The sequence below is a fragment of the Polypterus senegalus genome, chromosome 17 (assembly GCF_016835505.1).
Source record: "Polypterus senegalus isolate Bchr_013 chromosome 17, ASM1683550v1, whole genome shotgun sequence".
NCBI classification, from domain to species: domain Eukaryota; kingdom Metazoa; phylum Chordata; class Cladistia; order Polypteriformes; family Polypteridae; genus Polypterus; species Polypterus senegalus.
In genome coordinates this window covers 16,322,582-16,466,760 of record NC_053170.1, presented here as the reverse complement: position 1 = coordinate 16,466,760, position 144,179 = coordinate 16,322,582, and the positions used below count along the sequence as shown (strand labels likewise).

Here is a 144,179-nt window from a genome sequence, read left to right as displayed (position 1 = left end):
CGGATTCAGCGGGTTGGAAAATGGATCTTGAGCAAGTCACATAGTCTAAATGCCGGTTCTAAGAAATGAACATACAGCAAGCATTTGTAACATGTTGGATGAAGCTGTCGATTAGATAAGTCATTATAATCCTTGTCATTCCAGGGGTTAAAACAAAGAACCAAACATCACTTGAACAATTCTCTTCAGGACATTGTAAAGAAGATGCACTAGAAGCTGAGGACCAGGTGCATCTCTTCTTTTCATCTCCTTCCAACTTACTCAATCAGTTTGCTCTGCCGCTTAGCTGTTGGCCATATTTTGGTTCTCCTTACACTTAAAGGAACTGTCCCTATTATATCACCCCCATGACCTCAGACCACTTCCTCCTGTTTACTGAATTTTCCTTTATCGTCTTGATGTGAACCTTATGGAGAAGTATAGAGAAGGCCAGAAGGAATTGCAATGAATCTTTGTGGACCTGGAGAAAGCATATGGCAGGGTGTCTTGAGAGGAGTTGTGGTATTGTATGAGGAAGTCGGGAGTGGCAGAGAAGTATGTAAGAGTTGTACACGATATGTATGAGGGAAGAGTGACAGTGGTGAGGTCTGCAGTTGGAGTGATAGATGCATTCAACATGGAGGTCGCATCAAGGCTAAACTATTGGTTTCAGTAGAGTATCAGTTGTCCCAGGAACACTAAGGAGTTACAAGGGTTAGAACTCTTGGGCAAAGACCGAATTATAAATGGTGGTCTTTTTGTCCAAAAGGAAATCTTGTCCTACCACTATTATGGTCATTTTGTAACAAGTGACCCACAATTGAGGGATTGAGGAGCTGACCGTGAGATATCAGAACACAGAAGTTACAAAACAAGTTGAAGTCAAAAGCCAGAAGGGGCATCTATCCATCCATTTTCCAACCCACTGAATCCAAACACAGGATCACGGGGGTCTGCTGGAGCCAATCCCAGCCAACACAGGGCACAAGGCAAGAAAAATTCCTGGGCAGGCTGCCAGCCTACCGCAGGATACACACAAACACACCAAGCACACACTAGGGCCAATTTAGAATTGTCAATCCACCTAACCTGCATATCTTTGGACTGTGGGAGGAAACCCACACAGACACGGGGAGAGAACATGCAAACTCCACGCAGGGAGGACCCGGGAAGTGAACCCGGGTCTCCTAACTGAGAGGCAGCAGCACTACCACTGCGCCACCGTGCTGGAAGGGGCATCTAAACCACTGCAAAACACAAAACTGAAATTAGAAATGTTGTCTTAGACAAAATAGTGATTTGTACTGAGAAAGTCAATGAGGGTTATGTTTGATATTTTGATTCAAAGCAACAAATACAGGAAACTGTGCTTGGCCATCTTGTACAAACTACTGCAAGGATTATTAGGTCACTCAGTCCTTAGTAACTTAGTAACAAATGCTGTTGTTGTATACTGTACTGCATGACCACAGCCATCAAAAAACATTAGAAGATCTAGCAGCAGCAGAGTCATTGCACCTTCATTGCTGGTCATATCAGTGTGGCATGTGACATGATGTGTAAGTGAGTCTATGATATCATCATGCTCACATGGTTTAGGATGGTGCCATGCAAAACACAGCATCAACAGCACCATTGTTAGAGATAGTTAGGGCTAAGTACACTAATTAGTATATAGAATTTTTGCTTTGAATTTTGACTTCTGTTCTTGCTCTTGCATTTTGGTTTTGATTATCGTTTTCTCCTTAACTACTCCTGTTCAGACACTTTCGCTTCTCCCTGGATAAATCTCAATTATTTGTTTTCTCGTGCTCTTGTTTTTATACCTTCTCTGCCATCTGGAAACTCATAACAGCTGTAAGAAGAGTAGAGAACTTCTCTTGGGTGATGAATGACGAACAAGGCAACACTAGTGTCATGATGAATGATCAGATGCCAGATGCTTCATTCTGGAAAAAGAAACAGTTTTCATCCATTTTGATTGACCATAATATTGTGTCCTTCTTACCAAATAACACTCTTCTCCTTCGACCTTCTCTTTCTTTCTCAGTTCAATACATTGTAACACTCTGCTTCACCTCACCACCTATCTTCTCAGTCACCTCTCCAGTTGATGTCACTTCCTTCCAGTTGCATGCCCTGCTCTCTCCTACTCACCCATCTCCATTATTAAATCATCTGTTCAGCCTTGCTCTGTCTCATCTATGTTGAACCCATGACCAGATTGCCCGGCCTTGAACAAAACTGCCCTTAACTCTTCTAGCTCAGCCCAATTCCATCCAATGTAGATCTTTCTCTGTGTGTCCTCTTTTAGTCTACAGTTGTGGCCAAAGGTTTGGAGAATGACACAAGTGTTGGTTTTCACAAAGTTTGCTGCGTCATTGTTTTTAGATCTTCTTGTCAGATGTTTCTATGGTATACTAAAATAGAATTACAAGCGCTTCATAAATTTCAAAGGCTTTTATTGACAATTACATTAGGTTTATGCAGAGTCAATATTTGCAGCGTTGGCCTTTCTTTTTTAAGACCTCTGCAATTTGCCCTGGAATGCTGTCCATCAATGTCTGGACCAAATCCTGACTGATGGCAGCCCATTCCTGCATAATGAATGCTCAGAGTTTGTCAGAATTTGTGGGTTTTTGTTTGTCCACCCACCACTTGAGGGTTGACTACAAGTTCTCAATGGGATTAAGGTCTGGGGAGTTTCCTGGCTATGGACCCAAAAATTTCGATGTTTTGTTCCCTGAGCCACTTAGTTATCACTTTTGCCTTATGGCCCGGTGCTCGATCATGCTGGAAAAGGCATTGTTGGTCACCAAACTGTTTTTGGATGGTTGGGAGAAGTTGCTCTTGGAGGATGTTTTGGTCCCATTCTGTATTCATTGCTTGGAATCGGGGCTCCACCAGTGCAGAGCTTGCTCAGGAATGGCAGCAGGCAGGTGTGAGTGCATCTGCATGCCCAGTGAGGCGAAGACTTTTGAAGGATGGCCTGGTGTCAAGAAAGGCAGCAAAGAAGCTAAGAAAAAACATCAGGGACAGACTGGTATTCTGCAAAAGGTACAGGGATTGGTCATTTTCTCTGATGAATCCCCTTTCCAATTGTTTGGGGCATCTGGAAAAAAGGACAAGTTAGCAGCACTACTATCAGTCCTGTGTTATGCCAACAGTAAAGCATCCCGAGACCACTCATGTGTGGGGTTGCTTCTCTGCCAAGGCAGTGGGCTAACTCACAATTTTGCCTAATAACACAGCCATGAATAAAGAATGGTACCAAAACATCCTTCGAGAGCAACTTCTCGCAGCCATTTAAGAACAGTTTGGTGACCAAGAATGCCTTTTCCAGCATGATGGAACATCGGGCCATAAGGTAAAAGCGATGACTAAATGGCATGGGGAACAAAACATTGAAATTTTGGGTCCATGGCCAGGAAACTCCCCAGACCTTAATCCCATTGAGAAATTGTGGTCAATCCTCAAGAGGCAGGTGGACAAACAAAAACCAACAAATTCTGAAAAACTTGAAGCATTGATTATACAAAAATGGGCTGCCATTGGTCAGGATTTGGCCTAGAAGTTGATTGACAGCATGCCAGGGCGAATTGCAGAGGTCTAGAAAAAGAAGGACCAACACTGCAAATATTGCCTATATGCATAAACTTAATGTAATTGTCAATAAAACCCTTTGAGATGTATGAAATGCTTGCAATTACTGTATACTTCAGGATACCATAGAAACACCTAACAAAAAGATCTAAAAACACTGACTGTAGGCTCCTGTCATCCAAGGTCTGCATTTCTCCTTGAGTCTCCCAGTCTCAGATCACCTCTGGCAGGTTTACTGACACCTAAGGCTGGACTGTGCTGTTACACACCTAGGATCTGCAGGATTTGTGCTTTTCAAGTTCAGGCCCAGGGCCCCTTGTGGCTGAAGGTTTTTGTTCCATCCAATTCTGCTTTTAAATGAACTCTTGCCTTACTTAAGCAAGCAGTTATTTCCTGATGTCTGTGTTTGTGTCGATCCAAAAATTGCGAAAGTGTGTATCATAAATTTTAATAGGTGTTTAGCCAGTATTAATATTTGTTATAGGGATAATTTTGTTTTTATTTTGGATTTCAAAGCATTATCATCATTTCATTTCTAGTTTTCCAGGTACTCTTTTTATTTAAGCTGTCATCTGCTAATGACCTTGCTGGTGGGTCTGACCCTGCAGCCAATCAACATTTAGTGGTGTTTACCCCAAATCTGCTCCCCTCTTTGTTAATTATCATTATATTAGGTTACAACTGAGGAAATAAAGTCCACAGCAAGAAAGTAAATACATAGGAAAAAACAAAAGAGATATAAGTATTGTTGTGCATGTGCATATAAGGATCATCTTTCGGGCTAAACTAAGGTTTGTGATACCAACCAAGACAAAAGGGGGTGCTGTTAGTAACATCATCACCTCTGCCAACTGACCCTGCTCATGGCACCACCTCCCTCCCCTCTTCTTCGGAAGGAGTAGTGATGGGCATTTCAATTCAATTTGCTGAATGAATTCTTTTGAACTACCTGTTTAAGTGAATTGATTCTTTTGATTCAATTTCAGGGATATCTTATACTATAGTTCAAGGAAGGGGTCCCCAACTGATTGCCTCAGAAATATTTAATTAATGATCAACGCAATAATTTGGAATTACATCCATCCATTCCACCACATCCTAACTACAGGGTCACAGGGATCTGCTGGAGCCAATCCCAGACGACACAGGGCGCAAGGCAGGAAACAAACCCCGGGCAGGGTGTCAACCCACCACAGGGCACGCGCACCCAGGACAATTTAGGATCACCAGTGCACCTGATCTGCATGTCTTTGGACTGTGGGAGGAAACCCACGCAGACACAGGGAGAACATGCAAACTCCACACAGGGGGGACCTGGGATGTGAACCCGGGTCTCCTAACTGCAAGACAGCAGTGCTACTCACTGCACCACCGTGCCGCCCTGTACTACTACTGTGATTTTGTGAATTCAGAACAAGACAAGTATAAAAAAACAGGGGATTAAGCAATGAACTCAATTTGAGGTAAAATACTTCACTGATTGTGAAACTAACTGGAACGAAAACCTTCAACCACAGGGAGCCCCAGGACTGAACTTAAGAGGCCCTGTGCTAGATAACGGTTTTGCATGTATCTGGAACTGAAGGAAATAGGTGAGGTTCAAACGGTAATTAGCAAGTAAATGATTTGCAAGAGCTAGAGTTATAAAGAAAAAACAGCAAAACAAACTACTGCATACATGCAAAAATAAAAATTCCATTTCAGAATATCATGTAAAACAGAGATCAAGATGAGTTTGATATCATAATCTTGTAAATACAACAGACAACCAGAGGACAGAAAGTTACAAGGAACTGCTGGACTGACAGGAGTTATAAAGAAAAAACAGCAAAACAAACTACTGCATACATGCAAAAATAAAAATTCCATTTCAGAATATCATGGGGCAAATGGAAAAACAGAGATCGAAGTGATGAGTGTTGATATCATATTCTTGTAAATACAACAGACAACCAGAGGACAGAAAGTTACAAGGAACTGCTGGACTGACAGCACCTGCCAGATAAAGTATGGTGCATTGTGGCAAATATACCTGATGGGCTGCATATGCTTCTCTTTTTTTCCCTTTTGTATTCTTAATATTTTGCTGTTTAGCTGTTTTTAACTCACTTCTTTGGGAGAAGTAAAACAAGTAATGCTGGATATGCAAGGAGGCATTCAATAAACAGTTGATCACAGTGGATTTATAAAGTCTTCAGACCTCTTTTTTCACATTTTGTTATGTTGTAGCCTTGTGCTAATTTCATTTTAATTATTTTCCCCATATCAAGCAACACTCAATATCTCAGAATGACAAGGTGAAAACAGGATTTTATCATTTTTTGCAGATTTATTGAAAACTCATCCATCCATCCATCCATTATCCAACCCGCTATATCCTAACTACAAGGTCAAGGGGTTCTGGTGGAACCATCCATCCATCCATCCATCCATTATAAAATACAATACAATACAGTTTATTTTTGTATAGCCCAAAATCACACAGGAAGTGCCGCAATGGGCTTTAACAGGCCCTGCCTTTTGACAGCCCCCCAGCCTTGACTCTCTGAGAAGACAAGGAAAAACTCCCAATAAAAACCTTGTAGGGGAAAATGGAAGAAACCTCGGGAAAGGCAGTTCAAAGAGAGACCCCTTTCCAGGTAGGTTGGGCGTGCAGTGGGTGTCAAAAGTAGGGGTCAATACAATACAATATACACAACAGAACAATTCCTTAAGACAGCATAATAATAAAAATTTTAGAATTACAGTTTAACAGTAGATGATATGACATAATTAGGATTGGATATTTTTAGAGTCCTGGAGACCTCATCCATCTAGCTGCCTCCCCATTTGGCCATGCCACAGCTGAAACGTTGCTCCAATGAAAGGACCCCTCTTTCCCATGATTCCTGTGATCCTCCATCAGGGATGACTTTACCATAGGCAGGCAAACAACTTGGCAGGTGGGCCGTGGCACCAATGGCCACATTTGGGTACCGAGAAAAGAAACAGAATAGGTGAGGGTTAGTATTCAAATATAATTATTCAATTATTATTATCTAACCCGTTGAATCTGAATAGGGTCACGGGGGTCTGCTGGGTCTGCTGGAACCAATCCCAGCCAACACAGGGTGCAAGGCAGGAAACAAACCCTGGGCCGGGCACCAGCCCACTGCAGGGCACACACACCTACACACCATGGAAAATTTAGGATTGCCAATGCACCTAACTTGCATGTCTTTGGACTGTGGGAGGAAACCCACGCAGACAACATGCAAACTCCATGCAGGGAGGACCCAGGAAGCGAACCCGGGTCTCCTTACTGCAAGGCAGCAGCGCTACCACTGTGCCACCGTGCCGCCCACTTTATTGAAAATTAAAAAACTGAAAAATTCCATTGACACAAGTATTCAGTAGTCTTTGGCAGCCATTCCAGCCCGGAGTCTTCTTGGGTCTGACACGATAAGCTTTGCACACCTTAATTTGGGGATTTTCTGGCATTCTTCTATGAAGATCCTCTCAAGCATTGTCAAGTTGGATGGTGCCCATCGGTGGACAACTCAGGGAACCATCCAACGTGACAATGCTTGAGGTCTCTCCAGAAATGTTTGATTGGGTTCAAGCCCAGGTTTTTTTGACTGAGCTACTCCTGGACATTTCCACTCAACAATCCTGTGTTGTCTTTGCTTTGTATCATTGTCTTCAGCCCAGTCTGCTCTGGAGCACATTTTCATTAAAGATAGCGTTGTACTTTTTGTGCGCTTCAGTTTTGCCTAAACCCTGACTAGTCTACAAGTCCCTGTGACTGAAAAACAAGCCCATAGCATGATGTTACCACCACCATGGTTCACCATTGCAATGGAATTACACAGATGGTGATTAGTGCCTGGTGTCTTCCAGACATGATGATTACCTTGGTGTCATCATACCAGAGAATCTTGTTTCTCACAGCCTGAGAGTTCATTGGTGTCTTTTTGAAAACTCCAAGTGGCCTTCCATGTGTCTTTTACTGAGGAGAGGCCTATGTGTTGCCAGTCTGACATAGATAAGATTAGATGAAGCAATAATCAATCAATCAACAAGTAAATAAATATATATATATATATATATATATATATATATATATTGGGCAGAAATTTCAAAATGAACTTAGAGGAGGGAGGAAGCACTGAATTGCCTGATAGCAGTGGGCAAAAAAGACCACCAGACTCTCTTCTTAGCACACCGTGGTAGACTGAGCCTGTGGCTAAACATGCTACAAGAGGTCAACTCATGGAGGGCATGTAAGGCACCCACATTTTCCACCTTCCTCTTTTCCACATCAGCTTCCAGTGTTTGTCCAGGATTGGTCCTGTGATGCATCAGGCTTTCTTGATAAACTTGAGCATCTTTTGAGATCAAGTTGCTTAATCAGGCGACCATAGCATAGAACAACACACGGGCTACTATGGACTGATAGAACATTTCCAGAATCTTGTTGCATACATCAAAAGACCTGAGTCTCCTTAGATGTCCAGTCTGCTCTGGCCCTTCCTGTCCAGTGCCCCTGTATGGTCAGACCAGTCCAATTTGCTGTTCATGTGAACCCCCAGGTACTTGGTGCTCTGCACCACTTCGTCCTGAATGATGACTGGTCTCAGAAGCTTCTTGGCACACCAGAAGTCCACCACCAGCTCTTTTGGCTTGCTGATGTTGTCCCTGCATCACAACACAAAGTCCTCCACAAACTTCCTATATACTCTGATTCGTCTCCATAGCCCAAATTGCTTGAGTGCTGCAGTGATGGTTATCCTCCTGGAAGTTTCTCCCATATCCACACAGGTTCTGTGGAGCTCAAATCTTGGTCAACTCTCTTAGCATAGCCCTTCTCCCCAGTTTGGTGGAGTGGCCTGCTTTAGGAATATTAGTGGGTGTTACAAAATTCTTCCAATTGAGAATTATGGCTGCAACTGTGGTCTTACGAACCTTCAATGCTGCGGACATTTTTTGCAGCCTTCCCCAGATCAGTGCCTCGACACAATCCTGTCTCTAAGCTCTGCAGGCAACACCTTTGACCTCATGGCTTGGTTTTTGCTCAACTGTGGCACCTTCTGTAGGCAGATGTGTTCTGTTCCTAATCATGTCCAACCGACTGAATTGACCACAGGTGGACTGCAAACAAGTTGGAGGAACATCTCAATGGTGATGAATAGAATGGGATGCACCTAAGTTCATAGCAGAGGCTCTGAATATCTGTGTCAATGAGATGCTGCAGCCTTTTATTTTTAATAGATTTGCAAAAAAAAGAAAAAAAAAATTAAAATCCTGTTTTTGTTTTGTCATTCTGGGGTGACCGAGTGATGCTTGATGAAGGAAAAAAACAAACAAATTTAAATGATTTTAGCACAAGGCTGCAACATAACAAAATCTGAATATATTGACAGGGTCTGCATACTTTCTAAAGCCACTGTGTTTAAAATGCTTAAATAAGTGGTTCTCAAAATGTGGAGGGGCACGAAGTAACAAAAGGGGATGCGCGAAGATGTGAAAAAAAGAAAACAAGAATCAAAAATATGAAAAATACATCTATTGAAACCAAAACAAATTAACTTAAACCACATTCTGATATTAGAAAAATAAATATAGATTTAGATAAATGTCGATAAAAGTTAAGTGGGTATAATAAAATATGCATCTATGATATATCATTAATTAAAAAGAACAAATTGGTATTAGTGGGCTCCTTTCAAAAAAACATTAGGGAGGCGCAATTAAAACTGTTATGAAAACTTGGGTCGCAAATATTTAAAGGTTGAGAAACGCTGTCTTAAATCATTGGATTAATTTACTCAAATTAAGAGTCAGATGGAACAGTTCCTGTAGGGTATGTGCGGAGATCGTCGTTATAGATGATACTCCCATTTTAGTGACCACAATATTTAATTTCACGTGTATAAAGGTTATTGTTGTTAGGTTGATCGGTGACTCTAAATTTGCCAGGAGTTTGTGAGTGCATGTCCTGTGACAGACTGGCACCCTGTTTAGTGACTGTGCTGCCGTTTTGGGCTCCAGATGCCTGCGATGCTTAATCAGAATAAGCAATGTCAGTAAATGAATGAAGAGAGACACTGAGGCGGAGCGGTTATCGCTGCTGCCTCACAGATAAAGTTCTCTCAGGCTGTTGCCTGTGTGAAGTTTTCATGCTCTCTTGTACATTTGTATTCAAGAAACAACCGCATTCAGAGTAAGCCTGTGTCTTCAGTCCAGGCCAAGTTCACTTCTTGAATGCCTTACTAGCAAGATAGGCTCTTCCAATTCTTTTATTTTAAATTGATGCATAGATAGAATCAAATGCTTCTGAATATTATTGGTTATACAAAACATTTTTCTACGATGGGTGATCTTGATCAGTAACTTACGTTTTTGTAAATAACTGTTCACTGCCATCGATATCGCTTCTCGGTTTCCTGATTTTTGAGGTATCAGATGACGACCCAACTAAGTGCCTTAAATATGACCCTCTGAAGCCTAAAGGCAACAACCATTTCTGAAATCTACGATGGCATTGCCGTCACGATGATACCAACTGGCAAAGCTGTTACAGCTTATAAACATCCATCCACTATTGGACACAGGAGCATCGGGCGCAAGGTGCAAAGAAGACAACAACCTTGAGTCGTGGGACATTCTCGGGCACACATCTAAACTATCTCATTTAATCTACCGTATGCTGTTTCCTTCACATTTGTTTAGGTATTTGTTCATTTTTTTGTTGTTCGTCAGTAAGTCGGTTGCTCCGCCTTTGATAATCGACTTGACAGCTGCGTCGAGGCGCGAGCGCGCGCACTCTATTCATTTCCTGTCCATGACGGCCACCACACTCATTTATGCGTTTCACGTCACCCGCCCGCCTCGCCTCCTTAGTAAGCAAACAATGCGCGCCTGAGATTTCACGCAGCGTCTTTCTGCCCTCGCACTTAAAGGAGAACCGGCCCTGCTAATGTCAGGGTTAATGGAAATGAAAAAAAAATTCTCGTACGCCCTAGTCATTCTACAATAGCTTATTTTGTCTTTTACATGAACCAAAACATAGTTATAAGGACAGACAAGTTTATTATCTATTTGATAGTTCAGTGCGTCACACAGGCAAATGTCACAATGCATGTGCGCAACTGCAACGGTTATCATTTACATGTGGTTCTGATATTGAAAACCCCCTTTGTCAATGTCACTGTGATTAGCAGGGCTGCTGGACTCGACTCGATATTAAAATATGCCATGTTCCTTCTAGCCTGATTGTGAAGCATTTACAGGTCGCTCAAAGATGAACATTATATTTATATTATTATAACGTAACGATACGTATACTCGAGCGGGTCTCTTAACCGTTTAAGTGAGTAGTTAATTAAAATGAATGAAACAGAGAACATTCTACTAGTAAAGTTGAGTTCCCAAAAGTTTCTAGTAATAAGTGGAAGCTTCCAGAACATTCTATTATTAGAATTAGTAGGAGTTTCAAGAACATTGTAGAAGTCAGCAGGGTTTTCAATGTCAGCCCTTTTGATGACAGTCTCACTACAAAAAATGATGGAGCAAAACCTGCAGTGGCCACCGTTCCAGACATTGATAGACATCCCTGGCTGGCAAATGAATCTGAACAGCTGAAGCTGGAGGATCTGGTAACAGAAAGATCAACATCCTTCTTTGATGTCCTAATGGAGAAAAAGCAATGAAAGGTCTCAGTCATTTCTCAAGAAACCTCTATAACGGTGGACAGATGATCCATCTTCAATGAATTTTGTGAACTGTCAGCACCCATGATGGTAATGAATGATGTAGCTGAGCGTACGATGACACACTGACAAAAGGATGAGGGACAGAAGCAGTCGATTCTTCAAGTGGTGAAAAACCATTGCAAGAATTTTTCCAACTTTATCAAAGACAGTGCTAGTGTTGTAGACCTACAAGTGTGAAACAGTTGTCTGCTGTTCAGTTCAGATGACATAAAAACTGCCAATGGAGTGGACTGCCTCTAAATGTGTGTTTGTTATAAATATGACAGAGAATAAATCCAGCTTTGTGAAAAGATTATTCTTTTTTTGACTACTGTTTTACATATATATATATATAGAGAGAGAGAGAGAAAAGCCAAGCAAAATGACACCTTTTATTGGCTAACTAAAAAGATTACAATATGCAAGCTTTCGAGGCAACTCAGGCCCCTTCTTCAGGCAAGATGTAATGTAATATATATATATATATATATATATCCATTCATCCATTATCCAGCCCACTGTATCCTAACTGCAGGGTCAAGGGGGTCTGCTGGAGCCAAACCCAGCCAACAGAGAGTGCAAGGCAGGAAATAAACCCTGGGCAGGGTGCACGCACACAAACACACCAAGCACACATTAGGGACAATTTAGAATCATCAATGCACCTAACCTGCATGTCTTTGGACTGTGGGAGGAAACCCACGCAGACACGGGGAGAACACGCAAACAGGACCCAGGAAGCGAACCCGGGTCTCCTAACTGCAAGGCAGCAGCGCTACCCACTGCGCCACCGTGCCACTATATATATATATATATATGTATATTTATATAGGTTATTATATATATAATGACATGCATGCACATCAGAGGATCACCTTCTGGGCTCCCCAGAGATAAGCACCAGCACTAGGGGACACGAGGAGGCTCTGACTCGGCCCCTACCCATCCAGTGACTATAAAACAGAGTGTTTTTCTCATTTCAGGGAGATATGACCACCAGACGGAGCTCCAACTTGCTCCTGTGACCACTAAACAGAGTCTTGATTTTCTCTGCACCGACCAGGCATCCTTTTGTTTAATATCTTAGTAAACCACCATAATATAATGAATTATATTATTATACCCTCCCATAGTCCAAAGACATGCAGGTTAGGTGTATTGGTGATTCTAAATTGTCCCTAGTGTGTGCTTGGTATGTGGGTGTGTGTGTGTGTGTGCACTCTGCAGTGGGCTGGCGCCCTGCCCGGTGTTTGTTTCCTGCCTTGTGCCCTGTGTTGGCTGGGATTGGCTCCAGCAGACCCCCATGACCCTGTAGTTAGGATATAGCGGGTTGGATAATGGATGGATATTATATACATTTATATTGTGGCAGATGGCCAGGATGCCCTGATTGTGGAAGGACCATAGGACAGAGTATTTCCAGGACAGTTTCTCCCCTTGGTTTCCAGCAGGGCCAATGGTCATGAGCATGGGAGCTCAACCTTGCTGGGGCCCGTGGTCACCACCAGTGAGCGCATGGACATTTTCAGGGCCCTATGGGTGTAGTGGAAGTGCGGCCGGAAGAAGCTTGTTGGACACCTGGAGTCCTTCCAGGTGCCCTGTAAAAAGGGGCCGGTTGCTAGAAGTAGATGGCCAGAGTCAGGAGGAAGAGGACAAAGCCTGAGGAAGAGTGGAGGCAGAAGGACTGGCGACAAAAGGAAGTGTGTTTTTCCTTGTCTGTTGTGGAGTCTACAATTGTAAATAAACTGTGTGCTGTGTGGCAATTGGTGTCCTGCCTGTTTGTGTCAGGGACAGGGCGACTGTATCCACCCTTGGGTATTATAATATATACATTGTGTAAAAATCTGGATGAACGTTGGTGAAACCCAGAGTTAAGGATGAAATGTTGGAAACCAACCAAGCTATCCCATTTAATTCTTTCAACAGAAAGACAAAAAAAAAAAAACAGATGCTGGCTTCAAAACTGAAAATACAGGCAGTAGCCTTTTCTCTAGTAATGTTGTTGCTTGGTTGAGTGGGTCTTTGGTTCTTGTGGAGCTCCATCTTCTAGTTTGCCTCGTCTCAAAGTAAGACGCCTCATTCAGGGGTGCCCGGCTCTATAGGACCTGGCCTGGAAGGGGTGGAGTCAGCTGCCCTCACTGGTCATCTACTTGGAGCATCGGAGGTAGAAACAGGTGACAAGGATAGTGACAGAAGTGCCTAACTGGCTAATCATGGGTAGGGGGCTCATGTCCCTTGGTAAATCTCCGGAAGTTTCATTAGGTCTTTGAAATGGTCCTGCGCACATCAGTATCAGAGGCCACTAGGTGGCAATAAGCCCTCCTTGTGAGTTGTACAGTATGCCTCAGAATAGCAAGATGGAAAGAGGTAATGTTCTCTCCCAACAATAAAAAAGTAGATGTCATAATAGCGAGGCCATGGGACCTCTAGGTGGAAGCATGTGATTGTTGGCTAGGAAAGTCAAGACTATTTTGGTATATGGTGGACTGGTAGGAGCCCAGCGCTCTCCTGCCCATTGACTAGAAGATGGCACAGGGTTGTCTCTTGAAAGTGAGAAGCAATTTTTCTGTGAAATGAACTTTCTTTATCTATCTGAACAGCACCTAATTTACCCGTGTTTAGGCCACATCTGTTTATTAAATATTTTAGAACTGCTTAGTTTTTCTCCTATAGGGTAGCTGTTGTTACACTGATAAAGACTTTAGGGTACTGAGTTTTGTGGTATTCTAGCTTCACGTATAATCATGTAGTTCCATTTACTTTGTGCCTGATTTTTATTTTGTTCTCTATTACTTTTGATGCTTTTCCCTTTAATCCTGTATGTATTTAACTTGCTCAATAAGTCACCTAAGATAAAGGCATCTGCAAACTAAATAATAATTGTAATAAATGGGCAAACGTTTCTAAAATCCTGTTTTCACTTTGTCATTCTGGGGTGTGAAGTGTTGCTTCATGAGGGAAGAAAATGAGTTTAAATAATTTTAGCTCAAATGCGAAAACGTGAATTTGTCTCAGGACTTTGTGAATCCACTGCTGCTCGTGTCCAGCACCTTTACATAGTAATAGCACTGCCACTGCGGGTAACAACAATGCCATACCAGGCTATGCATGTGAAGCTGTGAAACTGAAGACCAGAGTTCCGCCATTCCCAGGTGAGAATCAAGTCATGTCGAGCGCTAATAGTCAGCCCTGTTTTGCTGAATATTTACGCTTCTTCTTTTGGCTGCTCCCGTTAGGGGTTGCCACAGCAGATCATCTTCTTCCATATCTTCCTGTTCTCTACATCATGCTTTGTCACACCTACCACCTGCATGTCCTCTCTCACCACATTAATAAACCTTCTCTTAGGCCTTCCCCTTTTTCTCTTAACTGGCAGATCTATCCTTAGCATCCTTCTCCCAATATACCCCTCATCTCTCCTCTGCACATGTCCAAACCAATGCAATCTCTCTGACTTTGTCTCTCAACCGTTCAACTTGAGCGGACCCCCTAATGTCCTCATTTCTAATCCTGTTCATCCTCGTCACCCCAATGTAAATTTTGGCATCTTTAACTCTGCCACCTCCAGCTCTGTCTCCTGCTTTCTGGTCAGTGCCACCGTCTCCAACCCATATAACATAGCTGGTCTCACTACCGTCCTGTAGACCTTCCCTTTCACTCTTGTTTTGCTGAATATTATATTAGTGTTCCAAATTTTGGAATATACCAGACACGTTCATGTTTTTGATGGAAACTGGTTAATTTTTTTTTTTTATAAAAGTGCCATTAAAGTAGTTTACAAATATAGCAAATAAATTCCTAACGTGGCTAATGGTCCTTACTGCTTGAAATGACAGATTTTTAATTTATTATTCACATGTGACTGCAAAGTCCTTTTTCAGCAGGCATCACTATAGCCACACCAGAGTAAACTCTCTTAGGTCATTATTGTGGTATGAAATTTTACATATTAGTTGATAAATATTTTGTATGTCTTTATTTGTATGGGTACCCCCTACCCCCTTTAAGGACTAAAGGCGCTTTTCCACTGCATAGTACGGCACAGCACGGTTCAGTACAGCTCACCTTGGTTCGGCTCAGTTCGGCTCAGTTTGCGTTTCACTGCAGTTTAGTACCGCTTTAGAGTGGGCGGGATTATTCACGTGTCATTAAGTTGCGCCGCCTCTACTGCCGTGACACCGTGGAACTTTTACAACAACACGCAGACAACGACAACACTTTAGCTCGACAACGCAAGGGTAAGCATTTAAAAAGCACATCACTAGCTAACTTTTATCACTGTTGCAAATCATAAAATGAACTTAACTGCCAGTGTAACATTAAAATGCTGATTCTGTATATTACAGATCTTCCACATTTTGCAAAAAAGTCGCCGCAACAGACCATCTGTTTGGACATTTAACCGTGCCTCAGAGTGGTGGGATGTGATTGTTCCTGGTTTTACAAACACTCAGTGGCTGGAGAACTTTCGAATGTCTGAAGAAACATTCATCCACTTATGCAACAAACTGCGTCCAGCGATGGAGAGACGGGACACAAACTTCGCGTGTGTACCTTTAAAGAAAAGAATAGCCAGTGACGCAGTAATGACGATTTTCTCCGGCCAATCAGTGACCAGCAGAGTTTACACGTCACGTTTTGGTAACGGTTGGAACCTCGGCTGAGGTGGTACTAAAAAAAGGACCAGGTACCAGGTACTGTTCCCAGTGGAAAACCCCCCAAAAGTGAGCTGAACTGAACCTTGTTGTGCCGTACTATGCAGTGGAAAAGCGCCATTTGTCTCTTTGTAATTTTATGACAGGGTAGGGGGAAGATACTCAAACAAGTTTGGCAAGTGATTCTCTGCAGGACCCTCTCAGTCAACCCCCATGTGGAGGCCAACTAGCTGGCAAGCTTCACCGTAACAAATGGTTTTGGGGGCAGGTGTGAAAGTATTCTGTGCCCCATTGGTCTGATCTATGGCTGTTTGGAGTTGGCTTGTATCAGAAGCCTTTAAGTATCATGATGCCTTATTGGCTGTAGGGTTTGAACAGAGAATCGATAAATGTGCTTGCTTTACCCTTCTATCTCTCTTACACACATCTGATGAAGGAGCATCGCACACACCATGAACTGAAAAGGACAACACAATGAAGAGCACAGCTCGGCAGCCATATTGAGACAGGCATGCGGCCTGTTCTGAAGAAAGCTGACCACAAATGAGGACTTAACTAGAGGCCAACAAGTCTGTGTGCCCCCTGAAACTACACATCAACATTTATCAGGTTGTATGGTTGCCAATATTCAAATGTCCTTTGCCTATTGTTATTATTTATGAATATTATCAATAATACATTATTGTCTTTTTCTACACCTAATTGTATGAGGTTATAAATGTAGAAGGGAAGGTGGGGAGAAGTCAGTGAGATATCAGACATTCTGACAATGGCTACAAACTAATAATACAAAAGGGGAAATATATTACCCTACCAAGACAAAAGACCCAGCTTTTAATTAGTCATGTTTACATACACTTTGGTTATTAGAGAAACCGTTGTAATGGTGTTGGCACAGATGAAGCCTGTTATTCTGCTCAATAAAGCAAATCAGTTGTCTATCCTTGGCGTGAAAGGTCCTGGCATTCCTAAAGTTTAGTTCTCTGTTACAAAATTGGCAAAACAAAACAGCTTTCTCAAGAAAAAGGTTGGTCCATTGTTGTTTCGCAAAATGAAGGTTACCCCATGTGACAGATTGCCAATAAGCGGAACAATTCATACAAAGGTGTCCACTACTGTCTTGAGAGAAGAGGGGCAAACTGGATCTAACCGGATAGAAAAAGAAGGTAAAGGCCATGACGCACATCAGAGTGTGTAGATTGAGTAACACACGCCTTACAGGTCCTCAGTTGGCTGCTTCCACGCCAAATACCAATGTCATCTTCAACAGAGAAGAGAAAAGGTTAAAAGAAGCATAAGTGCACAGTCACTGGACAGTGGATTTCTGGGAGATTCCAGACTTCTGCCCATTGTAATCTTTTCTTTTCACTTGTTAGTTTCAGATTTGCCAGCGGGCGGTCTATATTTATTTCTTTCACTGCCTGGACCAGACAGCAACACAAAGCGCTGCACAACATCCTCAAGGATACTCACCCACCTGGACGCGGCTACCAGCAGTCGGCATGGGCTTTACACACGCGTGCACAATTTTGAATGTTTGCAGCAGGCTTTGCACATCTCAGCCAGCATATCTGGATGCAATGTCATGTTTGAACAGGCTCATAATATTCACAGAAAAGAAAAAACAGAATGTCCTGGTGCTGCTGGTGACTCATCGTCCTTGAGGAAAGTAAAGATAAAGTGCGTCAAGTCTTAATTCCATTTTGGCCAGCCCCATCTGGCATGTCCACACTTCACTTACTTTAACAAAATGGCTCTGGAGGGAACAGAATAGACAAAATGCAGCACTCTTGTCCTGCAGTTCTGAAACTGAAGCATTTGTGGCTGTGCAAAATTCTGGGGTGTATGAAAATGACTTCAGAATGTAGTTGTAGGCGGGTGGGCTCTGTATGCACACCAGCTTGTGTGTTGTAGATGGAAAGATTTAAAAGAACTGATGTATAAAAGAAAGTTATAAATGCCCTGCTCGCTATCAGACGTGCCCTGGGTTTTCTTTTCTGTAAATTTCATTTTTAAGGTGCCATGACATGAAGTTCCTTCCAGGACGGCTTCCTGCCCAGGATAGGCTCGCCCGTAACCCAGAGTTGCATTGAGCTGCTTTAAAAATTAATGGATGGGTGGACTTTCTTAAAGATAAATGTTCCCCATTTTAACCTCAATCTATTTGTCCAGAGAAGAGCGACTAGGCTGATTCCAGGTCTACAGGGGTTGAATTATGAGGAAAGATTAAAAGAGCTGAGCCTTTACAGTTTAAAGAAAAGAAGATTAAGAGGTGACATGATTGAAGTGTTTAAAATTATGAAGGGAATTAGTACAGTGGATCGAGACAATGACTTTAAAATGAGTTCATCAAGAACACGGGGACACAGTTGGAAACTTGTTAAGGGTAAATTTCGCACAAACATTAGGAAGTTTTTCTTTACACAAAAAACGATAGACACTTGGAATAAGCTACCAAGTAGTGTGGTAGACAGTAAGACGTTAGGGACTTTCAAAACTCGACTTGATGTTTTCTTGGAGGAAACGAGTGGATAGGACTGGCGAGCTTTGTTGGGCTGAATGGCCTGTTCTCATCTAGATTGTTCTAATGTTCTATGCACGGGTCAAATTGGTTTTAATCAAAATCCAAAGTGGTTACATTTAAACACAGAAGCACGCCAGAGGATCTCCTTACAGGCTCTGTCGAGGTATGTAATAACCCATTTGGACAATAGGGGGCACTATCATTAACATTGTCACCGCCTTCTTTATCCACAGGGCTGAGAAACTGCCCAATGAGGGCAACAGACTCCATCCCTTGTTTGTTGACTCACCATAAAAATCCAAGCTTCCCAGAAGGAGATCTCTTCTTTGGCAAGACTTAACCACCGAACGGAGCTCCACTACAGAGTGACCTAACATGGGGCTAACCAACTGACTCCTTTAATTTGATTTTCAGTCCTGATTTTATGGGACACTTATACCAGACAGCACTTTTTTTTTTTTCATAATTTTGGACATTTTGCGGGACCGGCGCTCCAAAATGTTTCTTCTATGAAGCTATCATTCCTGCAGCAGGCTGCACCTGACATACTCAGACAAAGAAATTAGCAACTGTAGTCATCAAGTTTGACAACCCCTAATGTGCCACCAGTTTTAGGGATGCCACTTGGTCTGGTATTTAAAAGTGCTGGATGTAATCATGGTACAAAATCCAGATGGGTCATTTCACCTTTACATGCTCGCCAGTATAGTTCTGTACCATTTGTACCATGGAGCCTAGAAGCAGTAAGACATTACAGGAAATTTATCCATCCAACCATCCATCTATTATCCAACCCGCTATATCCTAACACAGGGTCACGGGGGTCTGCTGGAGCCAGTCCCAGCCAACTCAGGGTGCAAGGCAGGAACAAACCCCAGGCAGGGCACCAGCCCACCGCAGGGCACACACACACACACCAAGCACACACTAGGGACAATTTAGGATCGCCAGTACACCTAACCTGCACTGTGAGAGGAAACTGGAGCTCCCAGAGGAAACCCATGCAGACACGGGGAGAACATTCAAACTCGGACCCGGGAAGCAAACCCAGGTCTCCTTACTGTGAGGCAGCAGCGCTACCCACTGCACCACCGTGCAGCCCCAGGAAATGTATATGTTGATAAATAAGGAACTAAAATGGATGTTAGAAAGGAAAAGAGATGGCTGTACAAGGCATATAAGATTAGTAACTGCAGAGCGATTGTAGGGCATAAAAGAGCATGAAGGCAACAGTTAAAAAGGACATCAGGAAGGCTAAAAGGCAGCTGGACAGAAATATTGCAGAAAAGGTGACAGTTCACCCAAAGAGAGTTTTTTTCAGTATCTTAGTAGTAAAAGAGCAGCTATGGAAGAGGTGAAGAGTACTATGAAATACTTTGAACTTGAACTTTACAGTACTAATGTTTACACACGTGAAAAAGTTGATAATCTCCCAAAAGTAACAGGGACTACTAAGGAGGTACTTAGTGGCTTGGAAATAGTAGAGGAAGAAGTGCTGTGTAGATTAAAAGGGCTGAAGTCTAACAAGTCTACAGGACCAGATATCATTTATCTAAGAGTGCTTAAGGACGTTAGTGAGTACAAATATAAACCCATGGCACATATATTGTTTTTTTTTTTCTAAAGACTGGAGACTAGCAAATATTATCCAGTTGAATAAAAAGGGTAATGGAACAAATCCAAGTAACTCTAGGCAAGTAAGCTTAACATGCATGACCGGCAAATTATTGGAAGCAGTTATTATGGAAATGACCGAGGAACATGTGTCTACTATTAGGAAAAACTCAACATGGGTTCTTTCATGAGGAAGGTCATGGATGCTAGAAATCTATGAGGTCAGAGAGGTGCATATGGTGCATATGATTTTATTTTTTAGAAGGCTTCTGATAAGATACCACATGAAAAGTTAATGATAAAAGTTCAGAGTGTGGTCTGTAGGTGGCTACAAAATTGGCTCAAAGACAGGAAGTAAAGGTTATGGGGATGGGAATATTTTCAGAATAGGGTGATGACATAAGTGGTATCCAGCATGGGGTCAGTTCTGGGGCCACTACTCTTTTTATTAGATATATACAATCTGGCAAGAATATAATCAATCAGCTGGTTACGGTGCAGATGATACCATACTAGGCCAGGGGTCCTCAATCACGGTGGTCCTGGAGAGCCGCAGTGGCTGCAGGTTTTTGCTCCAACCCAGTTGCTTAATAAAAAGCACTTATTGCTAAAGTAACACTTCTGCTTCACTTTAGTGATTTTGAGCCCTTATTGCTTAATTTTGTCTTAAACAGCTATTTGAATTGCTCCTTATTATCAATAACATGCAAATGACAAGAGAGAGCATTTCTCCATTTAGCTTATTTACATTTACACCTGTGTGTATTTATCTGTTTAATTAAATAATTGGAAGAAAAATGAAGAGAAAAAAGTGAAGGACTGAGAATTACTCGTCCATTTTAGCCTTCAAATCATTTGCATGATAGAAAGGGAAAGAAAATCTAGGATATGAGAATGACCTGACATAGCAGAGTTCATTTAATTTCATAGCTTGTTAGTGCTTTATTGGCAAGAATTGCTTTCTAATTAAGCAACCAGGTCAGAACAAAAACCTGCAGCCACTGCGGCCCTCCAGGACTGGGACTGAGGACCCCTGTACTAGGTGGAAGGACAGGTAATGTAGAATCACCTAAATTGTTACAGAGAGACTTGGGACAGCATGCTGGCTGTGGGCAGATTTGTGGCAGATGGGGCAAAGCTACAGAGGAGCCTGGGCTCATACTGAAGCAAGATCCCTGGCCAGCATTTTCAGTTGATTTATGTTAACTGTCAACTATGAATTATTTTAGTTGCTCACCTCAAAGGGGGAACACTCCCAAATCTTAGATCAATCGTTAATGTAAGCTTCAAGGGGACCCCCACATCCCCCAGAATGGCTTATTGCTTGCCCACCCGGTTGTTTCCAGGCCCACACACTTGGAGGCAGATGAAATCTAATGATGAATGCAAAGTATGACATGTAGGAAGTAGAAAAGTTAGATTTGAATATACAATGGGAGGTCTGAAACTCAAAAGTACCCCATATGAGAAGGACATGAGAGTCACAGTGGACTCATCACTATCTATATCCAGATATCGTACAGAAGTGACCAAGAAAACTAATAGGATGTCAGGCTATACCAGCGTTTCTCAACCTTTACGTATTTGCGACCCGAGTTTTTATAACAGTTTTAATCGCGCCCCCCTAACGTTTTTTTGAAAGGAGCCAACTAATACCAATTTGTTCTTTTTTAATTAATGATACATCATAGACGCATATTTTATTATACCTACTTAACTTTCATCGACATTTATCTAACTCTAGGTTTATTTTTCTAGCATCACAATGTAATTTGAGTTCATTTGTTTTGGTTTCAATAGATGTATTTTTCATATGTTTGATTCTTGTCTTCTTTTTTTCACGTCTTCGTGCCCCCCTTTTTGTTACTTCGCACCCCTCTAGGGGGGCCCGCCCCACAGTTTGAGAACCACTGGGCTATAAAGTGCACTGATGTGCGGAATACAAGTTAATGGAGGTTATGCTTAAGATTTAAAATGCAATAGTGAGGCTTCATCTGGAGTGCTCTATGCAGTTTTGGTCTCCATATTAGCAGCACTAGAGAGAGTTTGGAAAACAGCTAAGAGGTCTGAGCTACCACATTTCTGTTATACTGCCAAAATTCTCAGAGGTCTAACACGCTACTCAGAGTTAAAGTGTTTAAAGTCAATAAAGTAACCGCCAACAAGTGCTCCTAAGTCATCGGCTTTGTTTTGTTTTATTTTAAATTTACGTACCCTCTTAAAAATAAATTTGCCCAAGTGGTTCTTCAGAGCAGTGCCATGAGGGAATCATCTGTGGCTCCCAAAAGAACCATCCATGTGTAGGTTCCAGAAAGAACATTTATTTATTTAGCTCCATAACAAGTTCCATAAATAACCAAACAGAGGTGGGAACAGATTTGTGAACTCCCAGTGGGTGAGGTGGTCTTGGTCTGATGACATCCTGCAGTATTCTTAAACCATGGCATTTTATGGTTCTTTATGGGTTGTGTGGTTCCTCAATGACGAAGTACCATTTCATTCTAGGAAGTGTTCTTTGCATATGAAGTTGGTTCTACTTGCTTTGAAAAACTTCCTCTTATGAAGAAAAAAACCAAACTCATTATTGTATGGTATAGGCTACCAAACTGGACACCAAAAGATTAAGAAAACCTGAAATTAACCCGTGTTACTTTGCATATGCAGCAGGAGTCCTTTTAAAATAATCAGTCATTGATATTTCACAATCCTGTTGCCATCTATTCATGGTCATTTACTGTATAGAGCTTGTTACAGATTAAAATAAGTAAAGGATCGTTCTGGGACCTTCATGTGGATGGGTCTTTTGGGAGCCAAAAACAGTTCCCCAGTGATATTGCTTTGAAGAACCACTCTGACACCTTTCTTTTTAAGATTGTGGGTAGCCTACTTTGTTACAGAAGTTTTATTTATCCACAAATCAGAAGCATTTTCAAAGCCCAGACATCCAATTTCATATTCAAAGAACCCGTTCCCAGAATGAAATAGTTCCTTATCAAGAAATAGTGACATTTTAGAATCATTATTTCTAAAAGTGTAGGTTAAAAATTCTTTTTTCCCTCATTTTCCGTAGTTACAAAAATCAGAAAAGGGAAGGGTTAAGAGTGACCGCTAGCCCCCATTTTAACTTATTAGTTTCCACATTTCGAAGGACTGGTTATTTAGGGTTATTTTTTAGGCAGTAATGAATTTTAATATTTAAGATGAACAAGCGGAAAGAATTACACTGTCAGCAAAAAGTACATTCTACACATAATCATAAGTTCAGAAAAATCAGGGTGAGATTTTTTGAAACATTGTGCATACGAATTAAGCGTCCCACCTTATTCACGCGCATTAAATTCGATTTTACAGATGAAGTGGGCACCGTTACCTATTAAAAAAAATGCTTCCTTGGTTATACTGGCAAGTATTATCATTTTTCATCAACTACAGTATGCTAACCTTCAAGAGCTAGATAGGTTTGAAAAGTGAAATCGTTTTGATGTATCTGTCAAGGTGTAAGACGAGAAGAGAACCCTTCGACGCTTTTCAGTCCCTACTGGGCTCTCATTATCAACTGTTCGAAACTACCGGGAAGACGCGTTCTGTTTCTTAAAGAAAGCGTGACAGGTTTATGACTATCAGAAGGAAAATATGCGTTAGTTCTTTGAAATTCGCGTATAACACCACATGACCTGAACAAAGAAAAAAAGCAATACCGCACTAAATCCAGTAGCCACGCGCGGGCATGCACGCACACATATACACCGCACACACACACACACACACACACCTCCTGAGTGAGAGCGTGTGTGAGTGTGCATCTGCAGCAGAGCGTGCGCAGTTCGCTTCTGCTATCAGAAGGGCAGAGAGAGAGAGAGAGAGCGAGCGAGAGAGAGAGGTTCACAGCCTACTGAATCCATCGCTGAAACCTGCGACTGCCTGCTCCTCATCTTCTTGTTTACGTCTCTCTTTCTCAGTGTTCGATCGCCGCCCAAGGGGCTCCGGATCCCGCTCGAGTCGGTGAGCTATAGAGTCCAGACGATGCTGCCCTGGCTGCCTGCTGGCCAGGACAGCAGCCATCCCTACGCCATCCTGCTCTTGCTCTAAATCTGTCGGTCAGCGCTCAGTATGAGGGAGATGGTAGGAGGCTGCTGCGTTTGTTCCGATGAAAGAGGCTGGACAGAGAACCCGCTCGTCTACTGCGATGGACACGGCTGCAGCGTCGCTGTGCATCAAGGTAAGCGGCCACGCTGCCACACATAGCCCTCGGCCCTCTGACGGGAAATCGATTTTCTGCTGCGACTCTCCCCTCGCTCTCTCGCTAGCTCTCTCTCTCTCTCTATCTCTGTTCCGACACAGGAAGCAAACAGGCGATGTATTAATAACCACAGTCCTTGCGGTCTGGAAACACTTCACTCATGTAGCATACTGGTGAAGAATAAGTGGCACGTCGCGTGTCGCGCCTCCTTATTGAGAGTGCCCTGTCATGCCTCCCTCTTCCAAGAGTTCAACTCCGTATTTTGTGTCACTTATCGCACGTCCGCAAAGTGCATTAGCGGGATGCTGCGCGTGCGGTTCCTCCTGCTCTGCTGCGACCGATAAACAAAAAAAAAAAAAAAAGAAAGAAAAGAAAAAACGGGGTGGGCGGGGGTGTCAGTAACACTTCGGGGGGCGTGTTTTGTTTCCCGGCTTATTATGAACCTCAATTGTAACGGAACTGACGAATCTTCCACTATTTACGAATTGTACGCTGTAATGCACTCAAGTCGATTGCACAACCGTTTTACTTCTGGGGCGCATCCTCTTAAGTACCTGGTCGGGCTAATTAGACTTCAAAAGCTTATCGGCCCCACGTTTATATTTATTTGTGCATCAGGCAGTCTCTCTTGACCCAAATCTGAAGCCTTCAAAGTCAAATATAAAGTATACGAGTGCTAGCAGAGGTACACACGGTTCATATTAAAAAGAAGCTAATAAATTTCACACTTTAAGCATATTAGCTAAGCCAATAAAAGTGCTCTGCCGAAATAATATTCTCGGGCAAGCAGTTAAAGATTTAAGTCCTCTGGTGGCATAGAAGGTACCGTCGCGCAGGGATCCCGGTTCGATTGCTGGCTGGGTATGCTCCCTAGTACTTTAATTTGGAGTCATGCACGTTAGTGTCATTGCCAAATAAATATTCATCCTAAATCACATTGATGGGTCCATCTCCAGCTTCGCAGATGAATTAAACCCAACGAATGGTAAGCGCCCAAGGTCCCATCTCGCAGTGCTGTATCTGTCCGCTTTTAATTTCCGAGGTCTGCAAAATTAAACTCGTAACAATTGTTGTAGTTGTGATGGTTTAATTTTATTGTCATTCACGAACACGACCAGCTTAATTAGAAAGTTTCCATGAAGTCATGTTTAATTACAAAACTGAAGGTTAATTAAAATGTAACAAATCACACAATTTATTCGTGTACATGAAAATAGTCAATCTAATCTTTTTAAACAATAAAACAACAACACGTATTTATTGTCTTCCATATAACTTGTTTAGTTTGTGCTACTTGTTTTTTCATTTAGTGGCCCATCGTTTGTCCACTTTTTCTGGTGTGTCCTAAAAAGTATCCAGCCATCATACTAACATCCCAACGTACCTTGTACCTTTTTTTTTCCATGTCCTTGATATCCTGATGTATTTTTTTAACCTGCTCTTCTCTCACTACTTCAGAATTTTCAGGGAAAAATTCCAAGTGTGAATCCAAAAAGTAGACTTCGAGATGCATGTTAATCCAATTCCTTAAATTTAACTAATACATGTTTCACAATTTCTTTATAATCTGGATCTTTATAGTTACCTAAAAACATAGAAATTACTGCTTTGAGTGATACCCAAGCTGGTCATTGATCGCACCGTCAAATTCTGCATTGCAAATCAGTTTTTAAATATCAGGTCTGACAGAAAAACCCACTTACAATGTAGCCTCAGACAAATCCAGGAAACTTTCAACACAAATACATACAGTAAAATAGACTCCATCTTTTAACAGAACTTTAACAGACTGGTCCATTAAACCAATTAACATGAAGCGGTGGAAGCTGCACTTTATCTGGATCCACCAAGTCAGGTCTAAAGATGGTTTTGGCACCAAGTTGGCACTTTTTTCTGTAGCTGGGCATTCCTTCTGACCCCAATGTCAATTGGCCGTGCTGTTCCACTCAGAGAAAAATCTGGGAATTGTGTCTGCCCTGACTGCTGACCCTGTGAGATACACAGAACTTTCAGGTCCCCACATGCAAACCTTATTGTCATATAAAAGAAATGTTTTGCTTTAAGCATAGATTAAAATCTGATTCAAACAAATTATTCAAATAAAATAGCAATATTTAAATTATTATAATGCAAAAACAATAAATGAAACCTGTAATTGACAGCTGAAAAATGCGTTTTGTGAAGAAATGGTGGAGAAAAATGTTTTTCATTTTTGAATTCAGTGCCCAAAAATATAAAACAAATTAAATTTACAAGAAATAATCAAAACAGTTTCTTCCAATGTATACCTGTTTTCATTAAAATTCACCTTCAGCATTTATTTCTGTTGCTTACATAATGAAAAAAATAAAACTTAAACCTAGAATTGTACTTTGTCTGTCCATGAACTTGTTATCTATATGGCTGTATGCTCATTTGCTCAGATATGCAATGATACCATTTAAAGATATCATTAAATGTAAGTTTTTAACGCCTGTTTGTTGTTAGTGGTGTGGAAAATGGATGTCTTCTTCTTCTTCTTCTTCTTCTTCTTCCTATGGATTTTAAAAACAATAAGCCAAGTTAACCTTGTAGGACTGGTAAAAATAAATATGCTCTTCGCAAAGTTTACTGCTGAGTATGTGACAAAAATAAGTTGATAATTCCTTCACTTGGTAAACATTAACAACATTTGTAATATGCTTGTCAATATGAAGATCTGCTTAAATCAAGTTCAAGTTTATTACCATGCGTACATAGTACAGTGAAATACTTACCTGTGTGTGACTTGGAATGTGATCAATAATATATTATTTTTAGAAAACAAATTAACACAATGAAAAAGATTAGCTTTAAAAATAAGAAAACACACAAGACAGACATTAAAAACAATAACGTGTATAATATAAAATTGAGTGTAAAGCAAAACCTGACTATATCACTTTTCCTGCATGGTCCTCTAAATACCTTGGCTGTTTCAGACTGTCCTGTGGGACAAAAGGCTCCTGCACTTTTTTAGGTAAACTTTTTAACAGACACCTTTATATTATATATATATATATATATATATATATATATATATATATATATATATATATATATATATATATATATATATATATATATACATACACATATCTACTCTCTATATATAAAATCTTAAGCCTAAAAGTGCAATGATTTTGTGCAACGATTTTATGTCACGTTTTTTGTCACACTTTAAATCAGGCTAATTTTAAAACCTACATATATAGGTATATATATATATATATATATATATATATATATATATATATATATATATATATATATATATATATATATATATATATATATATATTTGGAATCATTCTTTTCAGAGTTTATCGAACTTTAATGTTCCTAGATTTTCAGATTCTTATTCCATTTTTAAATTATAAACTAAAAAATATCAAGAACTTGCATCTTGCGAGACAAGACTTTGTGCCAACAGATTTAACCACACCTGGGGCCGGAAATAAAAGACAAAGCATAGGACCGCTGCTGTACAGGCTTTTAAGCGCCACGCGAGATGCAGATGATGCAGCATGGCAGCAGCAGCAAGCCAGCAGCTGATCGAGCAAAGAGGAGGTAAAAGAAAAATTGTATCACAGTTTAAGAGAGGGTTTCGGAGGAGCGACCGCATCTCCTTGGGGTGTGTTCAGCCCCCTTCTTCACAACGTGAGTAGCAGAGACTCAAAGTGGCTGGCATGTAGTGCAGGCTGGGGTGGTTGGTGAGTGAAGCGAGCAGGGGGGATCCTCCACTAATATATATATATATATATATATATATATATATATATATATATATATATATATATATATATATATATATATACAGTGCCCTCCACTATTATTGGCACCCCTTGTAAAAATTAGTAAGAAGAGTTTAAAAAAATATCACTGTTTGATAAAGAACTATCATCTTGCACTGAAAAAATGAGAAACATTTGACTTTTAATTGAAACAAGTTCGTTCAAAGAAAAACAAAGCCTTCATCAAGAAACACTTATTTTTAACAAAAACATATGTACCACAATTGTTGGCACCCCTGCATTTAATACTTTGTACAACCTCCCTTTGCCAGTATAACAACAGAGAGTCTTCTCTTGTAATTCTTATAAGGTTGGAGAATACAGAGCATGGCATCTGAGTCCATTCTTCTATACACAATCTCTCCAGATCATCCAGGGTCGTAAGGCCCTCTCCTGTGTACTCTCCTCTTCAGCTCACTCCACAATAGGGTTCAGGTCAGGGGACTGAGATGGCCATGCCAGAACTTTGATTTTGTGGTCAGGTAACCATTGCAGGGTTGATTTGGACATATGTTTTGGATCATTATCCTGTTGGATGATCCAATGATGACACAGTTTTAGCTTCCTGGTGGAGGCAGCCAAGTTTTGATATAAAATCTCCTGATATTTCATAGAATCCGTGATGCCATGAACCCTAACAATGTTTCCAGAGCCTTTGGAGGAAAAACAGCGCCACAGCATCACAGAACCTCCAACATATTTCACAGCTGGGATAAGGTTCTTCTCATCATAGCCATGCTTCTTTTAACACCAAACCCACTTTGCGTGTTAGTTGCCAAGAAGTTCAATTTTTGTTTCATCAGACCATAGAATACAGTTCTTGCACTGTAAATATGAGAAACATCTGTTTCTCGTATTTTCAGTGCAAGATGATGGTTCTTCAGCCAACAGTGATTTGTTTCTAACTGTTCTTACTAATTTTTACAAGGAGTGCCAATAATGGTGGAGCGCATGCAGGTTAGGTGCATTGGCGATCCTAAATTGTCCCTAGTGTGTGCTTGGTGTGTGGATGTGTGCTCCAGGGATTTATTCCTGCCTTGCACCCTGTGTTGGCTGGGATTGGCTCCAGCAGACCCATCATAAACATCGAGAGGAGGTGCAAAAAGTTATACATTACAACATAATAATAATAGTAATGAAATTGTCATATTATAGTAGACACAGACGTGGCAAAGTACAGTGAAATGATTGACACGGCACCAGGACTGTAGCTGTAGGCTTTGAATGTATTGCTAAAGACAGATTGGGTTCCAAGTATAAGAGTCTGGGGTTCCTTTAAAACCTTCATTAAACTCCATAGATATTGTTGCTGATTATTTACTGTCATCAATGACTCGATGATCATATTCTACACATTCATTCCTGGCATGCTTTAAAAAAAGTGAGTTGGTCTTTCGTTGGTGCTGAACATTAATCTGAAGTTGATTATTGACTTCTTCATATATATCTTTAGCTAGGATACGGTAAACAGGAATTATGGGTATATTTTTAGAGATAACCATTATACTTCAATTTAATTGAATTTTGGGATCATATTAGACTAGTCAGTTTCATTCAAGGGTCTAAATATTATCAATATGGTTATCATTTAAAGGATTGCATAGTACAGTTACCATTGTGCTGTCACCATCATTGTAAGCTACCTGGTTAGCAGTCAGTTCATATAAAGATCTGCTCCACTTAATATTCATTTGTACTGCTATCAAATGTGACTTTTTTTTAGCTGTTGATCTGTTTAGAGAAATGTGAAATGCAGAATCAGTGACGTGCCTCAGACTTGTATTTTTCCCAGGTGTTTTTTGGCAGTGATGATTCCACTCAGAGCCCTTTTTTTAGTGTTTGCTGCCGTGAGTGGCTCAATCCGCAGATGTCCTGCACTGGAAACAATTTGAAACCACAATGTAGCTGGTATTCGTGTTTGTTTATTTATTAGGTTGTCCCTGTTTAGCTCATTAATTTTTATAAATTTTGCAGATTCAGGATAGGTATCAGGGCGGCACAGTGGCGCTGTGGGTAGTGCTGCTGCCTCGCACTTAGGAGACCTGGGTTTGCTTCCCAGGTCCTCCCTGCATGGAGTTTGCATGTTCTCCCCATGTCTGTGTGGGTTTCCTCCGGGTGCTCTGGTTTCCTCCCACAGTCCAAAGACATGCAGGTTTGGTGCATTGGGCGTGGGTGTGTGTGCCCTGTGGTGGGCTGGCCCGGGGTTTGTTTCCTGCCTTGCACCCTGTGTTGGCCCCATAGTTAGGATATAGCAGGTTGGATAATGGATGGATGGATAGGTATCAGTACACAGTCATAACAGATTTGAATTACTTGAAAAACTAATTTGAACAGATCAAAAAAAAACAAAAACTTATATGAGCCAAAAAACAGCATGGTGATATTTGTAACCTGCAATTGCTCTATCCTGGGTATGGCACTAAGTGGCACCCAGCTCTGCAAGCAGGTCATCCAACTTGCAGAGAAAACTCAGGGGTTGGTGGCAGGACTGGCACTCCAGCCAATGTAAAAGCCTCAAACTTTTCCATTTGAACTGCTGTGCTATGGAGGTGTCACCCATTGCATGGCTGCACTCAGAGCCTAATTTGGGATCCTGAGGTGGTTCGTCGTGTTGTGTTTGTGTGCGCCAACGTACAGTACTTATGAATGTAGCAACATATACAGACAAATGCAGCCAGTATGGATTTGTCAACTGATTTCAACCGTTGCAATTTTTCTGTAGTACAACCCCAGTACTGCTGCGTCCCACACCCCGTACTCCGTTACCTCCCTATAGATGCTGTTTATGATATGTAAAAATTAGGAAAATGAACGCCAGTACCATATGGGACATTGAAATTAACATGTGCTGATTTAATTCCCGGAGTCTCGCTGTGTGGTGAAGAACTGCAAAATGTGTTATGAGAAATTTGAAACTTTTAAAGTTTAAATGTTTCTCATCATTTTTAATGGTAGTATATAAATAAGGTAACGGTTGTGTATGCAATTTTTAAGGTTCGCACTTAACTCTTTTTATTTTATTATTTTCTAATGATTTTAAAAAAAAAACTGCTTAGGGGGCTTATCCCAGCTAAATGACCCAGTGGAGCTGGGCCTGTATAAAGCAATATATTTACAAGAACATGGATGGTATTGTTATTATGACTAGTTGTTCAGACCACCGTGTTACGTGACAATCAGTGAGCGGCCAAACCGAAAACACAGCTTTTCAATCCATTGACAAATGCATAGTTCACCAGTGGCTGTAATGAATTGGCCAGTTTGAAGAAGGTCCTTCTAATCATATTGAAGTTTACATTTTAAACATGGTAGAAGAAAAAACCAAAAAACAAAACTAGAACATTTGAAAGAAGACTGAGTAGGGGCTTTAATATTTTAATATGTCAGGGCTTATCCATTTGTCCATTTTCTGTCCTGGTTGCATTGAGGGTACTGGTGCCCATCCTGGCAGCATCTACATTACTAAACGAAGGTTGTATATATGCACGGATGCCAGAGGCCAGAAGCAAGCCATGCAGACAACTGCCGCTCGAACGTGAATGCGCACACCACTGCATATAAAACCTTCGTTTACTAATGTAGATCTCCGCCGCCATGGTCACTTCAGCACTCGAATCCGCCTCCATCACCATCAGGGAACTAGGTGGCGCCGAAAGCACACGCGCACAATGCCTCAGCGCCCCAGAGTCAAACCCAGCGGCTTCCCAAAGTCAGTAGCTGGCTCCCAAGGATTCAAGCCATTGGGCCACCTTGTCCTCCCAGAGACTCACTGAATGTCATAAATCAGTGGATTTAAAGTGTAGTCCAACGTGAAATATAGTGTAAGCTTTGTCAAGTAACATTTTTGAACTTTTTTCAGTTTAATATGAGTGTATAAAATAATTAAAACATTTATGAATGAAAGAAATGCAGTATATGTTAAAAACAAATACTCAGAAAAGCAGCTAAAGTATGCATATTGAAAAGGAAGTGGGCGAAATCTCAGTCAAATATGACATCAAGTCACAGGATGTTGATTATTACCTCTTCTATAAAAGCAGATGCATATGAATTGTGTCTTTGTTACGTTTTGAGTAGTGTAGCCGTGATTTACCTGCATGTCTGTAACATAAGGATACACCAGAATCAGAAAAGGTTAACAATCCCAAGGGAAATTGTTTAGTTTGTTTGATGGTTTATTTAAATGTTGAATTGTTTATACTGTCTGTGCTAAGAGTTTCTGTTGCTGTGTTTTAATCATTTTTCGTAGGCAAGGTCTTTCAATGTTGCCGTTTTATTTTTCAGTAATGTTCACGAATGATCTTGATGTTTCTGCCAAGTTTTGTATACAAGTTTGTTCCAAGATTAATCATTGAAGTCTGGTCTATTAAATGTCTTCCCGGACACTTGAGTGTTTTTTGTGTTACAGTTGATGTAGTGTGCTTCGAAGGAATAACTGCTTGGTGATTTTAGTAACTGTTGTCTTAGGGCTTGGTTATACTTCATGCTCAGAACGCATACGCATCATGGCTGCCACGCGTTCCCAGCGTTCATTTGACGCATTCTCTGAGCAGGTCGTCAGAAATTAACGCGACGTGTGCGGGAGTTGCAGTACCAGCAAAAAGTCAGGGGGCAAAGTGTAATAAAAGTTGGAATGTGACGTCAGAGTCTCTGTTTACTGTCTACATGTGACAGAAAGCCGCTTTGAGGATTGATGTGCGCGCTTCAATGTTTGATGAATGGTTCGATGTGGTGAAGCAAAATGCCGGCATACAAATGTAATCGTGGTGCTTTTATGTTCAAGCATCACATATCCCCGATTGTAATGACGCGGTACACTTTAAAAGTCTCACATACCGTCTTTTCCTACCAACTTCACAACAGCAACATAACGTACAGCGCTGTATTTGAGCCACAGAGAAAACAAATTAAGGACATGGTGAAAAGGTGTATTTTGTGATTAAAGAGGAAATTTCGGCTTTAACCTCGAAATGTCCACTTTAACCTGGTAGTTTACTTTATCATTAAAGCAGACCGTCGTAAACGTCATCCCAGTTGTTAATCACTACGAGCTTCTGGGGCTTCCTCCTGACCTGACAGCAGCGGCAGACAGCAATAGATCACCACACAGAACACGTTACATTTCTGATATTCCAACTCTCTGCACATTTAGCATCTTTAGATTTATACTTGATATCACTTTCATGATGAAATGCATTAAAGTATGTATGTTACATTTTATAGATAAATTGTTAATTTCGTTTAAATAATGATTACTGTTAATAAATACACACATGGGGGTGACACGGTGGCGGAGCGGTAGTGCTGCTGTCTCGCACGGAGTTCCCTGCCTGGAGTGTTCACGTTTTCCTGCTGGGTTTCCTCACTGTGCTGCGGATATGCAGATTTGGTGACACTAGAATGACGCCAGTGTATGTGTGTGCTTGTATTCACCTGGTGATGAGCTGATGACCCGTCCAGGGATTGTGTCTGCCTCGTGCCCAATGCTAGCTGGAATGGACACATCCCTGGATTGATGGATTTAATCATTAAACATCCTTTACAGAGATATTGTGGCAAGGTGTCCTCGGAATTTAATGGGTGTTCCAGGCCATTCACAACACAGCAAAGCCGAACCTGTTCTCACCGTGATAATATCTCGCACTGCCACCTGGTGGAATCTTCCAGATTTATGTGGTATGAACAGTTACAATGCTTGCATAGCAGTAGCGTCCACTGGAACATGTGTCACATCACGTGAAGTATAAACCTGGCCTTAGTGAACGGGCAGCTGTGATGAACTGAGCTTTAAATTAAATAACTGAGCTATTTAAAACAACAAAGTAATTGCTGCTGATGTTGATGTATTAACGATTGTAGTTTTTGAGTGTGGTGCTTTTTATTTTTGGGGGCAGTTTTGCTGTGTAGCACGTGACAAACAGTACGTATTCAATGTCAGAACTTAGAATGTGGTGACCGGGAGCTAAATGTCTGGACAGAGGACTATTAGAAAATAGAAACCTCAGCTACTGCTAAGCAATCAGAAAGTGTGCGTTTTTTAATAATAATTCTTTACATTTATATAGCACTTGTCTCACTACTCAAAGCACTCTTCAACACAGGGAGGACCCGGGACTTGAACCCAAGATCTCCTTAGTGCAAGGCAGCAGCGCTAACACTGTGCCACCTGTGTGCTACAGGAGGTTTGTGTTTTTGTGTCATTCGCTGTCACAGTATTAAATATTACATTGCAAATTGTGCTGTTAATTGCATTTACATTTGAAACATCAATTGATATAACACCAAGAGAAATTCCTGGTGTCTACATTGCCTGCAGTAAAGTTCAGGCTTATTCACTGACACGATTTATCCAACTCTATATATGTAAGCATCGGTACCAGTGGGTCCTGCTAATGGTTTAAGGACTTTCCACTGCCCTGTCCAGCTCTCCTAGAGTAACTGCCTGTCTCCTGGGATCTCCTCCATGCCATTGAGACTGTGCTGGGAGACACAGCAAACCTTCTGGCAATGGCAGGGTGTTGATGTGCCATCTAGGAAAGGTTGGACTACTTGTGCAACCTCTGTAGGATCCAGATATCGCCTCATACTACCAGTAGTGACACTGACTGTAGCCAAATGCAAAACGAGTGAAAAAACAGTCAGAAAAGATGAGGAGGGAAAAAAGTCAGTGGCCTCCACCTGTTAAACCATCCCTATGTTGGGGGTCGTCTCATTGTTGCCCCTCTAGTGCATCTGTTGTTAATTTCATTAACACCAAAGGAGGTGAAATTGATTAACAAGCACTTCTGTTACTTAACTGACCAGATTAATAGCCCAGAAGTTTCATTGACTTGATGCTATATTCCTTTCATTTATTTGAGCAATATATATTAATGGATTGCACATATGGGCTGGCGTCCCTGTTGGTATTGGTCCCAGTCCCTTAACCTGCCAGGAGACAAATACAATGGAGGCTCCATATCAAGACTGTATGCTCCCTCTAGATGGCAGCATCCCTGGGGTTCAGTACAGATTCATAAGAACAGAGGACATAAGTAATTTTACAAATGAGAAGAGACCATTCAGTCCATCAAGACCATTTGTTTAGCTAATACTTAAGCTGTCCTAATCCATCCTCATTTGAATACCTGCAGGGCATGCTGGGAACTGTAGTCCAGTGGGGAAGCCCTGTTGGGGTTTCTCTGTGGGTGTTGCACTCCCTACTTTATGTAAGATAATTAAGGGTTTACTTGGCACGTTAGAAACCCTCTGATGTCATTAAACTGCACAAAACAGTTACTTGTCATCTTTGGCCACCATGAATCTGAAAATAAGCATGACTCCCATGATAATTTTCTGGTGTTTTATGAATATGTTTAGTCCTTCATGTGTACCTTTTTACATCCTGGACATGAGCTCCTGCTGATTCGTGGTATGAACACCGGCCGCTGCGTCAACCAGTCCCACTGTTTCGACATACCAATAGCAAATAGCGGGATTAAAACTAAACTGACACTTTAATAATATGTTCCTGTTACCGGATTAAACTCAGCGTACTATTCTGCATGGCAGATTGATTGAGCTCTTTAAAGGAGCGATGTGTGTGCTTCTTACCTTAAACCCAATGCTGCTGCGATAATAACGCAGGTAATTTTACTTCAATAAATGATTACATGGTTCCTCGTTACTTTAAAAAGTGATCAGACTACATGACACACATTACTTTTTACGTGTTACCCTGCTGCTCTTGAGATTGTGCTTCTGAGCTTAGTAGTGTACATTCAGCTCATCAACATAAATTTTGCGATTTCTGACATATTGAAACGGGTTATTTCAGCCAGGAAACGTAATAATGAGATCTCCCAAACGTTTGAAATGTTTTCTTGTGGGTGCTACCACCTGTGGCTGCTTAACGCATGTGGAAATGTAACACATGTACAAGTGAACAAAGAGCAATGGACATGTGCAGACTACCAAATCCTTAAGTGTCACCTGCAGAGACATCTACGTCTATAGGCCAGGGTGTCTCAAAGATCAACGATCCGGTTTCTCTAATCGGAATAAGGGTTGCATGACATTTTAGAAACCTGGCTTCTGTGAATAACCAGGTTATTAAAGTACATGTAAACACACAGATTATATCATAAGGACAGTGTGGCTCGCGCATCAAAGTGTGAGCTGAGTCACATGAATGGCTGGGCTGACTCATAAATTATATTTTAGAATGAACGTATAGATAGAGCAGTTCCTGTTGTCACAGTTGTAGATTAGCCGCAGATCCAGAGATTGCCTCCTGGCTGGAAACTTGTTTTGATTTTTACTTCCCATGACTGTATCTCTGTTTGCCAGTCTGGAGAGTCCTCATTGTCCTTGCATCAGCATTGCTTTTCCTGCGGGTACTCCAGTTTCCGTCCTTATCCAAAAAGTCATACACTTTAGGTATGTGTGTGTGTGTGTGTGAGCTCAACGATGGATGGCACTTCAACTAAGGCTACAGCCACACTACTACATTTTAGTTTAAAAAGGCTCTCGTTAATCTCCTTTTTTGCTTTTTTGTCTGCACTATCCTGGCAGAACTGTACACTTCTGAAAATGCTGGCTCGGTATTGGACGGGAGAAAAAGTCAACTTTTGACAATGCAGACTCTAATAATGTTTTCGTTTCTTTTATTTATGTTTATTAAGTAGTCTTTCCTGATTGGAATCTGCTTGTTAACAAGGTCTTGTTCCCTGATTGGTCAACCTTCATGGAGGTAAACCATATTCCAACATAGCAGACATAGAGTTGCTTTCCATGGCTTTCCTTTGTTGTGCTGCATACCTGTATGCCTCTAAATTGCATTTTTGTGCTGTCTGAATGCTGTGTACAACCGCAGAAGGCACGTTTTTAACAGTCACTATAGTTTTGTGATAAATCCTGTGGCCAGCGTAATCACTGGGCTTGCTGCAACCTTCAACTGGATACACCCTTCGTAGACTGGAAGGATGGACGCCCTGCCAACTGTCGGTCATGTCAGTTACGTTCAGAAGTTGAACGTGAGGAGTTGGTTTCCATATCAGGGCCAAGTATGACATTTAAAACCCAGTGATCCATCTCACTATCATTTCTGTTCCTTCATTCGAGTGTGAGACCCTTTGGGTTAAAATGGCTACAACTCCCAGTTGATTGGCCACATCATTGTGCCTTCCGACCATCCATGAATCATGCAGTTTTATTTCTGAGCTCATTCCACAATAGAATAAAATTGGCAAAAATGAAAATCCTTCTTTTATTATTTTGAAATGGCAGCAGGATTTTTCTGTTTTATTTAAGACTACCAATGCAGAGTTTTAAATTATAGACACAATTCTCACAATCCTTTCCTTAAATTCAAGCCAGGTATATATTTTGCATAAAGTAATGTTAGCAATATTTTTAGTCCAAAGCTTGCCATTTATAGGGCTGAAGTACCCAAAAGAGTTTAATTGCAGACTGCAGTGCCTATGAAGTCCGTCACGTAATGCCTACAACATCATGAAATGCCCACAACGTCAGTCGCAAAGCATCCATCTCATGCCCAGTTACTCTGTGGTTAAGATGAGGGTTGTGTGAAAGTTATTGGACTCAAAGTGTGTCTCGTGAGTGATTTTGTCAGGAGTGATTTGTGACAGACTTATATCAGCAAGAGTGAAAAGGAAGGTCTACAGGATGGTAGTGAGACCAGCTATGTTATATGGGCTGGAGACGGTGGCACTGACCAGAAAACAGTAGACAGAGCTGGAGGTGGCAGAGTTAAAGATGCTAAGATTTGCATTGGGGTGACGAGGATGGACAGGATTAGAAATGAGGACATGAGAGGGTCAGCTCAAGTGGGATGGTTGGGAGACAAAGTCAGAGAGGCGAGATTGTGCTGGTTTGGACATGTGCAGAGTAGAGATGCTGGGTATATTGGGCGAAGGATGCTAAGGATAGAGCTGCCAGTTAAGAGGAAAAGAGGAAGGCCTAAGAGGAGGTTTATGGATGTGGTGAGAGAGGACATGCAGGTGATGGGGGTGACAGAACAAGATGACGAAGACAGGAAAATATGGAGGAAGATGATCTGCTGTGGTAACCCCTAACGGGAGCAGCCGAAAGAGGAAGAAGAAGTTGTGGTATTACCTGACCAACATCGTATGCATTGCAGGCCTGGCATGCTAGTTTAAATAAGCCCCAAACAAATTGTCATTTGGAAATTCACCTTGACTAAACACAACATACAATGAGACAAAAAGACTTGCTGTTAGACAAAATCTGTAATCCAGAGAGACTATGAAATTTACTCACCTTAGTGGCGAGAAAGACACTGTACTTTCCCATGGTCTCTGAGATCCAACTTTGGCTGGTAGAAATCATGGAGTGCAATGGTGACAATGTCCTCCAATAGCTGTAGCACACTCCTGCTGCCTGAAAGCAAAGCAAGACCCACACATGAATGCAAGAGAGGTGCAGAGAAAGGAGCAGCGGTGCACTGCTGTACTGTGCAGCGTTACTTACACGGTCATGGCCTTCATAAAAGCAATCAGAATGAACCCTCACCTGCAGTCTTACCACAAAGAAGGCAGAGGCATTTTGGAACAAAATACTGTGGACAGATGAAATTACAATTGAACTCTTTGGCCTCAACCACACAAGGTTTGTTAGGAGAAAAAAAGGAGCAGCATTTGAAGAAATTAACTCCTTGTCAACTGATAACCATGGTGGCAAATCTCTTAGGGCAGCTAGTTGCCCAAGAAACATAGAGTGAGTACTGGGAAGAACTCCTGAAGAAGAATGACAGACAGGAAACTGAAGCAGAACAGAGACAATGATCCAAAACACACTTGGAAATCTACTATGAAGAACCTATGGAAACACTAGGTGAAGGTTTTGGAATGGCCCTCATGGAGTATGTCACTGTAATAATTTTTCATAGCAACCCGATGTCAAAAATGTCATTGATCTCTGAGAAACTTGATTAACACGCTTAGTAACCCATTTTTTTGGCCATGTAAACCCTTAAGCAGTGTCACACACGTGCGCATAGGAGGCAGCTAAAGAGCTCAAAGGAAAGTAATTCCAAACCAGACCAGGGGGTGGCGAGGTGCACTGATCCTTTTTCTTTTTCCACTGCAAATTCTGCCTTGCCCCTACGATGCCACTCCTGGTCACGACCCCGATGACATCACATCCGTTTCTGGTCATAATTACCTCACTTCCTCTGCTGCATTTTAAAAACCCACCATCTCAACCTCACCAGTTAGTTCTGTTTTGGACTCAAACCTGTACACATCTGTACTGAAATTCATCCAAAAATGATACTCTTTTTTGTGAGTCTTGTCTCATCTTTGACACCAGGTTACAATTAAGGATTTCATAGACTACACGTGTCGACTGCACTCTGTTAGCCTGCACATGTGTTTGCTTCGCACATACTTCCAGTACCAATGAGTAGAGAATGGTGCAAGCATCCACAAAGATACATTTCCTGTGATCACATTATTGCTCTCCTGGTTGAAATAATCTATCTGAAACTGCTACATTTATGTCGATGAGCTGTTTGTACCGTGCTAAACTTAGCAGCACAATCACAGGAGCAGTGCTAGGGATAACACATTTAATGTAATGTGCATTGCGTTGTCCAAATGACTTAACCTAATGTAATTCTTATTGAACTGAAGTAACAATACCCGTGTTATTATTATCTCAGCAGCACTGAGGCTAAGGCAAGAAGCACACAAACTGGTACACCACTGCTTTGAAGGGCTCAATCGCACAGATATGCAGAAAAGAGTTTGCTGAGTGCACTTTGGTAACCGAAACATATCATAGTGAATTCAGCGTCCAGACTGGAGAGGGACATTCTCCTCAGGTGGCCACAGACTGCCCCAGGGGGTGGGAATACCTGGAGAAGCCATCTGTAAAGCAGCCTGGTGAGCAGCAGGTAAAGGTGAGGGAGTGCACAGATACATCACTTAGAGAGCACTTGGGATGCGTCTCCCGACTGCTAAAATCATTGGCCGGTGGAGATCGTCGGATTTGGACCCTGTGTTTGGGTTGGTTCACAGAGACGGGCAATAGTGTGGCATACGGGATAGGCCTGGGCCCATGCAACTCTGATTTGGATTGAGCAGATGTGGAGATTGTATGTGATGGTCAGAGTGAGTGCTTGATTATTTCTGGCTATTTTAAACAATAGGAGGAAGTAGTTGTAGTAGTAGTAGTGGTCAAGTGTACAGAGTACAGGGAAATTCTCACTTGTACAGCATGCACTACCAACTTGCAGCATGTCGCCACTCTCCAGCAGCATGAGAAACAAGACTGTATTAAAATAATTAAAAGAAAACACAAGTTATCTTACCTGATGCACTCCTCACTTCTCTTTCTGTGCTCCCATCACCTGAAACCTTGTGGAAAAAACTTTGACTGTATTTACATCTGCTGAGCCTTATTGAAATTACATGCAAAATCGAATACTGCTGTTTGGAATTAGATAAGTGAAGAATGCAGGGCAGATCAACCAGTGATGGACTAAGTGATTCGGAGACATTTTGTGAGGTTTATTGATGCCAAACATAAACGAATGGTTACATTCAGGAACTAACTGTGCGACCAATGTAAGACAAGGTGAAATCTAAGTAGTTCATGTAAACCTTAGTAGTACACCATCTTTTGGAATGTAGTTTGGAATGCAGGTAGTCATAAAATGCAATGCATTTGACATTCCAACAGGCAGCCCATCACAAACATTTGTAGTGATAAAATGCATTACTACAAATGTTTGTGATGCGCCATCTGTTGGAATGACAAATGCAATGCATACGTCTTTGCCATATGCCATGTGGTATGGGATTCATAAAGGGAGTGTTAATGTTGGTGGTGCACCATCTATTGAAATGACAAATGCAATACATTTTATTACTACAAATGTTTGTGATGTGCCATCTGTTGAAATTATACTGAGAATGTTTGTGATGTGCCATCTGTTGGATTGACAAGTGCAACGCCTAAATCTCTGTTATATGCCATTTTGCAGTGTTCATTTTTGCTATGTGACATCTGTTGAAATGACAAATACAATACATTTTATTACTGCAGATGTTTCTGATGTGCTATCTGTTAGACTGACGACTGTAGTGCTTATGTCTCTGTTCTATTGCAATTGGTATGAGATTTTTAAAAGCAGTGTTAATGTTTGTGATGCACCATCTTTTGAAATGACAAGTGCAATACGTTTATTATTACAAATGTTTGTGATACATCATCTGTTGCAAAGACAAATGCATTACATTTTATTACTGCAAATGTTTGTGATGCACCATCTGTTGAAATGACAAATGCAATTCATTTGATCGTGCCATCCACTGAAATGACAAATATAATACATTTTATTACTACAAATGTTTCTGATACACCATCTGTTGGATTGACAAATGCAGTGCATGTGTCTGTTGTTATATGCCAGTTGGTAATGGGATTCGTAAAAGCAGTGTTAATGATTGTGATGCGCCATCTGTTGAAATGGAAAATGCAATACAGTTTATACTGCAAATGTTTCTGAAGCGCAATGTGTTAGATTGACAAATGTAATGCATATGTCTGTGTTATATGATATTGGGTATGGGATTTGTTAAAGCAGTATTAATGTTTGTGATGCACCATATGTTGGAATGACAGAGACATAACAATTGGACAGATGCAGCGACTGACACACAGACACTTATCTTTTTTTATTAAGTTGGGTAAGAATCGGGTTTCCCAAGTCTTAATGCTCTTTCTGATTAATTTATTCAGTTCAATTTACCTCCCAATAAGCTTAGCTTTGGCTGTCAAGTCAGGCTGCTTTTTTCATGTTAATTCATTTTTTTTCTAACCATAACGCAGAATTTTGATACCTTGGTAACTTAAAACCTGGAACTTATGAATGGCGGCGGTGCGCGCGCAGCATGTGTTACAGTAGTATGATAGAAGACATGCTGTCCTATTTAAGTCTGAATTGCATAACCAGCTGAAAGCCAAAGCCTGCATCTCTTCTAAGTGGCTGACCTGAGCCGTCCATCCCTCAGGGCATTTCCCTGCCAGAATGAGCAATGATAAGCTCTACTTTCTTTAAACTGCCATTTTTCCTTCTTTATGCTAGCTAGTTTTTTTGCCATATGCCTTGTTGCTCGCACAGCTTCACTACTCATGGTTTTTACTATGTCGATTTTCTTTGAACGGTGAATTAGCCCGAGGATGTTTGCTGATTTTTTTCTGTGTTCATTTAAACATTGAAAGACTGGTTTCTAGTGGGGTGGCGGCCAGTGAAGGAAGTTCAAATTCCGAAACGTCTTCTATAAATAATATCATCATGCTCTCTGTCTGTGTTTTGAAATTGTTCATCTTTTTTAGAGTTATTTATCTTATTGCACACTTAGGACTTCATTTCAACATTCAGATCCCACCTTTGGTCGTCAATCCCACAAAAACGGCTGAACTGATTTTCATGACATTTCCTTGTCATCTAACTTAATATATAGCCTATATGACACTTGACACAAAAATTTCAACGGAGAGGGGGAGTGCAATGTGGGGGCTACCCAAAAAGCTGTGCATTAAGTCAAAATGAGTCCGTCTTAAAGGAATGCATGTACGGTATAATGAAGATGCAAATCCAGGCCAAATAGCATTTCAGAAATTTAATGGCGAATGGTGGCTGTAAAATGGGGGGTTAGGATTAGGGTAGGGGATATGGCCATCAATGGCACGCCCTGGTACACTTATTCCCAATTTAGAATTTAATTTGATTTTGTTTTTTTATATATATCCACCCCCCTTAATTTGGTAGTTTCTTATTTTTTATTTAAATCTTGGAAAAACCTTCCTTTTAGAAAAAAATTATATAATAATAAAAAAATAATTTTATAAGTAATTAAAAATAAAATCCAGATAACCTTTATTTTTTTCAAAAAAACTAATTTATTATTTTCTCATAAATTACATCCTAAATTACATCCCTAGCTCCGAAATACATTTATAAATCTTTAAAACCCCAATAAATTGATCGATAAATAAATGAATAAATAAATGAATAAATAAATAAATAAATAAATAGTAAAATCCCTAAGTTATAACAAGAATAAATAGATAAATAAATTAATAAAACCATCACTGCCAAAAGAGATCCTACTCTGCTGGGCCCTTGAGCAAGGCTCTTAACCTGCAATTGCTCCAGGGGCGCTGTACAATACAATGGCTGACCCTGCGCTCTGAGCCCAAAGGGATGCAAAAACGAACAAATTTCAAATACAAGAAATTGTATAAGGCGAAATAAAGAACAAAAAAAAAAAAAACATGCCTCACTCCAAGTTCATGGCAATTTGCATGCATATCACTGTTGATGCAACTTAAAATGTAGACTTTCGAAAGTGTCAGTCAGGGAGAAAGAAACACAGTTGTCTGGGGGGGAGAGGGTGTGGCACAAAAACAACAACCATGCTGTTTCCATAAGTTTGAAGGTGCCACTGGGATCTGTCAGGTTTATTCCAAATACATTATGTTATTACTAAACTGAAAAACTTCAGCTGACAGAAGGAAACTGCCAGAGAGATGGACAAACACATGTGAAGGACAGAGCGGCAAGCTATTTTAAAAGTGCTGATTTCTGCTGAACAATATATTCACAGTTAGGGTCACAGTCTGCAGAAGCCAGGAATGATTAGAACAGGTACCAAAAGTGCTATGATAACCGGAAAGAGCACAGCTCAAGTGGAAGTTACCCATACATGGCCAGGTTTATACAAATGTTTACTAATTATGCCAAACATGAGAGTAATTATACTGGGAAGAAATCACCAAGAAGTCAAAAGCTGTCCAAGTGCCGCAGAATACCCTGCCGGACCGGGCTCATATAGCTCTCAGCATTCCCCATTGAAGAAACTGAATGACAACTGTACATTCGATTGGCTTCTCTCCAGCCTGGATATGAATGTACAGTATAAATTATTATGCATTGCATTTTGGGGGTAGAAGCCGCATTTTGAAGCAAGTTAAATGCATATATCCCTTTTTGGACCACATTGATCTCGTCTGATTATTTCACGTGGTCACTAAAGGGATATTTACGGCTCAAGTCTGCTCTGCATCAATAAAGAACACAATCCCAGGGAACGTGCTTGTTCCCCGTGCTGGATACACATGCCCTAATGCCGGGATGGTTCATCCAATGGTAATAAATTTGACATATATGTTTAATTTAGGCCCTGCTTGACATTCCACGTCAGTGATTCAATGGAAATGGCAATGCCGGGGGTGTGGCAGGGGGACTAACAAAAAATGGTGTATAATTCAAAAATGGCATGTCTGTCCTAATGAAATTTTGTATTTACATTTGTTGTTCACACAATATAAATACAGGAATTTCATTGGATGGGAGGACCAACGAAAGAAAAACCACGCAGTGCTTCAAAACAGCCGAGTGGATATTCATGACATTTGCATGTAGATTTTAGCTGACCCAACTTAACTTACAGAGTTAAGGAATTTCAAAAGTTTCATCATGAATAGCCTTCAATAGCGGAACATCACAAAAGTAGGTAGTTTTACCCGTTTACATGGCATACCAATGATTCAGATATTCAACGAGCCATCCAGTTTATTAATGTTGGAATAAACATTTTCCACGAAACCATAGTAAACCAAGAAATACAAAGAAGTGGCGCTCATGGTTCCAATCATACCCAAAAGAAAGCATTTGTATCTTATTAAAGTGGAGAAATTGATAGAGCGGCAGCACAGAAGATGGATGAGACAGCCATTGTGTCATGAATTGGAATCAAATACAATTCAAAATGGGTGCGAGACCTCCAAAAACCTTTGCAAGCCAGGCCAGGCCTCCTATGCGTGCCTGGATTAGTCCTCACCCCAAATGGGTTTGACTCCAAACCCCACTGGCCTGCTTCAGGCCTAACAGGCCCAAAAGGCATTTAAGCCTTAAAAGTAAATGTCTCAGATATTAAAAGAAAGGAAACTGTATAAACTTTTGGTTGAAAAGAACAAATAAGTAAGTAATCTTTAAAAATAAAATATTTATTAGAAAAGCAAAAATGTCAAAAAAGCTCAAAAGGAAGCAAAAGGAGTTACCTTTAAAGGCAATCCGCCACAAACAAGTCGCAGTACAAAATTTGTGAGAATAATCAAGGAAAAGAGCAAAACATAATCAAAAATCCAACTCACAATAATTCTTCAGCGTGCCATGTCTGAACTCTCCTTCGGCCGTGACCTAAATCAGGGTTTCTTTTTTTTTTGTTTGTGCACAATGACACTTTTATTTATTTATTTTTAAATTGTATTCATTTTATTGTAATCATTCCATACAAATAGATACATTTTTACAAAAAATAGGACAAACAAATTGAACCCCACCTCTGAGAAAGAGAGCAACGGAGTAATACGTAAAGCTTGTAAGCATACCTAAATTGATAAGTTTAATAGGGCAATAGAGATGAATGGAGAAGAAAAAGAAATGTGGAGAGAATTGCTCCTCCTTATTCTAAAATATTATTGAGGAGATCCTGCCAGGTTTTGAAAAAGTTCTGTACCGATCCTCTAACTGAGAATTAGATTTTTTCCAATTTCAAATGATATAAAACATCAGTTTCCCACTGACTTAAAAGAGGAGAGTAAGGATTCTTCCAATTTAGCAAAATAAATCAGGGTTTCTTAAACTTTTTTTCCTCACAACTCAATCTTGTCCTTCTCAGTGTCTTTGAGACCAAGTCCATGAAAACCGTCCCCACCGGAGAATCGCCATTGATGGTCATAGTGCATGCGGTGGCCCCTTTTGAGAACTGCCATTAACATCAAAGCAGCGCAATGTCGATTGCTTAAACTCAACACTGGCAACCCATAGTTTAAGAAACTGTGCCCTAACTAGCCAGAGGGCAGGCGATAGATAGATAGATAGATAGATAGATAGATAGATAGATAGATAGATAGATAGATAGATAGATAGATAGATAGATAGATACTTTATTAATCCCAAAGGGAAATTCACATAATCCAGCAGCAGTATACTGATACAAAGAATGTGAGGGTCGCTCTGCCTCTTAGGGGCTCCACCCACAAAACTCAAGGGACGTAACAGAAAATAGTTAAAAATAAGATACACAATCACCCAAACACTACAATAAACTACATAAACACAAGTAATAACTTAAAACATCAAGGACAAACAGTTCCACTTTTAAAGAAAAACACATAAATAATTGCTGCCTTACTTTAACCCATTACACAAATATACCTGGGCAATGCCAAGGGCTGTTTTTCTTCAGCTTCTGTAAAGTATTAAGTTTCCCTTTGGGGACAAATAAAGCTTGTCATCTGTTTGTGAACTTTAAAACAGCCATGTTCGTTATTCGTCATCTCTGTGTTATATGCATTACAGTAGACCCCTGCGAACCTAAGAACCTTAGAACCTAACTAATAATTGTTAGCGGAATCCGCAAATATCCTCTGCAATTTTTTATGGCTTTTTTCGTGGCAATACTGTACTGTAGTGAGAACACAAGGCAACCGTAGAGGAAAACGTGGCTTGTGATGGTGAAAGTAGCCAATCCGTAAGTGTTATTCATTTCTCCTTGCTGCTGATTGGCTGCTGCTCTGTGACACATCTCCGGCAGATGCAGCCCAGCATTGCCGCATCATAACAGTTTACCGCGTGTAGCTATCTCGAGTGTTTCACTGAGTGTTCTTGTGTTTTTGGTTATGTTCTTCTTAAAGCCCTAAGATGCCGCCCAAACGCCCTGCACCTTCTAAGGCTTCTGGCAATGAACTTAAGCGGCAGAAAAAATTTAAGATAGTCCAGGAGAAGGTTGAATTACTGAATTTGCTCCTGGAACTAAAAAGTTATGCCACAGTAGCCACCCGAGGAGCTGTAAAACCTCTGCTTTGCCGTGCAGTCATTATCTTCATTACATACTTTCATCGTACTGCACAGCTAATTCATCATCATCATCATCTTCAATCAATATCATTCATTATTGGTGTGTACCCATACCTTTTACTGTATTTTTATTAAATTAAATTATTATGCATTTACCCTACTTATGCCAAAGAAAACACGCTTGCATGAATTATAGTACATATAGGGGTCACATCGGTATTTTACATTCCAGCACTGAGTGAGACATAGCAGTACAATACTGTTTACCTTTTTTTAGGGTAATGTATTAAGCTGAATTTGACATGAAATGAAAGTGTTTTGAGAGCATATTTAGGGTTTAAACTATAAAAGTAGGCATTTATAGGCATTTTTTTGACCACATCCAAAATTCGGAGGTCATCTGTATATTTCTGGATGAGCATTCATTGGTTACCAACTTTCACATAACATGGAGCCCACCCCTTCAAACAGAAAAAAATGTCAAACCTTGTTGCTAAGCTTGGGAACTGCTGGATATCCCACAATATTATCTTAGTATTTAATTCAGAAGTTAATGTTGAAGTTTTTTAATAAATATTATAATTCAATTCTGTAAACTATTGCACTTTTATTACAGTCGATTCCTGTTAATCGGACCACATCGGGATGCGATCATTTTGGTCCTAATAACCGGCTGGTCCGATTACACGAACACGCCCTATACATGTGCAACCAAGACGGGACGTGCTATAAGTAACATATTAAAATGTCATTATGACTTTTATTGTGCTGCACACGCGTATGGCGAATGTATAAACAAGAACTACGTACATGTACGGCTGCTTACAACTTTGTTTATTGAAAAAAAAATCTACAAATTCTTCGAAATGATCTACATGACACTCAGCATGCAAAGCACAATAAAAAAGGTTACATTACCAAATTCCAGTCAACGTCTGAAGAACTTGTCAAGTGGTATCTGACGCATTCTGTTGACGCACTGCACTTGAACAAAATCACCACGAACATCTAACGCATCAATGGGACTGCCTTCATTTCCCTCCCGCATGAAATAGTGGCGCAAAGTTTCAATGCATTTCCTGGCGTCCTGTGTTGTCACTTGCACTAACTCATTAGGGTCATCATCATCACTTTCCTGGTCTTCCGCTTTACGCTTACATCTGCTTTCTGCGGGCGACTTGTGGCTTCTTTTTCTTATTCTCTGTCACGTTCTTTGGTCCAATTAAATGGAATTTTGGTCCAAATAAGCGAAAAATATTAGGCTTATGTAATATGATCTGTTTCGGTTCTTTAGGATTCAGTCCGAATAAGCGGCTGGTCCGATTAACCGGTGGTCCAATGAAACGGAATCGACTAAATTCCCTTTTGATTTAACTGAATTTGTAAGTTCTATCCCTATAAACAAAAACATGCCAATATGCTACATGTAATAAGGAAAAACTTTTACTTAATAAACCCCACTGTGATAAGTATTTGGAAATAAATATTTTGGAAAATGACTTTTCAGCAGTTTCCACCTTAAGATTAGGAATACTTACTTATTATAGTGCATAGGAACAGAGGTGAAGAAGAGAGTACAGATAGGGTGGAATGGGTGGAGAAGAGTGTCAGGAGTGATTTGTGACAGGGAGTGAAAGGGAAGGTCTACAGGACGGTAGTGAAACCAGCTATGTTATATGGGTTGGAAACGGTGGCACTGACCAGAAAACAGGAGACAGAGCTGGAGGTGGCAGAGTTAAAGATGCTAAGATTTACATTGGGTGTGACGAGAATGGATAGGATTAGAATTGAGGACATTAGAGGGTCAGCTCAGGTGGAACAGTTGGGAGACGAAGTCAGAGAGGTGAGATTGTGTTGGTTTGGACAGGTGCAGAGGAGAAACGCTGGGTATATTGGGAGAAGGCTGCTAGGGATAGAGCTGCCAGACAAGAGGAAAAGAGGAAGGTCTAAGAGAAGGTTTATGAATGTGGTGAGAGAGGACATGCAGGTGATGGGTGTGACAGAACAAAATGATGAGGACAAGAGGATATGGAAAAAGATGATCCGCTGTGGCAACCCCTAATGGTAGCAACTGAAAGAAGAAGAAGAAGAAGAAGAAGAAGATACATGCATCTACATATCATCAAACTTTAGCTCAGGGTGAGTCCTTGTGATAGAAACACTTATATCACTATTAGGATTATTAACCAAAATTACAAGCAAAATGTTTCTGATTTTCAATAGTTTTTGAATAATTACATGAGGTACACGGAGACCATTAATGAGCTGTATTCACCCTAAATGATTTAACTTTCATATGTTGGCAAGTCCCATAGTTTTTCAGCCTTCTTGTCGTTTTTTTTACAGCTCAGACCAGATTATCTCTTCACACAGAGATGAACCTTAACTAATCAGAATGGGAGCACAGAACGCTCCACAGGAGCTTGTGCTTACCGAAGCCGAATGCTGAGAGATTTCAGATGAGATTCCTTGCGTCTCTGCTTTCTCTTTGATTACAAAAGTTTATGCATGTGGAGAATTCTAAATTCAGTGTGAGTCAACCTTTAGGTGCTCCTGTCAGCTGTTTTCATTAGGGAAGCAGATGGTGCAAAGCAGTGAAAAGGGAGACTGGAAAATGGAGTCTTTTAAGGGAGAGAGTCATAAAAAAGAAATGTGCAGTGATCAAATACCAAAACAGACTAGAAAAATTGTACACCAAAACCACAAAACATTATACAAAAATCAAAGCGAAAATATTTAGTCTACATTCCTTTTCTATAACCCCCTAATGCAAATATAAAAGTTGTCTTCCATTCAATAAGGTTACATCTACACTACTCCATTTTGATTTAAAAATGGCGTTTTTAAATGAAAATGATCTCAGTCCACGCTAGCTTTTTCACATTGATTATGAAAGTATCTCTGACCACCCAAAAGGGAAATCCCTTTGTTCGCCTTCTCTGATCATCAGCGGAAACAGGAAGAAAAAGTGTCAGAAACGCTAGACATTCATTTGCAGCTAGTGTTTGCACAAGGAGAACAGCAATAATGAATACAAAACAAAAAAAATCAGATTGCTTAATTTGGACTGATAATGAGGTGGAATTGTTATTGAGAGTACAGTAATCCCTCCTCGACCGCGATAGGTGAAAATCTGCGAAGTAGAAACCATATGTTTGTATGGTTATTTTTATACATTTTAAGCCCTTATAAACTCTCCCACACTGTTTATACATATTCCCCGTACAGTTATACAGCATAAACCCTTTATATTCTCTTAGTTATTAGGTAAGATTCATTGAAATTATGTATGTAAACACACTGTTTATATACAGTAAAACCTAAATATTATTTTAAAGATATTGAGCGTCTCCGATATCACATATGTTATAGACATTACGATAGACAGGCCACCAGCAATAAATATGTACAATGCAAGAAAAATTGTACACTGTACACACATTTACTGTATACAATTTTTCTTTTTTTTTTCTTTTGTGTGCCCCCTCTCTTTCTGCAGGTCGAGAAGCGGATTCTGGTTAATTTATTGTTTATTCTATACGAAAATCCCCCCTTCCCCCTTTACCTCCATCTCTTCCTTTTCTCTCTTCTTTTTCTTTCACTTTTGTCTCCGTGTCCTGTTTGAATCTTAAAAACATCTGAAAATATTTCTAATAAAGTTTTGGTATCAGGCGTGACGTTAGCAGAAGCTGTAATGCTCCACCTGAGAGAAAAACTGTAAGGCTAGTCACCAGCATTCAGACATCAATTCTGATTGCTTCACAGCCGAACAGGACACGGTAAAAAAAAAAAGAAAAATTGTATACAGTAAATGTGTGTACAGTGACACTAAACATACGTACTGTAAGTAGAAAATTAATTATGGTTACTCACCAACAATGACACGACGACTTGTCCGATAACAATGAGTTTAATTTTACTGCACAACAAAGGAGAGCGTTACAGCCCTTCTAAAGGAGCCACTTCAGGCAATTGTGAAGCACTGCCGTTGTTCTTCTTCCGGCAGTCTTCAATCCAAATCCCTAAAGCAGAGTTAATCCGGACTACTGCCTTATTACGTCCACTTACAACTCGTTTTGCGCCCTGGTTAAAAGGAAACTGTGGCCGTAGATCTTATATTCTTTTCCTCCTTTTTAAATAAAAAGAATCGTGGACTCGTTCATGCCGTAATGGTGTCCTACAGCAGTGTAGCTTTTCCCTTCCTTCAACATATCCAAAACTTTTACCTTTTCGTCAATCATTAGCATCTTCCATTGGCGCTTGGGCATGGCCCCTGAAGCAGTAGCAGGAGTAGATCATTTTGGAGCCATAATGAAGGGCTTGACTACGCACAAAGATAAACACAAAAGAGCACAAAAGTTAACTCTTTACACAGCGAAACATGTTGATGCTGAATGAGCGAGACGGGACTTCCTGGTTAACGCAGCGGAATCGAATTTGGCGCTCCGTCACTGAGTTAGTCAGCACACAGAAACCTAACTGCATGCTCTGATTTTTTAGCTTCTCAGCCATCCGCCAATAGCGCCCTTGTATGAAATCAACTGGGTAAACCAACTGAGGAAGCAAGTACAGGAAGTAAAAAGACCCATTGTCTGCAGAACCCGTGAAGCAGTGAAAAATCTGCGTTATATATTTAGATATGCTTACATATAAAATCCATGATAGAGTGAAGCCGCAAAAGTCGAAGCGTGATATTGCGAGGGATTACTGTAATGCACGTAGTGACCCCTTCTGCCTGTATCCAGAATTTAGACTGTGCAAAATGCAGTTTAGATTTATAGAGGTAAGCAACACAACAAGTACCATGGAAAGCAACTCCTCTGTGTCTGCCATTTGGGATTATGGTTTTCTTCCGTGAAGAATGACCAATCAGGGAATGAGATATTGAAATTACCAGAATCCAGTCAGAGAAGGGTCACATAATAAGCATGAACCAATGAAAGCATGATTAGAGTGTGCCTTATATATAAAAACTTTCCATTTTCACCTATCCACACTGCAATGGTGAGTCATATTTTCAGAAATTTACAGCACTCAAGATCGTTTCCAAAAGTCTCAATTTTCAGGGGTTAAAAATACCTGGATAGTGTGGATATAATCCAAGGGGGATGATAACATCAAACAATTGTGACAATGTCCAAACACATGACTAGCAACATACCTGGATAGTGTGGATGAAAGGTGAAAATGGAGTAGTGTGGATATAACCCAAGTAGTTATTGTCACGCCACCATCTTATGTAGTGATGATGACATCAAACAATTGTGACAATGTCCAAACACATGACTAGCAACAGATGTCATCACTGCAAACAACATGGTGGTGGCCACTCAGAAAATACACAAAAGGGAGATGACCACATAATTAATCCTTCCAAAAGAGTGGCACTGGGTCATTGCTATATTAGTGACAAAATTATTCAAAATGTCAATGAATTGGATAAAAAGAAAAATATTAGATGCAAAACAACTATCTTAACAATAATCTGGAGTTGGAGAGATAATCATTGTTTGTGGCGTGCTGGAATACTTAATGTTAACATGACAATGCGTGTATTATGAATAGGCTTGATTTTGGAATTTTTTGATAAGTTTCCGACAATCTTTTAGAATTATTCTCGACTCTTATTTGTGATTTTGAAAACTGGAGGACATGAACCTGGTATTTGTTTGTAGACTTAGAACATTTTTCATGAAGTTAAAAATCATTAATGTCCTACCAGATCACCATTACTGTGTATCATCATACATACTGTAAAGTGACACAAGGAACACAGGTAAAGAGTTGGGGTACCACCTTGGTAACCACACATAATTTGACAGTTCGGAGTAGATCGAACACCCAATTGGTTGTAGTGATGTCTTTATAGACTTGAGTCTAAACAGAACCAAAATAGATAAATGGTTTGCTGGTTTATGAAGGAAGATAGTAGGAAGGGATGGGTCAGAGAAGACGGACAGTGGGGATGACCTCAGCGATGATTGAGTCATCAATAACCCAGTACACTCATGACAGTATATACATGCGGCATAAAGGTTGATGTTGTTCATTTCCTTGTTATCTCAGTTTACAGAAATAAACAAACCCTCTTGCTTGCAGTGGTTCTCAAAGTGTCGTCTATGCAACATGTGCCAGGTGGTCTGAGGACTGACCTAGGTGTTTTTCTTAGAAGAATGCTGTTGCTTATAAGCCCACATGATAGGACTGAGACCACAGAGCATCTTGTCTAACTTGCAGAATGTAAAGTGTTCTACTTCTACACTACTCCAATATCGTTGTAGTTATTTCCCCATCTCTCTCTCTTGTTTAACATTTCTTCAGACTCGCAGTCTCACTATTATACAATACAATTCATTTTTGTATAGCCCAAAATCACAAATGGAGTGCCGCAATGGGTTTTAACAGGCCGTGCCTCTTGACAGCCCTCCGGTCTTGACTCGCTAAGAAGACAAGGAACAACTCCCAAAAAAAACCCCAGTAGGGAAAAAATGGAAGAAACCTCGGGAAAGGCAGTTCAAAGAGAGACCCCTTTCCAGTAGGTTGGGCGTGTAGTGGGTGTCAAAAAGAAGGGGGTCAATACAATACACAGAACAGAAGAAATCCTCAATACAATATGAAAATAAACATTTTTAGAAGTACATAGCAGAATTTAACAATGGATGACATCACATAATATGATTTGGATTTCTTTATAGTCTTGGAGACCTCTTTCATCAAGCTGCCTCCCCCGTATGGCCATTCCAACGCGTAAACAGTGCTTGGCCAGCCAGTCTGATTAAAGGACCTCTCTTTCCCATGATTCCAGCGATCCTCCATCAGAGATGACTTTACCATAAGAATGCTTGAACATTCTATTATTCAGCATAACTCATTCACTAAGTGGGACTCATTTTTTTAAATCCACCTTGATGTTCATCTGAACAGCCAACCCCTGGCAACAGTAGTTCCTTAATAACATGCAGATGCTTATACACAGTTTCTGATGTGTTTGTTATCTATGTCTTGGTACCATAACACTCTCTTTAAGGCCTTTTTATGGATCATTGACTAAAATCTGCAACGTTGAAACATAAACCCAGCCAGATTTGAATGTTGGTGTTTAAGTGCCAACCTTCCTTCATGGTGGGCAAAACTGAGCACCTGGTAATCAAGAGATAGAATCTGGAACATGCCTGTGAGAAGGCACTAGGTGATAAGCAGAGATTTGTGGGTAAAACTAATTTATAGGAGCCAGCCTAGTAGCTCACAATGCAGCAGATTGAGAATTAGCTTTCAACATAGAAAGAGAGTGAGGAGTAGTACAAGTCTGACAGAGTTATGTTTGTGCTTGTCTTTCTACGGTTGCCTTTGAAAGATATGACAAGGGGAGCAGTAAAGACACTTAAATAAAGGAGGTTCATTCCAATAAACAACCCTGTTCAGGCCAGCTAACTCACTATTTGAGCCTGTGTGCCAGCTCTCCTTCTTTGAACCTTGGGTCATTACAGAGTTTTTCACATGAATATGTGTAGAAAAAATAATGTGATGATTGTAATGCGAAATTTATGGTGATGTGTGGCTGTCGGCCATCGGTGGACCTCCATATTTTTGACTTTGACAAAATGGTCCTCAGCAGAAAACAGTATGAGAAATACAGTGCTAGTGTGTGTGATGGTCCAGGTTGGCTGCAGGTTTCCATACTTCCTTAACTACGGACTGTCGATAGTCATGTCATGAGCCAAAGCAAAGAGGACACAAACAGTGCAAATGTGCAATAGTCCTTTTGTTTTTCAAAATAGCAAAGTGCAGATCTTCATCTATAAATAAATAAAGTATTATTAGGAACACCTGTTCAATTTCTCATTAATGCAATTATCTAATCAACCAATCACATGGCAGTTGCTTCAATGAATTTAGGGGTGTGGTCCTGGTCAAGACAATCTCTTGAACTCCAAACTGAATGTCAGAATGGGAAAGAAAGGGGATTTAAGCAATTTTGAGCGTGGCATGGTTGTTGGTGCCAGACGGGCCGGTCTGAGTATTTCACAATCTGCTCAGTTACTGGGATTTTCATGCACAACCATTTCTAGGGTTTACAAAGAATGGTGTGAAAAGGGAAAAACATCCAGGATGCGGCAGTCCTGTGGGCGAAAATGCCTTGTTGATGCTAGAGGTCAGAGGAGAATGGGCCGACTGATTCAAGCTAATAGAAGAGCAACTTTGACTGAAATAACCACTCGTTACAACCGAGGTATGCAGCAAAGCATTTGTGAAGCCACAACATGCACAACCTTGAGGAGAATGGGCTACAACAGCAGAAGACCCCACCGGGTACCACTCATCTCCACTACAAATAGGAAAAAGAAGCTACAATTGGCACAAGCTCACCAAAATTGGACAGTTGAAGACTGGAAAAATGTTGCCTGGTCTGATGAGTCTCGATTTCTGTTGAGACATTCAAATGGTAGAGTCAGAATTTCGCGTAAACAGAATGAGAACATGGATCCATCATGCCTTGTTACCACTGTGCAGGCTGGTGGTGGTGGTGGTGTAATGGTGTGGGGGATGTTTTCTTGGCACACTTTAGGCCCCTTAGTGCCAATTTGGCATCGTTTAAATGCCACGGGCTACCTGAGCATTGTTTCTGACCATGTCCATCTCTTCCTGACCACCATGTACCCATCCAACTTCCAGCAGGATAATGCATAATGTCACAAAGCTCGAATCATTTCAAATTGGTTTCTTGAACATGACAATGAGTTCACTGTACTAAAATGGCCCCCTGCATTTGCTGCTCCAACACTGCAACCTTCTGGACTGTTTGCAGGGAGCCCTCACCCACAGAAATTGTTCACATTTATTCATCTCTCCGACCCCTTCGTTCGCATTGCACATTTGACGCTTCGTTCAGTCCTGGGAATCATTCGGACCTGCTTTGCAGTCTCTTGTGTTATATTGCTCAGATGAAGACAGCACAATGTTCAGTCTGCATGCAACAACCCTTTACTTAATACATTCCCACTTCACATCATGGTTTTTAATGTATTCCCCAAGACAGCACAAAACTTGCAGATATAACAATCGCCCTCTCCTCAAATACAATGCAAATGCAAATACAAAACAACAGAACTACAGCAGTTCACTTTGTTTTTTTTTTTAAATCATTATTATTCTAATTATTATTAAAATTAAAAGTCAGTAATATAATCCTTGTGGTAGCCTGGGCAGAACCGAGTTCTCACTGGTTGAGGAAAAGATACCAAGTGGTTGCTGTGGCTGGGGGAATAGCTGAGCTAAAGGAGGCGATCAATCAATCAATCAATCAACATTTATTTATATAGCACATATTCATACAAAAAAAATGTAGCTCAAAGTGCTTTACAAAATGAAGAATAGAAAAATAGAAGACACAATAAAAAATAAACATAAGTCAACATTAATTAAAATAGAATAAGTAAGGTCCAATGGCCAGGGTGGACAGAAAAAACAAAAAAAAACTCCAAAGGCTGGAGAAAAAAAATAAAATCTGTAGGGGTTCAGACCAGAGACCGCCCAGTCCCCTCTGGGCAATCTACCTAACATAAATCAAACAGTCCTCTTTGTATTTAGTGGTTTTCATGGAAGGACCTAATGATGATGGTCACGTAGACTTCTGGCTTTCAATCCATCAGTGTAGGTAGTCCAGGTCCAAATTGTTCTCTATATCAGCACTGAGTGCTGGGGACACCTTGCGGAAGTGTCTAGCATGCCACTGGGATCCATCATAGAGGTGGAAAGTAGCAGGGCTGAGCTGTTTAAGAACCTGTACGTCGTATATGTGGAGACCAGAAGAACTGTAGCTTTTGGTCACGGTGGGGATGACAAACTCTTACCCAGTCAAGGGCCCTGAATTTTGGAACTCTCGCCCTAAGCTTCTGATCAAAGTGTGAATTCATAGTTTGCTGGAGCTTAGAGACTGTATTTCGCTGAGGCAGTGGTAGAGTGTGGGCAGTCCAGGACCTCAAAAGATCCAGAGGAAACTGCAGCTCACGCCCTAACATACGACATGCAGGAGAGCTGCCAGTAGTGGAGTGTTTTGTTGCTCTGTAATGGAAGAGAGTATGGAGAAGAGCACTGGAGATTGTGCAGCCCTCAACCAGGTGAGCCCTAATGCCATTTTTAAAGTCTGGTTCGGTCTTTCTACTCCCCCAATTTCCTGTAGAGTTGTCCAAATGTGACAAATGCCCCAGGTAGCTAGGAAAGAAGAGACCTCTGTTGATATGAACTGGAACCCTTTGTCAATGGTGATAGCAGAGTGCAGACCCCAACAGAGAATCCAAGAAATCAGTGACTGCACATGTTGTAACAGACCTTGTCGACAGCATTTCAGTTGTAAAACACAATGAGAAAGTGTTGGTGGTGCAGAACTCCATGGAACTCTCCACAAATATCCAGCTGCAGGTGTTCCCAAGGCTGCTTTGGCCACACTATAAGCTGGAGAAGGGGCAGGGTGGGAGCTCGTTTGTTCACACCGCATCTTTGGCACTTCGTTCAGTCCTGAGAATCGTTCGGATCTGATGCGCAGTCTCTTTCATTTCCAACGATCTCACATAACTATACTTGAAAATGGATGTCCTCAACTCACTAAAGTCAAAACTGCTCTCTTTTCATTATCTTTTCTTTTCTTTCCCTTCACACTCAGAACCGCGGAGAGTCAATGAGGAAACTGAAACCAACTGCACCATCACGTGTAAGTGCAGTTGGCATCAATCCCCCATTAAACATCCCCTGGGCTGCATGATCTTGCACACCCATGGAGCCAGTGGTGTGCGTTTTCACTCAAAACGTGCACCACCGTGGACCCCTCGCATCACAGTGTGTTCTTTACCTCAAAGTGTTGTCCTATTTTTAAAGAACCGTTTTTCTAAACACTCTTAACTACAATACTGGTTACTATAAGGGCTTTGGTTAAAGAAAAAAAAAATGGCTTTCCGAGTTTGACATGATTCCAATGGCCATACATGGTGTAAAAAAATAACAACTGCAATAAAAATTCCAGGTGCTTGTCCTCAGTGTGTCTGTGATATGTTACGATGAAAACTGTTGCTGTACTCTACTGCATCAGTCTTGTTTTCTCATTGACGTTGTCCTCTTTCTTTCTTACTCCACAGCTTGTTATGGTATTGTTCAGGTACCAACGGGCCCATGGTTCTGCAGGAAATGCGAGTCTCAGGAGAGAGCTGCCAGGGTGGTGAGTAGCTGACGTTCCTCTTCGTTTCTTCTTCTCTTTGCAGGTATGGCCAAGATGCTGTGTTCTATGCATATCTCGTGACCCTGATTTTGAAGGAGGATATACTGGAGTGTTGCTCTCTCAACTGATTATGGCAAACCTATCATATGAATCTCCAATCTTCATCTGAATTCTTCACTACTGGACAACAAAGATTTTCATTGCTTTTTTTGAATGAATTACATTAATATTTATGTAGTTTTCTCCAGAGGGGTTCATGTGTGTTTTTCAGATGATTGGCAAAGTGGTTGGTGTAACAACACAAGACAAAGACAGCAAAGAAATGTTTTTAATTCTCTGACGACTGGGATTTTAACTTTGTTTATTTATATCAGTTATTTGCACCCCAAAGGATGCTGGTTTTACAGCACAATTGTATCGGATCTATTTATTTGAACACATTGTTGCACTTTTTAAATTCTCTGTGTTTATTAAAGTGTCATAAATCTGATTTTTAAAGCCATTGGCTTGTCATGGTCATGACTGTCAATGACTCCTGTTCAAGTTTGTGGCAGCTATGGGCAACCCAGGCGTCACAAGATGGCTGAATGAAGTTAATGAATTTTGGAATTCTGTCCATGAGAATCAAAAATTATTAGACCAACAGCACCAGTATAACAGAGAATATTACTGGTGACACCAGTGTGAAGCATAGTATATCAACAGAGTTGTGCTGTAGGGTTCAACTGTAAGTTTTATGGCCCTTGTGTATACAATTCAGGGTCACAGGGAGCATATCACAGTATCAGCAAGAACTAACATAAATAGTAGTTCGTAGTTCTAGTAGTATTTAGTATGATCCACACACACAAGAATTGCATAAAAGGTGTGAGGCTTCCAAAACAGAGCCAAAAAGCAGGCCAGAATCCCTACTAGCCTGCTCAGATAAGACTCACACCCAGGCAGCCTGGTTGTCAAGGGGAGGCTTTGGCCCTGCTTAGGCCTCAAAACAGAAATCACAAGAGAGCCTCAGTATCTCAAAATATGTCTCACCAGAGGGAGAACCTTGTAAACACTGGCTGGTAAAGAGACAAGCCCCACAATAATTTTATAAGTAAATATTTACCAAAGAAGCAAGGATGAAAAGAGCAGAAGCAGTTTACAAAAGGCAGTCTCAAGCAACAATGTCCTAAAAACACAATCCAAAAGAAAAATCTGATTACCAGAGCAGAAAACGTAGAAAAGCCAGTAATGAAAATCAAAGAAAATACAATTCTTGCCATAATACCACAAAACTTCAGCAGAATGCATTTAAATGAACCGCAAGGGACTCACTGCCCAGTCTTCTTTTATGAGCAGGGGGTGGTCTCCAGCATTGATGGACAGGGTAGTATTGCCTTTTAGATTTACACCCCCAAAACACAGAGAACACAATGACGTTTAAAAAGACAATACATAAATATTAGACAGTAGATAGATTAAAGACACTGTAACTGGAACATCTGTCTCAGAATATCCAGACAGACACATAGATATGAAAGCCACTATATAATAGATAGATAGATAGATAGGTAGATAGATAGATAGATAGATAAGAAAGGCACTCTAAAATCATTATATTTTGCTGCTATTTGCAATTATTGCTTGTGATTTTTAATTAATAAAGATTTGATCATACAAATGAAATTTAATCATACAATGAAATGAAAGGCACTATATTAAAATATATGGATGGACAGGTAGATATAATAGACACTACATAATTTGGTTTTTTACATAAGATCTTTAAGTATTATTAAGCTTTCTTAAACACAATAAAAGTAATAATACATTTATCATATTTACTAAATATTAACCAGACATAACAAAAGTAACAGAAACTATAGCAATAAATTAAAAGTAATGAAAAATGAATGCTGCGGTGGGTTGGCGCCCTGCTCGGGGTTTGTTTCCTGCCTTGTGCCCTGTGATGGCTGGGATTGGCTCCAGCAGACCCCCGTGACCCAGTAGTTAGGATACAGCAGGTTGGATAATGGATGGATGGATGCAAAAAAGAATGAAGAAGAAAAAAAAAGGAAATTTAAATATGTCAGGGGAGGAACCCTGGCTAAAACAACAGCATTAGTTTTTAAATTTGTTTAGAGAAGACTTCATTATTCTTTTGTTCCATAATCATGCTGTTATTGTTTTAGGTCTGTTATTCATATTTAAATTTCTGCTAACATTTTATTTGCATATTCCCTAAGATGTTATGCTTCCATATTAACATCATTATTATTATGAAATGGACAGCTTGCATCTGGACATGGTTTCTAGTTACTGTCTTTGTGACATTTGTATGAACTTCAACTTGATTCCACGTGTCAAAGATGTGTGCATGAGTGTGTCCTATAAAAGACTGGCAAGCAGCCTACGGATGGTTACTGTTGGAGTACCAGCAAGATGTTAAAAGTGGTGGTTCTCAAGGGTTACTGCTAGGGATGCTGTTGTTCTTAATATATATATAAAAGATCCAGATAGGAATATAAATAACAAGGTTGGTTAAATTTGTGGATGACACCAAACTAGGTGGAATGCAGAAAATGTAGAATCAGTCGAATGACTACAGAGAGACTTGGACAACAAGACCGGCGTTTGGGGGTGGCAAATGGGGCAACTGCCCCAGACTCCACACCTAAGGGGGGCCTACTGTTGAGGACCACGTGTCCCGTTTGAGGGGATTTGTCAAGTTTTGTTCTCCAGTTATATTTTGATAACGTCTCCGTTTTATCTTGCAAAAATTTAGCTGAATACTGTAATGAGAAAATCCAGTATATGTTAACATTATTTTTATTAAATCCGTGCGCAAGTTTATACAGTCCACACATACGGGTAACAGCGTTTGACGTAACCGGCCCCATGTGGGGTTGGTCAGCCCTAGGCCCTGCACACCCCTCTCGGGCAAATTTTTCCAGATGAAATTTAATGTAAGAAAATGATCACAGGTAGGAAGTTAAATTGTTAGATTTGAATACAGAATAGGAGGGCTGAAACCTGAAAGCACACCTTATGAGGAAGGACTAAGGAGTAATAGTTGACTCATTACAATCAACATCCAGATAGTGTGTGGAAGCCATTAAGAAAGATAACAGAATATTAGGTTATACATTACAATGTATGGAATCTGCTTAAGCTTTATAACACACTGGTGAGGCCTTATTAAGAGTTAAGAGTCCCAAAGCAGATAACTCACAAAAGCACTTTCAAAAATGCCCACTGGAAGGGGAAATCTGGTTATAAACCCAAGCTAGAAGGTGTGGTGTTATGGGTCCACAGCTCGTGGAGAAAAGGCCATTGATTTTAAATAAATAATCATCGCACCGGCTTGGTGAGGGGCGTTGTTATGCGCAGCGGGGCAGTCGTCGATGTGGCGTTTCTCACCGTGTGCACAGGTGAGGAACTGCCCACATTCGTGATTGCTCCGTGGCTAATCGGCAGTGTGATGGCCCCTCACGTTTTAAAAGAAGCGCGAGTCGGTTTGAGAAAAAAACGTTCGGGAAGAGAGAGAATCGATCGGAGAGAAAGGAAAGGAGAGGACGGAGGTTACGGAGCAGGAGAGGAAGCAGGTCGGTGAGAGGAGAGAGCCGCAAGAGCGGGACGGCGCGAATGAGCGCTCGTGGACAGCTGCATGGAAGCTGGTTGTTAGGCCGACACCCACGTGTTTGTGTAGATGTCGCTCCGCTGGCGAGCAGGTAGCGGGAGTGACCAGGGTGAAAGCGCGAGCCGCAGAAGGCCGCAGAAAGGCAGCGGAAGTCGGGAGGCTTGGAGTGGCAGTCCTTGGTGTGAGCGTCCTGGAGACCAAGGAGTCCAAGTCTCGAGGCTGGGATGAGAGCCAAACCGAAGCCAGGGATCGGGAGGTCTCCAGTCTTGCGTGTGTTTGAGGAGGGCAGCTGTAGAGCGTCTTGCCTGCTGCTTGGCCCATACGGGATAAGCAGGTGAGACGCTAACAGAAGAGCACCAGATTTGTTTGTTGGGTTTTAAGACTGCTTCCTAAAAGATTTTAACCTCTCGTTTTAAGGATTGTTTTTTCTATTTATTGGTTTTACTCCACGTTCTTTTTATGGATTATTTATTTAATGAATTTGAAGAACTGCACTATTTATGGAACACTGTTTTTGTTGACTGTTTTAATAAAAGCACTTTTGTACTTTCAACCATCCCCTTGCTCAGATGCTCAATTTGCCTCCATTGACTGGCTCACTCGGTTTCATTATCGACGGTGTTGGGTTCAAGGGTTCCCAAACAGCCATGGGAGCGTGGAGCCAGAACCCACATCGTCACAGAAGGGCCTCGTATAATCTTTTAAAATAAGAATTATTCTTCACAAAAAATGTTCTTCAATAATAATGAAGGTCGGTCAAGCACAAAGGGTGTAGCATTTGTTCAAAACATAAAAGCAATTCAATGGCACCAAAAGTCCCAGTCCGAAATCCCACTAATATCAAAATGCAGAGCGTAGTGTCAAAAATCCAGTAAATCATTAAGCACGTTAAATTCGCAAAAAGCACAATAACTCGCCACTCCTAAGCTCATTTGAAGGAACTGCCAGGAACTGTGGAAGACCCTCTGGATTTATAGGGTGGAGGAGCAGTCCACAAACAGAAATGTAATATGCACTGTTAATCTGCAGCTCTAGTCAGGGTATGCTAGACTAAAGTAGTAAGTCTTCAGTCTGAGACTGAAGGGGCATCTCTTATATTCATGGGTAGATCATTCCAACAATTCCACAGGATTGCTGAATATTGTTTATCTGAACGGCATATTTTTATCAAATTTCTAATGTTTAAAAGACCTGGTAATGAAAAAAGGGATTTGGAAAAAATGATGGAAGACATAATTGTCCTTGGAGCTGAATGATTTTTCCTATGCTGCCGGTAGGGTTTTCTTGTTTCTAAATGGCACCTGATTTGTCTAAAATAACTTTGAATTTGTGGTCAATCTTAACATGGGTAGAGTATGGATGGGTGTCTCATTTGTTCACCAATAGTTAAAGAACACCTCAAAGAGTAGTGTCTGTTTGTGGCATGTGTACATTGTGGCCTGTAGTTGCCTGTACTTGACCTTGTCACTTACTGCTTATGTCACTAATGCTCCATGATCTGATGTTGTGTTTCTCACAGAGATGTGAACTTTGTCCCCACAAGGATGGTGCACTGAAGCGGACAGATAATGGAGGTAAGCGTCCCTGATTTGTATATCTTTGAGGCAGATATCATTCAGTCATTCAGGGTGCCCGCTACAGGTTTTATGACAGTAGCACAAAAATCACTGAGACACACCTGGATTTAATAGGGAAGATCCTGGACATCAAGATAGACTCTAGTGAGTTTTGTGGCCTTCACTTTCTTTAGGCATCTTCTTCCTTCCCCAGGCTGGGCACACGTTGTTTGTGCACTCTACATCCCTGAAGTCCAGTTTGCTAATGTATTGACCATGGAGCCAATAGTCCTGCAGTATGTCCCCCATGAGCGCTACAACAAGGTAATGTGCCCTTCATTTATGCTTTTTTCTTGACGTCCTGTCTGTAGTTAGAATGTTCAAGTCTTGTGTCCCACCACCTTAGATGTCCTTTTCAGTGCTCCATAATCCATGTGTCTCTCTAGAGAATGTTGGTGTCCACCATCTGTGACCTGTGTATTCCTCTACAGGACTTGTTTTTTCTTTCCATTTTTGTATGCGATCCACTGTCTGTGTCTTTTCCTTTTCAGTTTATATTTTCCGCTAGAGTTGCTTTGCTCAATTCATCACAGTAGCATATCTGTCTCCCGTGAGATGCAGCCATCATCTTCCCGTCCCTACGCTGTCAATATGTCCCAGTGGAACAGCTGCTTGCACTGAGCTGCTTCCCCATGATCCTCACTGTCTTCTTCCATGTCGTCTTAGTAGAAACCTGTGTTAGTATTCAAAGTATCGCTTAGCAGTTCTCCACAGGGGAAACTTTGTTCTACAATCAGCTGTTTCAGAGAAGCATTCTAAAGTGAATATGGAATTTGACTGAAGTCTCTGTTTTGTAGCCGTGTTACATCTGTGAAGACCAGGGTCGGGAGAGCAAAGCTGCATCTGGTGCCTGTATGACTTGCAACCGGCAAGGCTGCCGGCAGGCATTCCACGTCACTTGGTGGGTACCTGTCCAGGTCTGGGTGTGGAGGGCGGCAGGGTTTGGTGTTGGTATAAACTATATAGAGACGAGGTATGCTTCTCACGAACTGGTGTTGGTTCATTTTTCGGTTGCCTGAGATCTCCTGGGCCCTCGGAGGATCTCTGTCAGTGAGCTCTACTGATGCCAGTCACCTGCTCCATCAAATTTCCAACATACTGCATGAACAGTTGTCTTTTTGTGATTCTGCTCATGACAGGCCCTTCAGTTCACTGCCTTTTTGTTTTGCAGCGCACAGATGGCAGGTCTTCTCTGTGAAGAGGAAGGTCTGGAGGCTGACAATGTGAAGTACTGTGGCTACTGCAAGTACCATTACAACAAAATGGTAAGAGGGAAGGCCTGAAATTGAGATGAAATTGACAAACACTCACACCTTTTCACTTCTTCAGTGTGTCTGCTTATAGGGGACAAGTATGAGCAGCAGAAGATGTCAATATCTCCCCAGGTTAAGGGATTATCTTTCTCTTGTTTTCCAGAAGAAATCGCGTCAGTCATGCAGCAGCAGCGGCAGTGCACTTTGCCACACCAGAAGCAGCTCCACTTCACCCTCGTTGGAGAAGCACAGTTCTCATCATGACAAGCAGAAAAAGGTCAGCCTGGCTAGCCAGGACATAACATAAAATGTAGCATCTATCTGTGTATTGTTTTATATCATTGATGTACTGCCTTTCACTTCTATCCATCTGTCTATTATACGGCATTCTTTTATGTACCTACCTTCAATATTCCACTTCATACTTATCTATCTCTCATATAGTGGGTTTCTTCCTATTATACAGTGCTTTTATATTATATTTTTATCATACAGTGCCTTTTATATCTAGTAGATGGTGTCTTTGACATTTATTATTATTGCCATTAATCTGCCTTTCTTTTTATTTTTCCATCTCTCATTTCTTTCCTTTATCTAGCTATCCATTATGTAGTGTCTATCATATCTGCCTATCCATCCATATATTTTAATTAATTTTAATTTATTAATTTAAAAATCAAAAACAATAATTGCAAATGACAGCAAAATATAATTATTTTAGAGTGCATTTCTTATCTATCTATCTATCTATCTATCTATATATCTATCTATCTATCTATCTATCTATCTATCTATTATATAGTGTGTTTCCTATCTATCTTTTAATGTTCAGATGACCATTCATTCTAGGCCACCCTCTCCCTACCCAGGAGCATTTCTTGTTGCCAGGCAACAGCAGGCCTGTTAATTAGTGTGGCCTTGTAACCTATGACTACGCACCTCCGTATGTTATGCTTTATCTCACAAAATGGCCAAAGTGGTATGAGGCCATAGGCCTGAATTCCACCAGCCTGCCAAGAGAAGGTTGCACCGGAAGGCAGCCTAGCTTCCACTAATGTAGTTGGCTTTGACCTACACCAGGTGAAAATGTGCTTCAAAATAAATACAGTATACACTATGAAATGTCCTGAAAAACACTACAAATGCCCCATAAGGGAGGGGATCACTGTCAACCCCTGGCTTGTACAGAGCAACGTAACTTAGAAACATTTTAAAATAAGCATTTATTAAAATGAAAAGTTAAAAATACAGCAAAAAGTTTCACGGCAATACCTTATCTAAGTACATAATCCAAAGCAAATGAGTTCACAAGAAAATCCAAGTAACAGAAGCAAAAAATGGTCAAGAACCACAGATCGAAATCAAAGAAAATACAATACTCACAAATCCCACCAAAATCCACCAATGTGCATTCAAATGAACCACCCTGGACTTCAGTTCCCAGCCTGAATTTATAGGGCTGGCAGTGCTTCCTTAAAGGAGATGGACAGGTGGTCTCACCTCTTTGGGTTCCAGCCACAAGAGAGATACAAGCAACATAAGAGAATTGAAACCACAGATGGAAAATGCAACCAAGCTGGGTGTAGACAAAGTTAACTGATGTCTGTCTCCCACATTTCAAACAAGTGAAGGTTGCACAAAACTCTTCTCCATGTAGATTGACTAGTGTAGACCTTTGAGGATTCTTGATAGAAGAGATTATTGATTCAGATCACTAGTAAAAGAGGGGGTAGAGATGAAGGAGATTGAAATCCAACATCAGGTGATAGATGAAGAATGATTCTGTGAAGGAAATATGATGGCCATGCATTCTTTAGCTGTCTGTCCACCATTTGTGAACAAGCGAGGTCCGAAGAAATTTTCCGTCCCTTTACTGAGTGGCACTTTTTTATACCTAGACATCCAGTCTACTTCATCATTCAGGCCACAGATGTGAGGTAAAATGACACCCTTAAATTAGCTCGGCTGGACACTTTACACTCTGTCCTACAATTCAATTATCCTTCAGGGAAAAGACAATTTCCATATTGTCAGAGGCAATTAGGGCATCTAAAAATAACTAAGGCTTTTAATAGCTGGCCCAGAATCTTTGCCAGGCAGATGCCAGGCAGGTTTACAAAATGATGTGATACTACTAGAGCTTGAGGGGGTTGACTGTGGAAGGGTATCATACCAGCAGTTGCTCACAGTGACAGTAAGTTAAGTTAAAGAAATAAGTGACAAGAGCTCACTTCAGAAGGGGGACACATAGGGTAGCATGTAGTTCATGGAGATCTGAACTGCTGCCTGTGCCCTCTCAGGTTAGATAAAGTCTAGGTGAAAACAATTAAAGATGAAAGGCTGTCTGCAATGTTTCTCTTTATAATATAAGTCACTGAAAGGCATAATTACAGGCTGCACCAATCAGACTGCATCAGCCTTCACGCCCACCTTGTGCCTAAATCAGATTTGCACTTGTGTGTATTTAGCAATTGCTTTATAGAAGATGTATCTAGATTTGTTTGTATATGTGTGCAGAATCATTGTCAAATTTATAGAACATACTTAGATACAACTCTATGTATGTAATAATTACTATGTCATCTGAGGTTACACTGAAGCAAAGCTGGAAAGTACCAAGATGAGAATGATCAGACAAATGGAGTATCATGGAGTGAGAGGAAGATGAATGCTGAGTTTGCAGAAATACTTGGTGTGGAGCTAATAGTGTTGCAATTTAATCTCATAAATTGTCAAGGTGGTAGGAGGCCTTTATAAAATACCTAGGAAAGCAGGCCAGAATCCCACCAGTCTGGACAGAGGAGGTGCTCCAAATGCCAGTCTAGCTTCCACTTAAGTGGCTGGCTTCAGCCTACACCAAGCAAAAATGTGCTTCACTCTCAGAATTCAAAAACGTATTCGATAAAGTCAAAAAACACACTCAAAATGCCCCACAAGGGAGAGGATCGCATCGAGAAAGGCCACAAGAAATCTTTATAAAGGTGGATTATTTAAGTGAAAAGGAAAATCACACTCAAAAGGAGTTTAAAAAATTATCAAAAAAGGACTTCCCTAAAAGGTAATCAAAAGTAAACGAGTTGCAAAGCAAAACCCTCAAGAATAATCCAAAAAACAGAAGTAATAAATAGAGAACCCGACCAAAACACAAAGGAGAAAGCAACACTCACAATAACTATCACAATCTACTAGAGTGCATTTGAAATGGACCGTCTGTGCTTCACTTCACAGCCTGTCATTATGTGGATGGGGGGAGGTCCCTTATCGGTGAATGACGAGTGACCACGCCTCTTGGGGATCCACCCACAAAATACAAGAAAAATGTTTGAATTGCAAAACACACATAAGATAACTACATAATAACTAAACAGGATAAAAATAACATAGTACTTTTTAAACAAATAATATACACTCACCTAAAGGATTATTAGGAACACCATACTAATACGGTGTTTGACCCCCTTTCGTCTTCAGAACTGCCTTAATTCTATGTGGCATTGATTCAACAAGGTGCTGAAAGCATTCTTTGGAAATGTTGGCCCATATTGATAGGATAGCATCTTGCAGTTGATGGAGATTTGTGGGATGCACATCCAGGGCACGAAGCTCCCGTTCCACCACATCCCAAAGATGCTCTATTGGGTTGAGATCTGGTGACTGTGGGGGCCATTTTAGTACAGTGAACTCATTGTCGTGTTCAAGAAACCAATTTGAAATGATTCAAGCTTTGTGACATGGTGCATTATCCTGCTGGAAGTAGCCATCAGAGGATGGGTACATGGTGGTCATGAAGGGATGGACATGGTCAGAAACAATGCTCAGGTAGCCCGTGGCATTTAAACGATGCCCAATTGGCACTAAGGGGCCTAAAGTGTGCCAAGAAAACATCTCCCACACCATTACACCACCACCACCAGCCTGCACAGTGGTAACAAGGCATGATGGATCCATGTTCTCATTCTGTTTACGCCAAATTCTGACTCTACCATTTGAATGTCTCAACAGAAATCGAGACTCATCAGACCAGGCAACATTTTTCCAGTCTTCAACTGTCCAATTTTGGTGAGCTCGTGCAAATTGTAGCCTCTTTTTCCTATTTGTAGTGGAAATGAGTGGTACCCGGTGGGGTCTTCTGCTGTTGTAGCCCATCCGCCTCAAGGTTGGGCGTGTTGTGGCTTCACAAATGCTTTGCTGCATACCTCGGTTGTAACGAGTGGTTCTATCAGCTTGAATCAGTCGGCCCATTCTCCTCTGACCTCTAGCATCAACAAGGCATTTTCGCCCACAGGACTGCCGCATACTGGATGTTTTTCCCTTTTCACACCATTCTTTGTAAACCCTAGAAATGGTTGTGCATGAAAATCCCAGTAACTGAGCAGATTGTGAAATACTCAGACCGGCCCGTCTGGCACCAACAACCAACAAAATTGCTTAAATCCCCTTTCTTTCCCATTCTGACATTCAGTTTGGAGTTCAGGAGATTGTCTTGACCAGGACCACACCCCTAAATGCATTGAAGCAACTGCCATGTGATTGGTTGATTAGATAATTGCATTAATGAGAAATTGAACAGGTGTTCCTAATAATCCTTTAGGTGAGTGTACAAATAACACAATATTATAAAAAACAATAGGTAATGAAATAAGAAAAAGCACCCTAAACATGAGTCAAGGGAGGAACCTGGCCTGACCATAACAGACAGATGTTGTACAGACAAAGGTGATTTGACCAATGAAAGAAGGGGGGAGGCGGGTCTTCAATTGAAAAGCGTGATCATGTGTGAAGGGACTTCCTGTTTATGGACTACTTTTATTTTCCAGAGTTATTTATTTAATATTTTAGCAACAAATACATGATTTTGCACATTGTGTGTGTGACTGGATGACTTGATGTGTGGATTAAGCGACCTGGGTAACGTCAGATTTTTCATGGACATTTTTGTTATTGGTTACTGTTGTCCACCGTTAGTCAACATTGGGTGCTGTTCTGTCAAAAACTCTGGAATGTCTCTTCTCCTTGAAAACATGAGATTTAAATTTTTTCTTAGCTATCACTACAGACTAAACAGGGTAAGTAACATATTGAAGCAATATGTCATTTTTGGATGAGGTATTTTTTTAATCTGGTGTACATGAGATTATAACCCAATGCCCCCTGAATATCATTGCCTCACCCACTGTATATTGGTCAGTGGTGTGTATATTATAGAACACCATCTTGAACTTGAAATCTTGTTTGATATGCTTTTGGGGTTTCATGAGAGCCTCCAGCTCATAAATAAAAATTAAATAAAATTATTGGTATAGCAGGAGTGTTCATTAAATTAGGACAGAAAAGAAACTTTTGAGAGGCTGTGTGTCTGTTACACCTCACTTTCCTATTTTGTGTTTCTTCAAATGTTTTTTACCCCTGCATTTCTGGTGCCTTTTAATTGCAGAGTCACAAAGACAAAGGGCGCCAGAAGGAGAAGCATAAGAAGTCCTCAGAAACACTCCCCACGTTGCTCCCGGGCAGCACTGATAAGGTAAGTCAGCCTCTTTAGTGAGGCAGACCATCTCAACATGGCGCGCCACAGGCTATCGCAGGGCCCACTCACACATACACCCACACTCGTTCTACGGAGCGAATTTAGAGTCATCAATGAACTTAACCTGCACATCTTTGGGGACGTGGGAGAAAAACTGGAGCATATGGAGGAAAACCCACGCAGAAATAATGAAAACATGCAGATTCCACATGGACAACGGCCAGGCTTGACTCAAACAGAACTGGATGTGCAGTACTGTGCTGCCCACAAATAACTGAGTATGTGAATAATTTATGTAGATGAAAAATAAAAGTAAAAGTAGTACCATAAAATATCGGTGATAACACTAGAATAATATAACAATGCTTTATAGTATACATTTAATTATTTTTTATTTTATTTAGAAGAAATAACATGATGCCAAAAACAGTAAAATTATTAAGCTATTGGCAACAAACAAGTTTGATCAACTGAATAACTTCTTGTCATTTGTCAACATTTTTATGTTCTAGTCAGTCAGTCAGTCACTAGTAATTGTAATGGTGCTTTTCCACTGCATAGTACGGCACAGCACGGTTCAGTACAGCTCACCTTGGTTCAGCTCAGTTCGGCTCGGTTTGCGTTTCGACTGCAGTTTAGTACCGCTTTAGAGTGGGCGGGATAATTCACGTGTCGTTATAGTTGCGCAGCCTCTACTGCCGTGACATCATCGTAAACGCGGCACAAGCGACCTCCTGAAAAACTTTTTCATTCCACGTCGCCCCATCCAGCTCTCTCTGGATCTGCTCCTCGGCTACCAACGAGAGGAACGTCTGTACTTCCTCAATAGACCACGAAACAGCCATTTTTGGTTAAAACAAAATGGTGCGTCCGAACCTTCACTGGCTGTGCTAAAAATCTAGCGGGTCTGTTGTGTCTCATGTCGCAAATTCAGTGACGCAGTAATGATGATTTTCTCCGGCCAATCAGTGACCAGCAGAGTTTACACGTCACGTTTTGGTAACGGTTCGGCGCGCTTGGAACCTCGGCTAAGGTGGTACTAAAAAAAGGACCAGGTACCAGGTACTGTTCCCAGTGGAAAACCCCCCAAAAGTGAGCTGAACTGAACCGTGTCATGCCGTACTATGCAGTGGAAAAGCGCCATAATAATTTGGTACCACTTCTAACAATAATTCTCCTAATAATTTTAATCTCTAACATTGAAAAGCGTGAGCTAGCTAATTGCTAGTTTTTGGTAGTCAAGTTACTGACGCTGGCTGGAAAACTGGCAGTTCTGCACGTCAAACCCACAGATGCCAGATGAGCTTTCCTTCAAAAAGGGTGTGACATGTAAAAGGTGTGCCTGCCTTTCAAGAGACACTAGCAGCTTGGTGGTGAGCGGAAAATCAATGTGTTTCAAAGAATACCGCAAGTACTCTGATTAGAGGAACTGGCGTGTCCTCAACTCAACATTCTGAGGTGGAAGCAACTGCGTCACAGTGCCAGTTTATATGTAAAAGGTGAGGTGCCTAGTTACTCTGGGGGAGTCGCGCTGAATGTTTGATGTAAAACTCGTGCAGGCAAACCCACCTCACGTGTTACAGTTCAATTAGAGAATTAAACACGGCTCAGCAGCTCTGGTTTTAAAAAGGGGCACCTGAGTATAGAAGGAGAGAGACAAAAGATGAGGTGTGTGATCGATTGAGGAGCTAAGAGAGAGAGAGAAGCAAGTCGATTAAAAGGAGATCGAAGTGAAAGCATGCTAGTTGGGAGAAATGCTTAGTGGAAGGAGAAAGAAGGGAGCACAGCCAAACGGATCATATCTCCATTCTGATGGATGTGCTTTCAAGGACAGCAGGGGTATTGCTGGTCTGCTGCAGTGAGGAGACGGGATAGTGGCGGGCCGGTGTACACTTCAAGGATACCGACCTTTGAGGTGACAAAGCGCAGCAGCCTAGAAGTCCGGGTTCACAGGCGTTGTCATGGCTGGAGTGAAGACATACATATGCCAGCGAGGAACTTTGAGCTTAGGGGAATGGGGGCAAAAGGGTGTGAGGAAGGAGTGGGTAATGCCAACAATATATGGATGAGTGGCATTGGTGCAACGGGGCCTCATCCATCGACTGAGGGCCAAGGAGATTTGCTGGATTAGAGCTGCTCTGGGAAGGATGATTGGGTCATTTCACTATTTCTTTTTGTTGCTTTTACACAGATGGACACCCTGATATCTTTTGTTTGTTTATTTGTTTTTAGAAAGTATGTTTTTTCTATTTCTGTAACTATTTATTATGCATCTATCAATGTGCACCTTTGTACAATGACACAGTTGTGAATAAACACTGGCACTTATTTGCACACTTTATAGCCTGTTGTTGTCTCTACACTTGCCATAGTCCAATCTCTGTCAATGATGAGCAAGGAGCTGGTGGCCAAGGCTCTGGGTGTTCACACATACTTAACACTTTTGAGAAGACATTTATGGTCATAAAAAAAAAAAATACCTTCAGATAATTAGCTAATGGTTTAAATACATTGTGACGCCATGTGCGGTGGAACATTCAGGCACAAGGGAAGGGAATGTAAACTTTCTTAGCATCCTGTGCAAGTTTAGTGGATTACTCACCGGTTTGACATTATGGTTGCAGGTGTCCTCTAGCCATCATTCCAGCTCAAAAGAAAGTGTGGAGGTCAGCCGGTCAGAAGCAAAGAGCAGGAAGATGCTGAGTCACGTCATTACTCATCGGGGCAGGAAATCAAGCAGTGGGAAGTCGTTCTCATCCAATGGGCCCTTCCAACAAGGTATTGCCCTCCAAAGGCTTTTCCCTCACTCCTTCAGCAATGCCAAGACCTGACGACCAGGCAGTTAATGTAATGTTGAGAGAGCTTAGACAACCCCACCACACTTGTTTTCTCTGTCATTTGTGACACATCTTGTGTAAAATATTTATTGTATGCCAAAAGGGTCAACCCATGAGACTAGAAGAAGTGTTGGCAGCATTTGTGCCAAAAACATGGGGTCTGGTTTGAACCTAGCGCTGACTGCTTTCAAGCCTCATATCCATGGAGGGAGCTGGTGGGTCAACTGGGAGCCTACTAGTATCAGGTTTCTGTAGAGCTCAGCAGACAGCTTGAGCTAAGCTGAGCTGACCTTGGATGTCTTTAAGCATTTCAGCTAGTCTACCAAATGTAGTACTCCAGATCACACCAGTCCAAGTGTTGTGGGTGGCATGGCAAGTCTAGTTGAGGTATCCACCACTTGTAGTTCCCACTTTCTTGCCCATCATCTTCTTCAATCATTGTTTTGCTTTTTGCAGTAAGCTCATCTACCTCTAGTAGTCACTCCTCCTCCCAAGACTATCTAAACTTTTCCTCTTCCAAGCTGGAAAGAGAGGAGCATGCCAAGGATGAAGAAGAGGAAGAGGAAGAAGAGGAGGAGGAGGAAGAGGAGGAAGGAGAAGATGAGGAGAAGTACATGAAATCACCTGGCACTACTGCTGCACCTTCATCCCTTCCAGTTTCCTCTCTGCCCCCAGCACTGTCAACTCCCGAATCCACCCACAGCTCTCCCTGCTATGATGTGACTGGTAGCAACAGTGGAAACAGCTTTGAACCAAAGGTCACCATCTCCACCTTTGGCTCCATCATGCGCATTACCTCCACTGGATTAGGAAACTCATCCAAAGTGCGTGACAACTCCCCTGGGGAGTACAAGGTGGTGAACCCCGTCAGCAGCCAGCGGAGTAAACGTCGACCTCCAGTTTTGGATGAGGATTCAGGCGAGGACATACCTGTCAAGGTGCGAAAGCACAGAGGCAGTAGGAAGAGTAAACATGGGCCAGGCCGGCCGAAAGGCAGCAAGAACAAGGAGAGCCGGGAGAATAAGGACAGTGGACAGCATAGCTCAGTCAGCTCAACCCTGACCTCCTTGGGACCCCCATCTCTGATGTCCCCCGTCTCTTCCACTAGCCGCCCCCCTCTGAGCAGCAGTGGCTATCCCAGTTCTTCTCGTACCTACACTCCTGGTGGCAGCACTAACTCCTCACTGCTGGGATCAGGTAAGTGTGCGACCATTGATGTCGAGTTAGACTCGATTCGGGGTCCAATACTCTTTCAGTGGGATGGCCATGGTGTTAGAACTTTTATGTCTCGAGTGCTCATGTCCGCTCCCATTTCTCTCTCTCTGTCATGCACACATCCTCGCTCATAAAGGCTCATGATTCTTCTGACTTTATGTGTAAGAGATTAGAATAATTAAGACAAAGATAAAAGACTTGTGTTGACCCAGAATTTACTGTGATATCAGTCTTTGTTCACTTGGTGTGGATAGTTTGTACCTCTGTGAAGCAGAATTGTGCAAGCTTTGGATTGTTTATCGTTTTAAAGAGAATTTGCGTGCAGGCCCATACTTTCCTAAAGTTGGATTTAGATGGTTTAGAAAATCAATGAATTTAAATCCTTGGGATCTATTGGCTCATTTCAAAAAAAGTGGGAGTTCAGGGCGTTGTTTGTAGATGGGTACAGAATTGGCTCATACACAGGAAGCAGAGGGTGATGGTGCAAGGAACCCAATCAGGATTGGGTGATGTTAAGAGTGGTGTCCTGCAGGGGTCAGTGCTGGGGCCACTGTAATTTATAATATATTTTTGGTTTGGATAGGATTATAAGTAACAAGATGGTTAAGTTTACAGATGATACCAAGCTAGCTGGATTGGCAGATCTTGAATCTTGAATCTGTTGAGTCATTGGGCAGATTTGTGGCAGATGACATTTAATGTAAGTAAATGTGTAGTATTATATGTATGAAGTAAAAATATTAAGTTTGAATACAAAATGGGAGATCAAAAAATCGAAAATACACCTTATGAGAAAGATTTAGGAGTCATAGTGGACTTTACACTGTCAACTGCCAGACAGGTTTCATAAAGCATTAGGAAGGCTAACAAAATGTCAGGTTATATAGCGCTCTGATGTGTGGACTACAAGTTCAAGGAGGGTCAGCTCAACCTTTATAACGCTCTGGTGAGGCCTCATCTGGAGTATTGTGTACAGTTTTGGTTTCTCGTCTACAAATAGGGCATATCAGCACTAGAAAAAGAGCAACTAGGCTGATTCCATGGCTACAGTGGGTGAATTATGAAGAAAGATTAAAAGAGCTGAGCCTGTACAGTTTAAGCAAAATGAGATTAAGAGAAGACATAATTGAAGTCTTTAAAATTATGAAGGGAATTAGTCCAGTGGATCGAGACTGTGACTTTAAAATGAGTTTATCAAGAACACGGGGACACAGTTGGAAACTTATTAAGGGTAAAGTTCACGCAAACATTAGGAAGTTTTTCTTTACACAGAGAACCACAGACACATAGAATAAGCGACCAAGTAGTGTGGTAGACCGTAGAACTTTAGAGACTTTCAAAACTCGACTTGATGTTATTTTGGAAGAATTAAGTAGATAGGACTGGCAAGCTTTGTTGAGGTGAATGGCCTGTACTCATCTGGACTGTTCTAATGTTCTAAAGATACTCACATGACCTGATGTTATCAGGTCGTTATTATTGTCACATGCACAGAGTCCAGTGAAATTGTTTCTTACTTGTAATCCCATGGAGACCGCTTTGAGAATAACTCTTTCCTTCTCCCGCCATATTTTGATTAAGAATATAATAGAAAGCACATCCTGTCATGACCATCTTGTATCTTGATGGCCAGGCTGTGGACAACTGCACTTCTTTTCTCATTTTGAATTCACAGAGCCTTAATAGAATATTATTTTCGCTGGAGATATTATTCATTGTGTATGTTTCATGTTGGTAGACTCATCCGATTTTGTTGGGCAGAAACATGTGACGAATGAGTTGTAGAGGCAGAGACACCTTAAAAGTGTAATGGAGATAAGGCATGCCTATGTGAAGAAAGTGTTCTACACTTGTGGAGAAAAGAGTCATTTTATCATCTTTCTCCTTCTGATACCACGCCCCAATGCTCCCTTTACCCCTGTGTCTTTGAATGAAGGAACTCACTGGTTATGTTGGGGTACCAGCCAGGTCTTCCAGTTTAATCTTGGCAAAGTTCAAACAACTTAAACTTAAGAAGTATGGCAGAACGGAAAAATAAGAAATGAAAATAATTATCCAGGTTCAAGGCTCTGTAGAGCAGTCAATACTCAGGTGAGAGCTCCATTCTGTGGTCTGTCATCTTCAGAATAAGATGACCCTTGCCAGGAGTGCACTGGCTTTATAGTGCAGGGACTGGAAGGAGCAGACTCAGTTTCACTCAGTGGGTGGTTTCTTGGGGCTATGAGAGGGAAAAAAAGAGATGGTACAGTCAGCTACAGCACCCTCTTGTGTCCTGGAGTGTAGTGCTTACCTTCAATGAGCCCGAAAGGTGAACCTCAGACACGCAGGCACAACACCTGTTTCACCCACAAAAGCTCCTTCTTCCCTGCTACCTCGGGCACAACACATACAAGCTGGAGACACTGGGGCAGGCAGCTGTCTAGCATTTTCAGGACATCACTCAATCCTTCTGACTTTTAACCACAACAGCAAAATTCATATGCAGTTCATATGAAAAGTATTCACCCCATGGAAGTTTCCACGTTTTATTGATGTATAGTACTGAATCCCAGTGGATTTAATTGGGCATTTCTGATGCTGATGGGCAGAAAAAGAGTCATTAATGTCAAAGTGGCCTAAAATAGATTAAAAAATATAAAACATAAAATAATCCCCTTTAATATAACACCACTAGATCATCACCAGTGCAGCACATTGATTTTAGATGTCAATGGAGGTCATCTATCTGGGGTTTTAGTTCATTGTAGACTAAATGCACCTGAATGTGGAACGTCCACCTTGTTTTGAGTCAGGATGGTGGGCTAACCTACACCATGAAGACAAAAGAGCACTCAGAATAACTAAGTGAAAAATGCAATTCAGGGGGATGGAGACAAGAAATTGTCCAAGTCACTGAATGTCCAGTTCAATCAATCATTAAGAAATGGAAAGAGGATGGCAAAGCTGTCCACAAACATCGATGAAAATGAGTGAGGGAGGCCATCAAAAGACCTCTTAGAACTCTAAAGTTCTTTACTATCTAAAACTCGATTCATTTGTCAAGCTATAGTGGCTGTCATTGGAGAGACTGCAGACAACAATGGTTGACCGAGTGCTTCACCAGTCACAGGTTTATGGGGGAGTAGCAAAGAGAAAAAACACATAGGACATCTCCGCTAGAGATCACGAGAGGGCACATGGGAGACTCTGAAGTCAGCTGAAAGGTCCTGCGGTCTGGTGAGACCAAAATCAAGCTTTTTGGCTATCAGAGTAAATGCCATTGCACGTTAACAAAAACACACCGTCAACTCTGTGAAGTATGGTGGTAGCAACATCAGGTTGTAGGGATGCTTCTCTGCAGCTGGCTTTGGAAGGCTTTTGAGGGTAAAATGAATGCAGCAAAATGTAGGGAAATCCTGGAGAAAGACCAACAATGATGGGAGTGTTGGGGATTTGGGCGGTGGTGTCCCCTTTGGTGTTTCAAATGCTTTGATAGACATATTTGATATCGGATATAAACCTATAACGTAGAGAAGCAGCTGGAGGTTTGAGCACAGCCATGGCATCAAGTCAGAACGTGAGGTTCCAGTACGCAACCATTTGCTGCCGGTAATCAACTGCTGAAATGGAATGGACACTATTTTTGGACACTACACAGTATCACAGACACTCCATCCCCACCATGAAGCATGGTAGTAGCATCATCCAGCTGTGGGGATGCTTCTTTGCAGCAGGTCTTGGAAGGCTTCTGAGGGGAAAACAAATGCAGCAAAATCAGGGATAATCCTGGAAGGAAAACAGTCAGGTTTTTTTCCAGCAAGACAACGAGACAAACCATAAAGCCAAAATTATGGAGTAATGGCATCACAAAAACAATGGGAATGTCCTGGAGTGGCCGAGTTGGAGTCCAGATTTCAATCCAACTGAGAATTTGTAGCTGGACTTCATTAAGAGGGTTCACTCACAATCTCCATGACACCTGACAGAGCTGGAGCAGTTTAGCAGAGTAAAATGGAGGGCGGGGGGAATGGCAGAGTACAGATGTGCAGAGCTGAAGGAGAAAGAAAGGCATGTGCACACAGAGTGAAGGCTGTCATGGCTGTCAAAGGTGTGTGAGTTGTAAGGGGGGTAAATACTTGCGCATTCAGTTATTTTTCTCTTATATATTTGTAACTAAGACTGCTTTGCAGGGACCTGTTTTCACTTTGGAATTACAAAATCTTTTTCTGTTCAGTCAAAAAAGACAATTTAACTTCACCGAGGTTCAATATTGTATAAGAATTAAATGTGAAAACTCACAAGATGGACACTGTAAATATACTGTCTACTTATATATAGTACACTGTATATTTGTCAAGCTGCTATATAAATGTATAACATGAATGCACTATTCATTATCCTGCTGCCTAATTCAAAACATCCCTGATGCTTACTGTAGTCTTTCTCGGAATGGCTTCCTCAGAAGCAGACCAGACAGCAGAGGCAGACATTTACAGACATAGGAGCAGAGCAGGGTGACACACACACAGCTGTCTTACGTGCAGGATGTAGCCCCACCACACCACTTCCTTTTCCTGCGTGCTGCTCTAACCTGACCTACTTCAGATGGTGGGTTGAATGCATGCCAGTTCCTGTTAAGACAGCAAAGATGTGACGTCTTGAAGCGCCCTTTCCAACGAGTGAACCCAGGGTGCCAGCTGGCAGAGGCGACAAGAGGAGAAATGAGTTAGTGATTGAAATAGGGAGACAGGCGTGGGAAGAGGGAGAGTTTGAAGATGCAGTTGTGACATGATGGGTGTTTTATGAACTGGCAATTGGTGATTCCCAAATGTTTGAATAACATGCCATGTTAAAAAAAGCACACTCACACATACATCCACATTTACTCATACTAAGTAGTTTAGAGAAGGTTGGAAGAAAGTGGGTACAGGAAACTGATCAATGGGTAAATAACCTGCAGGCTTACCAACTCTGTGCTTCAATGATTCACAAAGTAAGAAACAACAGGAAGATGAGGGAAAGATTGATATATTGGTCTGAAGAAATCCCACTTGACACTTGCCCTGTCACACTTGCAGCACAAAGTCTCCTCTTCACAGCAGGGACTGATACTTACTTTTTTCAACCACTGTTAAGCTGTGCTTGAAGCTTTTGTGTTGTGAGGTGTCTGTCACGCAAGCTGGTGACACACTGAGGGTTTTGAAGTAATCAACAGAAGATGGGACACCTGTGCAAATTGTTTGCTTCAACTTGCAAGCCTTCACTTACTTTAATTGCTGCAAGACATCTGTAGGTTGTAACTTATTACTGTATATACAGGTGCCGGTCATAAAATTAGAATATCATGACAAAGTTGATTTATTTCAGTAATCCCATTCAAAAAGTGAAACTTGTATACAGTATTAGAATCATTCATTACACACAGACTGATGTATTTCAAATGTTTATTTCTTTTAATTTTGATGATTATAACTGACAACTAATGAAAGTCCCAAATTCAGTACCTCGGAAAATTAGAATATCAATTAAGACCAATGCAGAAAAAGGAATTTTAGAGATGTTGGCTAACTGAAAGGTATGAACATGAAAAGTATGAGCATGTACAGCACTCAATATTTAGTTGGTGTCTTCAATATTGAACCTTTTCACAATATTCTAATTTTCCGAGATACTGAATTTGGGACTTTCATTAGTTGTCAGTTATAATCATCAAAATTAAAAGAAATAAACATTTGAAATACATCAGTCTGTGTGTAATGAATGAATCTAATATACAAGTTTCACTTTTTGAATGGAATTACTGAAATAAATCAACTTTGTCATGATATTCTAATTTTATGACCGGCACCTGTACTCGCATATGAGTCGGGTCTTGAAACCCGAAAAATCGATCATAAAATCAGACCCCGACTTATATGCCCGTTCAAAAATACGACACTTAATTCTTTTTTTTTTTTTTACATCTTCTTGCTACCTCCAATCTCTCTCAGTTTCTCAGATACATTGAATTGTGTTGCAGCAGTGCAGTTATCAATTTCTTTCACCACTTAAATGACTTTTAATTTAAAACCAGCTTCATATTTTCTTCTGATCGAATACAGTGATCCCTCGCTATATCGCGCTTCGACTTTCGCGGCTTCACTCTATTGCGGATTTTAAATGTAAGCATATCTAAATATATATCACAGATTTTTCGCTGGTTTGCGGATTTCTGCAGACAATGGGTCTTTTAATTTATGGTACATGCTTCCTCAGTTTGTTTGCTCAGTTGATTTCATACAAGGGATGCTATTGGCAGATGGCTGAGAAGCTACCCAATCAGAGCACATATTACGTATTAAATAAAACTCCGCAATGATATACGATATGCTTCGCACACTTCAAAGCTCTAACAGCCCGTATTGATTTTTGATTGTTTGCTTTTCTCTGTCTCTCTCACTCTCTCTGACATTCTCTGCTCCTGACGAAGGGGGTGTGAGCAGAGGGGCTGTTTGCTCAGATGCTGTTTGCTTAGAAGATACGGAAGCTGCTGTAAAAAATGCTGAAAGACTACCTTCACATTGATCCCTTCATTGTGCCGCTTTATCGCGGGTGCTTCGTATACTTAAAAGCCCAACATTTCTCTCTCTCTCTGACATTCTCTGCTCCTGACGCGTGCACTCCTTTGAAGAGGAAGATCTGTTTGCATTCTTTTAATTGTGAGGAAGAACTGTCATCTCTGTCTTGTCATGGAGCACAGTTTAAACTTTTGACTAAAGGGTGTTATTTCATGTCTAGAGGGCTCTAATAATGTTAAAAAATGTACTTAGAAGGTCGTAAACAGGTTTTCTATGCTCTAACTGCGAAAATATTAGATTTATAAATAAAGAATACTACTTCGTGGAAATTCATTTATCTGTCTGGCGATTAACCGCGATAAACGAGGGTTTACTGTATAACTGTGTGGAGAATTTTTATAAACAGTGTGGGAGAGTTTCTAAGGGCTTAAAATATATAAAAATAAACATACAAACATATGGTTTCTACTTTGCGGATTTTCACCTATCGCAGGGGGTTCTGGAACGCAACCCCCACGATCGAGGAGGGATTACTGTACTCCATTGTAGATAAGGGATGCTCTTACAATAAAGGTGTGTGAGGGTGTGAGATACAAAGGTCACTTCGGAATAGTTCAGGTGTTACCGTGTGGTCACGTAGGCACAACTGATAGAAAAAACAGGCCGCTCAGGTGGGTGTTAGCATATCATAATCTCTTGGACCAATAGCGTGAGTTTTCCGCATTCCACATATACGATCGACCTTATGAAACACCAGAAATTACACGGTAAAATCAAGCTCCGTCTTATCTGTGGGAGAAATTAAACATGGGTATATACCGTAGTTGTTCCCTGAAGAAGGCCCATTTGTAATATTCAGATATTTCTATTTTTTTTTATATTTTTGCTAACCTAAACTTCAAATTTAAACTTTTTCACCATTGTAGATCATTTGTTGCATTTCAACTAATTAAATTTGAGGAAAATGGAGGCGTTGTAAAATGTTTCACTGGTAGTGTGTACATTTGCCAATCGCCACACACCAACCCATAGTGACAAAGTGGAAAAATGTTTTCAGAAAGGTTCACAAAGTTATTAGAAATGAAAACGTGAAATTTCTCATTCGTTTAAGTATTCTGACCCTTAATTCATTACTTTGTTGAAGCCCCTTTGGCAGCAGTTACAACTTATTGGTAAGTTTCCACAAGCTTTGCACCCTAGGATTTGGGCAGTTTATCCCATCCTTCGTGTCAGATCCTCTCAAAGTCTGTTAGACTGTAAACTGCCATCTTCAGGTCTCTCTGCAGAGAGGGGTTTAAGTTTGTGCCACTCATGGACACTCAGAGACTTGTCCCGAAGACATGCCAGCATTGACTTAGCTGAATGCTTCAGGTCATTGTCATGCTGAAAGGTGAACTGTTGCCCCAGTCTGAGGTCATGTGCACTCTAAGGCAGGTTTTCTTCAAGGACATCTTTGTGTTTGGCTACATTTATCCTTCCCTCAATTCTCACCTTTTCGCCTTTCCTCGCACCCCGATAGCTTGATGCTGTCACCAATGTCCTTCACCGCAGGGATGGTATTAGGCAGGTGATATGCAGTAATTGGTCTTCACCAGAGTCCTCCTACTTAAGAGTGTATTTTGTTTGGCTACTCTACCATAAACATCTGAATGATGGAGTACTGCTGAGATGGTTGTGCTTCCAACAAGGTCTCCCATCTTAGCAGAGCATTTCTGAGGATCTGTTGGAGTGACCACTGGGTTCTTGTTCAACTCCTATAAACAAGGCCCTCCATGCCCAGTTACTCAGTTTGGTCAGACAGCCAACTCTAGGAAGAGTTAGAGTTCTGGTGGTTCCAAACTTCATCCATTTCACAGTTATTGAAGCCACTGTGCTCCTGGTAAGACTCTTTACAAAGCTTTACAAAAAGTTTTATCCCGTTGTCCTGATCTATGCCTTACCACAATTTGATTGCGGAGGTCTACAGAGACTTCTTTGGCTTGCATGGCTTGGTTTTCGTTCTGACATGCAGGGTGAATTGTGGGGTCTTCTGTACACAGGTCCACATGTGCCTTTCTTAATGATGTCCAGTCAGTTCAGTTTTCCACAGGTGGGACTGCAGTCACGTTCTCAACATATCTCAAGGAGAAATAAAGCAAACAGGAGGCCCATGAGCACAATTTGGAGTGACACAGCAGCGGGTCTGGATGCTTCTATGAAGGAGAGATTTCAGTTTTTGATTTTGAATAAATCTGCAAACCTTTCTGAAAATATGTGTTCACTTTGTCATTGTTGGATTGCTGAATATGGATTGATGAGAAATGTATTCATTGGAAATTAAATCTACAACACGATAAAGTGTACAGAAACTAAAGGGGTCTGAATAGGCCTTGAATCCAATGTATATTGGACCACCACCTCATTGACATATGATAGACACGCCAACTCTTTGTGTTTCGGTCATTCATTTCAGTCAGATTTCCTCATGAAGTGTGGGGCTTTTAAAACGCACAGTCGATTTCCTTAACCTGCTTGACTGGGCTTAGCGCAGTTGCAATGTGCTTTTATCTTACTACACGTGGCCTCACAAACGCAGAGCAGCTGTCGTATCCCCTGTGTGTAGCTCTTGTTTTTTTTTTTGCTCACTTCTCATTTCTGTACTCTGATCTGGAAAAGACTGCCAAAATAGAAACACGTCACTTGGGAAAAGAAGCAATTGTTCTCACAGATAAACCGCGAGTGGAAAAAAGAACTCCGAAAGCTTTTAAGTCACATTTTAACATTGAAACGTAATCTCAATATTAAACTGCATTCTTTATCAGCATTTCTTTAGGTTTTTTTAGAAGGAGAAATACTCCCTGGATAGTAACGTGTCCGTGTCGTAGGCTCTAAGTATAAAAAGGGTAGTGGACTCGCTGACCGCTAGGGACTGATTGAAAGAATTTAGACCTGGATAGGAAACCCTTGTGGTACTGTTTGGTGCTGCCAGACTAGGCTCCATCTTCCTTGCACTTTCTTAACCTGCTTATCCAGGGCACAAGGAACAACACGTGGAAAGGGCACCTGTGCACCACAAGGTGAACACACACACACACACACAATTTATCACACCAGTCCACCTAGCTTGCATATCTTTGGACTGTGGGAGGAAATCTATGTACCCACAGAAACTCCACAAGGTCTCCTTATTGTTGCGCCACTGTCGCCCTTCTTTAGCTCCCATGTTCCTCAATGAATGGATAAAGTGTGACATGTTAGGTGCTAATAATTAAAAATCATTTCATCTGTGGTCATCTAACATGTTGATGCCCTCTCCCATGGCTTGTTTCTGCCTAGTGCCTGATGCTACCAGGATAGTCTCTGACTTATGGCATCCCTGAATTTAATTAACAGAGTTTAAATAAATACATGTTTTAAATGTAGGAAGGACGGTCCTTGGATGTGTGGGAACTGTTAACATTTGAATTTGATGATTGCATATAGCGCAGAACTGACCTCTCTGTACTATGCTTTCCTCTGCAAGTTCTGGAGTATAAAAGAAACACCACCATGCACCCAAAAGTGGAGACTGGCAGTTGGGGAAAAAAATTACACGTGGTCACTGACTACAACCGCAAGAAGGCATGCAAATGAATATGAATAATATGAATTATGTTGCATCTGTACCACAATGTTTTCCGAAATGTACTATACAGGTCATAAAATGAATAATTCCCAGTGTGAGAAGGAACATTGTTTAAATTTTAGCCGATCTCAAATCTAAAATGACCACGCCAACATAATTATTACTCTGACTCTGATTAGAGTTGTAAAATACGGTTTGTTTTGAAAATTTGTTTGCCGGGAAAAATCAAATGAGGTGCGCCGAAGAGCTCAGTTCACATCTCGCAGCCCCATTTAAACAGGAAGCTCTTCATTACATCGGCCGAAAAGGTCTATTTTAAACACAAATCAGTGCCATGATGACAAAATCATTTCAAGTACTTAAAAAAACAAATAATTCTTTGCAGAGAAAGTATGGATTTCACAAATGTAATATCTGTAGCCCGATTCGATCAGGCTCTCAGTCGCTAGTATAATATGATATGCCCTGTAGGTTCAGCATAAGTTTGTGTCCTTGAATAGGACAAAGCAGACTTAAAAATGAATGGATATTTCCCAATTATCTATCCATTATCTGGACATTTGTTTCTCATGAGTAGACGATGCATAGTTGTTGCCTCTCTCCAGAACATCAGGCACAAGTTAGCAGCCAACTTTGAACAGAATGCCATCACTTGCAAGGCACCCTCATGTCACATGATAAGTGATTAATTTAGATTCACTAGTGAACTTAATGTCTTTGTCTTTTGAACAGAAAACAGAGTACAGAGAAAGAACCCAACTTGACAGTGGAAAACGTGCATCTTTCACACAGAGAGTGACCAGGCTAAGACTTACCTGAACTGGGATGATAAGGGTTCAGGAAAGTATAAGAGAAGAATTGGAGGCAGTGGAACACAATATTTGCACAAACCTTGACATTGTTGGCCAATACAATCTGTGTGAATGCAGCTATAGATTGAGCATGAGGGATGAGAGATAGGGATGTAGTTTAGGGAATAAATTTAAACTAAATAAATAAATTTAAACCCACGGCTTCGCTGTCGAAGATCTCTTTTAATAAATTGCCTGATACAAAAATATGGACACAATGTTATTTCAGTTTTTGATTATGTACCAAGTCTGTGCTGTATACGAAAATCACACAAAAGGAGCAAATATGTTAAGCAAGGAACTACAATACTTCTCTGTATACAGCGTTACTGATGCCGCCCCCCCTCCCTCCCCCAGGTTTCAAGCACATTCAAAAATTGGCTTGTGTCCCGTTTTTTTGAACACTCTGTATAAAGATAAAAAAAATTTAAATTGCAAAAAATAGTATAAATAAAAATAAAACTGACATATTTCAGCATTTCAGAGAAAAAGTAACCATTTTTGAGATATATTGAAGGGGTAGTTTCTCCCCCTTACTGTAGGAGTTTCGCAAAATCCGTTCTCATCTCTCACCTAGACCCTAAAACAAACCTCCATGCCAAATTTCAAAATTCTAGGACATGGGCTTTAGGAGACCTAGTCATGAATCAGACAGTAGGTTTTCTCTTATTTATATATAACTTGCTGTACCCAGTGGGTTCGCCCACATAGTAATGAAACAGGACAAAGTTTAAAAATCAATGGACGTTGGCATTATATCTGATCATGTACAGCTCTGATGGGAAAGCGTTCCCCACGTGGGGAGAAAAGCACATGGCTGTGATATATCTGGCAATCAGCAGCTATCCTCTAAAACACACGTGGCTCTGATTTCTGTCTCAAAACGTCAAACGTTACTCCTTAACCATCTGTAGATGATAATGTCTGTTGAACAAACATGTTTCGCTAGCTAAGTGGAGGCGAGGTGCACTCCAGCATATGGCGAGATGCAGACCAACTCAAACAGAGGCTGACGAGTGAATGAGAAAGGCCCCGCCCCCCTGCTTTCAGCCCACAGCCACTCTGTTGGATTTGCATAAATACATCGGTACCGCAAGCGAACTATGGTACTTAACGCGATGAGAGAAGTCACAAAATCAACCGGAAAGTTCAAGCAAAATATAGAAAACAACCAGATCTAAATCCATTAAATAATTCTCTCGAGAAAAGCTGACAGACATACAGACAGAACAAGAAATTTTTAAAACCGTTTCTTAGCGAGCACCTATGGGCCAAGGGTAACCTACATTACAAATGTCAAGACCCAAGTCCTCATGGTTGAGGAGATTTCGTGATGAGTGAGTCAGTGGTATTTGGCTTTTATATATATAGATAGATTATAAGTCTTCATCATATGGAACTCCTTTCAAAATTGCGTTCATCAAGCACTATATACAACATTAAAAACGTTGGCAGTACACATACCAGATAGCTGTGGGAATAAGTGGAGCTCAGGAGGCAGTGTGGCTTTAGAACAATCTTGTTGAGATCAGGCCATTCAGTCCATTGTCCGAAATAACATCAAGTTGAGTTATGAAGGTCCTTAAAGTCCAATTGTCTACCACACTACCTGGTTATTTATTCCGTGTCTTTGTGGTTTTTGCCTGAAGAAAAACATTTGTGTGAAAGCCGCCCTTAACAAATTTCTGACCATTTTCTTTTTGCGTATTTTTTTTTTAAATAACTGCACTCATTCATTTCCTAAGTTTAAACACTTCAATCACATCATTTCTTAATCTCTGTTTGCTTGTGGCTATGTTGTTTTCTGTGTCTTTTCCAGCGCTTTTCAGCCGTAGCCTTCATTTACATCAAGGGTGACCAACGTCGGTGGTCCAGGAGGGCTGCAGTGGCTGCAGGTTTTTTTTTCCAACCCAGTTGATTAATTAGAAACCAATCCTTTCAAATGGCAGATCTTATTTAATATCAAGGCTTGTTAGTGTTTTAACTCTGCCATGTCAGACCAATCATAGATTTTTTTTCCTTTCTAATAATATCATCGAAATGATTTGAAGCCTGAAATGGATGAGTGATTTTCAGTTCTTCACTTTCTCTTCAGTTTCTTTCTAATTTTTTTTAATAAACCAAATAGGGCGCCATGAATCCATGCAGGAGTGGAAACAAGTGAGATGGACAAGTGCTGGTCCCTTTGTCATTGGCATCTTATTGCTACTAAGGAGCCATTTTAAACTGTGAAGGCAGCATATCAAGACTAAAATAAGAAATTAAGGGTTCAAAATCTTAACAAGCTGGACAACTAAAATGAAGCAAAAAAATGTCACTTGAGCAATAAGTGCTTCATCAGCAATGAATGATTACTCATGAAGCAATTGTGGTGGAACAAAAACCTGCAGGCACTGCAGCCCTCCAGGAACTGACACTGCTCACCCCTGATTTAATGGGGCCTGTGTCTTAAATAGCAAATTACTTAAATGAAGTTAATTATCAGCAAAGACTGGTCAATAATTAAGAAAATGGTTAGCAGGAAAGCCTGGAGCCACTGTGGCCCTCCAAGATCAGACATGGGCAACCCTGATTTATATAATCGGAGCCAGTCGGTGGCCCACTCCCGTGAAGCTGGTCGTGTAATGTGACATATGCAGTGACTCACTCTGACTACTGTTTTGTCTCTAATAATAATAATTATTATTATTTACATTTACATGGCACTTTTCTCACTACTCAAAGCGCTTTTACGTAGTGAGTGGGTAGCCACTTCAATCACCACTAATGTGCAGCACCCACCAGGATGATGTGATGGCAGCCATTTTTGTGATAGTACACTCACCACACTGTAGCTGTTAAGTAGTGAAGGGGTGAGATAGTTAGCCAATTAGAGACAGGGGATGGTTATGGGGCCAGAATGACTAAGCCATGGTGGGCAATTTAGCCAGGACATTAGAGTACACCCTTGGGATTAATAAAGTATCTATCTATCTATCTATCTATCTATCTATCTATCTATCTATCTATCTATCTATCTATCTAGTGTCTTTTCATTATCTATCTATCTATCTATCTATCTATCTATCTATCTATCTATCTATCTATCTATCTATCTATCTATCTATCTATCTACTCTTCACAAAGGAGGCCCAAGGATCTTTTATGACCAACGAGACATAGGACCTCAGTTTTACGTCTTATCTGAAGGACGGCACTGTTTTTCAGTACAGTGTTACCATCCACATTCCGAATACGGAGTAAGTGACCAGCACCTCTTCCAGCAGCAACCCAAGCTTTTTCCTGCTTGATCTCCCATCCAAGCACTTTTGGTGGATTACCTGTACTGAAGTGCAAGTGGTATGGCGGCTGCTCAAGTTGTAGGGCTGAGCTGTGTGTGCACGAGAGCTGACCACCAATGAATGCTCATCCAGAAGTACAATACTTAGAATGCAGCAATGAGGAACACGCGCATCGGTACCGCAAGTGAACTATGGTACTTAACGCGATGAGAGAAGTCGCAAAATCAAGCGGAAAGTTCAAGCAAAATATAGAAAACAACCAGATCTAAATCCATTAAATAATTCTCTCGAGAAAAGCGGACAGACATACAGACAGAACATGCTTGGACCACAAAATTTTTAAAACCGTTTCTTAGCGAGCACCAAAGGGCTCACATGCATATTTTAGGGACGGGATATACTTGACACTCAGAATGCTTACACGCACACGTCATGGCTGCCACACATTCGTAGGATTCTTTTGATGCATCCTCTGAACACATTGTCAGAAATGAACACGATGCTTGCGCGAGTTACAGTACTGGCAAAAATATAGGTGGTGAGTGTGTTCAAATTTTGGTGCATGGCATCCACATCTCTATAGTGACAAACATACCTGTCAGCAGCTCTTGAAAGTGGATGTGAAAACATGCAAGACAAAGTGGAATCAAGTTGAGAGAGATACGTCCGTTGCAAAGTGTAAAATGTCAGAGAAAAGAAGTGGGGATTGGACCGTTGCAAGATGACACTGTGTGATGGCACGCCACATTGCAGGATCAGGATCAATGAATGTGCTTTGATGTTTGATGAATGGGTCGATGTGGTGAAGCAAATCTTCAAACTTGAATGTTGACATGCGAAAATATTTATTTACTTATTTTTGGATCTTTTATTGAATTTATTAAAAGCATTTAACATTCTATACAATCGAGTCAAACTTAACAAAAATAAATTCAATGTGAAAATATTCATGGTGGTTTTCTTCATCCATTTCTCACATAGCCAATACAAGTGTCACATATTCCCCATCGCAATGACGCGATACTTTTAAAGGTCTTGCATGCCATCTTCTGTTCTTGCTTTTCGCACCTTTGCAACAGCATCTCACACTGCTGCCTGGTGGAATCCTCCGGATTTACATGCAAGTATAGTCAGTACACTGCTTGCGTAGCAGCAACATCCGCATGTGTGCGCATCACGTAGCGTCAAGTATATCCCAGCTCTTAGACCTCTCAAACTGAAAAGATGCTCGTCTGTCCGATGTCTCTTGTTTTTCATACTACAACAGGATGGAAAAAAAAGAAAAGGGCAGAGATTGTGGTTGAGCTTGGCTTAGCTGTTCATTCTTTGTACAGATCTGGTTCCATCGGGCAGCATGCTTATTGGCTGTCAAATTGTACTGGAAGGTTGGCACGTAGTCACTAAATATAACAAGCCCAGCAGTGATTGTCAGTCATTTAAAATGACACGGTAAGGCGATGGGATCAGCAGTATCAGTCAGCAAATGTGACATACCCCACGAATGGAAGTCGCATAATGGGACATCGATTTTAACTCTTTGAGGGCTCATTACTTCCATTTTGGCCTAAGGTTGAATATTTTTTCCAAAAAACCCAGTTTTCTGAAAAGCACACAAAGCAACGGTTTTAACGCATAAACCAACGTAAAATAATAATTTATGACAAATGTCCCCCTGTTTTATGTCTCATGAGTCTCTACATTATGTGAATTCACATACCTATTACACAGCATAGTCCTGCAAGGTATGGCATTGTTAGAAGCAGCCAATGGCATGCATCGCCACATTGGCATTTCTTGCAATACTGTTAACACTGGAGCCGGCGTTTCAGGGGTCTATTGTTGCATACAGTGACCAGCGGCAACTGGTGACGGATGTCTTCGAGCAGCCATCTTCAACCAGCAGTCTTCATTAAGCAAGCAGTGACAGCATACACAGTATGCAGCACCAGATGCCTTAATTTGTAAAGGCAGCCAACGGCAGTCGTTTCTCGAGCAGCCGACTACAATCAACCGTCTTCATGCAGCAATCAGCGGCCGTCTTCAAGCAGCGGTCTTTGCGCAGTGACAGCAGTCACAGTATGCAGCAACAGATGCCTGAAACAGTGAAGGTAACTGGTGAAGGCCGTTTTCGACCAGCCGACTGCCGTCTTCAAGCAGCCATATTTGTGTAACCGGTGGTGGCCGTCTTTGAGCAGCTATCTTCACACAGCCAACTGCAGCCATCTTTGCGAAGTCAGTAACAACCGTCTTCGAGCAGCCGGCAGCAACAGCGGTCACAGTATGCAGCAACAGACACCAGTGTAACACATCTTGCACGAAGCATGCTGCTGACAAATAGCGCCAAACTATAACGTAACAGCGGGTTTTGTCAGTTGATTACCGCCCTGTACCCCTGGATGTTGACTAATGTCGACGTTTATCGCAACCCTATGTCTCGATATAAGTCAACACCCACCCAGAAAGAGTTCAACTGAAAAGGGTTCCACTCTTTCATTCCCTCCTTACAGGCTTGTTCGATGGAGACACGTTCACTTGCTTCAGATCACTCAGTCGAATTCAAGGTTGTGCTAGCAGCAGCAGGTTTGAGTGTCAATCCAATGCAATGGGGATGAGAATGAATTAATTTTGAATTTTGCACTTTGTATAATGTCACCCTGCTCTTCCGAACTACACTAAGCATCGGCGTAACAGGAACTCACTTGTCTTTGTCCTTAAACCCCTCAAACCAGCCCCCCTGACTGGGTGTTCAGCTGTCATGTTACCTGTAGAGAGGGGCGGACATGTGAGACTGCATTGCGAAGGATTATCTTCGAGCTTTGTAAACACGAGTGGGAGCGTGCACGTGACGGCCCTTTGTGTTTGACTAGCTGCTACTTACTACCTAGTAATTGCAGTGTAATTAAAGGCCCATTGTGTTATAAAACACTCTAGGGTGTGTAATTACCACCTAATAGGGACAATTCTGCCAACCTGAGGGCTGGAAACATGCGGTTGGGAGACCATAATTACACCCTGCTGAGGACCCTGGGGTTGTCGCTGCTGACTTCTCAGTTTCTACAGTTGGTAGCAGTGGTCTCAGAGAGAAGCCAAATATATCATCGGCCCTCAGACGCCCAGGCCGGTGCAGCCGGTCCAGGAGGGATTAGGCACTGACAGATTGGCAGAATTGCAGGCGGCTTTGTTGTTGTTTTTTCTGTTTTATAATAAAAAAAAATAAAAAAAATGAAATGGTAAATTAGACCTCTTTGATTCTATCTGCAGCCATCGATTCTTTGTCGGAAAAGAAGCAGGACGTTTTATTTAAGTTCATTAATTGAAATAAAAGAATCCTTGAATAAGACTGTGCAAGCTGGTGCAAACAAAAGAGCCGAGAGCTGCAAGTACCTTTTGAGAGCGGGCCTTCTGTTTTCAGTGCTGACCCAGGACACACACACACACACACACTCACACACACTCCTGCTTTACTGGAGTTGTCATGGTGACAGGCAGCGGGTGGGGGTTTGGGGGGTGGGGCTAGCATGTTAATGATCCCAGATGCCTTTCCAGAAAAACCGGCAGCATGCGTTTTTGTGCCTTGTGGCTGCCGTGTTCCTGCCCACAAGATTACCGGGGCAGCTTTTAGTAAGACCCGCGGGGTGCATAGGGAGCCCCCACCCCCCCCCCACCCCCTCCCCAGGTGATGTGCAAAGAAGCCCATTTTTAAGGGCAGGCACCGGCATGAACCTGTCTAACTGAAGCTCTGCTTAACTCTAATAGAGATTCCACCAGCTGCACTCTACCTGTAATGGAAGGTGGTGTGAGGAGTTCGGTATTTATGGTGTGAAGGCGTGTTAAGTGTGTGTACACATCTTCATGGCCATGTGTGTCTGCTGAATACGCTCATGTGAGTTAGCAGATTTTATGAGTGCTCAGGTGGGTTTAGCAGCTCCTCTGGGAGCTCAGCAGTCTGGCCTCTGAGTTGGAAGTTCATTTCAAGTGCACTGTTATTGAATCTCTTTCCACTCCCTTCTTTTTTTTTCTTAATTGGCAGGCCCCGCTCCAACCCGATTTGATTGGCCGTCCTGATGATGATAATATACAGTGACTGGCTGGTTGCTCCTCCTGTGTCATTTTGCTTGTCTAAAGGAGGGCTCTGTGATTGGCTGGCCTAGAGGTGGTAGAGTGGGGGGATGGGAGCTTTGGTAATCATGCTGACCCATAGACTGGCTGAAGCCTGGGTTGGGGGGAACTGGGTTGGGGGGTGGGGAGGGGTGTTATGCTGTCATCTGCTCTCCCTTGCTGGGCACAAGAGTGACACGTTGCCTCTGCCTTTTTGCTTTTCCTGCAGGTATCTATACCAGTAATAAGGATCCCATCTCCTTAGGAGGAGGAGGAGGGATTTTAGGGGCATTCTGCAGCACTCCGTTATCATCCAGTCTGCTGGGCCACCAGGGGGCATCCTCTTCTATCCCACAACTCAACTGCCTTTCTCTGCCGTCGGCCCTCCCCACCGCAACTCCTGCATCCGTCTCCACAACTCAGGTAAGAATCCACCATTCACCGAGCTCAGTCCCCGCTGCCACTTGCCAGGCAATGTTTTTTTAAAGGTCTTATGGAAAGGGCATCCAGGCATTCGCAAACCAGAGCTGCCCATGACCTCTAACTGTTCTTCAGAGAAACTTTCAGAAAGGTCGGGCACTTTCTCGTTTCCAGTTGTTCTTCTTCAGCTTACCCCCTTTTACAGCCTCAGTGAGGCAGTGCCATCTGCTGGTTATGTCCTGCATAACGTCTAGATGGCAAAATGCAGTTCTAGGCAACTCCCAGAGCATGGCCATCCAGAGTTAGCTGTCATCTACATTATGTAAAAATACACCAACATGGAGTCCCCGTACATCTTAGTCACGAAAACTGCAGATTCTGCCAGGAGGCTTTTGACACTTCAGACAAAGCTTTTTATGTAGTGCCATGCGTGACGCACTCGATAAGCTGATCTCTGGAAGCCAACATTTTCCTCACTTTTTTCTGCCCAGTCCACATTAGAATATGTTTCTAATTTCCTACTGGGTTTCTGTTTTGATGAGTAGGGATGGATGCTTATAAATGAAGCATCTGTATTTACAGTCCTGGCTGTTGCAGTCTCAAGCACACCAAAGGATCATAAAATAGACTATATGGACAAAAGTATTGGGACGCCTGACCGTTACAAAAAACAGGGACTGGAATAGATAAGGGCCTTCCCAAAGCTGTTTCCACAAAGTTGGAAGTATAGTGTTGTCCAAAATGTCTCAGTATGCCGAAGCATTAAGACTGCCCTTAACTGAAAGTAAGGGGCTGAGCTCAAACCCTGAAAAACAGCGCCACACCATTATCCCTCCTCCACCAAACTTCACAATGCAGTCAGGCAGCTATTGTTCCTGCCAAACAACCACCAAACCCAGACTCGCCCATCTGACTGCCAAACAGAGACGCGTGATTTTTTCACTCCATAGAACAAATTTCCACTACTCCACAGTCCAGTGGCGCTGTGCTTTACACCACTCAATCCGACACTTTACATTGGACTTGGTGAGGCTTGCATGCAGCTGCTCAGCCATGGTAACCCAGTCCATGAAGCTGCCGCCGTACAGTTAATGCCAATGGAAGTCTGGAACTCTTCAGCTATGGAATCAGCAGAGTGCTGGCGACTTTTACACACCATGCACTTTAGCTCTGTGACTTTGCCTGGTCTTCCACTTCTTGGCAGTGTTCCGGTTCTTCCTAAATGCTTCCACTTTCCAATAATACCACTTACAGCTGACTGTGGGATAAATAATAGGGATGAAGTTTCTCAAACCGTCTTATTGCAAAGGTGGCATCGTATCACAGTAGCACGCTTAATGTCACTGAGCTCTTCAGAATGACTCATTTTGTTTCACGTATTTTTGTAAATGGAGACGGTATGGCTAGGTGCTGATTTTATACACTTGTGGCAATGGGTCTGATTGAAACACCTGAATTCAATAATTAAGAGATGTGCCCCAGTACTTTTGTCCAGTTAGTGTAACTCAAACTTGTTTCCTTCTGTTCAGGGTAGTGGGTCCCATCACATTAGCAGGGCATCAGTCCATCACAAGGCCCATTAAGAGTTATAGTTAGTTAGAGAACTTTTGTAGACATTTTATATAGACAGTAGAGGAACCACTTCAACAGCCACCAATGTGCGGCACTCAAATGGATGATGCGACGGCAGCCATTTTGGGGCTGGTACGCTTACCACATAGTGGCTATTAGATGGTGAAGGGGTAAGAGATAGCCAGTTAGAGACTGAGGTTGATTTGGGGGTAAGAAGAAATTGGGGTATACACTACTGTTTATGAAGGATGCCTATGGATCTTTTATGACCACCGAAAGTCAGGACCTCAGTTTTACATCTCATCAAAAGGAAGGCGCCAATTTTTACAGCACAGTGTGCCACCATTGCACAGCAGGTATTGGGATCCACACACAGAGTACAGGGTAAGGCCTCACAACACCAGCACAGCACCTACTGATGCACACACACGTGTCACACTCACACGGGGCCCAATAAGAGTGACACGCAAACCCACATCTTTAGGAAAGTAGCCATACAGAGAATGTCCTGACTGTATCAGGGGTCTGCAAAGTCGGTCCTGGAGGGTTGTAGCGGCCGTTGTTCCAGCCCAGTTTCTTAATTTGATGTCCACTGCTACTTTTTGCTCAAACAACTGTGCTTCATTTTAATCATCTTGCTTGTTCAAATTCCCCACCCTGCATTATTTTAGTCCTAATCGACTGCATTCCCTGTTTTTTAATGGCTCCTTATTAGCAGCATGATGCAAATGGCAAAAGAACCAGCTGCTCTCCATCTACCATCATGGGAAAAAGAAAGTGCACCCTCCTTCATTTCTGTTATTATATTAATCTAAATCACAATTGCGCTGTCATCACTAACTTCTTTAAACAGAGAAATCTTACCTCTGGTGACAAGTAAAATAGAACAGGTTTTAATATGTTGTTATTTTTTTCTCCAAAAAGTAAGCAAATATTCAGAAACTGTGCAGGGATAAAAGTCCACCCCTCCAACTTCCACCATAATTAACATGGGCTGGTGTTACTAATCAAATGCACAAGATTAGTTAAATACCAGGATGTGTGACTGTCTGCATAAAAAGTAAAATATCTGGCAAGTTTGGTGTTCTGGAGTACTCTGGGTGGTGCTACCATCATGCCAAGAAGGAAGGACATCCACCTCAGGGAAGCAAGTGTTGCTGCTCATCAGTCTGCATAGGACTATACGAGGTGAGACACAAAAATAATCGGATTGGTAAAAAAATATATATTTCTTGATGAATTACAGCATTCTAAACATTGTCACCTTCTATATACCCACCCCTCCCGATCACTACACCGCACCATAGGTATCTTCCATTGATTGATATAGAGCTGGAAGTCTTTTTGCTTGAGGCTCTTCAACAGGCTTGCCGTTTCTGTCTTCACTTCATCCATTGAAGAAAAATGTGGTCCCTTCAGGTCACTTTTGATTTTTGGGAACAAGTAAAAATCACAGGGAGCTAAATTGGGTGAATAAATAGAGAGGATGATCAAGGACAGGAATGTTATTGTCAGTTAAAAACTGCTTTACGGAAAAAGCATTGTACACGGGAGCATTGTCGAATTTCAGACCTCATTGAACGTCTTCCACATTTTCTTGTCCTACCTTGTTATCACCGTACACTGTTTTTATCTTTTCATAAGTTTCTGTGGCCATTTTGTTCAATTTCGCAAGAAATTTGATGTTGATTCGCTGTTCGATGTTTTCACCCGACATTATAACGGCAACTTGTGCAGCGATTATTGTGCAAATACTGAATGGGCTATTCACAGAACATATCTAGCCGGTTGGCAAATTGAGAGGGCATGTAGGAGGGGATATAGTTTTGTGATTCATGTTCGGCCAACCTCCGAATGGTTTTCCAGGAAAGCCCCAAGCCCAGTCCGGTTATTTTTGTGTCTCACCTCGTAAGGCCATTTCCAAACAAAGTGAAATTCACCATTCTGCAGTGAGGACCGGCTTCAAAATGGAGAGCTTTCAAGAGGGTCACCATTCTTCCCAGGAATGGACTTTCCTGCAAATTCAGCCCAAGATCAGACCACGTAATGCGCAGAGAAATCAAGACAAGCTGAAGTACATCACGTGACCTATAGACCTCAGCAAGCATGTTACATGTCCATCTTCATGGCGGTACAATTAGAAAATGACTTGGTATGCCTTTCATGGAAAGACAACTAGCAAAAGCCCATTTTCTTCAAAAAGAGTAAGGTAGGACAGCCTAGGGTTGCAAAATCACATCTGATCAATCCATAAACATTCTGGAAGAATATCCTTTGGACTAATGAGACCAAGTTGAAGACGTTTGATCAACAAGCACAATTCCATGTTTGAGAAAAACCAAACATGGTGTATCACCACAAAAACCTCATACCATCTGTCAAGCCTGCTGGTGCGGAGGTAATGTCTTAGACTTATTTTACAGTAAAAGGACCTGGGAAATTTGCAGTCATCGAGACAACCTTAAACAACATTTTGTAACAATATATTCTTCCGACAAACATGAGGCCATTTGTACAACTGCTGAAGCTGGGATGAAAGTGCATCATGCAACAGGATAATGAGACCAAGCACACCAGCAAATCAACCTCAGAACGGCTGACAAAAAAGAAAATAATGAAGGTTTTGGAATGGCCAAGTCAAAGTCCAGACCTCAGTCCCACTGAACTGCTGTGGTGGGATCTTAGGAGAGCTGAGCATAAACTGATGTCCTGAAACATCAAAGAACTGAAGCATTGTGGAAAAGAAAACTGGGGGCCAACATTTCTCAAAAGCAATGTGAGAGGTCGATGAACTCCCAAGGCAGATGTTTACTTCTTTATTGCTGCTGATGGTGGGTCTACATGTTACTTATTACTAATTATAGGGTCTTCTTATTTCTTGCAATGTGGCTTCCGAGTATTTGCTGTTTAGAAGAAAATAACACATTGAAATCTGCTCTGTTTTATTTGTCAAATGAGGTTAAATTAAAGAATTTAGTGATGACAACACAATTAGAATTTAGGCCCTGGTTAATAAAATCATGGAATTCAAGGAGTATACTTGTGTGTATTCATTGTGAACTATCCAGTTTATTAAAATATTTAGAAGTAATCTGAAGAAAAAAAAAAGTAAAGGACTAAGAATTACTCATGCGCTTCAGGCTAGAAATCATTTGGATGACATCCTTGGAAAGGAAAAAACATATGATATAAGAATGAGCTGACATGGCAGAACAAGCCGTGAAATGAAGTAAGACCTGTTATTGGAACAGACTGGATTCTAATTAAACAAAAACATACAGCCACTACGGCCCTCCATGACCAACATTGCAGACCCCTTTTCTCTATAGTCAGCAAGCAAGTGTGGGATTCAAACCCAAACTGCTGAATCTGCGAGGCAGGGGTGTTACAGTAGCTAGTGTTACACCACGCTGGTCTGCCATAATAATGTTAAGTTAATGGATTGTGTGTAATTTGGGTTAAAAGAGCTTGATGTCATTCTAAAACACTTTAGTGTCAGTACTAAAACAAACCTATTGTTAAAAAAAAAATATTCACCATTCACTACCACTCTAAATCAGAGCAAAATTTAACAGGCGAGCAGTCTGCTGGCAGTCTCTTCTGAAGAGCGTCCATTAGATGTGCTGCCTACTGCATGACGCATACAAAGTAGTCCAGCCACTCTGGAGCAGGTCTGTTTTTGGAGATTACATTTTTATTATTGATAATTAAAAGGAACAAGTCATAGAAATGCACTGCCATATAGGCTTCAAACACATAAAGAAATTAAAGGGGAGATAAAGTAGATGGAGTGTCTATAACAAAGTATTCACCCCTTGGTAGTTTTCAAATTTTTTTTTTTTTATTTATTTGAGGGACATCTTTATCAAAGGCAACCTATAACATTTGAGATAGAATTGGTTACAATTCTTAGTTGTTTTTTTTTTTTTGTTCAAGTTGGAGCAGAGGCAAGTGAAGAAGAAAAAACAGAAAGGCCTTAAATGAGTCAACAAATCTGTTTATACAGAAACTTAAATAATGATAGAAAACAAACTAATAAACAATGGCTAGCCTCCTCTCAGGGTCTCCCCACCTACTATAATAGATCATTTAGCCCCAGAATTAAACATGTATGTGCCAGTTTAATGACAATATATGATAGATAGATAGATAGATAGATAGATAGATAGATAATGATTGGCACTAATAGATAGATAGATAGATAGATAGATAGATAATGATTGGCACTGATAGATAGATAGATAGATAGATAGGATAATAATAAAGAATTGTAGTGCTAAACCAGCCACCCTGTATAACTGGTTGCAACAAAATAAAAAAAAAAATACAATTATTGTGGAGTCATGCCTGCAAACGTTAAGTTCAAAACAGAACTATCCCAAGATGGCTGAGCTTCCGGTTTTGGGCCCTTCTCACAGGAAGAGGCGGGTCCAGGTGGATGGACACCAGACATCAGAGGTGTTCTGTAGAGGGAGGAAGAGACAAAGGCACTAGGATACAGCACTAACCCTTGGAGTGTTGGTAGAACTGCAGTCACTAGAGCCCTTGAGCTGTCCCATATGCACACTAGCATGGCGATAGATAGATACATAGATAGATGTGAAAGGCACTATATGACAGAAGGAATAATGTGATCACCCAAGCATTTGTCTTAGGAAATTCATCTTGTGGGTGCTTCCACCATATTTTGCCTTTGGCTACTGAACGCTTGTGCGAAGCTAAGACATACACAGGCTAACAGAGTGCAACAGAGATGCGCAGACAGAATTCTTAACTGTAACCACTTAAGGGTTTCCATGGGCAAATAACCAGAGAAATCTATGTCAGTTAACCTGGTTTCAAAGACGCCAATAACTTGTTTTTTCGAACCAGAATAAGGTTTACATGACATTTTCTGTGAATAATTAGTTTATTAAAGTGTATGTAAATCCTCTAAATGATCCATAACTCTAAAATGTGAAAACATCTAAGGAGTGAATACAATTCATAGGCACCGTATATATATAAATAAACTGTACAGCTTGCTGCCACCTTAGCCATCCTATTCAGGTCCTAATAAAGACACTGGAAAGTGGCCTGTGAGATAACAGGGAGATGGAGACACGACATATCACAAATCCCATACCCCCGCAAAGAGTATGAAAATTAGGGGTCAGAAAGTGATGTCAACTAGCAGCAGTTTGGACTTAGGCCAACAGTCCAGCTCTTGCCACTATAAAATACTCTTTCCAGATAATCCATACATCTCTGCTACAGAGAGCTCAAGAAGGATCAGGTTGAAAAAATGTGGTTAAAGGAATTTGTGCCAGAGAAATTCCATCGGGAGCTAAGGCCTGTTGGTTTACTGAATGCTGTAATGCCAGTCGATCAAGAGAAAGAAAGTGACACATGAAAACGAAAGCCTCAGGCTAAAAACTACAGCAGGTTCTTTGCTAAACCCTAGGATTACTCGCACTACCACCCACAACGTCATTTCAATGATAGAAACACAGGAAAGTGGTGCATCAAACCATAAGTAGTCTTCTTGTAAAATTTCCAAAGGGAGGAAATGACATAAGGGATCAAGTTAGAATGCATCAGGTAAGCCATGTCTGTTTGGATTTTAAATCTTACCCCATCAGGTCTGCAGAGACTCTACTATTCACACCGCCGCAGGGAGTGTGATTTATTTATTATTTAAGTGGGAATTCCAGGAATGCACACCAGCCTTGGCCCGGCTTGCACCACTCAATACACGGACACACAGAAATAAAGCGATTAAACAATAAGCAACATGAATATATTAAAAAAAATGGAAGGTGAAATCTAAAGAATAAACAAAAGTCATCCCTCCCAGCTGCCTAACAGCAATCACAGATATAACAAAACCCGAAAACAACAACAAGCACGATAAACACAAAGTCCAATACACTGTGTAAAATAAACAGAGCAAACACAAAGAGAAAACTTTGGGGCAGTGCAGGTAAATTGAGCAGGCAAATCACAAAAGGTCTTTACAGATGTGAGTCCAATACAGAATTGAAGTATAAGTGAAAAACATGGCCGTTATATAGATGGAAGACAGGAAGAGGAGGGTCCAAAGGGACCGGAGGTGGAAGTGACATTTTTAAGAGGCAGGCTCATCTGATTGTCTGCAGAGGAAAAGAGAAGAAAGAGTTAGAGTGCAGCACTAAACCCTGGTTTGGTGGAGAAACACATTCATTCAAGCCTGTAAACTTTCCCATGAGCACAGGTGTCATAACTGTCCAAATGCAGCGGCAACTAATGATGTGGAATGAAGGTGAAATGAAACTCTAGGAAACTGTAAGTAATGTAAAAACAGTCCTACTGGTATTCCTGATGTGTTGAGAGGTGAGGAGATTGGGAGGGCTGCCTTTGCCGAAGCATGATAAGCAATGCAACTTAGTACTCACGTGACGGGCAGGCACAAGACCGTCCATACAGCCATACAAGCATGATATTCCAGGACAAAACGATAATCCGGAGACGGTTGATGGCAAAATTGACAGATTATCACAACCACAAACTCTAGAACCCTCTATCTAGCTGGCTCCCTTTTAAAGGGCCCACTGGCTGATCTTCTCCCAGAGCAGCCCCAGTGCCTTTCACAAACGTCTAATCAGGGCCACTCTGCCGGGACCGCTGGGAGTTGTAGTTCTTAATTTATGTAGCACCGCTACAAAGGCGTAGGGTAGAATAAACCTATCAAGTTACATTAGGTAGCCCAGCTGCGCATAGACAAGAAGAGACCACCAGAACAATGGAATCAGCTTGGTCACTTGACAGGCATCATTCAGGCTGAACAGTTTTTGCTCTGGTATTTTGGTGGCAATTTCGTGGTCGAAAAAGTATTTTTCAACAATTTAAAGTAAATTTGTATATGTATGAAAAGCTACTCAAAGTTTAGCTTCCCAAATGCAGTCTTATTCAAGTTCCATATCTCCCTGTTAATTCATACTGAAGTTGCTTTTCCCAGTGGTATGTCACTGAAGTTTAGTTTGGTTTGGTTGCAGAGGACCAGTAAAAAAAATCTTTAGGGAGGCATCTGGAATTCTGAGGGGGGTTTAATGACATTTTATTTATAATGGAACTGAAGATTTATTTTCAGTTTCAGTCTCAATAAACAGTGAAGTAACCAGGAACAAGGAATATTGACTTGTAACATTTACGTAATTAGCCCGATTTTTTTAACTAATTGATATTTCCTATCTTATTAATAACCTATAGTGGCACAGAGGTAGCGCAGCTGCCTCGCAGTAAGGACACCAGGGTTGGCATCCCGAGTCCTCCCTCTGTGGAGTTAGCATGTTCTCCCTGTGTCTGTATGGATTTCCTCTCACCGTCCAAAGACATGGAGGTTAGGTGGATTGGTGATGCTAAATTGGCCCTTGCATGTGGCTGGTGTGTGTATGTATTGTGATGGATACCGGGGCATCAGCAAGCCCCAAACCCCAACACAAACACACAGAGTCGTGGGTTCAAATAATGGTGTGTTTATTACACACAATACCTCAAATAAGTTAACACAAACAAAAATTATCTGTCTCTCTTGCTCTCTCCCCACCTCAATACTCTCCTTAAGTCAAGTGTTGCTCCACGTCCTCCCACCTCAGACTCACCTGGATAATTCATTCTTTATGTATTTGTCACATACATAGTTATGCAGGACAACACGTAGTGAAATGCATCTTTTCGCACACCCCTGGAGCAATTGATGGTTAAGGGCCTTGCTCAAGTAGCATCTCTTTTGGCAGTGACGGGGATTTGAACCGCCAACCTTTGGGATGCCAGCGCAGATCCTTAATCTCAGAGCCACTACTCCACCCCTAATGGAATGCAGTCCCTGTTATTAAGGACCCGGGAGTACTTCCAGTGCCAGGGCCACTGCCTGACGGAAGTACTTCTGGGTTATATGGAAGTCCCATAAATTGGGGAGCGCATCTCCCTACAATGTCCCTTGCAACCCACAGCAGGGCTGTGTTGCCGGACTACATCTCCCAGCATTCCCTGCTGGTTCCCAAATGGGTGCAGATAAGGAGGGCTGCTGCCATCTTGTGTCCTGGGAGAATAAAATATCCTCTGCAGCTTCTTTTATAGCTGATGGGCTGTCTGTCCATCCCTTCTGGCCAACTCTTCTGGGTCGGGATGCCTATCTGCCTGTTCAGAGCCTTTTGTCCGGGTAAGGAATCATCCTCTTTTCTGGTTGTGATGCCAGCCCAACCCATGTGGCATTTACATTATATAGACATATATGTATAGATAATGCAGTGGTATGGAGACCACGGTTCACTTCACAGGTCCTCCATGCATGGAGTTTTTGATTTTGATTTGACATACTTTGTTAAACCCCAAGGGGGAATGGTCTTTTCGTATGAACTTTTAGGTTTGCATGTTCTCCCCATGTCTGCATGAGTGTCCTTCAGGTCCTCCAGTTTCCTCCCACTGTTTAAAGACATGGAGCTTTGGTGAGTTGGTGACGCTGCATTGGCTGTAGTGTGTGTTTGTTTGTGTGTGCGTGTGTGTGTGTCTGGTGTGTGAGCTCACACTGCTATGGACTGGCCTCCATGTTCAGAGTTTCTTCCTGCCTTGTGCCCTATGCTAGCTCAGTTAGGCTCCAGCACCCCTCAACGCGACCCCATTCAGTACAAAGCAGGTTAGAAAATGTAATGAAAATGAATAACCTGTGCTCAAACAATTCGTGACTTCCTCTAAAGTTTGCCTTCATTAACAGGTTCATAGATGTTCCAGGCAACATTTCTGTAGATGTTAATGCAAAATAAACAAGCCATATGTGGAATATCCACAACTGTTATAATTAGCAGGGTTAAGTCACCAGTAATGCACTTTACCCCAAACAGTGGGTTTAGAAAGTATTCAGACTCCTGCACTTGCTGCACACTTGTAGGTTTAACTTTAAATTCATTCATTTGTTATTTTTGCCTATCAATGTCTACTCAATAACCAATATTGACCTCATTTCAGAAAGGTTTGCAAATGTATGAAAAATCCAAAACTGAAATTTCTCATTTATAGAAGCACTCCGACCTTTTGCTGTGTCACTCCAGTTTGTGGTCAGGTGTCTCCTGTTTGTTTTTGATTCTCCTTGAGATGTTTCTTGAACTTGATTGGCGTTCACTGGTGGTACACTGATTTGATTGGACAGTTTAGAAAGACAAACATCTGTGTATACAGTAGCAGTTTCAACAATTCACACTGCATGTCAGGATACAACCCAAGCCAAGAAGTCTAAGGAACTCTCTGTAGACCTCCTCAATCAAATTGTGGTGAGACACAGATCAGGGCATCATTTCTAAAGCTTTGAGTGTTTCCAAGGAGCATGGTGGCATTGGTACTTTCAGAACATATGGGACACTTCCTAGAACTGGCTGTTTGGCCAAAGTGATTGTGATTAACAAGAAGGCCCTTGGTCAGGGAGGGGAGATAGAACCCAAAGGTCACTCTAACACAACTTCAGAAGTCCTCTGCTGAGATGGAAGAAAGTCTCAAAGGACAATCATCTCAGCAGTACTCCACCATTCAGGTATTTATGGTAGACTGGCTAGTTGGAAGACATGTTTGAATAAATAGCATGTGACAGTTTAAAAGACTCTCAGAGCATGAATGAGAAAATTGAACTCTTTGGGCAGAACTCCAAACACTATGTCTTGGGAAGACTGCCTAATATCATCTGTACTGTTAAGCACGGTGGTAGCAGCGTCGTGCTATGGGGTGCTTCTCAGTGGCAGGGATAGGGAGACTGGTCAGAACTGAGGGAAGGATGAAGGCAACCAAATACAGAGAGGTCCTTGAAAGAAATCTGTTCTAGAGTGCAGATGATCTCAGACTTGGGATACAGTTCGCCTTTCATCATGACAATGACCCAAAGCAGGACAACTCACTGACTGTCTGTGAGTGGCCCAGACGTAAACTCCAAAGAACATCTATGCAATGATATGAGGATTTATAGACAGTTCCATCCAATCTAATGGAGATTGAGAAGGAAGAATGGGATGTCCTGCCCAAAGCCAGGTGTGCAAAGCTTGTAGAGACTTTCCCAAAGTGGCTTGAAGCTGAGGTTGCTGCCAAAGGCACTTCTACAAAGCAGTCGATTAATAAGTACTTCTATAAAGGACACATTTCCATTTAGGATTTTTTAATAAATTTGCAATCCTTTCTGTATCAGCACATGCTCCTAACCTCTCTGTCTCTCTTAAAACATGATTTCACTTTGTCAATATGGGTTATTGGGTGTAGATTGATAAGCAAAAACGAAAACTTAATCCATTTACATTTCGATTTTAACACAATAAAGTTTGCAGAAAGTGAAAGGCTCTGAATACTCTCTGCATCCACTGAAAATAATGAACTACCATTGAGATACTACCACACAAAGCTGGCAGTCTTGAAATATGGAACCTTTGGATCCAGACATGGGGTGAAATGGACAGGTAAGAGTTTACATTGAGGCGCCGTTTTGCTTTTGATGTGAATTAAAAGTTAATGTTGTGTGTAAATATCTGACCACTGACAAAGTACAGGCATTGCTAAGGCCCAAGTTGGGTAAGACAAAGTGACAAAAATACTTTCATGTAAAACCTTGGGGCTGGGCTGGTTGTTTCAGGGGGTGACTTTCCCTTTTGCCCCCTACCCCCAAGTTGTTCCAGGCTGGGTTGGTTGTTCGTCTGGCTTTCTTTGACACTGTGATGTTGTTTCATAACATAACATAATAATCTCAAACTCACTTAATATAATCCATGGATGTGATGGGCCAAAGCCGATCCTGTCAATATTGAGTGCAATGCCACTCTGGGCAAGTCACCAAGTCCATTGCAGGGCACAGTCAACACATCTTTGGGGGCGTTGAGCAAAACAGAGAAAAGGATGACCTGCAAACTCCGTACAGATAAGGACACTGGATTCACCATGCTGCCCTAACATTTTATCATTTTTTATTACTGTTATTTCATTTTTAACTGCATTGCAATCTGTGGCAGTCTCTCAGTTTTTGAGCCAATAAATATTTAACTTACTTCAGAATTTTCCACCACATTCTCAATTATTATGGAATTCTCTGGCATCAAGTTCAATAGTGCTGGAAAATTCCGGAAAACCTTGGCCTCACTGAAAATTGTGATCAAACTGGCTTGTAAGATGCGGCGTCTTTTATTTCCTAAACATAAGTGCTGGCACAGTGCCCACCTGGACAGCTCTGCCCTGCCTGTCTTCTGATTTTAAATTCAGTGCCAGAGAGTCTTATGGGGAACGCGAGAGCCGTGTGCCCTTTCGATTTAATCCCACACAGACAGGACATACGGGAGAAGGGATCAGATGCTTTCCAATTATGGATTCATACGGTTAAGGCAACCCCACCTGCCAGCGCCCAGTCCAAACCTGGCAGCTTTGTCTACACACATATATTGATACAGTTTAAATATGTGTCTCAGTTATAATGCAATTATATTTAAAGATAAAAAAAATAAATATGTTGTCTATCCAGGCCCTCTTTGATACAAATGGTTGGACCCATTATTGCAAGTGCCAGCATAATTTACTCTATGATGAGGAAAGGGGTAACAAATAACAAAATATACAGACACAATGCAAGGAAAAAAACACCATAAATTAAAAGAGAGGGAAATTAATGAATTCCGGTAAAACAAGGACATGTTGCCACACTACCAGTGCTTATGTGCACTCAAGCTGTGACACTTGAAGAGATGGCCTTGTCAGATCCTCTTACACTTAAAGGAACACTCAACCCAAAGTTATACCAGTATAACCAGTATAAGTGCAAGTATACAAGGGTTTATATGTGGCCTGCTTCATCTGCTGGTTCTGTATTTTTGTGCCTGTTAAAGCTTACAATGCCTTCTATAATTTTGGGGACAAAGACCCATTTTTCCTTGATTTGCCCCTCTGCTACACAGTTTAAAATTACAAATCAGATAAGTCAGACGTGACTAAAGTGTACATTTCAGACTTTCATTTAAGGGGGTTTGCATTCATTTTGGTTGCACAACACTTTTTCTACGCACCCCCTCCCCATTTCAGGGCACCATCGTGTTTGGGACAGTTGGTCTTCATGCGTGTTTGGGATTCCTCAGGTGGGTTTCATTACTTCATAAAATCTTCGGTTTGCTTGTGCCCTTTGGACTCTGTAGTTGCCATTGTTTGACATGAGGACAAGAGCTGTGCCACTGAAAGTTAAAGAAGCCATTTTATGAGGTTGTAAAACAAGAATAAAACCATTAGAGACATCAATAAAACCTTAGGATGACCTAAAGCACTTGTCTGGACGAAGAAAGTGAGCTCAGTAGTCGCAGAAGGACTGGTAGGCCCAGGAAGACCACCACTGCTGATGACAGAATAATCCTCATAGTAAAGAAAAAGCCCCAAATGCCTGTCCGACAGAACAGAAACAGGGGGCAGATGTGGATGTGTCAGTGACAACTATCAGCAGAAGACTTGTACAGAGGCCACACTGCAAGATGTAAACCACTAATTATCCACAAAAACAGGATGGCCAGATTACAGTTTGTGAAATTGAACTTAAAAGAGCCTGCAGAATTCTGGAAAAAGGTCTTGCAGACAGACGAGACAAAGATGAACCTCATCAGAGTGATGACAAGAGCAAAGTGTGGAGACAAAAGGAACTGCCCAACAGCCAAAGCAGACCACCTCATCTGTTAAACATGGTGCTGGGTGTGTTATGGAGTGGGCATGTATGGCTGCCACAGGTCCTGGCACACTTCATTGATGATGAACTGCTGATGGCAGCAGCACAATGAATTCTGAGGTGAAGAGAAACATCTGATCTGCTCAAGTTCCAGTAAATGTCTCCAAATTCAGTGGATTGCACTTCATCCTATACCACGATGATGATCCATACATACTGGTGAGGCAACAGTCAAAACTAATAAATGGAAAATTCTTAAATGGCCTAGCCAGTCACCCGATTTAAATCCAATTGAGCAGGTCTTCCATATGCTGAAGAGAAAACTTAAGGGGACAACCAACAAAAACAAGCAGGAGCTGAAGATGGCTGCATTAGAGGCCTGGCAGGGCATCACCAGAGAAAACCCTCAGCACCTGCTGATGTCTATGAATTGCAGACTTCATGAAGACATTGTATGGCAGGGATATGAGACAAAGTCCTAAATATGATGGCTTTAATAGATCTGCCATTGCTGTGTCCCAAACATTATGGTGCCCTGAAACGGGGGGAACCACATAGAAAAAGTGTAATTTCTACACACTGTGAACAAAATATATGCAAGTACCCTTAAATGAAAGTCTGCGATGTGCACTTTAATCACGTCTGAATTATCTGATTTGTAATTTTAAACTGTGGAGCAGAGGGGTCAATCAAGGAAAACTGTGTCTTTGTCCCAAACATGGAGGACAGTAGTAAACACCCTGTTAAAACTGCCCCTCTCAGATTCCTTGTTAAGTTGTAATTCGCCACTTTTTTATGTTAAAATAGGTAACATTCCAAACAAACAAGCCTGACGCCCTGGTGCTCTGGCAAGTCTTATCCTTAACATTAAGAACACCAGAGAGACTGTGGAGGACTTCAGGAAGAGAAGGAAATCTGTCCTTAGTCCATTACTCATACATGATGAACCTGTGGAGAAGGTCTCCAGTTTTAAGTTCTTGGGTATGAACATCACAGGGAACATCCGTCAGGTTATAAGCACATCAATTACCATCAAAAAAGTTACAGCAACGCCCTTTCCTCCTTATTAGACTGAAGAAAATGAGACTGTCCCAGGAACTTCTTGTGAACTTCTTTCGGTTGATTATGGAGAGCGTACTGACATACCGCATCACAGTATGGTGCTCTAGTTGCACAAGAGAAGAACGGAAGTCTCACTGGTGCACAGTTGCCAGCATTTGAGGACATTTACCTGTCCAGGTGTCAAAGCAAGTCTTCCAATGTCATTGTAGACCCCAAACCCACCCCGCACCCTTTTAACGGGACTATCTACGCACAAACAACAAGAATGAAAAGCAGCTTCTTTCCCAGATCTGTTAAAGTAATGAATACAGATGGTCCTCAACCTACAATGGTTCGACTTATGACTTTTCAAACTTACAAAGGCGATAGCGATATGCAAATTCATATTAAATTGTGTAAAATATACATTTGCAATCAGGGGACGGCAACTTACCCAGGTGACTTACCACGCCCAGCTTTAGTGGCTGTACAAACAGAAGGATACAAAAGCCCTGCTCACTCGGTGGTGTATTAGTTTGCAGGCTTTTGATGTTTGCCGCCATCCCGGGGCTGCACACACCATTGCTGACGTTCTCTCCCACCTGGCCGAGCCCTGCTTAGATGGTCGCTTTGGCCACATCGGTGTGGAGTAATCTAAGGGGGAGACTTGTGACCCCCTCCAACAAGGTGACTCACTGAAGCGCGTTCAGAGGTTTGCAGCACCACAGAAACACCAGCCAACCACTGCAGCCAGTCGCCAATGGATGATGCAAGGGACATTATAAATGCAGGGAACAGTATAACTTGGCCACAGACCTAGCCCTGACCCTGACCATTTCATGTGTCTGTGTATAGGAGAGTGGTAGATCCTGCTACAATAAATAACTGTAATCTCGTTAACTGTTGTCCTCAGTGTTACAATGACAATAAAGTCTTGTTATACTCTTAAAATTCCCAGAATTCCAGGCGGCCACCCACCACCACCACCCTTATAGGCATTTTTTTTCCCTTACTTTCTAGGTGTTCTCCCTTCCTGGCTCGTCCTACAGCCTGAACTCTTCCCGTGTTTTCGGCAGTCCCCTGACCTCGGGTCCGTCCATCAATCCATTGATCAGCCAGTCGGAGAGCAGTCTTCAAGGTAGGATTCATTTTGTTTTTCTCACTGCTCCTCCTGTCTTTCACCAAGTGAACCCTGTAGTCATATGCAGCGTGTGCCACCCTGGCTCACTAGAAACTTACCATAGGATCACTTCTTAATTTATTTAGTGCCTCCCATATTGTATCTTGGCTTGCTTAATGATGTGACTCCCTGTCTCTGCACTTGAATTCCTCTCATTTTCAGTATCTTTGCATCTCATGTTATGTCCCTCCTTGCTTGCTCTACTGTGATTCTTCTGTGTATTTGACGGGATTGTTTTGTTGTTTTTTATAATACGTCTTCAGCTTCTATAAAGAACAAAGGTTTCCCCTTGGGACATATTGTTATGTCAGAAAACTGACAAGATTTTTAAAGGACAAACAAGGAGAGAGAGACACAAAACAAAAAACGTGTCAAAACCAAGAGAACGATAAACGGCAAAACAACGAAGCCAAAGAGCAAGAAAAAAATTGAGGTCTAAAGAACAAAATCACGAACCTAGATGGTCGATTCAGAAGACAAGAAATATTCAAGATAGGCTTAGCAAAGATTTTTTTTTAAACCGCAATTCAAATAAAGACACAGCAAAGTGGGTGGCTATTTAAACCCACTGGGTGACAAACCCACGTGCCACACCCCCCTAATGACAGGGAAGGTTACCCTGGTAACTGGAACAAGCTGTGGTGTACTCAGAGCACACGAGACAGCTGCCAGAAGAAATAAAAATCAAAAATATAGCACAAATTATGTTCCATCTTTCAATTAGGCATGAGACAAAGCACTTACTTTACGGTACAATTCATGGTGCGATTCAGACTTCACGGTACAAAATTTTCAGAAAAGATATGTACTGTATGTTTAGTGTTACTTACAGTATTATTAGATGTTAATAATAAAAAATAAAATAACTTCAAATCAGTGTGAAAGTACACAACAACAACAACAATTTAATTCCTGTCCAGCCCAAAATCACATAAGGAATGCCTCAATGGGCTTTAACAGGCCCTGTTTTTTGACAACCACCCATCCTTGACTACTTAAGAATACAAGTAAAAAAATACACAAGTTTTAACCGATGTTTTTGTATTTTTTTATCTTTTGCATTAAATTAAAATAATCCTAAATATTACATAAAATGTTTGCACTGCGGTAACATAAGATGTACTGCATGTTAGTTACCACCTGTAAGTAAGAATTTCACTGTACTCTGTGCAGGTGACAATACTGACCCTATAAACCTATGCGGTATATTAAATCAAGTTACTACAGTGCAGAAGTACCCAAATGTAAATATATCTTCTTGTTTTATGAATTAACATCAAACGCTACTCCAACGATGGCTGTCCTTGTTTTTTTCCTACTTCAATGTCTTAACTACCCGTTAGCTGTGGGCCCTGATTGGATCTATGAAGAACTTATAATATTAAATTTCCTTTTAAGAAAAATGAGAATATTGATAGCATAAAGCTGAGGCCTTTCCACAGTGACTGTTATGTATCAATACAGTATGTATTTATGTATTTGCTACTTTTGTTGTTTTTTCAGTTATTATTGGTCATATTTTTACATGTTTTCCTTTACATCTATTGTCACATACTGTCCTTTTAAATGTACCTCTGTTCCTTGTTATTTGTAGCTGGAACCCCAGGAGGCGGGGCCACTCTGACATCACCACTCACCACTCCTGAGCCCTCCCTCTGGCTTACTTAAGTCAGCTGAGAAGGCTCAGTAACAGGAGATCATTTCTGTAAACATTACTATTTTTCATTGGAATTACTGTTTTTTGTGACTTTTCTTGCTTCTGATTTAGGATTCTGTTTTCTGGATAGTGTTTTTGCACTTGGTTGCTAAAAGTTTGCCTTTTAGGAAACTCCTTCTGTCACTTTTTGCCCTTTTGAACATTTGGTCTGTGTTTTTCTATTTGTGATAAATTAATCTTCCATTTATAAAGATTTCATTCTTGCCCTTTTTATTCACAAGTTGGAAGTTGATGGTTATCCCTTCTCTTTGTTGGCCTTTTTGATAGATTTGTAGACATTTCATGTTCCTTTTGCCAGATTTCCCATTATTGGGGCCTGCTTTGGCTGAAGTCAGCTGGTAGTATTTGGAGCCTCACTGTGTTTAGGTGAGCCTCTTCTGGGCCATCTATCTATCTATCTATCTATCTATCTATCTATCTATCTATCTATCTATCTATCTATCTATCTATCTATCTATCTATCTATCTATCTATCTATCTATCTATCTATCTATCTATCATATTGTTCCTTTCACATCTATCAGTCATTTTATTTGCATTCATTATATCGATTTGATTTACATTTCTTTATCCCTTTTATCTAAAGTGACTGGCAACTCGATGTGTCTCGATGAAGTGAGTCAGGGGAGTGAATTGTAATTATCAGTTTTAACAATTTAGCCAGTAGGGGGACACACTGCCTATACTATCCCTCCCCACAGCTCTTCCCCCTTCTTGATATTTGCCTTCAATGTCCCCCTTTCCTTAAAGCTCTGCCCCCACTTTCACCCTCCTCTTTTGCCTTTGCCTCTCCTTTTCCTACTGAGAGCAGATGTGAGCAGACCCCCACAAGTCCATTGTAATCTGACCTAACTTTTTTTGTCTTTTTTTTCACATGGCAGACCCAGAGTTGGAAGATTGTCCCTTCGCCTGTCGAGACAGCTCCCCACGTGAAAGCCTGTCCTCTCCGTAATTACTATTTCTGTACTTCTGAATGAGTGTGAGTGTGTGTGGGATTATGTCCTGTGTTAGACCTGCACCTCATCCTGGGTGGATTCTGCTGTGCCTCCATTGCTGCTGAAATAGGCACCAGGTCCTTACATCCCAAGTGGATAAGTGGTTTGGAAGAGGGATAGATGGTTCAATGGTATTTGCCTGTGTTCAGCTTCTGCAACGAGTATCTCTTGTTCAAAACCCTCTCCATTTTGTCCCTTTATAGGTCCCCAATAAGCAGCCTGCCTCTGTTGTTTGATCAGAGAGACATAGGAAGCCGGAGCAGTGGAGAGAATACTGGAAACATCCCGGCTTGCAGTGCACACATTGAACAGCTTCTGGAGAAGCATGGCAGTGGCGAGATGGGCTTCAACAGTAAGAAGGTTTTATTATTCTGTTTGGCAAAGTGGGGTGTCAAAGCAAGTGCAAAGACAGGCACACCACAATCCAGCTAATCATCCAAGTGTTACTTGAAGGCTTTGGCCTAAGTTAACCTAAAATGGGGAAACTGGCTTTTAAAAATCAAAATGATTTTAATTTAAGGTGCCTTTCAAGGGAGAGAAACTGTGAAAGACTCAAGCTTTAAGAGAAAGGCCAGAGTGAAGAACCTTTATAAAATGAGGGTAGTTGTTCACAAAAAAAAAGAAAAAGAAATGCTCCAAAAGAAGTTGCCTGGAGGAAAGTTCCTAAGCAACCAAGCAACCAAGTCCCAATACATGGCCAAAAATCCAAAATCCAAAAACAGAGCAGAAAATGACAGAGAAATCAGTAAATCCACACCACATACAATGCTCACAATTGACACTTGACACTGTACCACTACTGAGGTCTTCATCTCTAACTCAGTAAGTAGCCAGAGGGAGGCTTTCAGAAATGGATGGACATGCAATTAAAGGGTGAAAATATAAATAACAAATAATAAACACATCTATTAGAATTAACAACAAAATCAGAAAAATAATTCAAAAATGACTAAAGCAGCAAACACACCCCAGGTAATAAACTCTGGCTGTAATATAATAGACATGGAGTGAGCATACACACTGTTCACATAGACAAAGACTGGAAGGCGATTGCATTCTAGTTTCAAAAGCTGTAAAGCACTTATTTTTACAACTTAGACTTACAAACATGGCAGCGGGGTATGAGGTCTCCAGAAGGCTCTACAAGCAGGCCCAGACCCTCATAGACCTGCCCAGAAATAGCCTTACCACACGCTGCTACTTGCAGGCCTCAGCTTGCCTCGGCCCAAAATGGGAAGCTGGTCTTTAGTTCCAAAAAAAGAACTTCAAACTTCAGAAAATTAGTACCGTATATACTCGCGGATAAGTTGGGGCTTGATTTTACCGTATAATTTCCAGTATTTTATATTGTCGGTTGTGTAAGTCGAATGCGGAAAACTCACGCTATTGGTCCAAGAGATTATGATATGCTAACACCCAACTGAGAGATTAACCACGGAGCACACTGCCTTTTTGTCCATGTATTGTGCCAACGTGAACACACAGTAATACCCAAACTATTCCCAAGTGACGTTTGCACTGTTTTGGGTTTTTTGTATCTCACACCCTCATACACCTTTATCGTAAGAGCGTCTCTTATCTATGATGGAGCGTTGGATCAGAAGAAAATATGAAGCTGGTTTTAAATTAGAAGTCGTTGAAGAGGCAAAAGAAATTGGTAATTTCACAGCTGCAACAAAATTCAATAAAATTTGATTTGTCTGAGAAACTGATGCGCGATTGGAGGAGGCAAGAAGATGTAAAAAAATAAATGTCGCATTTTTGAACGGGTGTATAAGTCGGGGTCTGATTTTATGATCGATTTTTTGTGTTTCAAGACCCGAATTATATGCGAGTATTCAGTAAATGGTTCATTGTGAGGACATGATGATTCATTTTCATTCAGTTTTTCCCTTTGCAGACAGGTATTAACAGCTCTGAGAACCAGAACTTCTAAAGACCTGGCATCTCCGTCATCCGAGGGAACAGGTCAAAGAACAGGCCACAGATTCTTCCCTATTGCATTTATTAGACTACAAAAGAGAGTGAGTTTAAGAGGGGCTCGGTTTCTCGTCTTTATGAGAAGATGCAGTTGACTCTGCGTTCTGAAACTCAATCTGGCCCCATGAATTGAAGGATGCTTCAAGAAGGCTCTCACAATAGGGAGGAGGAATATGCAGAATTGTGGTTGTGATAGCTGTGAGATCTCAAAGTTTACCTTAGGTTTCTTCTGTGACCTGTCTTTAGTATATGATTGAACTTTGATGTTTGTGGTTATTATTATTTTTTTTTTTTTTGCAGTTGTTGAGATGCTGAAGTCTCTACACTCCTTGCAACAGGAGAACCAGAGACTGCAGGACCAGATTATGAGCCTGACAGCAAAAAAGGAGCGGTTGCAGCTTCTCAACGTACAGCTGGAAGTACCCTTCAATCCTGTGCAGAGCAGTACCACACGGACACCATGCTCGTCTTCTTCTTCCACACAGATGAATTTTCTCTCCACACATAATGGTAGGAAAGATGGTGGGAAAGTAGAGTGTTTGGTCTGCTAAATGATATTCATAATGGCACACAATCAAAGGCTCAGATTCCAAAAAGAGGACACTGTGGCTGGCAGTTAATTAATTAGGAGATTTACCAATTCACCTAGCTCACCCCCATTTTAATTATCCAAACATGCAAAAAAAAAAAAACACAGAATAAGTGTGATAAATTTGAAACCTGAAGATGCTGGGCCTCTGTGCCAGTTCACCTGCTTATGGAGTATTGAAGATACTGGAGTCTGTGCAGATCAATGCCAATGAAGACATCGCAATGGGGCTTGGGCTTCTGTCACTGGCAAGAAATGAGGGCACCGTACTTCTTCATTTCACGTCCTCACAAGGAGGGACAGGCCATGAACTTGGGGCCTAAGAGTCAGAAAGCACTTGTTTTCTCAGTTGAGTTAAAGAAAACTCCCCCCCCAATCAAGTGAGCCTGTGACTTCTAACTGCTGTTATGAGGGTGTCATATTATGTGGTAGGCCCGCTTTCTCTTTGTAGCCACTCTGCCCCTTGTTATAGCTCCATCCCAGCCATGTCTCTTGGGTGCAATATAGTTGGGGCCCTCCCATTCCTGTCTGTTACTAAGAAACTCCAGTTGTCCAGCAACAATATGAAGGGAGGAACGGCAGATAGAATGTGGGGAGTGAGCTGGAGACTTTGCTGTAGAACTGCGTTCGTTCTTCTATAAAAAGTCTTTCATTGGGCCTGTGAGAACTTAAGCAAAATGACACCTTTTATTGGCTAACTAGAAAGATTACAATATGCAAGCTTTCGAGGAAACTCGGGCCCCTTGCCTGAAGAAGATGTATCCTAACATCTTGCCTGAAGAAGTGGCCTGAGTTGCCTCGAAAGCTTGCATATTGTAATCTTTTTAGTTAACCAATAAAAGGTGTCATATGGCTTAACTTCTCACTACATCCATAATGGCTAACACGGTATAACATCCTAGTACTTCGGGTCTGTGTAACATATTCTTGACTTAATGCATTTTGATGATTGTACCTCTTTTTGGATTCTGCTTTTTCTTGTGCCTTTTTTGCCTGCTTAAGTTTAACCTACCACATTTTCTGACTAGTCTTTAGATAATAGACTTCAATCATAGAATAGCATTTGTATTATACGTTCAGCATGTCATTTTTCCACCAGCTCATCCAGATTTGTACTCTCCCCATGGCACACATAGCCTGCTAAGCTCGCTGGACTGATGTTCTGCCATTACGTCTCTCGGCTTGGCTTTCCCACCTCTTGAAGAGTGCTGACAGAATTCTACATCGATGACTCCAGCCAAACATGTTTTCACTTTGTCATTAAGGGTTATTGAGTGTAGACTGATGAACAAAAATTTAAAATGTATCCATTTAAATGAAATCTTCAATACAAGTATATGTGCAGAAAGTGATTGGCTCTGAATATACTGTGAATCCATTGTATAGACTGTATAGTGCCCTCTATAATGTTTGGGGTAAAGACACATTTCTTTTTGATTTGCCTAACTGTTTCAAATTACAAATCAGACAATTCAACCATGATTAAAATACATATTGCAGACTTACATTTAAGGGGATTTGCATACATTTGGGTCACACCACACTTTTTTGACTCGGTCTCCCCCATTTCAGGGCACCATAAAGTCTGGGACAATTGGCGTCACAGGAGTTTGTGATTCCTCAGGTGTGGTTCATTGCTTCATTAGATACCTCAACTTGCTTCTATGCTTCAGAGTATGTAGTTGCTATTGTTCAACATGATGACAAGAGCTCTGCTATTGAAAGTCAAAGAAGGTATTATGAGGCTGAAAAACAAGAGTAAAACCATGAGAGACATCGGTAAAACCTTAGAATGACCTAAATCAACTGTCTGGAATATCATGAAGAAGAAAGAATGCAATGGTCAGCTCAGTAATAGCAAAGGTACTGGTAGGCCAAGAAAGACCTTCACTGCTCACTATGGTCAAGAAGAAACCCCAAATGTCTGTCTGACAGATGAGAAACAGTCTTCAGGAGGGAGATGTGGATGTGTCAGGGACGACTATCAGAAGATTCCATGAACAGAAACACAGAGGCCACACTGCAAGATGCCAAGCACTAGTTAGCCACAAAAACAGAAAAAAAGAGTCTGCAGAATTCTGGAAAAGGGTCTTGTGGACAGATGTGACAAAGATGAACCTTATCAGAGTGCTGGCAAGAAGTGTGGAGACCAAAAGGAACTGCCGGAGAGCCAAAGCAGACCACCTCATCTGTTAAACATGGTTGGGGTGGTGTTATGGAGTGGGCATGTATGGCCGCCACAGGTCCTGGCACACTTATCTCCATTGATGATGGAACTGCTGACGGCAGCGGTACAATGAATTTTGAAGTGTATAGAAGGTTTTGATCTGCTCAAGTTCGAGTACATACTGTACCTCCAAACTCAGTGGACAGCACTTCATCCTACAACAAGATAATGATCCAAACATACTGCTGAGGCAACACATGAGTCAGTCAAAGCTAAGAAAGGGAAAATACTTGAATGGCTAAGCCAGTCACCCGATTTAAATCCAATTGAGCAGGACTTCCATATGCTGAAGAGAGAACTTAAGGGGACAAGCAACAAAATAAGCAGGAGCTGAAAGATGGCTGCATTAGAGGCCTGGCAGAGCATCAATAGAGAAGATCCTCTATGAATCCCAGACTTCATGCACTCATTGCATGTGAGGGATAGGTGACAAAGTCCTAAATATGATGGCTTTCATAGACCTGCCATTGCTGTGTTCAAACATTATGGTACCCGGAAATGGCAGGATCATGTAGAAAAATAGTGTGACTGAAATGTATGCAAATCCCCTTAAATCCAAGTCTGCAATGTACACTTTAATCATGATGTCTGAATGGTTTGATTTATAATTTGAAACTGTGGCGCAGTAGGGGGAAATCAAACATTATGGAAGATGCTGTAATTGTGAAACCTGTCCAACTGTTACAGAGTTAGGGTCTTGCAGAAATACTGATGTACTCCATATGTAGTTAATACTCCGCTCTACTTCCCTGCTGCTAATCACAGCACTTTATGCGTTTGTCTTCCACAGCATGCGCTACGGACCCTCTGGGCATCAACAAGAGCTCACCCTCCAAGACTGCCTTCTTGGCAGAAAATTCCATTTCTGCTTCCTCTGAGGTAGGTACAAGTGTTGTCTCTTTTTTGAACTAGTATCTGAACTTATAAGACATGCTTCTTTTGTTTTTTTTTGTTACGATTTATCACAAATCTTCAAAACTGCATGTGTCCATGTTTGATCGTTTTTGACATAGATTTTTTTCTCCGCTTCAGTTTCCTGGCTGACTGTCTGACATTTTCCTCCAGGATTTATTAGTATTTAGTGGAATTCATACTTCCCTACACTCACACAATGGTTCCTGTACTACTAGCTAACTTGCCTGTACTTAACAGATGCCAAGGTCTTCTTTTCTCTCTCCAAACAAACCGTTTATTGGTTGTGGCCAAAGAGGTCATTTTTAACTACATCGATCCACAGCATTTAGTTCAAAAATGCAGAAGCTTTTTTGCATAACTAAGACATTGTGTTTTTACAGTTAGGTCGCAAGTAAAGTTTCCTTCTAATGGCTCTTCCTTGAAGGCCACGTCCATGTAGGTAATACTGTACAGAAGGGCAGTGTCCCACCACTCCTTTATCAACTACTAGCTGTCCCCTGCAGCTCTGCCTGAGTAGTAATGAAACAGGACAAACTTTAAATATCAATACAAAAAAAATGTGTATAATTTGTATTGAGAAGAATTTATATTGATAGCTTTTGTATCCGAGGGCCTTTTGATATACAACATTTTTGGTTTTGCTATCAGGAGTGAGAATGTAGCTGTGATCTCCTTGCCAAAAACGTAAAAAGGTGGCAAGGTATCTCTGGCCAAGCGGAAGGTAGGAACGCTCCAATGTCAAACGTTGGCACTGTATCTGATCGTGTTCAGCTCTGACGGGACTGCGTCTCCCACGTGGGGAGAAGAGCATGTGGCCATGATATCTCTACCAGTGAGCAGCTACCCTCTAAAACACACATAGCTCTGATTTCTCTCTCAAAACCGTCAAACGTTATTCCTTAACAATGTAATGTCTGTTGAACAAACAGGTATCGCTAGCTAAGTGGAGGTGAGGTCCGCTACAACACGTGGTGAGAGGTAGACCGACTCGAAGGGTGGTTGGTGCGTGAATGAGGAGGGTCCCGTCCGGCTCCCTACTCCTGAGGTCCCGCCTACCCCTCCCCTCGGTTGATACCCTTCAAAGACACTTCTCCTTGTGTAACGGCCCATCTCCTGGTTTCTCCTCCGTGCTCTTTAAACCGTGCTGGGTGGCAACGGTAAACCTTCCTACGACGTCACGTATGCATGTGCCATCCTGGAGGAGCTGGACTACCTGAGTCAACTGCAGGTACACCTCATGCTACCAGTAGTGACAAGGACACTAGCTAAACACAAAATTAGAGAAAAATCAGACAGGAAGGATAAGGAGAGAGCTATTGTCTGTGGCAACCATATGCAAAACCATTCCCTTTCTGTGGGGTGTCATTTGCACCAAAGCAGGTGAAGCTGATTCACAATTATTTAAGCTTCCTAACTGGACAGATTGATATCCTTGACGCTTAACTGACTTACTGTTAGACTGTGATGATTAGGTGTCCCCTTATTTTTTTTTTGATCAGTGTATTTATATTTTGGATAGTGAAGAGTACTCATACAATATTTGCATAGATCACATCATTCAAAGAACATCAGTTAATAATAGAATGCCCCCCATTTCTTGTATTAGAAACATTCCAGAGATGGATTTACATTGGTCCACGAGATGGTGAGAACATATTTCCATTTCTGTGGATCTGAAAAATTATTTTTGTATTGAATCAAAGATATGTGGCACTATTAAAAATTCCAAGAAAAAAAATGGATTCTTCTGACCAGATTTGTCCTCAGGTCTCACAATGTCAGACCCTCATCTTTGCCTCCTCTGACCGTGACCTTCGGCACACACTCCTGCAACTTTGATGAGGATGAGCACCTCCAAGTCAGAGGTCATGGTTCTCTCTTGGTAAAGAGTGGATTGCTCTCTGTAGGTGAAGGGGTTTAGGGTGGGGGGTATCAATTTCCTTTAGTGGAGAAATTCAAGAATCTAGGGATCTTGTTCACAACTGATTGAAGAAGGGAACATGAGCTCAACAATTGGATTGGAATGGCAGCAACAGCTTTCAGTTTACTGGTCGATCTGTATCCCTGTCGTCACTTTTTGTTGACAAGCTGTGGGCACTGACTGAAATAATGAGTTCACGAGCACGAGCATCAGAATAGAGGTTTCTTTGTTGAGCCACTGGGCTAACAGTCCTTGATAGGGTGAGAAGGTCAGGCAGTCTGGAGAGTCAAAGTAGAGTCACTGCTACTTTGGAAGGAGAGGAGCCAGTTGAGTTGGTTTGGGCATGCCATAAGGTTGTCCCCCAGGTGGCTCGACCTAGAGCTGTTTTGGGCACATCCTACTGGGTAGAGACACTGTGGCACACCCCGAGGACATGCTGGAGGGATTATATCTCTTAGCTGGCTTGGGAAAGCACTGGGAATTTTTAAGGAGAGCTGGAATCTGCAGCTGGGGATGGGGAAGTCTGACCTGCTTGTCCTGCTGCCACCATAGTTTAAGGTGATGAGATGACCCTGACTCAAAGTGAGCACTGCATGGCGGCCTGCACCAGTTGTATATTGTGTTATTTTTTCATGTAGAATCTAGATAAGGGTTTGTCTAATGTACAAGGTGGAGGACTCTAATTGGGTATTCAAAAACTGTAACTGGTTACCTTGGTAGCTTTAAGTAGAAGGGCAGCTGGCCAAAGCCCCTTTGGTCATTGGTGCAGGAATGGCTTTAGTTTGTTAGGAGGTACAAAGGCTCTCAAAAGACGTCATGAGAGCATCACTTCAGCAAGAGTTAATATGAGGTTAGAGAGAGAGAGAGAGACTACTGCTGAATTATCCCTAGAGATAGAAGACTTTTTACCATTTGCTTCATACTGGCAGGGCTCTTCAGAGGGTCAATTTATAATAAGGTTTATGATTTGGCACCCTGTTAATTGCTGTGGTTTAAAGAATTGGCCTGTCCTGAGTCGTCCAGGCTGTCATTGTTTATATTTTTCTTACTAGTTGTTGGTCTGCTGAATTTGAACAAAACTTTAATTTTTTCCCTTGCAGGAACTTCATTCAGGCTGCCAAAGCCGCAGTAGCTCCTCCCTTTCTTTCCATAGCACTCCACCTCCTCAGCAAAGCCCCGCCTCCTTGTCTCAGCCTTTGGTTAATGGCCTTGGCAGAAATATGGTTGGTAGCACTTTAGGGGTTGGAACGTCACCTGCCAATTCCTCTTTGACCTTGGCAAGTGGGCTAATGGCAAATCTCAACGGGGGTCCACAGTTGTCCGTCAATGGCATGATGGGGAACCTGAATGGGGTGATCCAGACGCCTGCTAACTCCGTCACACAACAGACACTGCAGCAGAATCTCCAGTTCACCAACAGCCTCAGTGGGTAAGTTGTGTGGATGGAGTGGGATGGTGGGGGGCTGGAGGCATTTATTCATGACTGATTTAACTGAATATTCAGTGACTTGGAGGTTTTCTTGTCTCCATCCCCTGCCTTGTGCTTTTCAATAACACTTTTACAGACTTACTTGGAGTGGTGGTGTTTTTTCATTGTGTAGCATTTTCACATGCAGGTGCATTTAGACTACAATGAAATGAAACCCTAGACAAATAATCTCCATGGAGCTAATTTTGTTACTTCTGAAGCCAAAGGGCTGCTCCAGTGATAATTTACGTGTGTCATGTTAAAGGGGGTGAATACTTAATACAATCAATTTATTTTGGTTTTATATTTGTAATTATCAGAGAATTATCTGAGTGATCTGTTTTCACTTTGACATTAAAGAGTCTTTTTTCTGTCAATCAGTGTTTAAAAACCTAAATTAAATCCACTGGGATCCAGTGGTGTATAACAATAAAATGTGAAAACTTCAAAGGGGGTGAAAACTTTTTATATATTATGTATGTGTGGGCTGTTGTAACATCTGTGATTAATCACTGCATACAAGTGAAACTTCTATCTATATCTTATATAGTGCCTTTCACATCCATCAATCTATATATTTATCTATCTCATATAGTGCCTTTCATATCTACCTAACTAGCTCTAATATAGTGCCTTTAATATCTATCTATCTCTTATATAGTGTTTTTCACATCTATATATCTTTTATGTAGTGCCTTTCATATCTATCTCTCTCTCATATATAGTGTCTTCATATCTATTATATAGTGCCTTTCATATTTACCTACAGTGAATACCTAGCTATAATATAATGCCTTTCCTATCTATCTATCCCCTATATTGTGAATTCATATCTATCTATCTAATGCTTTCATATCTATCTATTATATAGTGCCTTTCATATCTACCTACAGTAACTAGCTATAATATAATGCCTTTCCTATCTATCTATCTATCTATCTATCTATCTATCTATCTATCTATCTATCTATCTATCCCCTATATTGTGCATTCATATCTATCTTATGTTTTCACATCTATTATATAGTGCCTTTCATATCTACCTAACTAGCTATTACATATTCCCTTTTATGTCTATCTATCTTTTATATAGTGCCTTTCATATCTATCTGTTTATTTTATTCAGCACCTTTCATTGTGTATCTCTCTGCTTGCCTGTCTATCTATATATATATATAATACATATGGCAACACTTTGCATTTGATTTTTCTTGTTCACTTTGTATTTCCGAGGAATACAAACTAAGATTTGCATTTAAATTTGAGTGTGGTGGGTGTTGGTGGGGGGGTTTCGGAGATTAGTTTACTGATTTTTTTTTTTTTGATAAACTGTAGTGCACGCAAAGCAGATTCAAATTAAATGAGAAATATGTGTGGTGACCCATTCTCCACATGTATCACTTTGGATCTGTCTGCTTGGATTTCAGTATGTTTAGTGCTGCCAAAAAACAGCAGGGGTGCAACTTTGCATTTTGTCTCTCAAAGAATAGATATCAGAAGTATGTACTGAGTATAACAGCAAGAATTTATAACAGACCACCGTGCCAGCGTTGACGTCTGCTGCTAATGTTGGCCTTCCCATGGTTGCGCTATCTTTGAAGCTAAGCTTTGGTTGGTTACTACATTTTGGTCATTTACACCACAGACCATCTTCTTTGTCTAATCTAAACAAAACTCAGTTCATTTTGATGTCCTAGTATTTACAGCCACAAAGGGAACTAACTCATAATGAAGTTTCAGCAGGACAGTTTCACAGGCAACCCCTTGTTTTATTAATATCTCCATTTTTCTCAAACAAAGTAGTCCTTCACAAAGTTCACTCAATCCATTTTTAACCCACATTTTTAGCACATTAGAAAAATCTAGACAAGAACAGGCCATTTAGCCTCACAAAGCTTGCCAGTCCTATCCACTTACTGTAATTCTTCTAAAATAACATCAAGTGGAGTCTTGAAAGGCCCTGAATTCCTACTGTCTACCACACTACTTGGTCAATTATTCCATGTGTCTGTAGTTCTCTGTGTAAAGAAAAACTTCCTAATGTTATAAAGCTGGAGAGGAACCTCCATGGTTATGCTGAACTTTATGTTTGTGTAAAATTTACCCTTAACTTTCCAACTGTGTCCCTGTGTTCATTTCAAAATATCAATCTACTGGAATAATTCCCTTCACAATTTTAAACGCTTCAATCAGGTCTCCTCTTAATCTCCTTTTGCTTAAAATGGAAATGCTCAGCTCTTTTAAGCTTTTACCTAATTCACCCCCCGAAGCCACGAAGCCCTGGAATTGGCCTTGTCACTCTTCTCTGGACTTTCTCCAGTGCTGCTATGTCCTTTTTGTAGCCCGGAGACCAAAACTGCACACAGGACTCGAGATGAGGCCTCACCAGTGTGTTATAAAGTTTGAGCAGAACCTCCTTGGTTATGCTGAACTTTACCTCTACTTTTACTAATTCAGATCCTGTCCTGGCAGCAAAGTAGCAACCAACCCTGGAAGGTATGCCATTCAATCCTTCAGTACATTCTTGTACAATATCTGATAGACCCAGTAGCCCCCTCTTGGCGTACTGTCTGTAACAGAGCTCTCTAGGACAACATGTCATGGAGAAGAAGAGCATCAGTAGCCATGATGGCTGCTATTCTGCCACTATCTCTAGTGAGTTCTCGATTAGTGCTATAATGCAGCTCATGGTGTTTAGCAACATGCTTGAGCCCAAATATGTCACCCTGCAGGGCTTGGCCTTCATAGCATGTAAGATACTCTACAGGCTGGAGGGCACTCTTGTTTATTATCGTGTTTTTACTCTACTTTGACTGGAGTGCATTTCTCCCCTAAAGTGCTTTTAACTTGTCTTTTTTGTCTTCATAGTGTCCCTGGAGCAAATCTTCTTACGGAGCAGCAGAAGCAGTTTGTTCTCCAGCAACAGCAGCAGCTCCACCAGATTTTAGCTTCACAGCAGTTCACCCCGGTAATAAGAAAGAAAAAAAAAAAAAAAACACACACAAATGTCCCTCTCTACTGGGTGGGCTTTATGCTAACTGCAGTAATAGCTGTGCTTAGGTCATTTATTAAGGAATGAGGTTGGGAGGCACTGATTGGAATCTAACTGTGCAAGCATATGTATCATTACATTTATGAAGATGTTTTGCGCATTTCAGGTCTGGGGAGAGGTGGTCAGAGAATAGTCTGACAATATAGGGCAGAAGTTCATCAAAGGGCCCACTCAGACACCCACACTTGGCAGGAATCCCCAGTTAAATTAACCTGCATGTCTTTTTCAGGATGTGGGAGGAAATCCACGCAGAAACAAGGAAAATGTGCATAATCCACTTGGATTAAAAAAAAAAACAGGGCAGTATTTGACTCCCCGAATATTCCGCTCATGAGGCTGCAGTCCCACATTTTGTACCTCTCATCTTTACAAAGAGAAAGGTGCATAAAACACAACATGAACGCTTCCTTTAATGCACAATATTAAATAGGCATTGATTGTCCTCCTTCTTCCTAGCAGGCCTACCCTTATTAGAAATTTCTTTTGACTTTCAGTTTAAAATGCATCACAATGCAAAACTTGTAGCCCTGGAATCAGTCTAGTCGCTCTTCTCTGGACTTTTGCAGTGCTGCTATGTCCTTTTTGTAGCCTGGAGACCAAAACTTCACACAGGACTCCAGATGAGGCCTCACCAGTGTGTTATAAAGCTGGAGAGGAACCTCCTTGGTTATGCTGAACTATATGTTTGTGCGAAATTTACCCTTAATGTTTCCAACTGTGTCCCTGTGTTCTTGTTGAACTCATTTCAAAGTCTCAATCCAATGGAATAATTCCCTACACAATTTGAAACACTTCAATCAGGTCTCCTCTTAATCTCCTTTTTCTTAAAATGGAAAGGCACAGCTCTTTTAATCTTTTCCCTAATTCACCCTCTGAAGACCTGGAATTGGCCTTGTCGCTCTTCTCTAGACTTTTCCAGTGCTGCCATGTCCTTTATGTAGCCTGGAGACCAAACCTGCACGCAGGACTCCAGATGAGGCCTCATCAGTGTGTTATAAAGCTGGAGAGGAACCTCCTTGGTTATGCTGAACTTTACCTCTACTCTTACTAATTCAGATCCTGTCCTGGCAGCAATGTGGCAAACAACCCTGGAAGGTATGCCATTCAATCCTTCAGTACAATCTTATACACAATCTGATAGCCCCAGTAGCCTCTCTTTGCATACTATCTGTAGCAGTGCTGTAGGATAACATGTCATGGAGAAGAAGAGCATCAGTTACCCATATGGCCCCTATTCTGCCACTGTCTCTAGTGAGCCCTCGATCAGTGCTGTAATGCAGCTCATTGTGTTTGAAAATGTGCTTGAGCCCAAAGCTGTCATGCTGCAGGGCTTTGCATTCAATATTAATTAGGCATTGATTGTCCTCCTTCTCAGGAAGGCCACCCTTATTAGAAATTTCTGTAGACTCTCAGTGTAAAATACATCATTTGCTGCTAATCCTCCCAACCTGCTTTGTGTTTTCCATTAGGAGCAGCAAGCCGTTGTCTACCAGATGCTGCAGCAGAACCAGCGACAGAGACTACAGTTGGCTGGGGCAGGGGCACCACCTTTCTTGCCTGGAATTACACCAGCACTGGCGTCCACACTTGCACCTTCCAGTCACCTGATGAGCCCTGCAACTGCCTCACCTCTGAATAGCAACCAAGGCAACCCTTTCCTTGGGTTAACACAGGATGGAAATGTCCAGAAGGTACAGGTATGAGCTCATTTTTATAGAGTACCAAAGTAAAGCAGGTGTCTTTTAGGTCTGGCCATACTCTCAGCTCAAATAAGAAGTGTATTTGTATAATTTTATCTACAGTGCCTCCTCTTCAGACTTCTTACATCAGGTATAGTTGGTGAGGTCACAGAGATGACAGAAATGGTGGAGTCCACTAAGAAACTGCCATTCATGGTTAAAATTGATGTTTACAGCAGTGTTAGTGATGGGACTTAAATATGTTTCAGTGAACCCCAAACAATAACACAAGAAGTAAAATAAATAACCAAAACTACAGTAGTTCTCCACTATAAAATACTAAAGGGGAGAAAAGCAACGTACATATATAAATGACCAGAACTAAATAAAATCAAACCATAATCATAACAGTGCACAGGTACTATTAACAAGAATAAGGACAAGTATCCAACTACACAAAAGACAAGATGGGCAAAAACACAGAAGCCTCCAGCCAAGTTCCCCTCTTTTATTTACTTTGCCCCTCCATTTAAGTGAGTAATGCATGACTGAAGTTGCACAGCAACAAAGACTGATGGTAAGGGCCAGAGGCTAGCGGGCTGCACCCCAAACACATCCTAATCCTGGACCATCAGATCTATCTTGCAAATATCTATAAGGAAATTACAAGTCAACTGAAATGAATCAAGTCTTATAATTCCTAGTACAAGCTCAACATGATGATACACTACTAGTCAAAAGTTTCAGAACACCTCAGAATTTCCATTTTAATGTCTTCATTTTCATGAAATCAAGGCATAGAACAAATAAACAATGGTAAATTAAAAAAATAAGGAATCATTAAGTGTACAAAACTTTATTCAAATTTTTGATTCATTAAAGTTGCCAACTTTTGCTGATATAATAGCCAAACTGTGGTAACCATTTTGATTCAGAATTCCAGTCACTCTGTGCCAATCACCAACAAAAGAACCCCAGAAAAATCACACTTCCTCCTCCACATTTGAATGTTGGTGTCACACACTGAGGAACCATTCTTTCACCAACTCGACAGCATGCAAACACCCTGCGGGATGAACTGAAGATTTCAGATTTTGATTCATCGGTCCATAGGAATTCTTTCCAGGCTGGAGTAGTCCACAGCCGGAATTTCAAAGCTCTATTTTGTCTTTTAAGGAATAGAATGGCTTTGTTACTGTCACTCACCCTTTCAAACCTGCAGCACCAAGTCTCCTCTTCACAGTAACTGTCACCTGTTTTTTTTCTACCTGCACTGTTAAAACTGTGCTTGAAGCTGTTGTGCTGTGAGGCGCCAATCACACAAGTTGGTGACCCTCAGAAACTTGTCTTCTGATTGGGTGGTAACTTTGGGTCTGCCAGATCTCTTCCTCTCAGAGTTTCTTCCAGTTTCGCCTTCTGATTATGTAGGACATCACTGGGCTCACTGACACAATTTTTTTGGCAATCTGTCTAAATAAAAAGCCTACATTTCCATGGGTAATGATGCTCTGTCTCATTTCATTTGTTATTTGCCATTTTCTTGCCATAATCACTGGAACTGCCAACGTTCTACAGGGTAATATTGTCCAAGCTGTATTTCAGAGGGTGTAGCAACACAGGTCTGCTTTAAGACTGAGTGGTTTTAAGTAATCAACAGAAGTTGGGACACCTGAGCAAACTGTTTGCTTCAATTTCCAAGGCTTCATTTACTTCAATTGCTGCAGAACATCTGTAGGTTGAAACCTATTAGTTATTCACTGAAGAAGGCCCATTTGTAATATTCTTAAACTTTCTGTTTTTTCAGTTTTTAGTAACCTAAACTTTAAATTTAAACATCTGGCTCTTTACTGCTCCACTTTTCATCATTTTAGGCCATTTATTTAATTTCAACTGATTAAATTTGAAGAAAAACTGAGGTGTCCTAAAACTTTTGACCAATAGCTTATATGTGTATAAATGTGACTTAAATGTATATGTAGATAATGGTAAAAATACAGCATATACAGCAACTCTATAAAACCATTTAAGCCATAAATCAGACTGACATACTAATTATTTATTACTGCAAGCTAAATTATATTTTGGTATCTACTACTTTGCAGTAACCTATAATCTGCTTCTCTTCCTGGTGCTAGGAGGAGTTTGCAATATTTCTGTTTAAGTGTTAAAAAAAAGAGAGGAGCAAAACAGGTACAAGTTAAAGGTTTTACAAGTGAAAAGGGCTTAAGAAAAAATGGGAGCTTGATTGTCTACTTTTGTAATTGTGTGCTCTGCCAATATGTGTGCATGTGTAAAAAAGAAATGGAGAACTGCAAGTCTTAGTGTTAGGAGGTATATGTCAAGGGGTTGTAACTTGGGTACTGAACAGGACGGTGAGAGCTTATTTAACTGATGACTAAATGGCCTTTATCTCTCCCCACCTACAGAGGGCAGTAGAGAAAGGAGGATCCCTGAGCCAGGACAAAAGCTGACTGTGTGAGTGACGAAGACCAGCGCAGAGACTGAAGACAATGTACCTGACTCAGCGAAAAGCTTGTCTCTTATTGTGAAATCTATGAGCCCTAAGGACAGAAAAGAACACGGCACCTTTTATTACTGTTTTTCATCAGGAATACATTCAGATTGAAGAATGTAACTGATTTTTAATAGCTGAAATTTAAAAAAAAAAACTTAATTTCTCTATGCTCAAACAAGAAATTCAGTTTCTTGTACTGGACTACGTTCAGCATACACAAGAGTGACACCACTTTTTCTTTATTTTTTATTATTTTTTTTTTTTTGACTCTTCCATTGACCTAAAATCATAATCATGAGAGAGCTTTTTTTAACATTAATAATGACAAGCCTCTTTGCAGTTTTCATTTCTGCCCATTGAATTCTTGTACTGATCCTGCATCTGCAACAGTTCAGGGAATCCATTCTTCCACCGTCTTGTCGCATCATTGTTAGATTGCTTGCATTTCTAAGGAGTAGCCCTCAGAGCACCGCAGCATTGGTTAAAAGGAAAAAAAAAGATAATATAGTGATGATTTTTAGGAAAATAAGAAAAATGAACCATTGAGGTTAGAGAAAACGTATTAAAAAATCTTAAATGAAAATTGAGCCTTGAGCTGCCAGCTTTTTATCCCGACTAAAATTCTAATTAAAGGCAAAGTCTTGGGTTAAACTCGAGAACTTTCTGAATTATTTAGCTTGATTCCTTTCTTTTGAGATTTATTATTAAAAACTGTAATTTTAGCTGAGATTTGCATGTTTTATAAACATGAGCTCATTTAAAACTTGTAAATAATACAAGGTCATCTGCTCACAAATACCATGTTATTCATCCTTTTTTTTCATTTCTGTCATTTCCATTACTTGTTGTTAGTAAAAATTTGGGGGTACCAACAGTGACATTGCAAAATTATCTTCATAAAACAGTGAACTGAACATTCTGCTGTTATGCTAAATGGAATCATTAAATATGCCATCAGGGAATAACACCACATAAGTACTGACAACATCTAAATTTTAACAAAGTTCTAATGAAAATCGTTAGGTGCGGCTCAGTGCCATAGCAGGCAGGATCCGGTTTGTTTTTTTCTCATAGTCCAAAGACGAGTCGATTGGTTATTTTGTGATTCTAATTAGCATATGCTAATTGTGGATATATGGGGTCACCCCGGCATGGTGTCTCATTCAGGGCTGGTCCCATCAACATTGCTGCTGGAGACTATATACTGAAAAAAGGGGGTTCCACAAAAATGACGGAAAATAAATCACTTTGATAAACTGACACGATAGGAAAGACTTAGAAATGCCGTCACATCAAGTCAGAATGTAAAAATAATGAGCTGAATGTGCACAAGAGTGAAATAGCTGACAACAAAACAAAGTCAGCATCGGCGGGGTGGTTTGGAAGCAGAAACATTAGTTAGATGCTCTCACTAGAGGGTGCCATAGTGCCACTCCCTTGGGCACCCCTGCTTCTTCTCCTCAGAGACCAGCACTTGAATGTGTTGCTTATTATTATTGATATTTTGCATAAATGCAGAGCACTTAAGAGTTATGTAGCATACCGTGAAACTAAGAAAGGTATAGAATTAGCAAGCAGACTTCATTAACTCGACTAATTTTGCACAAAGACCGTTTATATGGTATGAGGGCCTAAACCCTTAAGTGTTCAAAACACAAATATGGAAAAAAGGCAGCCGCCCTCAAAAAACAAAAGAAAAAAATAACATACATACATGTACATGCATATTTTATACTCTGCATTCTTTGAGGATACATCTCCATTTTTGTGGCCAAGGAATTAGAAGACCTTCATTTCATTTCATTTCTGTTGTCCTTTATTTTTATTTTTAATTTTTTCTTAATGTTGCACTTTGATGTTTTACCAGCGTTGAAATAACTTAAGAGTTTTCAGAAGTGATTCTATAATGCGTGTAAAACAGCTTTCAATGCTTTTTTTTATTTGCAAATATTTGTATAGATAAACCAACAAGATGCATTTGTGTAAAATATTTCGGTAGATCTTAATTTTTTTTATGTAATTTGGCAGATACTGTTTAAGAATGAATGAAGTTCAATTATTTGTGATGGTTGGGAGTGGGTTTGGGATAGCGGGTGGTGGGGAGATGGTCAAGCACTGGCTCTGCTCACAAGGCAGAAGGAATTAATGTGCTTACGTGAAGGAACGAGGACTCCTGGTTACAAAATGTCTGGAACTTCTAAGTTGCACTGGGGCACTTTAGCCCACTTTGTTGGAAATGTTTAATTAATTTTGGTAATGTTATTTTTTTTTTACATTTTTGTATGTGTTTTGCTATTAAGCCAAGTAGCTTATATATAAATATATAAATATATATAAATTTGAATATATTAAATACTGTAAGGCTTTCTCTTCCTTTAAGATCTCAGTGTTTGGGTAACCTACTTCCAGAGCCCTGATATGTCTGACACAAGGCTGAGGTCTCGGCCATGTAAGATGGGTTTTGTTTTATCTCGGGGGGACGGGGTGTACTTTGCATAAATTTAAACTCACGTTGTTTCCTCCCGGGGCCTTTTGTATCTTGGGCCAGCTACCTAAATAGACACCAGATATCTACACATCTAGCAAACTTCAGAAAATAAGCTGAGTTCATCTCTGAGACATTCAGTTTATTTCAATGTATTGAGTACCCCCACAGCGCAATGAAAAATTTAAACTGATAATCTCACATCTGTCTTAGTTTAAGCCCACACTTATTTGTTACTTTATACAGCAATCTAAAATTTTAACATGCACTTTAGTATTTTTTATGAAAGATCTCCCTACTTGTGTCATTCTTAGTACCACAAAATCATCAATAAGTTAATTTAATACAGGTAGTACAAGCTGGAAACTGTCATAACTATTTGAATGTTTTGTTATTCTTAACATACCAAAATACAGATCATAATTTTACTATTCTACACAGATTTCTCCCTTTTTACCTTCTCTAGAGTATTCACAAAATCTCTCTGGCCTTTTATGTCATCCCATGCCAAGGGAGCCTGAGTGAGACCCAGAGGGCAGGTGGTACACGTGTGACCGTGATGCAATATGGAACCTCCTACCCTGTGGCAAGAATCAACAGTACAGCATTGGATGAGTCAACGTGTCTGTTTATACAGCAAAATACATAATAGTAGAAAACAAAAACCCATGGCTGGCCTCCTCTTGTAGTGTCCCCACCTACGATAATGGCTCCTTTAGGTCCTTTACTGAAACATAAGTCTTTCTGCCTGTGTAAAGACACTGTAACTGGGACAACTATCTTAGAAAATCCAGACAGACAGACAGATAGATATGAAAGGCACTTTATGATAGATAGATATGAAAGTCACTATATAATAGATAGATAGATAGATAGATAGATGTGAAAGACAGTATATGATTGATAGATAGATATGAAAGTCACTATATAATAGATAGATAGATAGATAGATAGATAGATAGATAGATAGATAGATATGAAAGGCACTATATGATAGATAGATAGATAGATAGATAGATAGAGATAGATAGATAGAATAGACAACTTATTGTAGTAAGAGTTACAGTGCCTATAAAAAACTATTCCCACCCTTTTCACATTTTATTAATATAAAACATTGAATCACAGTGGATTTAATTTGGCTCTTTGACAATTTAATGTTGAAGTAAAAACTGGAGTAAAATCCATTGCAAGTTAGTATTTAGTAGAGGTACCTTTGGCAGCCATGACAGCCTGGAGTCTGTATGTTCAGGTCTGTATTTCTGGATCAGTGTTCTCCCCATTCTTCTTGACAAAGCTGCTCAAGCTCTGTTAGGTTGTATGGAGATTGTTGAGTGAGAAGACTTTGTCAAGTCCAGCCATAAATTCTCAATAGGATTTAGATCTTGACTCGACCACTGCAGAACATTCACATTGTTGTTTTTAATGCCATTCCTGTATAGCTCGTTGTCTTGCTGGAAAACAAATCTTCACCCAAGGTGCAAATTCTTGCAGACTGTATCGAGTTTTCCTCAAAGGATTTCCCCTGATTTTGTTGCATTCATGTTCCCCACACAAGCCTTCCATTTCCTGCTACAGAGAAGCATCCCCATAACCCAATGCTGCTTAGTCTAATGGACTGAACACTCAATTTTAGTTACTTCTGCTGGAATGCCCTGTGCATTTTTTCTCTTTGTAACTCTCCCATTAAGCTGTGACTGGTGATGCACCAGGGCAATAGTTGTCATCTACGTAGTCTCTCTAGTCTTATCCTCCGTAGTTTGTAGCTTCTTCAGAACTCCCACAGGTCTCTTGTTGGCCTCCATCGCTCGTCATTGTTTTTCTGGATGGCTTGCTCTAGGCAGATTTACTGCTGTGTCATGCTCTTTCCATTTCCTAATAGCTGATTTAACTGGATTTTCAGTTTCTTGGACATTTTCTTCAACCCGTCCCCTAACTTTCGCTTCTCAATCACCTTTTGACAGAGCTGCCTGGCATGCTCTTTTGTCTTCAATGTGTAAGTACGACCACCTCGCTGATTCACCACAAGTTGGCCCTTCCACATGCAAGTGAATTTAGACAACAATCATTTGACACTACAGACAGGTGACCTCCATTGAACTAATTCGGTGATTTTTTGAAACCAACTGGCTGCCCCAGTGATGATTTAGAGATTTCATATTAACAACACTTATACAACAGTTAAATTGTGTTTTATACTTGTAAATCATTTACACCACTTTACAGAGATCTGTTGCCACTTTGACATTAAAGAGTCGTCTGCCGTTGATTGGTGTTAAAAAAGCCACAATAACTCCATTGTGATTCAGTGTTGCATAACAGTAAAATGTGAAAACTTCCAAGAGGGTGAATATTCTTTATATACACTAGAGATGCAGTAGACATGAAGGGCATTCTTAGGAAGAACTATTTAAAATCGTTGTAGTAAGATGCATAATATGCCAATAGAACCTGGTAGGACTCATTCCTAAAAGTTTGCCTGGCTCCATGCCTACGTCCCTTTAACATCATTCAGTTTTGACCTCATTTATTTCAAAATACCATCACTCAGGAAAGGGTTAAAACTAAAAAAAGATGGCAGATTTCAGCTAAACATGTGCTGTGTGACCTCCCAGTTCAAGCTTCAACAAAACCGTTTTTGTTCAGTATAATTCTGCCAAGAAGAGCGGCTTGGGGAATTTTTTTTTTTTTTTTTTTGGAAAGGTTGTGAGAGGCCTAACAGCACTGGGAGCCTGCTGGAATAATAACAAACAAACAAACCCAAAAGTTGATAGGACTTTGACCTTCTGAGCCGTGCTCTCTAACTCAGCTCCTGGAGGGCCACACTAGCTGCTGACTTGGTTGTAGCCAAACTTCTTATCAGAGGTAAATTCTGTTTTCTGATTGAATACTTTTGTCAACTTGACTTCTTGTCTTTCTGTTCCTAAGCTCTCTGGATGGTTTTACAACATGAGTGCTGTATGAGTTATTTCAGCCATACACATTAATGACAGGACTTTCTTAATGAGGTCCCTCACTTCCCTTTTTCCTGACGCTAGTGAGTGAAAAAATAATTGTCTGCTTTGCATTTAGACTTCTTTTCATAAAACTTTGCCCTCGTATCGCACGGTGCCTATAGAAAGTATTCACCCTTTGGGAAGTTTGCATATTTTATCATTATACAACACTAAATCACAGTGGATTTAATTTGGCTTTTTTGACACTCATCAACAAAAAAAAGACTCTTTAATGTCCAATTAAAAGCAGATCTGTGCAAAGTTGTGTAAATTAATTACAAATATAAAACACTAAATAAGTGATTGTGTAAGTAAGACACAACTAAAAGTGGTGGGAACTGAATATCAGCTATCTGTTTGTCCAATCTAGGCAGTGTCCTGTATCAGTTGGGCCACCAGCTAACATAGCCAGTCATTTCTTTCAGCTTTGCCACGGGTCATTCTAGGCAGTTGTTTCTAGTAGGTGTGCCACATGCCGGCCTAAGCAGTCCTCCATATACAGTGCCTTCAGAAAATCAGACCCCTTCACTTTTTACACATTATGTTATGTTGCAGCCTTGTGCTAAAACATTCATTTTTTTCTCATCAAGCAACACTCAATACCCTACAATGACAAAGTGAAAACAGATATGGCCTATAGGGGGTGTCCAAGACATAACTATCAAAGATACAATCCTGGGTTCAAATCCAGTGCTTTTATTTCCAATACCATGTACCATATACAGGCGTCTTTACCTTAGTGCTATAGTGGCTTCCAGACTGGACAATACGGAACAGCAATTCCTCACATGCTTCTCCCATTCCTTTGTCCTCCTCCACTCCATCCAGGTGAGTGTTGTCTATCTCTTCACCCAAACCCTACTCCCTAGGCTCAATCAATTGCCTATGGGAAGCACTTCCCAGTTACGCAGGACCCCAAAGATCCTTTTACAGTCATTATACAACAGCTCCACTTGGCGGACCCCACAAAACCCAACAGGGCAGACCCATGGGACTCCTATGCTACTCTGCAGGCATCCATGCTGGGACTTGCCAGACAGGATGCTGCCACTCAGTGTACGGGGAGATGCTCTGCTTTTATCTGGAAATCGCCTACTGTCCTGTCCTTCCAGCCTCCCAAACCTAACCAGTGTGTGCTTCCATGGTTGTTGGGATGCTAGCCCTGGTGTAGTTGCTGCTGCAGTGTCATATCACTGTTACCTTGTTGACCTTCCTTTACCATGGCCTCCTGGTCAGGCAAGAGAGCAGGATCCATTCCAGTTGGGATGTTGCTTTGTCCTTCACACAGGATTTTAGGAATTTCTGCAAACATATTCAAAAGAAAAAACAAATCCCATTGGCACAAGTATTCATACCCTTTACAATTGAAACACCTTGGGCAGTGATTCCACACAACAAGCTTCACATACCTGGATTTAGCCATTTTCTGCCATTCTTCTTTGCAGAGTCTCTCTCAAAATCTGTCAGGTAGGGTGGAGACTGTTGGTGGACAGTTAATTCGGGTCTCTCCAGAGATTTTTGAACTCCGGGCTCTGGCTGGGCTACTGGGTCACTCAAGGACATTCTCAGAGTTAACCCTAAGTCACTCCTGTGTTGTCTTTGCTTTGTCCTCTTGGAAGATGAACCTTCAGCTCAGTCTAAGGTCCAGAGATCTCAGCAGCAGGTTTTCACTAAGGGTATCTCTGTAGTTTGCTCTGTAGTTTTTCCTCGACCCTGACTAGTCTCCCAGTCCCTGATGCTGCCGCCACCATATTTTGATTGCACAGGTGACAAGAGGTGCCTGGCTTCATCCAGACGTGACACTTAGAAATGAGGCCAAACAGTCCAACCTTGCTTTCATCAGACCAGAGAATCTTGTTTCTCATAGTCTAAAAGTCCTCTAGGTGCCTTTTGGTCCAGATTAGTAGAGTTTTGCCGTGGTGGTTGTCCTTCTGGAAGTTTATCCGATCTCTTACAGTTTCTTAGGAGCTCACCCACAGGGTCCATCAGATTCTTAGTCGCCTCTCTCACCAAATCACTTCTTCCCCAACTGCTTAGTTTGGCCGAGCTCTAAGAAGAGACATGGTTGTTGCATTTAAGAACTATGAAGGCAACTGTGCTGTTGGAAACTTTGAATGCTGATTTTTTTGAGCCTTGCCCAGATCTGTGTCTCAACCCTTGAAGTTGAACTTAAAGTTTAGTGTCTCACAATATAGTTGCTAAGAAGTTACAGTTGTGCTTGAAAGTTTGTGAACCCTTTAGAATTTTCTATATTTCTGCATAAATATGACCTAAAACATCATCAGATTTTCACTCAAGTCCTAAAAGTAGATAAAGAGAAACCAGTTAAACAAATGAGACAAAATATTATACTTGGTCATTTATTTATTGAGGAAAATGATCAAATATTGCATATTTGTGAGTGGCAAAAGTATGTGAACCTCTAGGAGTCGGGTGTTTTCAATCAATGGGGTGCCAATCAGGTGTGAGTGGGCACCCTGTGTTATTTAAAGAACAGGATCTATCAAAGTCTGCTCTTCACAACACGTTTGTGGAAGTGTATCATGGCACGGACAAAGAAGATATCTGAGGACCTCAGAGAAAGAGTTGTTGATGCTCATCAGGCTGGTAAAGGTTATAAAACCATCTCTAAAGAGTTTGTACTCCACCAATCCACAGTCAGACAGATTGTGTACAAATGGAGGAAATTCAAGACCATTGTTACCCTCCCCAGGAGTGGTTGACCAACAAAGATCACTCCAAGAGCAAGGCGTATAATAGTCAGCGAGGTCACAAAGGACCCCAAGGTAACTTCTAAGCAACTGAAGGCCTCTCTCACATTGGCTAATGTTCATGTTCATGAGTCCACCATCAGGAGAACACTGAACAACAATGGTGTGCATGGCAGGGTTGCAAGGAGAAAGCCACTGCTCTCCAAAAAAACTATTGCTGCTTGTCTGCAGTTTACTAAAGATCACGTGGACAAACCAGAAGGCTACTGGAAGAATGTTTTGTGGACGGATGAGACCAAAATAGAACTTTTTGGTTTAAATGAAAAGCGTTATGTTTGGAGAAAGGAAAACACTGCATTGCAGCATAAGAACCTTATCCCATCTGTGAAACATGGTGGTGGTAGTATCATGGTTTGGGCCTGTTTTTCTGCATCTGGGCCAGGACGGCTTGCCTTCATTGATGGAACAATGAATTCTGAATTATATCAGAGAATTCTAAAGGAAAATGTCAGGACATCTATCCATGAACTGAATCTCAAGAGAAGGTGGGTCATGCAGCAAGACAACGATCATAAGCACACAAGTTGTTCTACCAGAGAAGAATAAAGTTAATATTTTGGAATGGCCAAGTCAAAGTCCTGACCTTAATCCAATCGAAATGTTGTGGAAGGACCTGAAGCGAGCAGTTAATGTGAGGAAACCCACCAACATCCCAGAGTTGAAGCTGTTCTGTACGGAGGAATGGGCGAAAATTCCTCCAAGCCGGAGTTACCGGAAACATTTAGTTGCAGTTATTGCTGCAAAGGGGGGTCACACCAGATGCTGAAAGCAAAGGTTCACATACTTTTGCCACTCACAAATATGTAATATTCAATCATTTACCTTCATAAATAAATGACCAAGTATAATATTTTTGTCTCATTTGTTTAACTGGTTTCTCTTTATCTACTTTTAGGGCTTGAGTGAAAATCTGATGATGTTTTAGGTTATATTTATGCAGAAAATTCTAAAGGGTTCACAAACTTTCAAGCACACCTGTACCTTTGTGTTACAGGTCATATACATAACAATTTAAAAACTATTAAACAACACAATATATAATACATGATAACAACAAAGCATTATATACAATAATAGTGAAAAATATATTGCATAAAAGACAAATATCCATCCATCCATCTTCCAAGCCCGCTTTATCTCGAGTAAGATCATCCCAGCAAGCACAGGGTAAAAGTCACGAACAATCCCTGGACAGGGTACTAGTCCATCACAGGATAAAACCACACATGAACACATACCCATATTTAGCAAATATATAAAAAAATATACTGATATACTGTCTCTAAGCTCTGGAGGCAATTCCTTCAACCTCATGGGTTAGTTTTTGCTCCAATATACACTTTCAACTGCAGGACCATCCTGTTGATAGCCATGTGCCTTTCCTAGTTATGTCAATCAATTGAACTGACCACAGGTAGACACCAAACAAGATGTAGAAACATCGCAACAAAAATTAATAGAATGAAATGCACCTGAGCCAGACGTCCGGCATCATAGCAAAGGGTCTGAATACCCTTTTAGAAATTTGCAATTGTTAATCTGGGGCAGGGGACTCCAATTCTGATCCTGCAGCATTACTGTGACTGTAGGTTTTCATTGTAACACTTTTTCCTGAACCTCCAACCAATGTCACTCCAGGCAGCTTCTTGATTAGAACCTAATTCTTGTTGTTAATTAAACCCACTATTTAATTCCATGGCTTGTTGGTGCTCTCATTCTGCCACAGCAGACATTTTCAAAACTGTTGATTTCCTTTTATTATGTGAACATCATCAAAATGTTTTGTGGACCTGAGCAGATCAATGTTTCCGAGTCCTTCACCTGTCTATATTCTCAGATTTTGTATGATGGACATAGGTTAGCTGGTCATGTGTTGGCTTTTTTGTAACTTGAAAAGAAACAATTAAGGGATCTGAGTCTTAAATAACAAGTCAATTGAAATTAAGACAGAAATAAGTTCATTAGCAGCAAAAGCTGGCCACTGAATAAGAAAAGGGTTAGAATGAAAACCAGTAGCCACAGTAGTGCTCCAAGACTGGAGTTGGGGACCCCTGTTTTGAGGTATTGAGTGTTGTTTGATGAGGTAAATTTAAAAGATTTTAGCATAAGGCTGCAACATAACCAAACGTGAATACAGTAAAGGGTCTGAATACTTTGCAAAGGCACTGTAATATATTCCCTGGCCCAGTTTGTGTAGTCGTCTACAGTATATCAGCTGTACCCTGAGCCCAGCCTTGCATTAACTTTTGATTTACTCTTGCATCGCATTCAGCTGATTATTTTATTAATGCATACTTTTCAGAAAAAGCAATCAATCATTATTTTATATACTGCTTTTCATCGTAAGTACTACTGCAAAGCAAACCGCATTTGAAGCTCAAGCCAACATTAAATCAAATGTATGCAGTAATAATAACTGTAGTCAAGATCAAAGAGACGCGAAGAAGAGAAGGAGAAAATGATGCGTCAGAAATGGAACAGAGGAAAGTCAGTGCCAGGAACCACTGGGAAGCAAAACTGGAATTATAGATGAGAACTCAAGGACGGCTGTTGTGAGAGAGAATTCCAGACACGCGGGACCACAAAGCTCCGTTAGTAAATACGGCCGGGGAGTAAACAGTAAGGCTGCCTGCTCATTCCTCACCACTGACACTTTGTGTAATCCTGATCAAGTCACTTTAACTGCCAGTGACCATGCTGTAGAAATATGGCAATAATTGCACTCCACACTTAATGCTGTGCGAGTCCCTTTGGAGTAAGCCCTGAACAAAAAGCAAATCTGTAATTTCAAAATGGTATATTTTAAAACAGAAAATTACCCATTTTCAAACACTTGCTCCATAGAGAGATGGTGCCTTTGCTGGCAGCACTGGTCACAACATAAAAATGTACCCTGGGAGAGTAACCAGCTTATCACCAGGCACACAGCCATACTCACAGGGCCTATTTAAAGTCACCAATCAACACAACATACACGCCTTCGGGTTGAGAAAAGAAAACCCTTAAAGTCACAGGAAGAACATGCACACTGCATGCTGACAGATCCCAGGCCAACATCACACCGTAGACTCTAAAGCTGTGAAGAGACCAAAGCACTGCTGAGCTGTTTCAACTCTGTATTTCAAAGCATGTAAAATATAAATAGCCATGTGCTAGATTTTAAATGGCAGAAGAGCACCAGGTACAGCTCACTGGCAGAAGGCCCAGAAAATGCTGGAGGGATTGGGAGCGTCTAAGAATTCCTCAAAAGTGCCTAGAAGGTTCAGCTTGGAATAACGAGGTCCAGGGTTGCCAGCCAGGTTCCTAAAAAATGTATAGCTCAATGACTGTTTAAAAATAGCCCAATGCACAAAGTAGACAAAATGACACACCAAAAGGTGGGAGTTGGTTAGGTTGTCAGAGAGAGAGGGCTAGGTAAATACCAAAGCCTGAGGTGGGTTTCATTTTTGAGATACTTCTGAGTTACAGAATGGGTATATACCATCACACAGTTGTGAACAGCTAGGGAAGTGGTGCCAGATGGATGAAAAACATGATAAAAATACATTGGGGGGAGAAGGGAATTTAAAAAAATAGCCCAACATACTGGATTGATTTTAAAAAAGTAGCCCAAAAAAACGCAACCTACGAAAGCCCATTTTTTTTCCCCGCGGATGATAATGAAAAATAGATTTTGATTATCTATTTATAAAAGCATATTTAAAACAACAGCAGGTGCACAAAAGTGCTATACGAAGAAGCACTAAAAAACACAATGCAAACAATCATACAGAAGCAGATTAATAAAACAACCAATTACAACAGCCACCACAATCCCATTATTCACAGAGAAAGGCAGAAGAAAACAAGTAGGTCTTAAGCCGACTTTTAAAAACCTCAATAGTAGAGGAAAACCTGAAATAGAAAGGCAGGTCATTCCAAAGCCTAGGAGCAATAACTGAGAAAGCTCTGTCTCCTCTTGGCTTCAGCCGAGATCTAGGAACTACAAGGAGTAGTTGTCCAGATGACCTCAATGCTCTTGGTGCCACATAGGGGTGAAGGAGGTCGCACATGTATTTTGGAGTGAGACAATGCAAGGCTTTTAAAACAAACAAGATTTTAAAATCAATGTAACACCTCAATAGTAGGCAGTGGAGAAAAGATAAAATGAGGGAGATACAGTATGATCCTTTTGTCTCTACCCCATTAAGAATCTAGCAGACAGAGCAAATTTGGGCAGTCCCACATATAAGGAGTTACAATAATCTAGCTAAGATATAATAAAGGCATGAATGACTGTTTCCAAGTCTGTCTGTGAAAGCAAGGACTTTAGTTTTGAAATTTGTCTCAGTTGGTAAAAACTGGACTTTACTACCGTGGAGATTTGTTTTTCGAAACTTAGTGACGACTCGAAGATGATACCTCTGTTTCTGACATCATCATAAATCACTGCTGCCAAGGAGCCTAACTGAGTGCCAATTTCAACTGCAGATGTAGAAGGACCAAAAATAATGACCTCTGTTTTATTTATTAATATTTAATATCCTCAAAGGATTTCAACAGCTTTTTTACAGTTGAAGTGATGTAGCCCAATCGGGCAACAAAATGGCAGACCTGGCAACACTGGTGTGGTCTGGTCCATCTAGAGAGTTCTGAGTGTGTAATTTTGTTTTTGAAATTATAAGAAAATAACACAGGTATTCATTGAAAAACTAGTTTTAACTATTTCATGTCATTTTTATATATTTCTGGGAGCAGAATTCCAAAATTAAAACCACTTTTCTCTATCACATAACAACACATTTTTTCCCTGTCAATTATAGGGTTTTTTAGTATTGTCACACTATAATTAAACATCAGTATTTTATTTTAATGTTAACTTTTTATATTAATTTTTTATAATATTAAAATCTATGTTTAAAGCCTGGAAAATCTAAAATAGAACTGTTGGTTCACATATGGGGACCAGAAAGTTCTGTGTATCTCACTGGATTTATCGGTCATGTAGACATGATTTCCAAGTTTTCTGTGAGTGGGACAACAGAGCCAAGAATACACTTCAAGTTCAGAAGGAATGGCCATTAAAAAAAAAAAGCAACAGCTTGGTCCCAAAAACCTCATCAGACCTGGCTGGGTGGATCCAGATAAACGTGCTGCTACCACTGCTTCATAGTAAGCTTGGTTTAATAAACCAGTTTGTCAAAGTTCTGTCAAACAATGGAGCCTATTTTATGTAGTTGTGTTGAACGTTTCCAAGTTTGACTGAATTGAAAAAGGGCATGTTTGCAGGACCTGATATTAAAAATGGAATTCTGACGCAGAATTTGACAGTGTGATGAACAACCTGGAATAAGAGGCTTGGGTATCATTCAAATAAGTCATTTCTAAGTTTTTAGGTAACAATAAAGATCCAAATTACAGTATACAGAAATTACTAAAAATCTATTTGTTAAGTTTAAGGAATTGGGTTGCAACATGAGCCATGAAGGTCACTTTTTGGATTTGCCACTGGACTTTTTACCTGAAAATCCTGGAGCAGTGAATGAAGAGTAGGGGGAAAGATCCCATCTAGATATCGATGAGATAGAAAGAAGGTACGAGAGATGTTGGGATGTCAGTATGATGGCAGATTTACTGCTGGATTATTTATAGGGATGCAGCAGAAAAAGTGGACAAACAACAAGCCATCCAACAAAAAAAAGAACTGACAAAAAATAGGGAAAGTAAATAAATGTTTGTTTTTTTGGTTTACATATATTTTTAACATGTTACACTGACTGAATATTTTCATGCTAAATTCAGAACAATATCGTATATATGAATAAAATTGCGTAAATTGTAAATACTGTACATTTGTTTTTAGTCTTTTACTTAAATGTGACACGATGGAAACACTAAATACATTTTTTATTAAATTCATGAATGCAAATAAGAATAACTATTCTCAAGTAAAACCATTTTTATTAAAAGTTTAATTTTACAGACCTGCAGACAGTCAGATACGGACTTGTGTCATGAAGAAGATTGCCAGCTACAAGCAGAGATTCAGCAGTAAATGGAGTACAGAAGCAGAACTTATAGGTTGTATCTTTATTATTTAAACTTTTTTTTTAAACTTTTTTGGACTAGTACCCTGTCCAGGGATTGTTCGTGACTTTTACCCTGTGCTTGCTGGGATGATCTTACTGAGATAAAGCGGGCTTGGATGATGGATGGATGGATATTTGTCTTTTATGCAATATATTTTTCACTATTATTGTATATAATGCTTTGTTGTTATCATGTATTATATATTGTGTTGTTTAATAGTATTTAAAAAGCTTTTCTACAATGTTTTGCATTGTAAATGAAACTGCACTTACATGTGATATTTTGAGATAAGCAATATCTTGAGTCATTTAATTACAAAATGAAACTGTCCACATAAGAAAACAGAACACTATCTTTTGTTTACAGTGGTGTTTTCTATGTCAGATTTATATGCAATAAGTTCATTAAAATATAATATCATTAAAGATTACATTCATTTGACATGGTTGTTTATCAAGCCAAATATTTTAACCTGTTTTGGATAACCAAATGTGCCCAATATGTGTGAATATCCTCCATGTAGTGCAAAAACATACCTTTATTTTGCAGATGATGTACAGAAATTGTACATTGAAAGTTGGAAAGGATTTTTCATCAGAGTAAAATAAATATTTTAGTGCAAATATGGCTACATAATTTACTTGTACAAGTGGCAAGCCCTTTACAACAGGACAGTGTTTATCAAGCATGTAAATCAGTCTCTCTATTATAAAAAAAAAATCTTGGGACGAGATGAGACTTTTTTCAAGAGGTTATTTACAAGTCTCACGAGATGAGACTTTGGCCATGAGATTTTTTCAAGTCCCTTCCTCCTCTCAACCATACGCACGCACACGGTACTCTCACCTCTCATTCGTGTGAATGCTTTTGACAGACACAGTTCTTTCTCTCTCAGCTCTTATAAATTTTAACATTTTCCTCACTTTATGTTCCCAATTAAAGAAGACGTATTATGTCCAAATCCTATTGAAGAATTTCATCACAAACGTTTATCAAAAGAAAAAATTAGTACACTGGCAATCCTAGCACCGAGAAACAATGAAGTCAAATGAATTAACAGCAAAAATGTCAGTCGGTTACATGGCAAATTGGTTAATTGCGTATCAATAGACTATGCTGAAACAGTTGGCGGTGATCATGTGGAACATGAAAACATCAACTTACAATATCCCGAAGAATATCTGCAACCGTTAACACCATCCGGTCTTCCACC

The 144,179-nt window shown here is 40.9% G+C and overlaps 1 protein-coding gene across 3 annotated transcripts; it reads left to right on the top strand.

The window, feature by feature from the left end:
- The first annotated feature begins 23,928 nt into the window (after positions 1-23,928).
- Positions 23,929-128,799, top strand: LOC120518142 (protein AF-17-like). 3 transcript variants are annotated; one of them, XM_039740760.1, is made up of 20 exons: positions 23,929-24,327; positions 58,185-58,264; positions 63,403-63,457; positions 63,654-63,763; positions 64,297-64,400; positions 64,671-64,764; positions 64,916-65,029; positions 70,187-70,273; positions 72,901-73,054; positions 73,570-74,310; positions 92,928-93,121; positions 109,428-109,545; positions 112,186-112,252; positions 112,503-112,651; positions 114,580-114,789; positions 117,886-117,974; positions 121,032-121,360; positions 124,268-124,367; positions 125,921-126,142; positions 128,557-128,799. In XM_039740760.1, exons 1-20 carry the CDS (start codon positions 24,219-24,221, stop codon positions 128,599-128,601), a joined length of 3,171 nt encoding a protein of 1,056 aa, XP_039596694.1. In that variant the 5' UTR covers positions 23,929-24,218; the 3' UTR covers positions 128,602-128,799. The 3 variants fall into 3 exon arrangements, with proteins under 3 accessions (XP_039596694.1, XP_039596693.1, XP_039596692.1); XM_039740759.1 differs by having other exon boundaries at positions 23,931-24,327; positions 64,919-65,029; positions 125,921-126,148; XM_039740758.1 differs by having other exon boundaries at positions 23,931-24,327; positions 125,921-126,148.
- The last annotated feature ends 15,380 nt before the right edge of the window (positions 128,800-144,179 follow it).

Excerpts from the sequence above, each read along its gene's own strand:
- LOC120518142 (XM_039740758.1), top strand. The coding sequence starts at position 24,219 with ATGAGGGAGATGGTAGGAGGCTGCTGCGTTTGTTCCGATGAAAGAGGC. Across the intron at positions 58,265-63,402 it reads AGGAGAGAGCTGCCAGGGTG|AGATGTGAACTTTGTCCCCA; the intron begins GTGAGTAGCTGA and ends TGTTTCTCACAG. Across the intron at positions 70,274-72,900 it reads TCCCGGGCAGCACTGATAAG|GTGTCCTCTAGCCATCATTC; the intron begins GTAAGTCAGCCT and ends TTATGGTTGCAG.